The sequence below is a fragment of the Netta rufina genome (assembly GCF_964035555.1).
Source record: "Netta rufina genome assembly, chromosome: Z".
In the NCBI taxonomy this organism is placed as follows: Eukaryota; Metazoa; Chordata; class Aves; order Anseriformes; family Anatidae; genus Netta; species Netta rufina.
The window spans coordinates 23691124-23819751 of record NC_140126.1 but is presented as its reverse complement, the minus strand read 5'-3'; the positions used below and the strand labels follow the sequence as shown (position 1 = coordinate 23819751).

Genomic DNA, 128628 nt, shown 5'->3' with positions numbered 1-128628 from the left:
TTCAAAGATGATTTTCTTTATGCATGATAGCATGCACATTTTACGTTGTCCCCGACTCCCCCCTCTGTCCTTTTTTTAATTTGGCTTTGAAAATTTAAATGGATTATGCCTGAAAAATAGTTTGGACGTGCTGTATGAAGTACACTCGGCAATGCTAGTACATAGTATTTATATGATTTTGTCAAAATTGCATGCGATAACTTGCTTTCAAATTACATTGCTTTGGTAGCAAATACAAATTCCTTCTGAACTAATAACTGAACTAAATTAGAATTAGTTTTAGTCACTAAAAACACTTAATCTGGAAAAAGAACAAAAAATTAAAATTTAGCAAGGCAGGATATTTTTTTAGACCCAAACTTGCTTTAATTTTGAGTGTGTTCAAACATTAGGTAAGAATTTCAGAGAAATTACATTAAAAAATTTGTAACATAGAATACCTACCTAAATAAAACATAGCGTTATGGCTAGAATCCAAGCTTAGTTAGACTTTTTAAATTTCAGAAAGTCCCTTTAACCAAATAAAACCACACCACCTCATCACAGATTAGCTTAGGATGCCACTTTTGTACATTCGTATTTTAATAGGTATTTACACAGATGTGAATTGGTCTGGTATAACAGCAAGTGAAGTAATTAAAATAAGGCAGACATAAACATTACTGACAAAGTAGTCTTTTTGTACCAGTAAGTTCTCTCATTGTATATTTTAAAGTGAATAAACCCTTTTCCTAATGCATAATATAGTGCAGAAATTTGCAGAAGCCATTTAGGGTACAATGTGAGGTAAGAAACGTTGTGAATCAACATTAACAGTTACAATTCAATTATTGCATCATGGGATATATAAAAAAGCATCTTGATTCTTGTGGTGTGGTCTTGACAGTCTTTGAATGTTGACTGAATGTTTATACTGGTAGAATTGTGAGTTTGTCTTTGTTACATTCCAGTGTTTCTGCCTCTTGGCATGCTGAAAGCACGGCTTACTTCATTTGCTCCTTACACACTGAATAAAGTGCTGTTAGTGTGCTAAACTACAGAAATAGCCGCTGCTAAGTAATGGTGTAGATTTTCTACTTGAATATTTTTGTTGTAGGAACCTCAGGAGGTCAGTGTTTACTGTTTTTATATATGCCTTTCTCCTGTTTTGAGTTTCCCTTTTTTGAAGGATTCTGAGAGTGAACAAAAGCTGCTGATCAACCTAAGTTGGTAACAGAAAGTGTATTTAAAATCCTTACAAATGCATCTTTTTTGGCAGTTCAAAATTGCTGTTAAATTAGTCTTAAGTGAAGTTCAATACTAAACTTGTTTCATTACACATTCAGGAAACAGCTCTTTTCATTTAGGAAAAAGAAAAAAAAATTATAATAGTTCATTACTTTAACCAGTGCAAGCAAAAATAATCAATTTTGTAATTTTTTTCCAAAGCTTGATTATTTTCTAAATCAGTGAATATGTATATATTTAAATTGTAATGAGCTAATTCTTATGCTTTAGTTTATTGCTCCTTAATGCTTATACTCAGAAGATCACTTTTAGGAGAATGGGTTTAAAATTTATAATCATTATAATTTTTAAAGGTTATGAGGTAGCATACATTTTGTAACTAACAATATTGATACACACTGTGATTATTATTTTTTTTTTGTTAGGACTTTTATGTTAACATCAATCTTACTTAAACTGCATATATTGTATAATAGTAAAATGTATATTTTAAAACTTGGAGTGGCTTTCCTCAAGTGAAACTCATTGCTACTTAGAAATATTCAAATACTAGCTTTATCTCAGGTGAATACTCTTGTACCCTTTTTGTTCAGAACACATGCTTATGAAAATGTGTCTTAATTATATCAGTTCATGTATTTCATGGTAGGCAGCTCCTCTGTCTTGAACTTAATCTAAATTAACCTTCTACTGTGGGACAATAATGACTTTTGCTTCACCTATTTTATTCATATTGAATGTATTAATAGATAAAGGTGCAAAAACATTCTTCCCTTGAGGAGAATGCATCCATATTCAAACAACTGAACTATTTGTTGAAAAATGCTTTAAATGCAACATTGTATTGGAAACCTTCTGTTTCAGATTTTGTCATGGAAAGAAGTTGCAACTTAACACTAATTACTTCAGTACTTTCATGGGGATGATAGATGCAAAAAGCTTCTATATAGGGTCTAAAGAGTAACTTTTTATCTTAGATAAAGGTTAAGCTCTACAGTGAAATGACTGCTGTAAGTTAAAAAGATAAAACTTGCAGTTATCTCACATAGATGCTGATGTAGTTTGCATACATATTTGTTATATATTACATAAGTATAAGAATTTCCAGTAACCTCATCTTGAGTAAATGAAGCTTGATCAGTAGCTGTGTATTTCACTCACCTATGCATTCTCCAGATGACTTGCATCCATCAGTCTACTAGCTATTCTTCTCCAATAGAAGCTGTTTTTTTCTTTTTTCTTTTTTTGTCTGCCACTGATGCTTGCTCTTTGCACTTAATGGTTGGAGCAAGCCAGTTTTAGGTTATTTTAAATGGGGAAACTCTGAGGTGAGTACTCTTGTTGCTTGCCTTATGGTATATATTCTGCTAAAATAATAAGGATACTTTACTCACTTGAATGTATTTATGTGAGGGAAGTTAAAATGGCTCTATAAAAGATGTATCCCAGTGTGGTGTTAACAGTATACGTCTTAGTAAGCCAAATCCACATCTCTAAGAATTCAGCACTTATAGTATTATTTTTTGATAAGCAAGTTCTTTTGTGCTACTTTCACCTTAGGTATCTGTTTACTTACTTTGGGTGAGAACCAAAACTGAGAAGGCCTGGATGAACTTTATGGGGATCGTTATTATTTAAAAAGATTAGTACGAGCAGGTTTATTTGGCTGTTAAGTCTGTAGTGTAGTATCTTTTTTTCATGGGAAGAGATAGGTAGATACGTTGTATGCTGTCTGACTTGCTAATACTAAACACTTCCAAAATTTTAAATTGAATGCAGTATATAAAACAGTTTAAAGTGAAAGATGACTAGATCTTTCTGCTGACAACTTAGGTTGTATGAGTTTTGCTTGAAAGCTTTAAATCTGATGTTTCTGTATCTGCCACAATGTTGGAATGTTTCCTTCAAACATATCCTCCTGCAACCTCTCAAACTGTACTAAATTGAGTGATTATTTCTTGAAGTCTGCCTATGTGCTAACAGAACTTCATTTTAAATAGAATATGGTTTTAATTTTTGATAAGCTGCTGAATTTTAAAGAGTTTTTGGGGCCACCAAATATTTTGGATCATGCAGAGAATATATATTGTACTGTAGTAATTTTGTATTTACATTTGTATGATGTGACATAATAGATGTGAATGTTAATCACTGCTTGACTATGTTAATAAAGTTGTTTAAATATAGATGTTGCATTCTAATTTTTAATGAAAAAAAAAAAAAAGATTCTAGCTTCATTTATGGTTTTCCTCAGCTGTTAGTGCACTCTTCTGGTTACCACATGCAAGTTCTGGAGTCTTTTCAAGAATAAGGAGGGTTTGCATTTATCTCAAAGAAAGTGATCTTTGGATTAGTTCAGGTCAATTCAATTTAAATGCTTCATGCTGCCTGGGGGCAGATCGATGTAGACATATAAGGTTTAACTGAACTTATATCAGTATTTGTTGGGTCATAACTGTTAAGTGCTTTACTGAGAAATGGTATGGTGAATTCATTTTCATTTGAAATAGCTGATGTTTGCTAAGGCTCACCAGATAGGAGAAAACAGACCTCACTACTTGTGTTACCAATAATCCGAAGGAAAATAGGAGCAAACTAAAAAATGACTGAAAATTAATCAAGGCCTTAAAGGAAAAAGAAAAATAAAGGAGACCTTGCAGAGGTCTTTATCCAATTTTTGTCTAGCTTTTATGGGACTGGGATCATGCAAGCTATGTAAAGATCTGCTCTTCTCTAACTTCCTGATACAGGAGTCTGCAAAATGAAAGCATAATACTAAGAGTGGTATCTCATGGGACAAAATCCATCTAGATCAATTTGAACATTTCATGTTCAACATTTAACAGTTGGTCAATTACATACAGACAACTTAGTTACCTGTGCTGGACAGGTGTAACTTCTGTAGCGTAGTGGTAAATTTCAATAAAATGCATGAGCAAATACAAAATAAAACTTCAGTAGAAATCCATTGCTGCATACTCAGATAAAAGTCTGCTTAACCTAGAGAGATCAGCTCCTGTCAGCTGTGAGACATGAGTGCACTGGTGACTGGTGGGAGGGGTAGGAGTGTGTTTTCTTTCGAATTACCCTTCCCACTCCCTTTTCTTGTGGGGTACCTATGATAGAGTCCTGCTGTTAGCAGGATACTTGCACAAAATTTCTAACCCTCTTGACTCAGAGCCTGATCTTTAGCTGTAACCTCTAATTTTGAGTCTGAGGTTAATGACTACTTGCTTACACATAAGAAACGAGCAGTGTAAGTACTAGCATCTTGAACAGGTGAAACGAATGTTGTGACTAAGTTTGTGGTTAGATTGCAACAGTGCAAAGGATTGTCTTTCCAACATACGCCATGCTGTTCCCTTTCATTTTACGTTTGTATCTAACTTAAAGATAAGACTTAAATGAAAAATGAAGCATTTCAATAGGAATATTGAGTGCATGCATTTTTTTATGTGCGTTAAATGATAAATGTTGGTAACTTTTTTAATCCAAATGACTCGAAATGAAGCATATTGCTTATATAAATTACTGACATCCAAAGTCCATTTCTTTCAGAGGCGTTTGCTCTTGTTTTGCATAAAATCAGCAATACAAGCACCAATGAAAGTTCCCAAAAGACCCACCAATGTTAATCTGTAAAATGGTGGACTTGGTGTTTTTTCCACTAGTCAGTCCACTTTAAGAAAAACATATGTAATTATGCTGCACACTTCTTATAGCATGTATGTATAAGTGATAACATATAAAAAAATACTTTTGAATCATACAGATTTTCAAATTTATTGACTTTGCCAGACTTGCATTTGAATTGTGAAAGTTAAAAGTGGCATACTCTTTATTTTGTAGCTCCAGGTACAAATACTTTCTGTCAAATATTAATTTATGTTTAAAATCTGAAAATAAAGCTTCGAAGTCTTATGATGACAGCATTTTTACCCATTTTTCCTTTTCCTATCACCCGTTGGCAAAATGGATAGTCATGATTTTTTGCATACAGGGGAACTTAGTCTTCCCCTTTGTTTACAGCATACAGGTTAACTTGAATGTGTAACTATTGCAATAATACTAAGATTAATTAAACTGTTCAGTATTTCTATCTGCTCCCCTGGTACTTGCTGTAAATGCAAAACAATTTGCATCTCTAATACAGCACTGTACATAGCGAGAAGCAATGTAACTTGCTAATACTTCTACCTTGACATAATTGTCAAGGAACGCCCCATGTGTAGAGCAAACTTCAGGTGCAGTTTTGTCAATACACCCATTGGAGTTATATTCACATTGGCTTGTTTAGAGGATTCTGTGGCTGGCAGATAAAGAAACTGAAGGATTCTACAGTTTGAAAACTCAAATATAGTGAATGAGACCTTTAAGAATAATATAATAATAAGATTTTGATTTAAATTTTATAATTCTGTGTTGGTGTTTTTCTTCTGTGGTGGTTTTACCTTGATGGGCAGCGAAACTCCACCACAATCGCTCCCTCCTCACTCCCCTCCTTGGAAGAAGAGGGGAGAAGGAAGTATGCTGGAAAGGAAGGAAAAATATCTCACAGGTTGAGATGAGGATATTTTAATTAAAGGGAAAAAGAAGGGAAAGGAGGGGGAACAAGCAAGGCTGCACAGAAGTACAGAGGAAAAAAAATATTTCTACTTCCCATCAGTAAGTGATGTTTGGCCGCATCCGGGAAGAAGGGCCTCAATACACGTAGCAGTTGTTCGGGAGGACAGACCTCTTCATAACAAGAGCCTGTTCTGCCCAACTCCTTCCCCTTTCCCACCCTTTATTGCTAAGTGTGACACCACGAGGTAAGGAGTGTCCCTTGGTTAGTTTAGATCAGCTGCCCTGGGGATGTCCCCTCCCCACCCCTTGCCCACCTCCTGCTGGCTCGAGGGGGTTTGGAGGGTGGCTGGTTGCTGTGCCAGTGCTGCTCAGTAAGAGACACAAGGCTGGTGCCATGACTGCTCCAGATAGAGGTGCAGGCAGAGCAGCTACAGGGAAAGTTAACTCCATCCCAGCCAGACCCAATGCACCTTCTCAGAACGGTATTTTGACACAAGGTATGTTGCATTGCCTTCCTCTAACTTAATCGTACTGGAAAATAAAATTTCAGTCATTATACATATTTCCGGTCATTGTCTTGCACATACATTCCAAAAGCTGCTTGCTGAAGTAAACACTTTGAACCTGTACCCAAAATAACACCAGGTTAGTAAACTTACACACCTTTTCCTTCTAGGAGCAGATGTACTTTGGACATACAGATGAATTGCATCACTAAGAATTCAAGTGGCTATTTTCTTTCATTCTTTACGTACCTTAGCAGAGGAGACAGAGTTGCATCACTTTCTCCAGTATTTTTCCGTAGGATAATGCATCTAATTTTAATTTTCCTTATCCCAATCCTCCTTACTGCTAAAGGTTTTACACATCAAAACCTTTGTCTGTCTTGGGCGAAAAACAGGCAGAAGCTAGCTGGAACCTTTGACCACAGCTCCCACTACTTGCAAGCGTTCCTTTACTCAGTCCATAAAAAGGCAGCGTTTAAAAGGGAGTTGTGGAGACTTGAAGAGGCCACAGGTGAATTGCCCGCTGGTACAACTCAGAGTTTTGCCTAATTAAGAGCAATAGGCATCTCACATACATTTATTTCTTAATTGTACTAATTGGCAGAAATACCAGGATATTAACCTATGTGTGGAGACAGAAGGCCCTGAAAATTATTGCTAATACAAGTCTGCACATCTTCATAATGACTTAGGCTTTAACATGTTTTTTTATCAAGGTGATAAGGTCACTATGAAATTTGTCTGTCTTCCAGCTGCTCAAGTTGATGGCAGCCATTGGTAAGCACTAGTGCGTATAACTATAGGTGCTGTAAAGAATCAAAAGTTATATTTTCACATAGCATGACTTCCTCCCAAATGCAACCCACTCATTCACTGCCTATATTGTCCATTACCACCACTCAGATTTCAAACATGCAATGCTACTTCAGTACCTGTACTTTTTTGTTTTACTTCTCTCATAATATTCCCAATGATTTCTTACCTAAACAGCAAAAAATTCTGTCCAGATTAATTTTTCATCATTCTGTGAATATATCTCATAAAACTCATTCCCAAGTCTTTGCACTTCCTGTTTGTTAGTATAGTAATAATAATGAGCTGTATTTGTGTTTATTTAAAAACACAAGCAGTATTTTCTCCACTAGGCTGCATTTAGAACACTTTCCTGAGATACCGTGTGATCTTATTAGTGGATCTTCATGCCTTTCTACCACAAGCTACCGTTTCTGTTTCATATTATCAGGAAAGATCTTTGTGGTCTGGAAATCACAGTGTGGTAGGTACTCTGCGGCATTTTGGTACTAAGTGAAGTTATACCATCAGAGTTCTGTCTTCTAAACGCTTCAGGTTTGTTTGCTTTTCATTTAATTTAAATCCTTTAAACAATTCTTTTCTTTTTTTTCTTTTTCATTTAGGTTCTTTTTCATTGGTTGACCACAAATAAGAAGCTGCTTCGAGTGCATTGATTAACCTATTTTCAGGTAAGTGGCTAAAACGTTATGTATGCAATATCAAATATTGACAAAACAGCAAAGTTTAGTTAACCATTGACTCTGTACCTGACAGGATCACAGCATAATAATTCATCATATTACTGCTCCACCTTTCAGAGAATATAGATGAGAGAACTCAGTATGGTGTATCTGTAGTAAATGCATCTCCTGAATATATTAGAAATAACACAGAATTTTTCAGGCAGGACTGAAGTGTCACTGGAGAGAGTCAACATGAAACTTATAGCCATTAAACTACTGCATTTTATAGTTACTAATGCCAACTAACACTACCATCTGGTTTAACTGATTTGATGAAGTCAGATTTTGGCAGCGTGAGCAAAAGGCTAATAAAGGTCGAGTATTGGTACGAAGTGACTCACTTTGAAACAATGCTGTTGAGTTCATAATTCAAGTAATTGAAGTAATGAATGGGATGTGATCAAGCTTGCTGACTAGATCAATAGAAGTGTGGTTTTACATATACAGTGAGTCAGATGATGCAGCCTAATGGAATACAGCATTCCTGGGATGTTGAAAACAGCGCAGTTGAAACTCGCTAGTGAATGGTTCAACAGAACACAAAAATCATTAGCAACTTTGAAAGAGCTTAGGTGGGGTATTATAGAAAGCTGAAAAAATTGAGCTGATCTCATACTGTAATGAATATGGTTATCTATGTGCACAATTATTTTTATCATAAACTCAGAAATAATGATAGAAGCATCTATTGTGCCCAAACGTGTAATTTGGTCATAATCTCACCTGTGATCTCTCAATAGACCACATCTTCAGTTTGCATGTATATCTCTGAAAAGAGCTGGGAATATTTTAAGATTGTGTTGGAGAATTGCCAGTACTCTTTGGATAAGTTATTTTAAGTTAGCTGTATTTGCTACCAACTTTTTAGTCTGTTACTCCTAGCCAGATTTTTTTCTAAAGCTTTCTAGCTTTGATTACCATGTACCAGATTTCATTGCACTTTTTGTGCCTTAAGAAAACAAAACAAAACCAACCAACCAACCAAACAAACAAACAAACAAAACCACACACACAACACACACAAAACCTTCTCTAGTCATGAAGGTAATGTCTAGATTAGAAGCAAGTGAATGATTAGGCTTCTGGGTAATGTCTGCATCTAGTCAGGTACAACCATGTGGTTAGAACATGCTCCTGATGATCTTGAAATCCTGTAACATAACCTGATAATACTTATCACAGTTAAATGACTTTTGAAAGAAACTTCCCTAGCAATTTGCTGTCTTCCTTCTTCCTCATCTTTTGTTCTCCACTACAGCTATAAGAAAAAAATAAAGGCTTTGTATATTTTCTGGTGCTCATTGTTTTGGAATCTGTCTCAATTGGCAGTAAAAGTTCTTGTTTTCTTATCAAGGTTCATTGTATAACTATTTTTAAAAAGTAAAGTAAATGCATTTCAAGGGTGTGCCTCAATTTGGTATGTATCTGAGGAGCATAAAAAAGGTCCAACTCCATCTGCGTCTTCAGATTCTCTTTTTAAAAAAAATAGCGCAGTGCAAGATTGTATTTTACCTGCATCAGTTTCTTACTCTTAAATGTATAAAGAGCTTCAAATATCAACTAGCTTTTTGGCAGTCCATTATGACAGTAATGTAATAGCAGCCAAATTTAATTCAGGTTATTTGATGTCTTCATTTTTCTCATTTTAAAGTATTAGTGCCTTCAGTTGTAGGTTCATGTACCATGGGTGTACCCCAAAATTGTATTCAGTTACTGTGCCTAAAGTTCATAATCTATTTTCAAATGACTTACTCATAAAGTAGATTAACTTAGTTTCTATAGGTAGAAAGCAATATACAATCTTGTTTTTTTAATGATATTAATGTGTGTAGTCTAAATGCACTCCATATTTCTGTATCCTACTTGACAGGTCCTCCCAATAAGAACTCACTGCATATAATGCCATGCCTCGCCTAATCTACAGTCTTTGAAAGGATTGATTTTTGAAAATAGGTTGTTATTAAAACTTACAAGATCAGAAGCTGGCAATACAGAAGGATGGGTGAATGAAACGGAGAGAGCAAACTAGAATCAAGGATGCTTTTCTGGGAGAGGAATTATGAGCTGAAGACCTCCTTTCACACATATGCAACCTACATTAGTATCAAATGGCATCATTTTTCAAAATGAGGATTGTATTCATGAGATGTTACTTAACTAGTATAGTCAAGAAATCTGTTCAGCTCTTCATACATTTATTGTGAGGTTCTTTATTTGTTGTGGTTCTTTAACCTTAAATTTGTGTACATGGCAAAAATAGGAGAGGAATTGCTTTTTAAATTCTCTACTGAAAAACTTAGTACTCCAGAAAATTACTTGAATATTCTGTGAAAGCTAGGGATAATATGCAATGAGAATGTTTGTTGTATTGTACAGTGCTCACTGTATAGTTATGGCTATCAGCACAGCATTCCTTTCTGCCCACTCCCATTACACTATAAGAACAAAAGAACAATTGTGCTGGGACAGAGCCTACCTAACTCAGCATCCTGTCCTTGGCAAATGCTAAAAGACAATACCTAAAAATAAATAAATAAATAAAGTACTATAAATGTTTTTTTTTTTTTTGCAAAGTATTCTTATACTTTGCAAAAAGAATAAGTGACACTGACTTTGTATTTAGTAACCCATTGTGGATTTCTCTATCTAGAAAATTTGCAGAGTTGCCCTGCAGAATGACCTTAATACACTGGCTAGGTATTGCACATAAAATCTCACCCCCATCATATGTCTTTATACTGAATTTTAACTTCAGCTGCAAGATACTGAGTGCTAATATGTCCTAATACTTGCTGCTGGGTGCTATGCAAGAGTCATGCCCGAAAAATTGTAGAGACTAACTGGCTATTGACATGGCACTGAGGTAGCACGTGAACTGAGTTTTTAGTCATGCTCACTGCATAATACCCAGCAGTACCTTAAGCAAGGTAATCAATAATCAAGAATTTTCTTATCTAGCCCAGTCTCCAAAGAAGGGATGTGTGTAATAAGATTGGCTTCAGAAAGTGTTTTTCAGTATCTGCTACTGTAAATACAAGGTAAGTGACAAGATCTGCATGCACAATATTAAAATTTTAAAACAGTCCTTTGTTGCCGGTAGAGCTTTGTGATTGTGTGTGGAGTTCAAAAGAAAGTTCACTTCTGAAGATACTATTTTTATTGTGGGAATTTCAGTGTACCTTAAGAACATAATTATTATTCCTGATCTTCATCTATATCAAAGTGGTTTTCTAGATAACTGTACCTGTGCTGCAGGATGCCTTAAAGCTGAGTCTAAGACTTTGCATTTCACTTAACTTCTGGGGGGGGGGGGGGGGGGGGAACTTTTAGAAAGCCTGAGGATACATTTGATGCTTGTGTGATGGTAGATTGCTACAGAACAGCAGCAGTTGTTTTGCATCTTGATGTAGCATCTTGATAGATACAGGATGACTATATACCTTTGAAAATGTGGAAGATGGGAAGTCATTTTTAAAATGTATAAACAAACCTGACTCCCCTTCCATCATAGCATACTATCTGTCCATGTGAAAAAAAAATAAAAAAAAAAATTAAAAATATATATATATATATATTATATCTGCTATGGAGAGAGGGGAGGAAAACAACAACAACAACTCAGCTCTGCATCATGCAGCTTTTATTCCATTGTTTGCCCTGGAGTACATCCTTAGAGATAAACTACAAAATGAACTGTGTTCATATCTTTTAGGTTAAGAGCAGCATAATGCAGAATGCTTCCTTATGTCATGTAAACAGAAGCATAAAGCATTTTTTTTAAATGTAGTAATACAGCATATTGTTATTTAGAATTACCATGTACATGCTTGCTACTATTATTAAAAGAGATAAATCCAGATCTAGCAGTCTTTTGGGACTTCTTTGTAAGTTCTGACTACACAAAGGCTCCAGAATTTTTCTGTCTTGGCATTGGTGACTCAGTGAACCTTTCACACTGTGAAAGTTTAGGAGAATGCTGCTAGAAAGAGAGGCACTCCTAAAGTGACCATGGGGCTATGGGAAACGGTGTGCTAAAGGTATAGCCAGTTACACCAATTTGGAATGATGTTCTTCATCTTCCATGAACTTGTAAAGGCAGTTGAAATTCTGTAAGGCAGAATGAATCACACTGACTTGTGCTGGTACAAATTTGGTGGTCTCGTTTTGCCCTAGCATATAAAATATATGCCTAATTAAAGTCTATAGTTCTTTAAGCTTCTGCAGGATGCTTTTCCTAACCGTTTGGCTTTGATGGAGGTGTTTAATCAACATGAAGACCCCATAAAGACCATCTACCCTATTCTGGGTGTGTTGGTCCCTGAGTAAGCTTGGTGTTTGACTGTAGATAATCTTGGCAGCTGTACCCTTGATCAAAACCAGTAAGATGTAGGTGAGGTTTGAGGACTGCGAACAGTCGCAGGGGGAACGTGAGTGCCAGGGGGCAGCAGGCACGGGGCACTGCCCTTTTTTGGGGCTTTCTGCGCCATTTCACCCCAGCCTGAGGTACATACAGCGGTCGACCCCTGTGACCCCTGTGTAGGGCTCTGTGATATAGGACTCGAGCGTCGGATTCTGTGATATAGGACTGAAGTGTAGGACTCTGTGACACGCACGTATCACAGTACATGACTCTGTGGGACGTCTCGGGGAGCAGGCAGCGGGTGTGTGACGGGCACTGCCGGAGCTCAGCCTCCTGACGCCGCTTATTCCCTCGCAGATATGCGAGGCGGCGCAACGCTCCGCCCCGCGGCCGGGGCAGATTCCTGTCGCATTCCTCTTGCGCACACGCTAATTCACCGCCCTCTGCGCCTGCGTTTGTGCTTGTACGTGTCAGGCCGCCTGCGGGGGCCGTCCGCGGGGCCGCTCCCCGGGCAGGGGCAGGACCCGGACCCAGCCCCGTCCCCGCCGCCTCCCTCAGGCGGACAACGGCGCCCAGCACACAACGGCCTCCATGCGCATGCGCACCTCCTCCTCTCCCGGCGGAGCGGGGCGGGCCCCCTGGCGCCTGCGCGGCAGCGCCGCGTCCACCCGCTGCCTGCACGCATGCGCGGCGGCGAGGGGCGGCGGGGCCGTGTGAGGGAGGCGGCGGCTGCTGCTTCCTCCCCCCCCCGTCCTCCTCCTCCTCCTCCTCCTCCGCCCTCGCCACTCGGCGCCTGGGGCCGGGCCGCGCTCGCCGGGGGCGGCGGGATGATGATGGCGTACTTCGCCGAGAGCTTCTGGGTACGGCGGCGGCGGGGGGCGCGGGGTGCCGCGGGGTGCCCCCCTCAGGCTGTGTGTGTGTGTGTGGGGGGGCCCGGTGCCGGTGTGTGGGGGTGGAGGGGGGGGGGGGGGACGGACAGGCATGGGGAGCGGCGATCCCGGGGCCAGCAGCGATCCCGGGGCTCGTTTCCGAGCCGGGCAGGACGGGTCCGGGTGGCTGCGGCGGCGTTGGGGCTCGCTGTGCTGCCTCCGTGCGCTGCCTGTCCGGCGGGCGAGCTCCCCGGGACACGCACACGCAGACACGCACAGACACCGAAAAAAGAGGGAGAAAATACCTCGGTCCTCCCCGTCTTCCTGCTCCTGCACAAACAATGGTGATCCCTAACGCCCAGGGAAGGCTGCTTTCCCAAATGCGACACGCTGGTACTCCAGGGCGTAAGCCCTGGTTTCGTGTTTTGTCTGCAGCCCTGCTGCCTTTTTTTTTTTTTCTTTTTTTTCTTTCTTTCTTTCTCCTTCGCTTTGGCTCTTTTTTGTTTGTTTGTTTGTTTTTTCGACAGAACAGTAAAATCGGGTGAAAGGAGCCTAGGTTTGCTCCTCGCATGGTGTGTGGAGAGGCTGAAGTTCTGCCATGGGAGACGAATATTAAACTAACACCCGAAACCTTTTAATCTTTAAAAATAAATAAATAAATGTTTAAGTTAACGTAAAAAGTCAAATTTTCTTTTCAAACCTGATATCTCCTCCTACGAGTAAACTGAAATACAAGCTTTTATCCAGCAACCTCAACTGAAATAAAATATTTTTTTCCATTTCACTGCGTTAAGTACTATAACTTTTAACTTTTTAAACTTTTGGCTGCGTGCTTATCTGTGGCTAATTTCGGTAGTAAGTCAGTAATTTTGTTAAATCGATGAAGATAGAGGGCCATTCTTCTATGTTGTTTCCCTCTGTGCCTACAAAAGTGCTACCAGCAAATATGAGGCAGTGGACGTCTACCCAACACTTCCCACTCCCCCTTTGTGCCCTGCAAAGTCCCTGTCTTACAGCTCGCAGGCCAAACTCCAACCGTGGGTTTAGAAACGGGTGCCAAGAAAAGGAGTTTTTCTTCTGTTGGCGCAGGTATTTTTTTCCTGCCTCCAAAAATGACGTCGAGTAGGACAGGAAGCATGTTCTTCTCACTTATCTTGCAGTGGTGGCAATGACAGTATACAGGGTCTTAAACTGGCAAAATTTTATGAGAAACCTTTGTAATACCATGGACAGAGTTTTGTTTTGTGTAAAAGTAAAATACAAAGTGATGAGGATGGCTGCCTCCTTGCTGATGTGGGCAAATATCTTTCTAGAAAAACTAGTGGCTACACATACGTATAATTTTTAACATCAGAAAGTATGTCCTCAAAAAAAAGCGTAGGTTTTTGCGTTTTGAGTGATGAGGCTTGTCTGGCTTTTCAGAATGGGTTATTGTTCAGAACTGTTACCACAAGGCTTTGGAGGATTCAGGGTACCATCTATATCTGCTTAGAAATGTGGGGAGAAGGCTGAGATGGAAATTAGAAGATTGCTGTTGAAATTCGCTGACAGTGTGATGACTGAAAAAAACAAAGATAGATCTGTAAATTGAAAGAAAAGTGGTATTGCGTTGAACTTTGGAAGAAGTGTCGTCTATTTCTTGCTTTTGCCATCGCCTTCTAGGTAACACAGGGCACAATATTCTACTTTTCTGTTCGTCCTTTCTGTCCTGTTCGTCACCTATGGAATGGGGTTAATTATACTTCCTAAAGCGCTAATGTGGAATAAATCCAAAACATTTTAATTAATACTTAATTGCATTATGTACGTGCTGCCATTGATTCACAGCTGAAATGGCACATTGGAAATGGAACTCTGGGTCTTGTCCTTTGGAAGACCCCCTCCCAGCTTCATAACCTGCAATAATTGGTAGGGAAAGGCCTAAGAAACTTGAGGGTTTTACATGATTTATTTGGTAAAGAGGGGTGGCATGAATATATGTGCGCTTCTTACATACTGTTTAGGCTGCTGTGTTCTAAGAAGTTCTTATTGGTGTTCTTCTGTAGATAAAACAAATTTTAGCTTCTTTACTGTAATAGCCTTGAAGCTTATTAGGCTTCCACATTGTACTGCTTTTAAAAGAAACTGGATAGTTGGACATTTTTTTATTTTTTTTTTGGTAGGGAACATAAGAAAAAATTACTTTCTCTGTGGTATTTTTGGGCCTGTCATTTGTTGACTGCTTCTAAGAGGTCATTACAAGATTATTTCCAGGACATGAAGTTGAAGTTTAGAGGCCTGTACTGTCACTTGGAAAACGTTGGGGTATGCTGGTAGAGTGTGGTGCTCCTGAGCTTTTCAAAGTCAGTATCATATAGGTTTGTTTTTTGTGTGTGTGTGATATATTGGTGTGTTTGTTGTTTTTTTTTTTTTTTTTCATTCGTTTGTGGTATCAGAAATTATGAATGAGTAATGCAGACTATAAATGGCTTTGATTCTTATGACTGAGTTTCAGGCATTCAAGTCACATGGCCAAACATTCCCCTCTCCTAATTAGGATGTTGTCATAAAACTTGGGTGCTCGCTGCTATGTATGTGCTATATCAAAACAATGATGTAATTTAAAGGGAACACTTTCCTAAGTTATTTCCATTATAAATAACTAGGTTTTGTCACTTTGAATACACTCATGACAGTACAGTAGAAAAAAATAGCATTCATTATCATTACTTACTGTTTTCCTAGCAATGCTTAGGAAGTGTTGCATAAGCTTTGACATAAGTTTGGTTTTAAATTGCCTGGTGCAAGCGATACCCCCATTAATTGTAAGTCTATTAAACTGTTTCAAGTCAACCAAAATAAGCCACTTCTAAGCCAGTCGGTATACATCTGTAAATTGTTTTAGATTAATTTGATTAAACTGATTGAAGTTTTATGCATAGCTGAAGCTGGTCTCTGCAGTGGTGCGTGTGTTAAGCGTTGGGGAAGTTCTGTGGCATAAAAATGCACGTTTAAGTCAGCTTTGACAATTTCTTTCTGTTTTATCTTTTTAGTTGCTTATGATACATGTAGCCTTTGAGAAGGGCTGCGAGGAAGGTTCCTTTCTTCTCAGGGACTTTTGCAACATGTAAGGGCTGGCTGTATCCGGGGCTGGTAATCTCAGCTTTGTGAAGAGGCTTGCTCTAATAAATCTAAGACATATTCTCTTACGCACTTACGGGCTATGATTGACACCGAGACTTGTCGCGCTTCCATCTGGAGGCCCATTCATATGTTTATGCAGTACAACTCTTCAGCTTGGCGTGCAGATGGATGCTCAGTTTTCAGGAGAGCTGTTGTGCAATGTTTGTTCAGTCCCCTCCCTCTTCATGTACTTGTTTAGCATGAGTTGGCAATTTTCCATCTTCTTGTCCCCCAGATATTTTTTATTACCTAGATGTAGAGGAAAAAACATCCTTCCTCCATTGTATGCCTGGAGCTTCTATGGAGCTGATCTGTATTTAATTTACTGAAACTGGAAGAATGAAATTTAAATTTCCAGGTTGCTTTGTGTTCAAACTTCTCAAAACTTTCAGAACGGAGGAAGATACTTTGCCTGTCTAAACGTCAGGTGACTACTTTTTGGGTGTTTCCATGCACTCAGTTCTGTGTAGCTCTTTCAGACACTCAGTGATCCAAAATTACAGCTTTCAAAAGTGTAACACCATCACATGCATCAGAGGAGTATTTTCGTGTAGACTATGTCCACTAGATTAAGCAGTTGCCTTAGTGGAATGCAGGAAACATTACTTACTTGCAACTGCAGTAAGCAGTAACTGATTAAACAAAAGCACAACAATGTATATCAGAGCATCTAAAATTCATTTAAATTTACCTGAGGTTAGCTGGACTTCTGTAGCTTTATTTCTTTAAAGTCATACTTCCTTATGAGTTCACGAAAAGAAGTCCACAGTACAAAGGGACAAGCCATAGCAGACAGTGTACATCTAAGTTTGTGGATGAAGAGCAAGGTTTTTTTGGTTAATTTTTCATTTTAGGGTGAGGGGAATGAACAGCCAGTCTCCAATGCACTAAAATATGTAAATTAGTTGTTAAAATAAAGTATTTTGTAACCTGTTTAACTTGTATCTTATGGCTGAAAGGTTGTAAAAGTTGCGTCTAGTTCCAGCTAATGCTTTATTTCACCCCCGTTGAGGGAGTTGTGCTTCTCCCTGTGCTCAGTTATGGGAATGTCTACAATTTTTATTTGGCCTATCAGTGCAACTCTGAAACTTTGATACAGAAACATTTTTTCTTCCAAAAAGGCTTATAAATTGTTAAGATTTATCCTTGCTAGGGGTTTTATATGCATACTCTTACATTCAGGGGTGTGGTTTTTTTACATTTGCATCTGATAGTAGTATAGGCAGTACTTTTAAGCGTAAAAGTAGCTGTAGGACAGCTTCTCTAGAGCTGGCCCGTAGAAGAGGCAAAGAATACAAACTTTCCTATTCTCACCACCAAAACTGAAGCAAGTGACTCTGTTTTCCATATTAATTATTTTCTAGTCTTTTCCTATTTAGTATTTATCTAGCAAGAGAATTTCTTTCTGGTTAGGTGTTGTTGATATTGCATGTTTGCCACAGACGGTTGTAAGGCTTAACTTAATTTGGAGATTATCCGGTTTTCATTTTTAGACAATTTGAAGTAGATTAGAGACCTAAAATTCTTAGGGCTAAAAAGAAAACCCGTCTTTAAGTTGAAGAAGCACTTTTAAATGTTGCGGTTTGAATATATGCCTGTTTCCTGGAGAATAAGCTGCAGGCTAGATAGACTATTAAAAAAATAAAAAGGGAAGTCAACAGATTATGATTTAAATTAATGAATTAAAGTCAAAAGTGTAGCTTTCTTATTCTGTTCTATTCCTTCAGTGTAATGCGATATTGCGATCATGTGTAAAAGTTTGAACAGGGGGTTGAAGGATTATCATGCATACTCAGCCACTACTCACATGTGGTACAAAAGCATAGGCTAAAAGGATGGTAATTCACTTATTGTCAAATGTTTCTTTACTTGCCAAACTTAGTTGGAAAAAGTTAAACTTTGGCTGAATCTCTCATCAAGCTTCTAAAGTCTGACCAAAATCAAAAACTACTGCATGTGCCTTTTGTTGACTTGTCCACTGAGTTTTGCAGTGAAAGCAGCATTTGCAGCTGTCCCCTTCTTGCTTCTCACACTGGCCAAACCAGTAGTAAATACCTGACCAATCACGGAAACTTTATAATCACGTCAATAGTTGGGAAGCATTTGTTTACATTAGGGAAAAGGAGTGTGCTTTAACAGAGTATTAGCTTTTTATACTAGTACACGTTCATGTTGAACAGTTTTAGTCCAAAGCAGACAGAACTTGTGCTTAGACAAGTTGATTGGAAACATAGGAAATAAACAGTGCTAGAGATGGCCCAAAAATTTCTGGCTATTTTACAAAATGCAGATTTAGATTTGGAATTATCTCTATGTGTAGCAAACTAACTTAGTCTTTTTTTTTTTTTTTTTTCAAAGTCTGTTAAGTAGCTTAGTAAAACGGAGTTCGTGTAGTCTGTTTCCTGTTATGTACAAGTCATGGAAATGCTGAATTCTGACTTCTCCGTTGCTGACAGGGTTATTTTCATTTCCATGAGAAAACCATTGCAGATAGTTCTCCATGGAGGGAAGTGGAATGACTGTCTACCCTCGCTTTCTGGGAGTGTTGTTTATTTTGTGTATGAAGTTAGTCCGTATTCTTTATTGTGGGCTTAGGTGAGGTGCTTGCTTGAATTTTAAGTCTTACGTTTTCTGATGGCTTGCTGTCAGGAGACATTTATGTCGTATCTGAGAAAGAGCTCTCTCTTGTGGTGGTGTAAAATGGGAAACCTCCACAAGAATCCCAGCTTCTGAAGAGAGAGTTCTGTTAGCTCTAGGGAAAAAGGAAAAACTGCTAATAAGCTTAAGTGTAATGTAATGGGGTCATCCTCAACAGATGGTATTTTAACCCTGGAATGACATTCAGAATAGTTTTACAGACTGATCTGGTAGTGGGTTGCATACAACCTGGTATTTCTCCCAAGATGCTGCTAGTAGAGGGATGTGCATCTGACTTCACGGGCAGTCTGTTATGGGAGGGGATGGTAATTGCCTCTGAGCAGGAGTGGAAGGTCTCACCAGTTCCTTTTACTGCCTGCTGCATTTATTTATTTTTAAGACAGTTCGTATTGGGCTTTCAGTGATCCCAGCAATCACTGTTGGCATCAGGAAGGAGCACATAAAAATCATAATGAAGAATAATTGGCCATACCTGCAGTTCCCGTGTTTGATGCCACATCTGTGGAGGTTGTTAAGGAAAAAAAACAACACAGAAACACAGAAATTAACAGTGTCGATGGTATATATGCATGTTGGGGGCAAATACTTGTATTTCTGTAAATTGAACTACATTTTTTTCTCTTAGCTTCAGCATACATCTGTATCCTAAATGCAGAGCCTTAACTGTGATGCTCTGTATGTGAGTATTAGAGCTACCCTTCTTAAAAATAACCACTAAATGGAGTGGTTATGGGTAGGCAATATAGCTTTTCCTAAGCAGAAAAACATCTGCTCTCTGCACCGAGATGTCATGCTTTATTTAACATAGGTACACAAATGTCTCCCCAGGCATGAGTAGAAGATAATGTAGTTTAGAGAATTGTCCTCAGGTTAATTATCAGAACTCTTGATTATGTAACTTGTAAATAATCAAGCAGTTTCAAAGTCTAGATGTTAGTGCTTTTAGGAGGAGCCTGATACTGGTAAGATAGGCTGCACTTGGTGTTGTATTTGCAAGTGAAAACATCTTCTAGCTGCACCAGATTTAAACTGCATGGGACTAGGTCACAGTGCCTACTTTGGTCTTGCTGCTTCATTTAATCTTGAATAGACTTCTCCCTTAGCCTTGGATAACTACCTACCATATATGAAATACGTGGCATTCAGAGAGCTTCTTTCATTTATGAAACTAACTGTTCTGTTTCTCTGTTGTTCTGTCTGCTGTTCAACAAGACGTTAGGAACAAGACAAGAACTGATTAGAAGACTTCATTTAAGTGGAAAACTAAGTTCCTTAGGTTAAACTACACTTACAATTAGGGAACAAGATGGTGATGGAAATTGGTTGGTCTGGATCATTCAGTTCTGCAAGGATTTGCAGAGTTACGTTTCTGATAGACTGTCAGCACTCAGGAAGGCTGCAGCCAGAAGTAGGGTCATGGCTATGCTACCCTTCCTGTGTTTCTAAACTGGCAGGAAATCTATGGAGCCTCCAGTGTAGGAAAGATTAAAAGTTACCCCATTAGGAACAGTCACACTTACAGCAAGCAGTCTGTATTCAGCACATTTTGATCAGTGAGTTGGTTCAGGTAGGAGAAACGCATTACAGTAAAGCAAGGAAAGAACACACAATAAAGGAGAAATGTTTCATTTTTTTTCTAGAAGACGTGCTTAATGCTTGTTTGTGAAACCTCCAGACTGGGGCATGACAACAACTGTTAAAATAGAGTTTGTTTTTGTATACTAATTGAAAATATCAGTACCTCCTCAATTACAGAGTTACTATGGTGTTTTATAATGTGGTGGCATTCATCGGGGTTTATACTGAGTAACTACATGAAGATAATAAGGTGCCTGTTAGTGCACCTGTAATCAAAATGATCCTGAGCTTCAAACTGCAAGGAGAAATAAGTAGGAGTGCAACTGTTTGCTACTTGTGTTTGCAGCTATATGGCTTCCTCAAAACTAATTTGCTGGCTTGCAGTCATTTTATCAGTGTTTCTTGTTTGATTGCAGATTTCTTTTTGGCTAGTTTTTCCCAGTGCCCAGAAGAACTAAAGCAAAAAAATCCTGACTAGTAATCTGAATGAAATTGCCATTCACTCGCCTGTTCATTGTAAAGAAATGTATTTGTGTCTACATGGTGTCCTTCAAGGGAGCTTGCTGCATTAGTGCTCAGACTGATGCGTGCTCCAGGGGCCTGCTACTGCGGCGCTGCGAGCTTCCTCCAGCCACCCACCCGCGGCTGCTGCCGCTCGCTTCTGTGTCTTGAGCAGCAGCAGAGATGTGGATCTGAAGCTTTTGGAAGGGAGGAGGGGCATGGACAGCTTCACAGGAAAACTCTAGGAGTAGCAGTGCTATTGTACCATGCCTAGCCTCGCCTTCTTTTAATTCCTATTGTTGCTTTCTCCTGTCCACAGGAAGTTCACTGTAGTGCCAAAGGCGATAAGCTGGCTCAGTTTCTTAATCAGTGTTTAGGACAGTGTCTTAATTTTAAGGGTGAGATATGTTGTAGTGATCGAAAAACATTTTAAATTTTAAAACTAGATTTAAGAATAGACAGAGGGAAATTACAAAGGGAAAAAAGAGATTAGTGATTTTTACTGATTTTACAAACAAACAAGCAACAACAACCAATCAACCAACCAAACAAAAAAGACTCATGATCTGTGAAGAACTAGACTGGTAGGAAGTCCAGTGATCTCAAAGCCTGAATTCTAGTTCATGGGAAATAATGAAAGTTAGGAGAGAATGAAGAGGGTGTTCAGTATTAAGTATGTATTCACTAAGATATGAAGCAAAAGCATGCAAGAACTGTAGAAGTTGAAAAAGGAAATGGCTTTGAATGTAGCCTAAAAATATGGAAAGGAGGAGTTGTCGGTAGAATCATAGTAGAGGCTGCTGAGGGTGATTTTAGTTCGTTTTACATTAAGAGAACTAACAGCAGTTACTAAAAGCTGAACCATTAGAAATCATTCAGTTCATGAAACTTGAGCAATTATTAAATTTTATAGGTTCTATACTTTGTTCTGTAATTGCTTTAGCACATTGTGTTTCATGGTTTTTCTGTCTTTTTATTAATCCTTAGGGGGAAAGAAACAATGGCTTTGACGTTCTCTATCACAACATGAAGCATGGACATTTGTCAACAAAAGAATTAGCAGACTTTATTAGGGAAAGGTAAGTATTCGTCTTTGTTGATTCTGTGTCTTTAATGTACTATTTTTGGCCTTTGTTTCAGTTTGCCATGTGTTGCAGTGACATGCTAAATATGTAAACATCAACGAGTGTTTGAAGATCTCTCATATCCTACCAGAATATCTAGGCTTATTCCGTTCACTTAGAACCAGATAGTGACTCTTAAGCATTAATTAATAAGCTACCAGTTTTTCAGGTTTGATTTGGAGAAGAAAAAAAATAGGCAAAAATCTGGAGTATCACTTTAGGGGTCCATCAGTTTATTTAAATTAATCACAATTTTCATCATGGTTGGAAGAAAAGCAATAATTTAACAAGTACAAATTATCAGTCTTCCAAAATTTTTGACCATAGCTGTAGAGTTAGGGTAGTAGCAACTGCAATTATGATCTTTAAAAGTTGTCCTTTCAGATTAAGATGTTGAGAGATCAAGTTCTTAAAAGAAAAGGGAGTGGTATATTGGGATAAGAAAATAATACGTGGAAAATAAGCCAGGTTCTTTATGGGATAGAATGGAGAGAAATGAAATCTGCAGGTATGACAACTTCCGTAACAGTTGACTTACTGCTGTTTTCACTCTTCTTTATGGAAGAAGACAATTGCTGCTACTTGGAATGCAAGAATTTGTATTCTAGATGAAATTAATTATATGTCTGGTTCAGAATTTTGTCATATTCAGTTAATGACACCACCTGACAGATGGAAAAAACTCGTAAAAGACTAACTTGAGAACCTCTTTCAGTGAAGGTTTCTTGCAGTAAAATCCATCCAAAAAGCAGCCTTTGTTTTCTGAAATTTTTCATCAGAATTTCTGTTGTGGCCTGCAATGACCTCAGCAAAATGTAACCACTGTGGTTCTGGCAGGTACTCAGTGACACTGACATTTGTATAGTTGCAAAGTGAATTGGAGTGGAGAAAATGACAAGAATCTTTCCACTAAGTAGGTGAATTGCAGAGTCCCAGTGTGATACATGTAGGCAGGCTCGTCTCTGAAGGTGTATGCAAACCAGGGAATTTTATGTTTCAAGAGTCTCTGATTCCAGAAAACACATTATGAAACAAGACAGGGTTCCAGTGAAATCCTGCTTTGGAGGGATATCACACTGTTGGTATTTAGTATGAAATGTTCAAGGCTTCTGAAGCTGATATTTACGTCACCTTTAATCGAAAATATTAAATGTTTTTCATGTTGACTTAAACCACCAAAAGTGGTATTTTATTTCAGAACTGCTTATCTTGACTTCATTCTGTTCTGCATCTTTGTTTATTGCAAAGTAATTAAGAGATGTTGTCCACAGTTAGCTGTTCCCCTCCTTCCTCTGCACAGATGAACATAGAATAGAATATTATTTTGCATTGCTCCTTTCTGCTGGCAATATGGAAGTGGACGAGCAAGATTCATTAAGTTCCTCCAACATTTTGTGTTTTTATGCCCTACTTGTACCTGGGCTGTACTGTTTTCTCGGTTGTTGTCTCTGAAAAACAAACCTGCATATGTTCACATTTTCTGCCTCTGGGTTCCTTTTGAACATAGCGAGTAGAATCATAGAATCATAGAATCATAGAATATCCTGAGTTGGAAGGGACCCTTAAGGATCATCAAGTCCAACTCTTGACACCGCACAGGTCTACCCAAAAGTTCAGACCATGTGACTAAGTGCACAGTCCAATCTCTTCTTAAATTCAGACAGGCTCGGTGCAGTGACCACTTCCCTGGGGAGCCTGTTCCAGTGTGCAACCACCCTCTCTGTGAAGAACCCCCTCCTGACGTCCAGCCTAAATTTCCCCTGCCTCAGCTTAACCCCGTTCCCGCGGGTCCTGTCACTAGTGTTAATGGAGAAAAGGTCTCCTGCCTCTCGACACCCCCTTACGAGGAAGTTGTAGACTGTGATGAGGTCTCCCCTCAGCCTCCTCTTCTCCAGGCTGAACAGGCCCAGTGACCTCAGCCGTTCCTCGTATGTCTTCCCCTCCAGGCCTCTCACCATCTTCGTAGCCCTCCTCTGGACACTTTCCAACAGTTTCATGTCCTTTTTGTACTGTGGTGCCCAGAACTGCACACAGTACTCGAGGTGAGGCCGCACCAGCGCAGAGTAGAGCGGGACAATCACCTCCCTTGACCTACTAGCGATGCCGTGCTTGATGCACCCCAGGACACGGTTGGCCCTCCTGGCTGCCAGGGCACACTGCTGGCTCATATTCAACTTGCTGTCTACCACGACCCCCAGACCCCTCTCTTCTAGGCAGCTCTCCAGCGTCTCATCGCCCAGTCTGTACGTGCAGCCAGGGTTTCCCCGTCCCAGGTGCAGGACCCGGCACTTGCTCTTATTGAACTTCATGCGGTTGGTGATCGCCCAGCTCTCCAACCTGTCCAGATCCCTCTGCAAGGCCTTTACGCCCTCATTTGAGTCCACAACTCCTCCAAGTTTGGTGTCATCAGCAAACTTGCTCAAAATACCCTCTATTCCTACATCCAGATCGTTTATAAAAATATTGAAAAGTACCAGCCCTAAAATGGAGCCTTGAGGGACCCCACTGGTGACCGCCCGCCAGCCTGACGCAGCCCCATTTACCATAACCCTTTGGGCCCTGCCCGTTAGCCAATTGCTCACCCATCGTATGATGTTTTTATTTAGCTGTATGGTGGACATTTTGTCCAGTAGGATCCTATGGGAAACCGTGTCAAAAGCCTTGCTGAAGTCCAAAAAAATCACATCAGCAATCAGCATCAGAGTAGTTTTATTCAAATGTGGAAACACCGGAGAGTTAAAGTTGAAAATTGCTGGATAGGTAGAGGAGACAGATCATGAGTTACTGATAATACTTCAAAAAGTTAGAGCACTTAATCATTGTATCTATGTTTGTAATGTGTTCATTTGAAAGAACACAGTGTATTTTTACTATGTATGCTGTTAAAACTGGATATTCCTGGAAGAAGCAAAAGGTTTTCCCCTTGTCTGGGTCCTGGATTTGGTGGGACACTTGAAACTACCGTGGTCTGTCTGACCTCCAGACTGCTGCCTGTAGCAGCTCATCCTTGTGGGCACTCGAGTTTCCATTCTATATGCAACTTTCTAAGCTTATTAGAAAGAGATAATTTTCCTTTGTTGATTTACCAAGTGAATTGCAATTCAGTTTTCAACAGTGTTGTTTCACTATTTCATTTTTCTTTTGGAGTACTTGCTAATAGTAAAGTTCTTACAGGACTGAGGGACAGTTAGACCTTTGGATGGCTCTTTACTACCTTTTTTTCTGGATATGATGCTGCTCTGAATGGCAGAGTTGCTTAGTTAGTAGTTACTGCCTTTGAGGACATTCAGAAATGTGTTTCCTGAAAGAATGAGTATGTGGGGGAGCACTCTGCTCAGCACCATTAAATCTTTGGTCGGGTGTCTTTCTTCTGAAAGATATGTGTCTTAGCTCTATGTCGTGGTTTAACCCAGCTGGCAGCTAAATACCACGCAGCCGTTCGCTCACCCTCCCCCCTCCCTCTCTGGGACGGGGGAGAGAAATGGAAAGTGAAGCCCGTGAGTTGAGATAAAGACAGTTTAATAAGACAGGAAAATAATAATAACAAAATAATAATAACAATAATAACAATAATGTTACAATGGTGATAATAGGAAAGTAATAATAATATGTACAAACAAGTGATGCACAATGCAATTGCTCACCACCCGCTGACCGATGCCCAGCCTAACCCCGAGCAGTCCGGCCCCCTCCCCCCGGCTAGCCACCCCTATATATTGTTTAGCATGACGTCAGATGGTATGGAATACCCCTTTGGCTAGTTTGGGTCACCTGTCCTGGGTCTGTCCCCTCCCAGCTCTTACTGCACCCCCAGCCTGCCTGTTGGCAGGACAGAGCAAAAGTCTGAGGTGTCCTTGGCTTAGTATAAGCACTGCTCTGCAACAATTAAAACATCGGGGTGTTATCAGCACTCTTCTCATCCTAAGCCAAAACACAGCATTCTACCAGCTACTAGGAAGAAAATTAATTCTGTTCTAACTGAAACCAGGACACTCTATTCACGATAAAGTGCATAGACATGCTGTTTTTAAAGGAATAAAAATGTATAAAGATTGGTTTAACCCACGTTTCTTTCTTTTCTTATTTAGAAATACAGACTTTGCATACTGGGAAGATTTTGTAGGTCAACTGCGTGTTGTGTTTGTATGAATCTAACACCTAAAATGAGTATATATAATAAACTGTTCTCAACTAGGAACTGAATAGGTATTGTGTTGGCTTTTCCCTAGAAGTCTTTCAAACCTTTTTCTGCACCAGTTGTCTATAAATGGCCTAAAAAGGAACTCCTTGATCAGGAGAAACTGGCAATACATGTATTCCAGTTTAAATGTTTAATAGATCCCAACCTAAGACATTTTCACATAAGTAAAATCTAATTTAACCAGGCATTTATAGTATAGTAGAGACTTCACAGTGCTCTGGGAAGTCAGTTGATACAACAAGCGCAGATAAATGTGCCCAGCCAGTCAGCAGCACCTTTTGGTTTTTATTGTTTGTAACTGTTGTATGCTGATAAAATGTGTAGCAAGTTTCATAACTTCAGAGTTGTGAAGATTGTTCATTAAAGTATTCTGTAAATTGTTCCGAAGAAAAGAGCTGTGGATTTTGGTCAAAAAGCATGTTTCTTTTTGTTTGTTTGTTTGTTTGTTTGTTTTTAAGTGTGGAGCTATTAAATCTAGAAAAAAATGATAGAAGCTGTTGATGATTTATCAAAGCACATTGTTCAACATGATAATTAAAGAAACATCAGTATATGTACTTTTTGCAGTGAGTAAGCTTTCCCAGCCTTGAAAACTTAAAACCTTTTTCCGATCGTCAAGAATACTTACATGTGAGGAAGGAGAAGAAAGTTATTTAATTTATTGTGGTGAATAAATTTGTAGTTGTTTGTAGGTGAGTTTTAAAATGCAATTGAGTTGCTGCATTTTACGTTTTAATCGCCGTCTCCTAGTTGATTGTCCAGCTGAGTAGCTTGATATTTTTAAAGTTTAGTAGGCTTAAATACATCTATCAGACTTTCAGGTGACTATTACTACGTCATTTCATATTTTCATAAGAACTGAGTATTGACTTAGGGTCAAAAATGAAAACAGTGTGCACCTTAACCTTAGCAATAGGAAGATTGATGTGGGAAAGACTTGAAAGAGTCACTGCTATGATACATCGCGCACGATAGCTATTCAATGACAGCTGCCCCAACAAAGGCTCTCAGAGTTCCTCCTGAGAGGAATTAATGGTGACCCTTGGATTTTGAATCCCTTGGCTTTTGAGAGATTCTTCTTTAAAAAATAAGCATAAACAGTAGAACACAATACATTTTGCTGCATGTCACTTCGCTATTTGTCAGACTCAAATGTCACTATGCATGGAATTTAAAACAGTGAAAAAAACTAGAAAGGCTACACAAGACCTCATTATATTTATGGTGAACAAATATGATCACTCAGTAAGCATTCAGTTTGTGTAATGTTTTATTACAAATTTATTCGATCGTGCTGCTCTGTAAATCTCAGGTGTTGAGCTAGTGTTAGATGGGTGATCGTATCACTTTGTTCTAACTGTTACTAAAGACAGGAAAAAGCAGAGAATAAAAGAGGGAGGGTGCTGCCTTTTGCGAGTGTTGAGTCCTTCAGTTTTACTTTCTCCCGTTCCCTTCAACATTCTGTCACAATGTACTTAAATTTTTATTTTTTTTTTTACATATTTCTTTGGTTTCGCATATAGTTTTTGAGGGATCATTAAAATGGAACAATTTTCATCTGAAGAAACAGTCCTGTACTTTGCATTTTTAGAATTCATGTTTATCTGTCTTTAAGTATCTTCAAAATCTCAAATGTGTTTTTGGTTGCTTTCTTTGACAGGGCTACAATAGAGGAAGCATATTCAAGGTCAATGACAAAACTAGCTAAATCAGCGAGCAATTACACACAACTTGGGTAAGTAAGTGTGCACAAGAGAGAAAAAATTAACTACATACATGTTAAGAAGCCAGTTTGCTCCTGAATATTTTATTGGCGATCTTGAAAGTAGCATAACTTTGCCACCTTTAAAAATGATTGTTAGTCCTTCAGCTAGTATGCAACCATACAAAGTATGCAGATAAGACAAAAATAAAAGACCGTATAGTTCTTTATTTAGATATTAAAAAAAACAGCCACACAACAACACAACCAAACATGAGGAGGGCTGTTTGTTCCTCTGTATTTCAGATTGAGTTCTTTTCAGACAAAATAGCGTGACTTTCTATTAAATGCTCTCAAACCTAATCGTTCTGAGTAGAGAACATACTGTCTACAAATGTGGCAGTGAATTTATTTCTGTTTCTAGCTGTGGTTACTGCAAATAATATAAAGGCCTTTAGCATCATGTAAGAAGTCTGAGCTGTAGGCATAATCTTTCTAACAAAAAAAAAAATCATTCCATTTTTTAATACATACCTCAAAAAAAAAAAATGAAATTACAGAATGAATCTATTGAAAAGTCACATTCTTAACATCTCTGAGGATAGAGTTAACACTTCAGAAAACAGAAATACAGAGAGCTTTTATCAGTAGATTTAGCCCTATTACAGTATGCATATAAAAATTCTTATGTTAAATTTTTGAGCTATTCTTGCATCATCTGTAGGAATATCCTTGTCGTTCTCATGTGTTGATGACAGAGAAGATTGAGTGGATTGAGTAAACTTTTATATTTTACCTGTGTTGATTCTAAAACAGCAAAAACTGAAAAGTTAGCATATAGTACATTTGAAAGATATAATAAAGTTATTTATAACATAGCAGTTGGTGGGGTTTTGTTTCAGTTTAGGAGCACAGCTTAACTTCTATAAACATTGATACATTAGCACTATTTAAAAAAAGTTAGCTAATTGAAAGGAAAAAAATCCAGATGAACATTACTTTTTTTTTTTTTTTTTTTTTTTTTTCCCCTTCAATCCAGAACATTTGCACCAGTTTGGGATGTTTTTAAAACCTCAACAGAAAAACTAGCAAGCTGCCACTTGGATCTTGTGCGGAGATTACAAGAGCTAATAAAAGAAGTTCACAAGTATGGAGATGAACAAATTAAAGCTTATAAAAAGGTTATTTTTTTTCTTATGTGTGTCCAGTGACTTGTTAATATTAAAGTTCAGAAGGTTGGATTTTGATGACTATGTGATATTTGGCAGACTAAAGAAGAAGTTTCAGGAACATTGGAAGCAATGCAAAGCATTCAAAGTATCACTCAGGCCTTACAGAAGTCCAAGGAAAACTACAATGCAAAGTGTCTTGAACAAGAACGTTTGAAAAAGGAAGGAGCAACACCAAGAGAAATCGATAAGGTAATTCTGTGACATCTTAAAATTAATTGCGTTGTCAAGGTGTAACACATTCACATTGTATTAGTGAAATGCTCAGAAAGGGCTAAAAGCGGTAAACCATAGCTATTTTATAATGTACATGATCCTTTGAATGCTAGGTTTTGTTTACACTTACTTCCTTATCTGTCCTCTCTAACTGCACCGCAGTTCTAATTATACTGTATTACTGCCTCATATGGTAATTTAGTTTATTGGGTTTTACTGAGATTTCATATAATTGTTTCAGCACCTACTACATTTTTGATGCATTTTCTTATGTAAATATTCAAACACTCAATGCCCTCTTTTTTGAATTAAGGAGTAGGAAGTTTTTTACATTGTCCTTTCAACTGAGACAAAGTAGTTAATCGTCAGAGTATTTGAAGTCTGTTCCATTGAAAAGAAAAACAAGCTAACATTACTTTCAAAGCTAATTTAGGAGCTTCCAATTACATGGATCAAAATCCCTATGGATGAGTGTCTTGATGCTGTATTTAGTACTGTCCTTGGGTCATGGGAGAGTTTGATCCATTCACAGAATCATTAAGTGGCTGAGGCTGGAAGGGACCTCTGGAGACTATCTGGACCACTAGACCTCTGCTCAGAGACACAGCCAGGACCCTAGGTCCGTGTCCAAGTGGCTTTTGATGATCTCCAAGGAGGGCGACTCCACAACCTCTCTGGACAACCTGTGCCAGTGCATAATAAAGCAGTGTTTCCTGATGTTCAGATAGAACCTCCCGTCTTTCAGTTTGTGCCCATGGTCTTTTGTCCTGCCACTGGGCTGCACCAAAAAAAGCCTGGCCCTGTCCTCTGCATCTTCTCTTCAGATATTTGTAGGCATGGATAGATAAGATCAACCCATGCTTCCTTTTCTTCAGGCTGAACAGACCCAGCACTCTCAGCCTTTCGTAATAGGGGAGGTGCTTTAATCCCTTCATCTCTGTGGGCCTTTGCTGCATTCTCTCCAGTGTACCTGTGTCTACCTAGCAGTTGGAGAATCCAGCACTGGACATAGTGCTATAGGTGTGGCCTCACCAGGGCTGAGTAGAGGGGAAGGATCACCTACATCAACCTGCTGGGAAAACTGAAACTTTCTCTTGATTTCAGGAAACAAAGTAGAGGGAAGTGGTTATGTTTCCCTGTCTCTATACTTTCTCTCTGCCTATTTCTTTTGCGGTTATCTGGTCTGTTCGTGTTAAAGTGGTCATAGTACCTTTTTTCTGTAATCTTGGTGGAGCAGATAGGGTTGGTTCATTGATGACAACGGTGATCCTGTTGACAATATTCTGATTATTTTATTATTAATTTAAATCTATTTTCCCCTGATTTGTATTTCAAATAGCAATCTGTGTTGGATTCTAGATATGAATCAAAAATATATGGAACAGCGTATGTTTTCTTGCCGGTATATTCAAAATACATTTATTTTTCTGAACTTCTGAAAGTAGTTCAAAACTTTTCAGTAAGAAAAGTTGACTTGATGGAAGGCTTACTTTTAAGATATAATCCATAATCCCTCCTCTGGTCAGAAACAAACAAAAAAAAAATCAGTTTTACCAATAGTTCTGTCACTGCAGAAGAAAGAGAGGAAACACTGCAGGACGAGGGCCATTTTCTGATTTTTTATGCATCTTTCCTTAGATAATTTTGTCCAAACAATAGAGCAGCATGGTTGATACTCAGCTAGTACTTCAAAAATGTTTCTGGTGGGAGCTAGTAACTGTGACTATCACATCCCTTCCATCATGTCTTTATTAAAATTTACACTTGTACTGTTAGAATCATGATGCAGATTGTTTTCGTATATTTTTCTTTTGGCAGAGAGTAATTTTGTTATGTTTAGCAGAACATCAAAGGTGTTTTTCTAAAAATCACACAATACCTACTGTATCACAAGACAGAGGATCTGTGCCAGTATGCTAAGAGCTTATCATTAAGTTTAGTATTTCGAGAGATACTTTATCAAAGAATCTGAGGAGGCATGAAAGCTTTCAATTTTAATTGCAGCTGATAGATAGTGTTAGCTTGTGTAATAACTTCCTGTTTTTCTCTGACATGGTAACTTCTGTATTTATAGTGACTTGACAAAAAAACTCTTGACTAATCTTTATTATTTCAGTTACTGTAAAACTGCTAAGTAGAGCTCTAGCAATTGCTGTACCTGAGAATAGACACATCCTGTTTTCAGAAGAGATTAGTAGCTAATCATGCAATGTTCATGTTCCATCATTGTCTGTCTTGCTGTTTGTTTTCTGTATACAGCAGACAACACTCATGATTCTGCTCGTAGTTAAACATGATGACAAGAGGCAGAGAACATTTTGTTTATATCAAAATCCCATACATGCAGGGTTCGGTTACATAATCCTTCACAAAATAAACTTATTTTTGAAGTCTTTTAATTTGGCATTTCCTTTTGTTTCAAATGATCGAGTTCGGAATCCTCTCATTTCAAAGCAATCATAATTATTTTTAAAACCAGGTGTTTATAGAGCATCTTGTACTTTCAATAAAGTAAAGCATATTTGGGAAACAGGATAGGACAGTTTTCTTCTTGGGAATTCCCTATGTGAATATGCAGGAGAAAGAATCATGAAGCAAAATTCAGGGCAAGTTGTAGGTCAGTCTGATACATCCTGTCATGCTGTCCTTAATGCCTGAAGGATCCATATTCTTTGTACAGTAAAGTATTCTCATGCTCTGTTGTGCTGGGTTTGGAGTACTACATGAGCAAGGTCTGCTTAAGCTTTCTCAGTAAGTTGATAAATTGAACTGCACCTTCAATTCCTCATCCTTTGAAGTCCCGTTTGATGTTCCCCCGATAAACAAGTGCTAATGGTATATTGCTACTCATGATTTTGGGTTATTTTTTCTTGGAAGAGGAAGAATAGAATTATCTCCTTCCAGAGGGCGTCTCTGTATTAATTGATTTGAACGTTATAGGTAGTGGTCAGCTTTACAACTACCGCAAGTGAGTAGTAATTGCTGTCTTTAATCTGGGACTGATAAAATCCCTTTGAAAGAGGAAAGGAAAGCTCTTCAGAACTAGAATAGTAAACATTCTATCTTTACTCATGTCACTGACTGACTATTTCTGAATTGTTACAACTGGTGGGAAATTTCATTCAGATAAAGTAGGTATTTTGAACTTCTTTGGCAGAAAAAAAGCTGATGAGAAATAACATTTACTTATTTATTTATTTACTTGGATATAGCAAAAATATCAAAGTTCAAAAAACTTAATCTCCTGTCATGCTGTAAAATTTGAAAATAACTTCCCTACCAAAAATAGTTACTTCATTCAATTTTTTTCCGTGTCATCTTGAGATTCTCCTATATTTCTTTTTATCTTTTAAGAATATCAAGTCCACAGAAAGAAAACTTCGGTGTATTGTAAACAAATAATGAAACAAAATCATTATAATGCTAAAAAGTATTATTAGAAACAAACCTGAGCTGCATGAATCTGTCCGCCACTTTGTTCTGCATTAACTTCACTTTCAAATATCTTCTTACTCAGTTTTCATTATTTTTTCCACATTCCTTATTTTTTTCTTTTCACTTCTAACAAGTGCCTTCTTGTTTTTTGTTTTTTGTTTTTTACAATTGACTCTTTCAGAATTGCACTAAGAACTGTTTACTCTGAATTTCAACCCTGCTTTTTTCCTGTTTTTTTGTTGTTGTTGTTGTATATCTAAATATTTTATGTATAAGTGAAATAGCTTAATTTCAGCAACACATGCTTTAAAATGTTGATCTCAAAACAACCGTATTATAAATTAGTCATTGATGATAAGAGGAAGGAATTTAAATGAGGTAGTTGCTTTGTTACCTTTTATACGTGACCTATGCTAAGCAGCATAATGATTTTATGCAGAAATCTCGAACAGTTTGAATTTAAGTTATTTGTTGGTAAAATTTTGTTATGACACTTCACTGTTTTGATATGCCCCTGAATCTTTTTTATACATCATCCTATGCTTTCTCTCAACAGCGGCTTTAAAAGCCTTAGATATGATCGAATTGACACTTTTTGTACTGATCCACAGGCAGCAGTTAAATCGAAAAAAGCTACAGATACCTATAAACTGTATGTGGAGAAATATGCTACAGTTAAATCTGATTTTGAGCAGAAAATGACAGAAACTGCACAGGTAAGTGTTGTATTAAATAAGACACTTTTAAAATAAATTAATATGTTTTATTTTATCTCTCTTTGGAAATTGATGTAAACTGTTCTGTCAAAAGTAATAAGTTTGAAAGACAAACTATGGCCACGTGTATTGTGATGGCAGTGTCCTTGAATAACACACTGAAATACTAGCACTCCAGAAAGACATTTTGAAGAAATTTTTAGTAAGAAAACAAAATGAACTTCTGTATGTGTTGTAGATGTATTGTGATGATGCAGGAAATCCTGTGAATTGCTGATGAGCCAGAATTTGTTCGCAGGAGTTACAATACTGTGACCCATTATGGTTTTTTCATCATCATTCCAGCAAAACATTTCAGTAACAGCTTGTTAAAGAGTCTTCCCTTAAGTGCTTATCTGAGGTGGTCAAAAGCCCTTACCTCTATTCAAATGTCAAATGAATGTTTGTTTGCTTTTTTAAGGTGTTTTAATCTGTATTACAGAGGATATCGTGTTCTCCATATGCTTGAACATTCTGTTTCTTCTTATAATTTAAAGTTCTTTTTGAAATCTGTTGATAGCAGACTGTCCCAGATTTCAAAAAGCAAAATGCACCATTTCTTCTCTTTTTAATAGTTTGTTGACATAATTACTTGTATATGTTTTTGGTTGAAAAAAAGCTTTTACAAGATTGGAGTTCTGGTTTTGGTTGGAAATTCTTTGCTCTTTTGCTTAGTTTCAAAGATTAATTTTTAAGCATGGGTGGAATTACTAAGGAAATTATGTCATACTTATTACATGTTATTAATGTAGAAGTGTACAAGTGTTAGCATTTTCCTTAACTTCCTGGAAATTAAGAATTAAATTAATAATTCAATTAATTGAATTTTACAGTACGGGAATTGTGTAGGTTGATACAGAAAAATCTGTGCTGTCCTAAACTATAAACTGCTTTTCTACTTTGAAAGCTTAGTTAGAACTTGATCTAGTTCATCTCTGAATACATATTCAACACAGACGTTAAAGAAAAAATACCAAATATATCATATACCAGAAGTCTTCCTTGCAACCCCCCAGTCCAGTGATTTGTGACAAAAAAATGCTCGGATATACTACTGCAGAAGTCTGCCTTTAATGTGACTTATATTAGGAGTCTTGATACCCTTATGTTGGAGAGTTTCCAATAGGCATCTTGTTTGTGCAGTATCTTGACTAGGTTCTGGTAGAGGAGTTATGCCCCAAGCTTTTCTTTTAAGTTTGAGTTGACTTTGGCTAAGATCATTCTTTTCCTCACCTTGTAAAAATGTGAATCTTAAATATTTTGTTTGTTTGTTTAATTGTGTAGGGATGATTGCAGTTATTCAGTGTTATAAAAGGTTTTATTAAAAAAAAAAAAATCACTAAGGAAATTCATGGGTACTGTAGTAAAGGTTTTAACTCCTGTTGTCCTTCTCTATATCATCCCCGATTTGCTAAGCTCTGTTTTCAATACATGTTTTAAGTTAGTGTTGCAGTCCAAAGCAGTAGTTGTCCTCTTTCTGGTCTTTTGTCATGTATTTGTTTGAGAAACAGCCTTGTAGAACTAAGCCATATAAAACTAATGTATGAGGAAGGTTAACATTAACCCAGAGGAGATTTGGGGTCTAGTTTATTAAGAGACGACACAAGCATTTGTGCTGGCACAAAAGAAAAGGCAATGTGTTACCAGGGGTGGAGGCTTGTGTCCTTAGGCTGCCTTGAAGTGTGTAAGTATGACTTTAATGAACTGGCCTTGCTAAATTGCCCTGTAAACTTTTCACTAATAAGCAAGAAAGCTATGAGTAATGGAGTTCTTATTTAGGCTGACAGGAGATAGACATGAGGAGTATTTGAAATGGGTTTTATTGTCAGTGAATCATTGAAGGAAAACGTAGAGACTTTCAGCAAGCAAACTAGCTGGGCTACTCGTGATGTGCTAAAAGAAAAGCCATTTGAAGAATTCAGTTCAACAAAATAATAGGAAAAGAAACGACTTATTTTTTATCTAGAGACACAATATGAAGATGCTTTTTTTTCCCCCCTTGATTATGTTATTAGGTAAGTATTAGGTACTTAAACATGACTGAACTTTAGAGAGGAAAAAAAGGTTCTACTGTAGTAAAAATTGTAGCTGGGAAAGCATGATAATACTTCTTGCTTTTTTTTTTTTTTTTTTTTTTCTTTTTCCCCAGTACAAAAATGGTACATATTTACTTCTCATGGCAAGCCATACTTGTCTGAATGTCTTCGGTTATTCTTTAGCTGCAATAACCCTTTTACTCAAACTTTAGATTTCATTTAAGATGATAAGAGACAACTGAAAACTTTTAATACCTTTCATGGTTGTCTGTGTTGGAACTGAAAATTCTGGCTGTCTATTCAATTGTCCTATCTATTCAATTATTGTATTTTAAGTGTAATAGTGTAGCTGCATCTAACGTTTGGTTGCAAGACAGCTACTTTAAATATGATGTGATAGGAAAAACAAGAAAACCCGTGAATATGTTTAGGCCCCCTCCTAAGTTAAGCACAACCCAGATTATCTTAATTTAGAGTATATTTCACTTGAAATACACTAGTTCAATAAACAAATTAGGAGTGTGGTCATTCTCTGCTGTTTCGTTGCAAAAAATAGTTGGCTTAACTTCAGTCTGTCTTGGGCTGTTTTAGATAAAATTGTTCTGAGAACACTAACATCTTGAATTGATTTGGCTTTATCCTAGGTAATCATGTAGTAATGTCTTCACTTAGCTGTCCTTCTTGCTAACCCTCTGCCCCTAAATCTGTTGCATAAATTTTATTCTTTTTTTTGTCATTTACTATCTTATCTGAAGTCATCAAAGTGAAGTGATTTGTGAGACATGATTTTGACAGGTTAAATTTTGAAATACAATCTTCCTAATTTTGAATTGCAAGTTTTATTTTTTGCTGCAGTAAGATGGAAGGTTTATTTGTGATTACAGAAGAATGATAATATAGTTAATTTGTCATTTAGAAATTGGTTTTAAATGAAATTCCTTATGTTGAAAGATTTTTTTTAAGTAAAGCTGTGATTGCATTATATAATTGCTCTGCAATTGCTAAGAAAACATGATGTCTCATTTGCAAAGTATTCCAACTTGTTAGAAGCTTTTCTAAAAAAAACGTATTAGCCAGTCAAGGGAAAGCCTTCTCTCTTAACTAGAATTAAGTACAGTTGACTGTTCAGATAACTTTGGTGTTAAGCAATCTGTGTATATACATGAAGTTAAAAACATAGTAGTAATTCTTCACATTATAAAACTGAAAAGGAGAGAATGGTTACAAAATGGATTATACTTAACTGTCTAACTCAGCATACACAGTGTAAAGATGGTCGAAGATTTTTCATTTTTAATTTAGCAAAAAACACTAAGAAGTGTCTTCTACTTGGTCTTAGCATTCATTATAGATACATTTCAGTATGTTTCAGTATATCCTTTCAGAACAGACGAAAGTTAAATAAACAATTTTGTTAATGATTCTATCTGTGACATGAATGGATATGGTTGTATTCAGTGCTGAGATATTCTTTGATCAGAATCATTGTGTTATGTACTGTACAAGCCTTCAAAGACTTTATTACAGATAGAGCAATAAACAAGAAATAAGGAAACGGAGAATGGCAGGAGTGGCTTGAGGGGAATCATGGTATCCACTGATGTAACAGGCAAAAATCTCTGAATGGCCTGTTGTTTTGATATGCATCATAGAGAAGAGTTTAAAAGAGAGTGATACATCAGTATTGCACAATTTTATGGGAATCTTCAACCAAACCTGAAGGCAGCAATGTTGGTATAATCTCAAAAGTTCACTTTTAGTTTAGGTAAACATTAGGTGGTGGAAGTAGGCTGGAAGATCACATTGTGTACAAGTGCTGGCATCCTGTACTGACTGACAGCATGTGTACTGACTGACAGCATGTGTAGACATGGACCACAGATATGTTTGAAAGCAAAATAGTGCAGTTTATCTAAGCAAGCAATTGGAAAAAATAATATCATATAGTAGTCTGTGGAGTTTGACCCTATTCTCTGTGATCAACAAGGAAAGGTGCTGGGGAAAAAAAAAAAAAAAAAACGGTTATTTTAGTCTGCTTATTGATGGCTAGCGAGTCATATATGAGTGTGGCAAAAGACAGATTAAGAGTTTAGAACATACAGATATTTGACTTGTATGGAGTTATACTTGTGTTTGTGAATCAGACTGCCAGAAGGTACGAAATGTAAAGATGATCTTCAGAGAACCTTGTAAAAATAGAGAGGAATAAATGGTGCTCCAAAGTTTGGTCACATTTGAAAAGGCAGTTACAGAGGTAGGAAGAGAATCAGTAGAGACCATGAGTAAAGAAATATTTCAAGATGACTATGGCTAACTTGGGTAAGATGAGGAAATTTTTCTTTTCTTAGAGATGATCGAAGTGCTCTTAAAATGATGGAAGTGTGGGTAAAGTGGAACAGGGGAACAAATTCCAAACAAACTGCAAAGATTATGTATGTATTGGGATCAGAAGCAGAGGGTGTTGAGGAAGTACAAAACAGATTCAGAAATAGGACTTCTGGAATTAGACGAAAAATCATGAGATCTTTCAGTAATGGAGAAGAGAGATTTTTTCTTCAACCGTATTTTCTCTTGGTAAAAATAGGTCAGATTTTTTTGAAAAATCAAGATAGGTGAAAGCTGAAAAAGGAAGTAAAAAGCTCAATAATGGATGTATATAAAAGCTCAAAAGGATGTATTATAAAGTACATTATTTTGTAACTGTGAATTTTACACTTTTCTTTCTTAAATACTGTAATCACTGTGATAAAGATCTGGGGAAAAAAAAAAAGATTGTTTTTTTCTGTTTAGTACATTTAATTATTATGATATAAGGTTTAGCATTTCAAAAATTATTTTCATTATGAGTAATTGCTTGCATTGGTTGACAGAAATTTCAAGACATTGAAGAAACACATCTTCTTCATATGAAAGAGATTATAGAATCATTGTCAAATACCATAAAGGAAATTCATTTACAAATAGGAGAGGTAATTTTTATATTATCATTTGTTTATTTGGATTATGCTACATATTTTTCCTAACTACTATGGAACATTCCTTACTGTGTTTGTATAACTCATGCTTGTGTAACTATAAGACTACATCTTTCAAATGGCAATAACTTTTAAAAATACATTAAGAAGGAGATAAATAGTAACAAAACACAGAATTTAAAAGACTTTGAAGCAGATTTGGTTCTTTTTACCACAGATATCAAATACTGTATCAGTGCTGAACTTGCTTATCCGAAGTTTGAAGATTTGAATATCTACTAAATACCCATTTTGGTCTTCTCAGAAGTGTGCAGTCTATTCTCTTATTTAAGCCTCTTTGATCCATTCAATAAAATTTATCAGCTCTGATTTCGTTCACTGTATTGGAAATATTTTTAATATCTAAATTCAATATGAGCCAAAAATTTTACTGCTTCCTGTTGCATTTATAAATTCAGTATCACAAATGCTAAAGTCTGAACAATCATTAAATTTTGTGCTAACAGAAAATAATGTCTTTTGACCATTTGAAGGATGTTTAGTGTATTTCAAAGCTCTGTTCATTAGATATTAAATTAACACTCATTTTACACATAATAGGGGTACTTCCTCTTTTCTTTAACTTAAATATAGAATTATATCGTCTGAAAAGTTTCAGAATTTCTGATAACGCTGTTAGGGAAAGGCCTCCAGTAACAGTATTAAAAGAAGCTTTTGTAGTATCTTTTCTTCAGATGCAAGTTGGTCTAACTAATAATCCTGGTAAGTAGTCCTCAGTTTTTTTGATGTCTTGTGTTTTATTTGTGTATACTTTGTTTGAGTCACTTGTTTTCTTAGTTTTGAGGTTTTCTGCTGGTGAATGATGGTGACAAGGTTCACTCTACCTATTCCTAAAACATATTACTGCCTTGTTGGAAAAACTTCATATTAACGACACGTTCCTTTGCCAGACCAAAACCATTACAACAGTAATGCTTTTACTCAAGCAGGTGGGAACTGTGATAATACAGTGGTAACTGTTCACACCCTTAACTGGTGCTGGCTTAAGGGAACAGTTTGTCTTCCTGACATTGTCGTGGGGCTTGTTGTTGACAATTCAGAAAAGCGTATATAGAAAAGTAGTTTAGATAGAAGAAATGGAAGTAGATCATAGACATCAGTCTGTGTTCTTTCTTTCCTTGTTTGTATGTCTATTGTGTACACAGTCACCAAAGCTAAAGCAATAAAAAGGGATTTGTTGATTTGTGGAAGTTAATATATTTTAGAGGGAAGAATTTTAAACTCTAGAGTTAAAAAAAAAAAAAAAAAACCACTTTCTGAAGTTAATTAAATTTCTTTAATTACTGTTTTTTAAATTCCTGTTGTTTGTGGTATTTTGTTTTTTGAAGGTTCACGAAGAGTTTATTAATAACATGACAAATACTACAGTTGAGAGTTTAATACAGAAATTTGCTGAGTCAAAAGGAACTGGCAAGGAAAGACCTGGTAAGAGATTAAAAATAGAGGAGCAAATACTAATTTTAATACTGTAGATTTTCTCTCCTAATTAAAAGGCAAACCCTATTTGTTAATATGCTATTGTTGTAACATACATAAATTTCAAAATTCTCAGAATTCATTAGCTTTGATATTAAATGTTTCATAGAAATTTAACAACATACAATTTATTTATTATGTACTTGTAGGACTTGTGTTCATAAAGCATAACAATTTCTAGCTCAGAGTCCTCCAATGTGGACTTCTGAGGAAGCTTTTAAACTATACTGTTCCTTGGGATGTTGGTGAAGTTTGTCCAGAAAATGAAGTTCCTTGCACAAAACTGCCTTTATTCAATGTGCTTCAGCACAAATTATATTTCCAAATTTAATACAAATTTAGAGATGTATTCAGAACAGGTGTCTGTAAAGCTGATTATAGAGTTGTTGTAACAGTTACATTGGTTTATTTGGTTAGTTTACAAAATCATGCTTTTTAATAGATTATATGTAGATTGTTTTGTTCTTTATCAGCAACGAATTTACAAGTACTTTCTGAAAGTACTGCTTGTTGGGTGTGTTACATTTCCTGGACTGGCATGAAAGGACAATGTCACATTACTATATATCTAACATTACAGGAAAAATACAAAGTTGAGCTTACTATTCAGGCATGGGAACATGGTCACTAGATGTGTGAATGCAGAAGTTTGGTAGTACTGTTTTTCTTGGTGTGGAGTGTTGGGAGTCCTTGTTAGCATCTCTGCCTTATAGTATCAACGCATGTTTTTTTTCAGAGCAAGGATGTACAGAGTAGCTTAGATCTTAAGTATTTATATTGAATTGTTAAATATGGTTATTAGATATCTTACAATGCTTCTATGTCGTGTTTTTAATATAACATTGTTACGTATACATGTTACCCCCCTCTACCGACCTCGCAAGCAATGCCCCCCCCTACCAACCCTACAGGCCCCACCTTCCCAGGTGCCCTTACACAGCAGATTTGAGGCCCTGGAACTTGAGAGACTGGTGGGTGAGGTTGAGGTAGAAAGTCTACACAAGAGTATGCCTAGGGCGAGGAAGTTGACTCCACGCTTCAAGACTGCCTCCACCAAGAAAGATAGAAGGGTGATTGTTGTAGGTGACTCCCTTCTCAGGGGAACAGAGGGCCCTATTTGTTGGCCTGACCCTACCCATAGCAAAGTCTGCTGCCTCCCTGGGGCCAGGGTCAGGAACATTGCCAGAAAGCTTCCCAATCTGGTTCGCCCCTCCGATTCCTATCCTTTTTTTGGTAGTCCAGGCTGGCAGTGATGACACTGAAGAGAGAAGCCTGAAGACCATCAAATGGGACTTCAGGGAACTGGGACAGTTAGTGTATGGAGCGGGAGTACAGGTGGTGTTTTCATCCATCCCTACAGTGGCAGGGAGGGGTGCAGAGAGGACACGGAAAGCCAACCTGATAAACACGTGGCTCAGAGGCTGGTGCCAACACAGAAATTTTATTTTTTTTTACCATGGGGTGCTTTACTCAGCACCCAGCCTGATGGCCACAGACAGGTCCCTATCTCTAAGGGGAAAACGGATCCTGGGCCAGGAGCTGGCAGGGCTCATTGAAAGAGCTTTATACTATGATGCGGCTGAAATAAGACTTGTTGGAGGTATGCCAGGGGGAATAATGTCTAGGCAGGGGAGAAGGCAATGGCCCAGCTGAAGTGCATCTACACTAATGCACACAGCATGGGTAACAAACAGGAGGAGCTGGAAGCCATCGTGTGGCAGGCAGGCTACGATTTGGTTGCCATCACAGAGATGTGGTGGGACCACTCTCATGACTGGAGTGCTGCAATATCTGGCTATAGGCTCTTCAGAAGGGACAGGCAGCACAGAAGGGGTGTGGTGTGTGTGGCTCTCTATATCAGAGAGAGTTTCGATGTCATGGAACTTGCTGGGAATGATAAGGTTGAGTCCCTTTGGGTTAGGATCAGCGGGGAGGCCAACAAGGGAAGCATCCTGGTGGGGGTCTGTTATAGACTGCTGAACCAGGATGAGGAGACTGATGAGGAGTTCTACAGGCAGCTGGCAGAAGTTGTGAAATCATCGGCGCTTGTTCTCGTGGGGGACTTCAGCTTCCCAGACATATCCTGGAAGCACAACACAGCCCAGAGAAAGCAGTCTAGGAGGTTTCTGGAGAGCGTGGAAGGTGATAGCTTCCTGACGCAGCTGGTTAGTGAGCCTACCAGGGAACGTGCCCTGCAAGACCTTCTGTTCACAAACAGAGAAGGACTGGTGGGAGATGTGGTGGTTGGAAACTGTCTTGGGCAGAGTGACCATGAAATGGTGGAGTTCTCTATTCTTGGCAGTCAGGAGCGGGACCAGTAAAACTGCAGTCTTGGACTTCCGGAGGGCTGACTTTGAGCTGCTCAGGACACTGGTTGGTAGAGTCCCTTGGGAGGCGGTTCTGAAGGGCAGAGGAGTTCAGGAAGGCTGGGCGCTCCTCAAGAAGAAAATCCTAATGGCACAGGAGCGGTCTGTCCCCACGTGCCCAAAGACGAGCCGGCACAGAAGAAGACCATCCTGGCTGAACAGAGAATTGTGGCTTGAGCTTAGGAGAAAAAAGAGGGTTTATAATCTTTGGAAAAGAGGGCAGGCCACTAGGGAGGACTATAAAGATGTTGCGAGGCTGTGCAGGGACAAAATTAGAAAGGCTAAAGCTCATCTGGAGCTCAATCTGGCTACTGCCGTTAAAGATAACAAAAAATGTTTTTATAAATACATCAACACAAAAAGGAGGACTAAGGAGAATCTCCATCCTTTACTGGATGCAGGGGGAAACTTAGTTACAAGAGATGAGGAAAAGGCGGAGGTGCTTAATGCCTTCTTTGTCTCAGTCTTTAGTGGCAAGAGCAGTTGTTCTCTGGATACCCAGTACCCTGAGCTGGTGGAAGGGGATGGGGAGCAGAATGTGGCCCTCACTATCCATGAGGAAATGGTTGGCGAGCTGCTACGGCAATTGGATGTACGCAAGTTGATGGGGCCGGATGGGATCCACCCGAGGGTACTGAGGGAACTGGCAGAGGAGCTGGCCAAGCCACTGTCCATCATTTATCAGCAGTCCTGGCGATCGGGGGAGGTCCCAGTTGACTGGCAGCTAGCAAATGTGACGCCCATCTACAAGGGCCGGAGGGCAGACCCGGGGAACTACAGGCCTGTCAGTTTGACCTCAGTGCCAGGGAAGCTCATGGAGCAGATCCTCTTGAGAGTCATCATGCAGCACTTGCAGGGCAAGCAGGCGATCAGGCCCAGTCAGCATGGGTTTATGAAAGGCAGGTCCTGCTTGACGAACCTGATCTCCTTCTATGACAAAGTGACGTGCTGGGTGGATGAGGGAAAGGCTGTGGATGTGGTCTACCTTGACTTCAGCAAGGCTTTTGACACCGCTCCCCACTGAATTCCCCTCAAGAAACTGGATAGCCAGGCCCAAAGAGTTGTGGTGAATGGAGTCAAATCGAGTTGGAGGCCAGTCACTAGTGGCGTCCCCCAGGACTCGGTACTGGGGCCAGTCCTCTTTAATATCTTCATCGATGATCTGCATTGGGGGATTGAGTGCACCCTCAGTAAGTTTGCAGATGACACCAAGTTAGGTGCGTGTGTCGATCTGCTTGAGGGTAGGAAGGCTCTGCAGGAGGATCTGGAGAGGCTGCACCGATGGGCTGAGGTCAACTGCATGAAGTTCAACAAGGCCAAATGCCGGGTCCTGCACCTGGGGCGCAATAACCCCAAGCAGAGCTACAGGCTGGGAGAGGAGTGGTTGGAGAGCTGCCAGGCAGAGAAGGACCTGGGAGTGATGGTGGATAGTTGGCTGAATATGAGCCAGCAGTGTGCTCAGGTGGCCAAGAAGGCCAACAGCATCCTGGCTTGTATCAGAAACAGCGTGACCAGCAGGGCTAGGGAGGTGATCGTCCCCCTGTACTCGGCTCTGGTGAGGCCGCACCTCGAGTACTGTGTTCAGTTTTGGGCCCCTCGCTACAAGAAGGACATCGAGGTGCTTGAGCGGGTACAGAGAAGGGCGACGAAGCTGGTGAGGGGCCTGGAGAACAAGTCCTACGAGGAGCGGCTGAGGGAGCTGGGCTTGTCCAGCCTGGTGATAAGGAGGCTCAGGGGTGACCTTATCGCACTCTATAGGTACCTCCTTAAAGGAGGCTGTAGCGAGGTGGGGGTTGGTCTGTTCTCCCACGTGCCTGGTGACAGGACGAGGGGGAATGGGCTTAAGTTGCGCCAGGGGAGCTTTAGGTTGGATGTTAGGAAGAACTTCTTTACCGAAAGGGTTGTGAGGCACTGGAACAGGCTGCCCAGGGAAGTGGTGGAGTCACCATCCCTGGAAGTCTTTAAAAGATGTTTAGATGTAGAGCTTAGGGATATGGTTTAGTGGAGGACTGGTTAGTGTTAGGTCAGAGATTGGACTCTGTGATCTTGGAGGTCGCTTCCAACCTAGACGATTCTGTGATATTCACTCTGTGATCTGCTAATGTTCGTACATGAGTGGGATGAGGCAAGATTGTGTATGGAACAATTGTCAGACTTTTCCAGTGTGTCTTACATTTTTTTTGGTAAAGAGGAAGAAAGAAAAAGTATACACCTCAGGGATTCATGTTCAGTTGGACTGAATTCAGGATGAAGACAGGTGAAAATTCAGTATTCAAGCCTCTTTGACTAGCTGTGGCCAAGATATCACATGTAGGGGTGGCTGTCTTACATTCAGGATCCTGACTCCCTGTGTTACAAAGACCTGTGCTAGTGTATTCTAGAGCACTGTGCATTTCAGGCAATACACTTTCTTTCATTTTTTTTTTTTTTTTTTTTTGTTAGACGACATAGCAATCACAAGAAAAGTAGCACTTCACCTTTTAATTCAGTGGGAGAAGTTGTACACAATGTACTTATTTGCTGCTTTACAGATTTCGTCATATTCTATTTGTATTCTCTTGAGTCAAATAAAAACTTTTGCCATGGCAAATCCTATTTTTTACAATTCTGTAACTATTTTAACAGCAAACAGGTTTAAGGAAGGATTATGTTTTTAGTGTGGAAATGTATGCATATTGAATTTTTTTTTTTTTTACAGAGTGAGATTATATTGATATTAATTTTGCAAAGCTGCCATAGGGCAGAGAGAAAGCATAGGCAAGTTCAGTAGCAGTAGAAATTCACAAGAAGTTGTGAGGTGTCAAAGATTGGTCTTAGTTATAATTACTGCTTCTATTATAGTCATATAGCTTTGACAATTACAGATATTCCAGATACAAAGTGAGGTATCACTTCTGTAAGAATAAATGAAAACATCCAGTGTGGGAGGAGCAGCTTTTTCTTAGTTCAAAAATGCTTTTCCGCAATTGAGAACTGTTCTTAATAGAAAGACATTTTTAACCATGAAGCAAATTCTATAAGCCTTTCTGTGATAAGAATTTAGTAATTACGCTGCAGAAGGAGATGGCTTCTCAGATAAATCTAAGTATTCAATGTATAAAAATGGTACTGACTTGGAGTACAAAACAGATACAGAAAAAATGTCTTAGTGCTACTTAAGATTCTGGTCCTGAATATTTTTGAAAGAAACAATTTATTAATCATCAGTAGTATGTAGGCCTTCGCCTTCCCATATTATTTGCAGACCAATATACTAAATCAGTTAGTGGAACATTCTAAAATACTGAATTTTGAGAACAACAACAACAACAAAGGATAGTGTATAACAAAGTATTTTAGTTTATTTCAGTATTTTAAAATTGTAGTTATAGTACTTTACAGCAGGGTTCACTTTCCTATTTCTACATATCTAAATATAAATATGAATCTGGAAGGAAGTACTGTAGAAGGGCTGTTTATTGTGTGGATTAGGAATAATTTGTAATGTTTCTCTGTACATGAATTATTTTCTTAAATTCTCATCTGCTTAACTTCTCTTTGTATGATCATATCCCTTATACCAGATTATATGGGCTCCCTCTGGTGGCTAATTTCTGATACCTGAAGTCTTGATGTACCGCAACAAGTAGAGTTTAACACACATCTTCTCTAGTACAAATAAAATTTATTTCGAGCAGTAATGCTTTATGAGTTTTCTAAACCTTATTTATGGACTTGTTACTTTAAAGCTTTTTTTAACTGCTACCTAAATAACCTACCTCTTGAGCTTTATCTCCTAATTCTTATGGAATTTACTTCAAGTATATTTTTAAAAGATATACAATATTTGAAGAAATTCTATTCATAGCTTTTCATACTCTCTTTCAGTGGAAAAAAAAAAAAAAAAGCCATGTATATTAAGTTGCAATTATTTTAATTCAAACTGAAAGAAAAATCACTTAAACGTAAAACCTTGAAAAACAGAAAAAGAGATGGCAGGACCCTTCAATATACAGTCGCACTCCAGGTCAGAGTTTAATACATTCTCTGAACTATTTTCTAAAGTTTATTTGGTCCTGCTGTTAGGTTGAATAGTGGGTTAGGTACTGTCAGCTGAAAGATGCTTCTGTTGTGCAACATTGATCAAAACCATTGTTGTCCACTTCAGATGCATCTGCTTTCCATTTGTGATGGGCTGCTGCTCTGTGTTCCTTGGAAAAATCATTTATAGCGTAGCAGAAAACGTCTACTTTTCTTCCACCCAAAGTAGATGTTAAATCTATAGCTGAGATGATATAAATTCCAGATTATCAATGAGTTTTTGTCTTATTTACTTAATCTTCTAATTGTCTATAAAAATCTGGTTTGTTCCATTATGAAAAGTTGATGCATGAAACAGAAACTGTTAGGAAGTATGAGCTCATGTTCTTCCAATATCTTATGCCTGAAATTGGCAGGGTAATATATACTGTGTGTAAAGATAGTTGTGAGTGCCAATAGCCAGCTGTAGCTGGTCATGAATGATTTTCAGTTTTTTACAGTGTTCTCCTAAGTCTGTGTGTGTCTGTCCCTCTATTAGTTTTAGCCCACTACAGAAGTTAGCTTTGAAGGCCAAATGAGAAGACTCAGCTGTGCTACATTGTCCAAAAACACACAAACAAAAACCAAATCTAGACTATTTGTTTTCATTAATTTGTTCTGATGTCCCTTGTTAGTGGTTGTTGGTAATTTATTAAGTTGTTGCTCTTATTTTTTCAATTTTCTTAAAAATTTAATAAAGACAAAAGCAACAAAAAAACAACAACATTGTAATACAGACAACAATGGAAAGACAAAATCCTTTCTGGCTCCATAACGCTCCAATTAAACAATTATCCGCAGATGGCAATTGCTACATATACTGTGCCATTGTTGAATGTGGAACTGGGGGTCAGCTTTTTCCTACTATTAAAAAAAAATAAAATCATTATTTTTGTGCTAGCTTGATCCATCTGCACAATCAGAATGAGACAGAACATGATTTTCACTGTGACCCTACATCCTTACCCTTGCAAGCAAATGAAACGTGAGGAAGGGGAGTCAGCTACGTACACATTGTCTTCTAACTGTACCAGTCACACATCTAGAATTTAGGCTGTTGAAAACAAAAGTACTTAAAAATACTTCTTGTATCCTTTCACATACTGTTCTCCCAATAAACTTGACCTTTAGAGAGGCTACAAGTCTGCTTTTGTTAAAGCGTTGTAAAGTGAGTGTCAGCAATCCACAGGCTCGTTCTACAGAAATAGTTGAGCTTGTCAGTTGTCCACAATTGCTGGTGATCAGCTGTCACTAGCTCTTGCACAGTGACATAGCTGTACATATAGCATAACATTTTAATTTGTCCTTGTCGTTTTAGATACTGGGAATAACAGTCTATGTCCTTTTAATTGAATGATGCTTCCATAGATACCAAGATTCAGAAAGCAACAGATGTATTGTCTTTACTCCTTTTCCTTCTTCTAACAGTCCCAGAAAATGACAATTCAGTCAATAATTAATCAGCAATGCTGATAAATAAATGTTTGGTCTGGGGCTTTTTAGAGCTGATGAAACCTATTTTTCTTTATTTGCCAATGCAGGAAAAAAATGGTCTCAAGGCTCCTGGTAAGTCCAATTATCAGGAAGTGTAAGGTCATGGATATCAAATGCATGCATAAATTCAGAATTGTTATTTATTTATTAATCATTTTGAAATTCAGCTCTCTGGGAAGGCTGTGAAGTAGTCTAGACTGACTTAAAACAGCTATAATATCAAGACCTTCAATGCCTCATAAGGCAGAGCATATCAGAAAAATATATTCCAGTGTCCTCAATGTGCTGATGATCCTTGTCTGCTCTGAGGCAACACGTCTGGGAGCTCTGTTTCTGGAATGCTAGCATTTGAAGCCTTATTTTGAAGCCTTAAAAATGATTTATTTAAGCATGACATTCCTGCTGAAAGCAGTATGGAAATTTCACAGGCTGCAAAACTGTTGACAAACCATTATGTTTACTATTTGGATGGCAATCAAAGCAGTTTAATCTGGATTCCTTACAAGCTCATTAATGCTGCCGGCATTGCCTGTTACCAGAATTGTAAGGCATCAAAGCTTCAATTTAGTAAACATTTAAAAAACAAATTTTACCTAGGCTTTAATTCAACTGAGTACTGATTCAATTAACTCAACTGAATTGTTGTACGTGTGATTAGAGTAATGTTTTATGTGGCTGGCTGTTGGCTCTGGTGAGTTGGTGCAAAGTTGAGGTGCGAATTTATGAGATGTTGTTTGGCCTTTGCTAATTGTTATGTGGTCATTTTAGACCTAAATGTCCATGGAGCACTACCTATGTGCTTTTCCCAAAGTGAATGCAAGAGCATTAATGTGAGCTGCACCACAGCTGTGAAGCTAGTCCTAAGTAACCAGTGTAGTGTGAATGCACAGTAGTGCTTCCTCTTTGTTAACATTACTATTTAAGTTACTATGTTGTGTAAAACTATATACTTTCTATCATAAGAAGAAATGAACAAGGTGTATAGGGTAATGTAGACAAAAAAAAAAAAGTGTTTGGATCAACTGTTTTATGTCTATGAAAATTCAGAATGAAGTTAAGTCCTTTCCCAGAGATTGAGAGGCAAAACAAGGGTCATGGAATATTGAAGCTTGCTTTGATTAAGGCTGCTAGCTTTTCATGTATTTGAATAATAAACTCTGCTTTGAGGGAAAGACTTCAAACGGTGCTGGGTGTGGCAGGCATTGGTATTTTCCATGGGCTTGTTTGATAACATAATAGTTTGTAGGTTTTATAAAAAATACTTTTCTAGGAAGCTAAACAACAAAATAGGTGGAAGTAAACACTGAAAATGTCTAATACTAATTTTTGAACAGCTCTGCGTGACATCTTTAAGATTCTTTTCCACAAGGAATTATAACAAAGCAACTGTTTATTTATGTTCTTATAAATTTTTTTTTTATATTTTCTGTAAATATTGTGAATATTTTAATACTGCCAACACTTGTGAATAGATGCATCAATAGCCAGAAGTGTCTCAGTTTTTCAAAGCCTGTGCCCATACATAATTCTGTACAGAAGGCTGACTGAGGAAGGAGTTTAGTTTATCAACAATGACAGTGCCCAAGGGATTCACAATAGTATTCTCTGTAAAGGAAGACAGTCCCTTCATGCATCCTAGTTCCTATCCTAGGTCTCTGTTAGATTTTGCCTGCAAAAATTAGGTCCTGTCATAGATAACAAACCTGCCAAAACTGCCGTAGACTTTAGGAAATCTTATCTGCCAGCATAGACTTTAAATAATTAAATATATCTAACTTGCAAATTTGATTTAAACAAAGAGAATAAATTATTATTTGTAACGGTCTGGAGAGTTAAAACTACAGGTTTTGCTGTGAAAATCTCTTAGTGCCTGTGGACGACTGGTAGCATTGTACTGGATTTGTCAGCCAACTGGAAATTTAACGTTATTTGGCAGGTTGGGCTACAAATGTGGTGCCTTGAGGAAGCTAATTAAGCTTTTCATTTTAGAGTGATTGTGTTTTAAGTAGTAGAAAGAACAATTCATATTAATAACAAAAATTATTCTTGGTGTGGTATCTTTCTTGAATGTATTACGTTCACAGACACACACATTCAGAAGTCCACATCTGAATTTAAAAGGTGAGTGATCCTTTCCTGGTGTGTGAAAAATTTGGGTTCATTCCATCAGAGAAAGAAAAGTCCAATTCTTCTGAAATACTTAGGGAAATCAAGAGTTGCCTGTGATAACTAGGAAGAAAATCTGTAAAAGACCAACCACAAGATTAGCTGAAAGAGAAAACAGTAGAACAGCAGGAAACCAACTTCAATGGTTTGTCAAAAAAGCAACAACAAAAAAAGCCACACACCTAAGAAATAGTTGAACAGCAGTAAAAGTTTATGTAAAGATAACCTTTAGAAATGCATGTGCCATGCCATCTGGAACCATGCCCTTGTTGTTTTTTCGGATTCATTACAGTTCTGCAGTATATTAGTACAATTTCTTCTACAGAGCTAGCTAAAACACTGAAATGTAGCGTAAATATATTTTTAAAAAGTGGGAAAAGGGAAAAATGAAAAATACCACAGAAACTTTTAAACAACTGTAGATGCAACAGAAAAAAAAGCTTTGACTCCCTTAGAAGTACTGTCAGTTTTTCTTAGATTTGCCTGCCTCAAACAAACAAAAAACAACAAAAAAATAAAACTGCTGCAGACTAGGGCAAGTAATTATTACAGGTTGTGGAAGCAAAGAAATGTCAATTTCAGTAATTTAAATACTGATTAGGTAATAAACTCCTCAGAAAATGAAGTAATTTGCAGGATAGGTACTACTACAATAATAATATTTATGAAGAGCTTTTAAACACCTGAGTATAGAAATAGCATCATGAGGCATGTTTTTTACTAATATAGCAAATGAGACCTGTAATTTATTTATATAAACAGTATAACATATGAAATTAATGCTGGAGGAAGGGGGTAATTGTTTAAGACATTTTTCTTCTAAGGTAGAAAATGTTCTGTGGACGCAGTAAACATTAAATGGCCTTTTCAAACATGAAATTTTCACAAGAAGCACAATTGGAAGTGTATTCTCTCTTTTTTTCTTTTATTTTCTTTCAGCAGGTACAGCTTAGCAAAAACAAACTGAAATGTGGAAAGATTTGGAAACCTTATAAACATCTATGCTGTAGTTCATTCTTACTAAACTAACATTAGAGAAAAGCAACATCTTGAATCTTGTAATTTAAGTTATTGAGAAAAAATATGGTTTCCCACTAGGGAAGCAAATAGAGGAGTCTCAAGTAGGATATTTGATCATGAACTTTACCTTTCTAATAAAATTAAAATAAATCCTAAGCATACAGTCTTCACGCACTTGTCTAACATACAAACTTACACAGTTTACACACTAAGTAGTATGCGGTCATGTTTCTAGTAGACAATTATTGGACAATATTTGACAAGTCTAATAGACCATTAATTATTTCTCGTAATTTCATTGACAGTAATACTACAGCATGGAAGTGCTTTATACCAGAACAAGCTATCATTGGACGTTTTTTGCAGTGAATTGATTGAGTGAACTAGATCTGTGTATTATACCCTTTCTTGATCGAGAATATCATTTATGATTTGGAAATGAGTTCTCAGTTAATATACCTTTGACCTCCTGAGTCCATGGTGGTTGTCAGAAAGTGCAGAATCTCATCCCCTTTTTCTTCAGTATCTTTCGATTTTCTTCCTAATTGCCATAAATCATCTTCCACATCCAGAAAGCCTTCTGCATGAGCAATTTCATTTTAAATAATCGATACTGATTTTTCTGCATTTTGGCATTGCAAGGTGCAGGGGGGCACCTGTTGCTTGAATAGCTGTACAGATACTTGCCATCTTGTTTAGCTACCAAACTAGATTCATATGTGCAAAATTATCAAATGCTACAAAAATGGGAATTTCTTGATGCTTTTTTACATATACATCTGTTTAACACATACACTTTTCTCTCTGCTGGTTGGTTTAAATGTCTCTTAGACTTGCATTCTTCATACCTAAGCCCAAGTTTAGCCATAACAATAAAACTTCAAATTCCTGTCTTATTAATGATGTTCATAATTTAAATTCTTCATGTAATGTTATGGATTTGTTTTGAAGACTTTTCTCTTATTAGTTGCCTAGTTTTGTGGGAAAGATGGTCTCTAAAAAAAACAGTGTAAGAAATGCTGTTACTAGCACTAAACTTCCTAAGCTTTGGGAATTTAGTTTCACACTGTGTTTCTCAGGTTTACTGTTGTAGCTGATACACTTTAGAGGATTGTGTAGTGCTACATCGTTTTTGATAGTCTGGTACAGGAAGATTAGATAGAAGTGGAAAATCAGGATCATGTCACAGACATTTGTCCCTTTGCAGCCACTGACTTTGAAACTGTCACATTTGCCTGATATTGCTTAGATGCTTTTAATGTCCAAAGAAGGATTTAAAAATAAACAAAAAATGGTATTATGCATATTTAGTTTCTTTAAACAGTGAGACATATTTCATAGTCAAACCTATGCTGAAAAAACAGACTAGGAAGAATTTAATTACAATTTTTTTGTGTGTTAGTAGCACTGGAAACTGTCACGGAGTAATCAGTAAATTCCCATTTTACAGTTAGGGTGGAAAGGTGATTAAGCGTCAATTGTTTTCTTCCTCGCCCTAACATCTGAATCTTCTGTACATGTAAATTGGATAGCACTATAAAAGTGCTACAAAACAAGAAAACATGTATTTCCCATAAAGATGTTTTTATGAAGATGTTTTTGTCTACCTGAAAAAACATTTTTCTGTCCGATTTCTTTGTTGTTGTTCCCTTTTTCTCCTCTCTTTTAGAAACAGGTCCTGGAAAAGGTTTTAACCTCCTAAGATTTCATCATGGATTTGAGTTCAGGACTTAGAAACCATACACCTCTTGGCTTACAGGGATATTGTGCAACAGTTACAAAGAAGTGATTCTTTAAAGAAGAGGGATATTATTTAATGTACATACAATGCCTTGTGTTAAAAAACATCTTAGCTGACTTGACTCTAAGAAGAACACTACTTGAATGTGTCTATGCAATTTTTTCATCATTACATACTTGCATGTTCTGCCTGCAACAGACGAGTCTTTCATCCTGCAGGCAGACAAAGCTGTGTGTTGCATATGCTTATTATTATAAACTAGGTGTTTGCAGTCTTGCCGTTTTATTGTCCCAAGGCTTTGCTGCTTTCAACCAAATTTGATGCAAAATTAGAGGTTGCAAAGATTAGGTAAAAATGAGGATACAGGTAAAGAAGGACCCAAATATGTCCTGCAATATGTCCAGTAGCTAATACTGAGAGTCAGCAGGCAGCTGAGTATGTGTTTGTATGTTGGCCAGCTCGTGGAGAGTCTAAAACCTGCTATATCTCACATCCTGTTCGTTACCCAGCTGAAAAGAAAATATAAAATGAATTTAAATTGCAAAGCAAGAGAGTAGAAGAGGGTGAGAAAGAATCTGGGAGTGGTATCAAGAAAGGGACTTGGGAACATTGTATTCTGCAGATTGTTGTCTTAGCTGACGTTAATTTTGTCACTCATTTCTTGAATTTCATGAAACTGCTGAAATTTTCTGTGTTTGTTGTTTTCTGGTGTTGTAGGATAGTTGGATCTCAAACTTTGAACTGCTTTGAGTATGTGCTTAGTGCATCCTGTTGAAAATTGTTGAGTTATCTGAGCAATAAAAATTAGTTTATTTATAACTGAAGATGTTTGTCACCTTAGAGAAAAAATGTACTCCTTTCTGCTGATCAACATCTTAATTGATGGTAATCGTTTTAAAACTATGAGGATAATGAAGGTTTTCTAGTTCGTTGTTGCTGTGTAAGCCACAGGGAAATACTGCCCCTTGAGAGTAGCGTGCTTAGTGTACTTGTGGAGTTGTATACACAGTACCTGAAGTGCCTGAGATGAATGATGTTTCCTTTGATCCTGTGAATAGCGTGAGGGGCTAAAAGCACCGCAGCAGAATCAGGGTTAGAACAAATTGCTTGTTGAGTGGATGGAGGCAAAGTTTGCTCTCCTTTTATGTTAATCTGTTCATCTAAAAAAGAAGTTATTTGGAAGTGCTACTGCTGTTGCTACTGATAAGCACAGTCGTCTATGCTGGCATTGTCACCTCTATCTTTTCAATTTTTTCAGCTGAAGTACTATCACCATGCTATAGTTTTGTTTTTGTTTTTTCAAAATGAGCATTGAAAAAGAGGATTCAGTCAAGTCTCAAGCATCTCTAGAAAGCTAGGCTGATACATAAGCCTGATTATGTAAAAAAAAAAAAAAAAAGCTAGTCAGAAATTGGGTGATTATTTTAGTGGAACTGTATAAAAATTATTTGTAGAATTAGGTTTAAGGATACAGCTTTATCACAATTTCAGTATTTTCTCACAGTCAGGCTTACATTCAGGTCAGTTATTGTATTTTATGTCCCTTATCCTCTTTAGTGAGATAGAGCTGACCAAACCCATGAACTAATGTTTGTTTGAGAGAGTCTGGTACTAATACGATTAATATACACAGATACATTATTTACCTCAAAGACTAATGCATCTTTATAATGCATTCTTACAAATAAACTATGTTTGATTTTTTGTTTGTTTGTTTTTTCCAATTCTAGCTCAGAAATCCTTTTCCATGGAAAAATAAAATAAAATAAAAAAGATAAGCAATAGAAAATTGCTTATCTTTCTTGGACAGGCAATAAAAATGTGAAGTTGATGTTAGAAACAATTTTGGTTTCCTGGTTTCTAAATTTGATAGCTTGGATCAGGATCAGATGATGGCAAGAAAAAGATTGCTTATATGTTTGTGTACATACAAAATTGACCTTTGTGATACAGCTTAACATCTAAACACTAAAAGCAGTCATTTGTTTTGACAGCAGAATTAATTGAGGCTAAAACAGTCGAAATTCCACTTGTATCAAGCTGTTCATTAGGAATTGCTCTCTGGCTTTAGTGCTGTCAGAAAAATAACCTGTTCTGCTATGATTAAATAGCAGAATGATGGTCGGTCCACTGAATTTGAGAGAGAGGTTGAATAAACTTTCTACTGCGGAAACAATTCAGAAGTGACACGCTGCAAGGGGGGTCAGAATGTGCATTGATATCCAGCTGAGCTGTCAACTGGCACTGGGCCAGGCACGCAAAGCTTTGCCATTTGAAGCAGCATGTGAAGCATATGCAGTTTAAAAAAATTGTCCTCCTTTCATGCATGATTTACTGTCAAATAGAAAAACTTTTGTTTTTATCAAAAACAAGAATATTGTTTGTTACTGTATATGTAACTACAAGTGCAGATTTACAGAGTTTTTTTAAAAGCTTTTGGTTGAAAGAGATATGTTAATGTTTATATATGTGCGTGCGTTATGTAAACTGTTTCCTTTGAATAGAGGAAAGGTCAGAATATATATATATATTTTTTTTTTTCTTTGAGTGACTGAGGATTTCCAGTTATTGGAAATTAAATGTAGTTAATAAAAATACATGTCTGGGTGGGAGAGCGTTTCTTTCTGTCATGTGTAGCCCCCTTAAACTAAAAAGGACCAAAAGCAGATACAAACGTAAAACAGTTGTTAGTTGATTTATTGACTTCTTGATTTGTTTGCTTTATTTATTTTTTTTAGCTTGGCAGGATTTTCCAGTTCATTGGTATACTTACTGGGGGCTCTTTTCCAGAGAATGACGTAATATTGTTTGCCTTCCTAGTGATAGTAGTTGGCTTTTTTACCTGACTTGTTTATTTAAGAATTCAAACAATAAAACTTTTTTTCCCTGTTATGCAAAGTGCAAATAATTTTGTTTGTCTGACCTTAGCAAAACCTTTATTTCCAGAGTCTCCCTGACCGTATACTATGGGTAGGTTTTATAACTGGTTTTCAAGGCCTTGACAAAGAACGTAACTGTCTTGAAGACTATTGGTGTTACTTTGTACATAATTTTGCTAGCAGGCATAAGGGTTGTTATTTATAAACTCTCTTCTGTAGTTGCCTTGAGTATACTCTGAAAAAACTGTTCCCACAGACATAGGATAAATATGTAGTAGGTACTACATTAAAATTAACAGTGCAATTGTATCAGCATAGTTACATTTTCTTCATTCATCTTTGAATAAGATTAGTATCTCCTTAGTGTTAGCCATCCACTTTGCTTTTTGGTGTTGTGGAAGTCCACATATATGCCTCCCATAACAAGAGAACTCTACCTATATTTTCTGAATAGTCTGGGATATGCATCCTGAGCTACAGATTCACTGTTACTTTATTGATGCTAGTGTCACTCATTGTAAGCTATTAGATTAATTAAAATCAAAATTGTCAGTTTCTTCAAATTGCCATTTTCTGTTTTAGCAAACCAAAGCTTCCTCATTTTCAGGAACCATGAACGGACCCACTCGTGATTTATTTGCTTCAGTCTCTGGTCAAATAGCAGCCCTCCGCTTTCATGTGTCTGTAAAGCCATTGTCCATTTGCTTTTCCTTCCTGTCTGTATCTGTCCCTGCTGGTGCCATGCTGTGAGCTGCAGCAGCCTACTTTGGAAAGTGTTTTAGGGTGATGCTTGCTGGGAATGTGGATATACAATTAGAGGAGCTTACTAAATTTTGAGGCCCCCTTCATTTGTAGGTGCTAAGTTCTCGTTAGCATCCTGCTAGCTAGGTATGTATCCTTAAGTGACTGAAATCCCACAAGATACTCATATTTCTTTCTGTTGTAAATGCTAACCTTCATTTACACATTTTTTTTTTCTACCTAGGGTACATACAGTATCAAATAGTTTTTTAAGTTTAATGTACAAGTATTTCAGATATATAAATCATTGAGTTACCATTCCATAGCTCAAGGTAAGAACGAGCAGACCAGACTGCGAAGATATTAAGTGGAGCCTGAAACTATCCATCCGTAAACCAAAAGAACATGAATGCAAAGACTTTTGTAAAGGGCAGTCTCAGCTATGAATTTTTACTTACTCTGATAAGTGTCTTAAAACGTGTTTTTGATTTTCGTATTCCTGGTTTTGTTCTAATATTTGTTTTTATTCTTCTTATGTCCTTATTCTTTTTGTGTTCCGGTGAATGCTTGAGAATAGTCTCCCATCTGAATTCACATTAGTTTCTTGTCTTTCTGTGAGAAAAAGTACAAACGAAATCTCAGTGCTTTGACTGTAGTACTGCAGATTATTGTCATTATTATTTCAGTGTGGTAACACTTTTCAGTGCTTTGGGCTACCATGTGGCTAGGACTCTAGAGATATCCATTAAAATGTGTCCCTTCAGTCCCTGTCATCACCAATACCTGTTCAATGTGAAATGACTGCTTTTCTTTCTTCGGATGTTGTGATGGACAAGTACATCAGTATACTTGCTTCAGAAATCTCAGAAGTTAGGTTGTGCAGCATTTGTTTCTGTAGACAAAGTATAAGTGCCATTAAGTTAATCGTGCAGGTTTTGAGCTGAAATCTTTGTTGGAGTTAACCTTCTGTCTGCACAGCAGTAGCTGGGCACAAGTCTGTTAAGAAAACTTCTTTCCTCCTCGTGAAGATGTAGTGCATGCACATCTCCGTGCAGCTGTTACAAAAGTTAGTGTGATAGCAATCCACGAGTTTGCACGCTTTGATATGCACCTATCTATTACACCTATTTGGATATCTACATTATTGCCAACCCATTAGGAATTTTTGAGGATTTTCAAAAGATTAAGAAATTAGGAATTAGAAAGATAGAGGTTATGGTTGTTCAGGGAAGAAAGCTTTTTGATTTAGTGTGTGGGTTTTGTTTGTTTGTTTGTTTTCAGTGATAGCACAGGTGCTTTTGTTATCCAGAGGCAAAAAAAATACAGTGGATAATGTAGTGGAACTTCTTAAGAAAGCTTCTGGTTGGCTGCATCTTGTAGTGGGAGATGATGTGGCAACAGTGCACGCTTCTAGCTGAAAAACAGTATTATTACTTCTTTAGGCACAAAGCTCTCTGCCTGCAAGAAACTCTAGTTATTTTGCGGACTACCAAATGCTCATCACAGCTGTTCCATTTTCTAAATTGGCTCACCATACGGCACCACATAAAATATCTATTTCTGAAATGTTATTTTGGCTTTAAAATAACGCTCCTAGGGCTAAATGTGGTGTTCTTTGCAGCGGGCATGTAGGGAACAGAACTGTTTTGGAGATCTGAAGTTACGGAATAAAACTCCAGAAAAATAAGAGCTACTACAAATTTCGTGCTGTTCTGCTAAAAAGTGCGCAATGTATGAATTTTACCCTTGCTTGCCTTTGCTACAAGTATATGATACACTGTGTCAGGAGAAGGTTACATACAAATTTTAGGGAAAAAAAGAAAAAAAAAAGCAAACTTCTATGGAATTTGGAGGAAAAGGATAGACTGTGAGTGAATATTTGTGATATTTGTGAACTTGTTAGTGACAGGCATAAGCATCTTAAATATCTCAGATTCCAAATGGTAAAGAGCCTTACAGAAATCTGAATTAAATGGAAAATGTAAGTTAGGATAAGAAGAAGCTTTAGAATTTTAACTGGTTCACAGAATTTTGTGTAAGAGAAAGCTGTTCTCATGATTTATCTTTCTTGTAGTATAGCAGCTAGCAGACAGAGAAAGGAAAAAGCATGTGGGGAGAAGGGTTTTCTGTATTAACTGCACATTTTGAGGAAGCATGAAGTTAGATAATTACAGTCTCTGACTATTCTTAACTAAGAGTTCTTAATTCTTAATATTCTTAAGAATGTTTCAGATTGTATTCTATAGACATATGAGGAAAGAATACCCTTTTGAAAGACTGTAAGCTCAGGGTGGTGGGGATAGGCCAGTTTGTGTTAATTCTAAATGAACATACTAATCTGTTCTTCACATCCGTGTGTGTTTCGGTACTAAGTAAGAGTGTTCATTTCTTGAAGTAAAGAGCTTATCAATCTGTAAATAAATAAATAAATAAATAAATAAAAATCTTCCTTCAAAGACAAACATTAGGCAAGCGTGGTGGACAAAATAGAGAAACTTTGATGTGTTCATGTTTTCATGTTGATCAATCTTTTTTTTATGCTTGTGTTTGAAGTGAAAGATATCTGAAATAAGGATGAGTTTTACTGGAACCTTGAATATGTATACGTACATATATATATATATATATTAATCATTAGAGTAGAATTAGAAGTCTGGGAATCTGTGTTAGTAACTGGTAATGGTAAAGAGAAAGGATGGTATTCTGAAAAACCTTTAGTATTGTTTTATTCTAAAAATATGTTTAAGTCCCTGTTGTTTACAGTTTTTTCCTTCTGTTTTTGTTTTGGGGAAGAATGCTTGTGGTTGGTTTGGCTTTTGTTTTTTTCCTGGCTAAATGGAAATATGCATAGAAGCAAGAAATAGAAGCAGTTGAATCCCTAGCAAATTGATGAAAAATAGATTGTCTGAAGTGAAGTACTGAATAAGTAATGGATCTGTTCTTGAGCTTTTATGTCTTACAGTATTTTTTCTGAATTTTGTCCTCAATGTGTTTTGTACAATAGTGTTTAATTAACTAAAATAAAATGGTGAAATTGTTATAGGGATTTGACATTTCTCTGAATCAGTGTTTCTTCTTTTTTTTTTTTTTTCTGTTTTTTCATTTTGTGAGATATCCAGATTTGCTGACTTTTGGAGCACAGTGACTTTGTTTTACAATGAATTTCAAGGAGAGCAAAGGAGAAATGATTGGAAGAGCAGTCTAAAATGTCAATATATTTACAATATATAGTAGAATGAGAGAACTGTTTGGAATTTGCATTTTATCTTGTTGTGGAATAATTAGACTTGTGTTTAAGTTATTTAGCAATTGAAATTTAAAGGGTAGTTAAGACTGGCATTTGAAATTAGTCTTGATACTCTGCTCTCAAGAGCTTCATCTGGAGCCTAAGCAACTACATTATGATAAACGAGGTATCAGTGTGTCCTAGTCCTAGATTCTCATGCTACTGCTGCTTTTACAAACACGTTTTTTGTTTTGTTTTGTTTTGTTTTGTTTTAACCAGCAGGGAAAATATTGCAGACTGTGTCATTGCAATAAACATAAGTCATTACTTAGAATTCTTTTTTTTTTAAATCCAATTCACTAGATATCTGCAAGATTTCAAATTATCTGGTAGCTTTTATCTAGTATGCCTAAAATAATTCAGTTTGTTTAACATTACCTAGGATGTAGCTACATAATCAGTTTCTCATTTATATTTTTATCTTTTTGTTTGACATAAGTGTAACTTTTTTTCATTTGCAATTTTGAGAAATGCCATCAAAATGTGGTGTTTATGTTGAACACAGTTTTACACTTCAAGAGTTAATATACATTTTAAGGGTTACTTCACAAATATAACCATTTGAGGTAATAAACTGAGTAAATCAAATGCAAATTAATCCCAGTTGTGTAATTCACAATATTAATTCACAGCTAAATTATTTTTTTCTTTTGTTGTGGCATCTCTAATTGCAGTACAGTAATTTGCTATGTTGTACTGCTTAAAAAAAAGAAAAAAACAAACTGAAGCCTGTAGTCATCTTTCTTGTATATACGATCTGTTTATATCAACTAGTTACTTTAAGACTAAGGGTATCACATTCATTTTGAAGTGAGTGCAAGTGAGAATGATGGAAAATGCTCGCAAGCACACCTTTTATTTTATGTGAAAACACACTGAAAATTACACTACTCTTGGTTTTATGGTAGATGTTCCAAAACAATCTTGATTTCATAATAAAGATAAATAAATTAGAGTATTTACTAGCACATATGCTTTGGGGCAGAAGTGAGAATTGTTCTGTATTTTAAGTTTCCACAATCTCTTTACTTCTAGTTGCTTGTAATTGAAATTTGCAAGATCTCAGTCTCATTTGCAGCAGATGAGTAAGCCCCAAAAAAGAGTATGAGGAAAAAAAAATAGCAATCTTACAGAATTGGGAACAGTGGTGTTTTTTTTTTTTTTTTCCTCTGTATTTATCTATAATGAGTGTATATGTGAACTTCTTAAAATGGCTCATAGTGGGGCTAAACAAGCTCTAGACTTAGACAGATTGAAGAAACGAGGGTTAGCTTTACCTTTTGCAATAATACCTGACCGCTACCTTGTGTCAGCTCTAATGAGAAGTCACAATAATGAATTTATTTAGATACTACACTTAAACGGTGCTCACACATCACTTTTCACTGTCTAGGTAATTAGCTATGAAGAAGAAACAGGAACTAAAAATACAGTCAGGAAAGGTGTGAATCTCAAAATTAGACTTACAGCTATACTTTTTGGTTTTCAATTTTTTTACATAGTTTATCTCTCATTAAAAGAAGGTAAGCCTAAAACTTTACACTAATGCTATATTAGAGATACAGTTTTGAATGAGAAAAGGAAACAGAATAGTTTCATGTGGCTCTAAGAGCACAGGCAGTCAACCTGTATTCAGGCAGTGTGCACTAAAATTTTAATTTTTCACCATGAAAAAGTGAAAATATTTAATGATTTGCTGTATATGTATGATTTTACCATCTGTTTGACCATTGACAGAGCAACCGTGGTTTTCCTTTACCATTTAAAGTCATAATTATGATTATCTAGTAAATGATTATCTAGTAATTTCAAGAAATAGTAATAGTGGCTAAAGTGTTTGTCCCTCATTTGAAGTTAAATTTAAGCTAATGTTTATCTTCATTGCTATTTCTTTGAGGTCCTATTGAATTTGAAGAATGTAATACATCCAGTGCTGTTGAAGGTGAGTTATTGTAGTGTAGTTACTTATATGACAGTTCAGTGGATAGCACCTGGAACTCTTGATTAGTGAATTGTATTCAGCTTTTGAATTTATATAACTTCAAAGTATTCCAATCAACTAAGAAACAGTTGTTCTTTTAAGAAACAAACATAGAAGAAAGTACGACCTACAACACTTTTTGAACTAATGCATTATGTCAGAGAATTTTAATGTTTCTTACGAATGTACTTTGGCTAAGACCTAGTCTTTGCAGAGGTTTGGATTTGGTTCACTTACAACTGTGTAACTCCATTAACAAGTGTCAAAATATGGCCCAGGCTCTTCCCATTGTTGTCATGTTAGTTGTACCAATTTTAATGCAGTGTTATGGTCACAAAACCTTTCTTTGTTGGGAATTGTTTTGCTTAGGGAATTGTTTTAAGTGGTTAAGAACAGTTTTATTTGCATACACTGTGTATTTATGCTAGGGACAGAGGAGTCAACAGTATAGCTGTAGTGTCCAGCAACTTTTAAATTGCCAAGATTGCAACTGAAACTTAAATCTTTTTTGACTAAAATAAAGGGGATCAATATTCAGAAACTACTCATATACTCTATTTGTTACTGGATTGGACTGGATAAAGCACATAAAGGACATAAATCTCACAATAGAATTTTAAAATAATATTGGAGCAATTTGTGTACTTACAAAAACATAAGATGCAGCTGAATTTACAGCTACCCGATTTGAGAAGTTTAAATTATTTCACCCTGAAAATTTCTCAGAGCAGAGAGGTTCCTTATGTGCTATGTGATATATTGCTGTAAAGGGTAATATAATGAAATTTTAATGATACATTTGAACTATAGGTTGCAAAATTTGGGAAACCAAATTGTTTTCACCATTCTGCTCAAAAGCTTGCTGTAGATGGTATATAATACGGGGGGGGGGGGGGGGGGGGAACCTGTAGACTCATTGGATCAAATGCTTGCACTTAGTTGTAGTTAGTCATTTTGCTTAAAGATTGACAATCTACTTAGCTACAGCAAAAATGGGGAGAGAGGTAGAAATGATAGGCTGATGAAATATTCAGAAGTATGTATTTTATTTTTATTACATTAAATAGGAATAAAAGATTTTTTTTTCTGTAGTATACCCATATGTATCTAGTGTTAAAAATGGGGAAGACATGATTCCAGACTCAATGGGATCCAGCCTTAGTGCTAGCTACAGCACTAAGGAATCATGAGCTGAGCCTCAGCTGGAAAACCTAGAGACATTCTCTTTTTTACAAAGATCCTAGGTTTGGGGAGAGGTGGAGACTTGCAGCTACTAGGAATGTTCAGGAAAATAAGAACAGGATGCTGAACTGCAGTAGCTGATAGGGACAGTTTGAGCTTCTGATCCAAGTTCATTGGCTATTCAGGATTAGCAGGGGAAATGGCTTCTCTTGAGTTTCCATGAGCTGGGTCCCTTTCCTGAGAACTAGCAGTGTGTCCATTTATAAAAGAAGTGGCAGTGTAGCATACTGAATGTTGAGAATAGCAAGTACAATGCAAATCAGTTTTATAATGACTTAAATTATTGGTGTGTTACTTAACAATATACTGGAATGTATTGCAGATAGCTTATGTTCCCTTAGTTTCTCTCCATACTACTTCCACTGCTAGATTTTTCTATCACTTGTTGTAGCAGCATTTAAAAGGTATTGACGTTGATATGCACAAGTGTTTGACACAGCTAGATATATACTCATCTCTTTGATATTTGAATAAGAAAAGGTTTTGTTCCATAGGGATAAAACCACGGAAGAGGAAGCCTTTTGGTTTATCAGGAATAATGAAAAAAGAAAAAGATACTGAATCTGTGTAAGTATGTTCCCAAATTGAAGCTTTGTCTTGTATGAAAACTTGTGAAGGTGCGGAGATAAACATGAACTGAACTGATGTTTAACAACTGGTTTTATAGCTAAGTTAGAAAAATGCTAACAATATGAAAACATCACAGCTATTTAAGAATTTTGTAACGGAGGCTTTTAAAGGAAATAATATACTTATTAATGTACTGATGTTTCATTCTTTTCTTTGCAGAGGTAAGTAGTTCTCCTTAGTTCTACATTTGAACATTGTAGATAATGCGATTTTCACATGAACTCCTAATGAAATAATAGCTGTAGATGTGGAAAAAGTGCTATATGTCTGTTTGCAGATCTGAAGCTTCTGTTATTCTTCTGTTAGGAAAGCTTTTGTGTATGGTACAGAATGTTTTTCCAGTAAATGATGTGCACACTCAAGTCAGAGAGATCATCATTTTAACTCATGATTGATATCCCAGCTATACCCTCTGCTATATTCACTCTATCTCCCAGGAGTTAAGACTATCCAGAAAGTGAGTCTAAATAAAAGTTCTTGCGTGGATTGGTAGCATTCCATGTATTAGTAATTACGGTTACTGTATTACAGAGTATTTGGTTCTAAATTTCCAGAAGTAGTTGCTCAATAGAAATATTTTATTCAACAGAAATAGCTTGCAATTTAACAGAAATGTAACAATATAGAAACATTTTCAAGGTGGCAACGTCTGTATACATTCTTTTTTAATACAGTTCTGAAAAATTCATAACCTAAGAACTGCAGATGTTAATTATTTACACATACAAAAAGTGCCTTATAGCTATTTTTCTTTTGGTGTTTGATTTAAATAGTGATACGCTTCTAAACCATCCTTTTTCTTCATGCTGTCAAGGAAGATGCAACTGGGGCTCAAAGGTGTTATTTGCTTTAACTCATTCTTCTATATTTCAGTTCTTTCTGTGATTTAATCTTTCCCCACCCTCTCTTGCATACTTAATTACGTTGAAGTAAATGATGAGAAAAATGTATGCAGTATGATTTTGGTCAGCAGTAACCTAAAAATAAAGTTACAAACTTTTTTCTGATTATTTAGTTTAAAATATTTAAAATAATGTGTTATGAATGATGATACTAGAGCTTAAAAGAGTTTTTGTGCACGTTTTACAAGTATGAATTCTCTCTAGAAAGTTGTTTACTGCACTTCTTTTGTGATGCAAAATTCACCATGTAAAACAGCACTATGTACATTCATTAGCCTTTTTTCCTTGCATTTACTGCATTGCAAAGTAGTGATTTTGCATATTGAGTTTTAAATACTGTTACACGATTGAGTTCTATAGCTGTCAGCTTTTCGGTCCAACAAAAAAATATTTTACCACTACATGGGTTGTTAAACAAGCTGATCTCTTGTATTTTTTATTAACTTGCAAGCCAAGCATCTTCTTCCATCCATTCTTTGGCAGATGATGAATGAAATTTAATATGGCCCCAGCAAAGACTGAAGGTTCTTAATATTATTTTTCTGGAGCCAGTAAAAGGCCAGGAAGCTCCAAAATGATTCGTTGCAGGTATATCACTTAATGTATCCTTGCTCAGAAGTCATGTTTTTGCTTGACCCATCACAGAAAGAAATTGTCTTTGGTACGGATAGTTGAAAATTGGCTTCTGTACTGTTCGAGTATCTTTGTGTGCTTATCCATTGGGTCTCAATACTTTTGTGAAAGCTGACATTTTCCAAAGAAATTATATTTAAAATTCAAAGATAATCTGAGTGTTTCTTCCAGGGAAAAATACTGTTTTTCATTACATAGTGATGTCACCAGATAACAAAAACGAATGCAGCCAGAAATGGGAAATTAAGTTCCAAAACTTGATTTATATATATATATTTTGTTTCTATATTTGCACACAACACAAAAAAGAATAGATGTAGAGGTCAAACAGAAAGAAATATAACTGCATGATACTGACTTACTGTACACCACATGCCGTAGGTTTTTACAAAGATTCTTGCACTAGTCTAGAATTTCTATCACATATTTAGAACTTCATGTGGTATAATATTTGTTTTTCAAGTATAGAGGATCCATTAAGTTCTTAAATAAAATATTCTAATAGTTATTTATCATCTATTTTGAGTTTTACTGCTAGTCTGTATTTGCTTGATTTCATCTTCAACTGATGATCAGCTTACAAACTGTGCATGATAGAGCTCTGTATCAGCAACTTCGCTGCACACAGAGAGTGCTTTCTTAATTTCTTGTTAAACTGGACTGGAAGTCTGCTTAGTTTGTGTAGGACATGCTTTCCAGACCTAGAATAAATAACTCATGCTTTGTAGGCTTTTCAGTTTATCAATCTCTGAAGTGTTGACACCTAAACCAGATGTTGTGCCCAGTAGTGTTTTTACACAAGTAATTGTCATACACTTTATGCTCTTGCTGTACAGGTTCAGTCAAGGGTTTTGCTTGTTTTGCTAATTACTGCTTTGCATGATTTATTTGGTTTAGTTTTTAGCTAAAATTTTTAGATTCCCTCACAAAGCCCCCATTTGCTGCAATGTTGCATTATACTAAAAGCATGACCCAGTTCTTTAATGTTAAAAGATTATGCATCTAACAATATAAAAGCACATCCATCTAAAACCTGATGTCCTCATTTTCCACCTTACCACCATTTAGAACCTTTTGAGAGAAGTCTAATACTTCAAGCTGCAATAGCTTTTAAAGTAGCTGCTTCTGTTGCTATGAATTCAGTTTAGCCAGCAGAGGGCGGTATGACATAGGACAATTTGATTTCGTTACACACATTCTCTTTTGTGTGCAGCCTTTTAGGGGAGAGGAGACGAGATGAGACCCTTCATCTCACTGTGTTCCTTAATAGGCTGGACTGAATTTTGTGTTCGTGTTTCCATGTCAGCAAGTTTTCAAACCTGTTTTTAAGGACACTGTAGTTTTTACTTATAACTTCTTTTAACCTTTTGGAGGTGATGTAGTTTGCTCCAAAATCTTTTCTCCTCTCTCTCTCTTTTTTTTTTTTTTTTTTTTTTTTTTTTTCCCTTTCTTAAATTTTTCATAAGTACAAATTTAGAATGTTCAATTTGACAGCACCAAAATGTGGTTGTTCAGTTGTACTAGCATTTACGGAGTTGTTCCTGAGGGTGCAGATTAGAGAGGATTTAATCACCTGTATGCTACTCAGGTATCCCCACATACAGTAAATGTAATTCCTTCTGTTTTTTTTGTTTGTATTGGTGGGAAGAGATCACTGTAATCACTATTCCTTACAACCACTTTTTAAATTTATTTTTTTAAGTGTTTCTTAAGAAGATACTTTTATTTTTTCCTGCACTTTCTGGTGCCTGGCTGCAACTTTACTTGACAAGCATGAACTAGGAATGAATTTCCAAAAGAAAGAAGATCTGAATTCCTTTAAGAATAGTTTTAATTGTTTGAAGAGCTAGTTATTATCCAAAATGTTTCATTGAGTCTGGTGACTTGTACTTATTATGCACATTGTCCACAGAGACCTGACTCTTTAAGTTATTCATTCAAAGTAAATCACAGTACTCCTGAATTCCCTTGATTCTTTTTTTCTTTGCTATGAAGTGAGTTTATTTTTAAAGCATTTATTGTGAATTTTTCTTCTGTAGTGTTTTCACCATAAACTTTTAGCTTCTTTTTTAAATTTCGTTCAGTTGAATGTGGTTTATTTATTGCAAAAATTATAATAGACTTTGAGAGGCAAAGGGGTTAACTTCTATTATTTTCAATTAATCTGAAACACTGAAGTAGAAACAGAACTGGATGAATAAAGTCATTTGTGTGTTTTGTAATTGTGTATATTCTTTATTTTTTTTAATAGGGAGTGTCCAGACACAGACTCAGTTGTAAGTAGACTTATTTCTTACACAAATGTTTATGCTAACATTGTTAAACAGTGCAATTTAAAAAACAAACGAACAAAAAAAGACTTTATATATAGTCCTTGCAAAGTATTATTTATGTTATAGAGAATTTAGTATTTTGCTAACATAACTAAAGTGTTAAGTTTTTCTCAGATCATAATCTTTCGCAATACATCAAAATATGCATCTATAATGTGTTTGTTTCCTAACAATTTTAGGTTTAAACAGGATATTCTTACTGCAATTAATAGCTACTTTATTTTGCCAGTTAATAGTTTGAACTGCTTGACTAATAGATTCTGAGTGAGTTAAAAGTTCACTATATTCTCATGTGGACCCAACTTTGCATCATCACGTTCTTCTGCTTTACTACTGTCTCCCTGGAGGACCTTTCTGAAATTAATGGAGTTCTGCTTGATTGATGGCAATAGAATGTAGGAATATAGTTTGTAAAATACTGCTTTAAATGTAGAATTTCTAGATGCACGCTTTTTGTGGTCTGTCTTTTGTTGCTCTTAATTGATCTGTGCTACATCTTAGAATTTTATTTATTAAATTAAAATAAGTAACAGTTACACATGTTAATAGTTTTTTATTTCCTTAATTAAGTCTTTTATTTTTATTTAAAATCATAGATGTTGTCTTGAATTATATGTAATGGATATTGAAACTCCCTGTAGCTACAGTAGGGAATAATTTACAGAATGGTTTAAGTGACTTTGGATAGACTGAGTTGATTTTCAGTTAATTTATTTAGATGCCAGTTATCTTAAACAATTTTAGTCTCCATGTGCACCTGTTGTGAATTTCTCATCTTTTCATATAATGTCTGTAAGTTTTAGTATGTAGTATAAAAACTTTTTTTTTTTGAGGAATTTAGTTTTTAAAGAAAGGTAAAATTTGCCACATAATAGAACTGCATGTGTATGCACAGCCCTCTAAGAATCATATGAGACAATTATTTTATCTTGTATAAAGTCATCTTAATTTAAAGCAAGTTTATCAGGCTTTTAATGGAAATAATGTCTTTTGACAGTTCAGGTTGAGTCACTGGAGTGAAGCACAACCGGGTTTGACTTGCAGTATTTGTTTTCTTCCTTGCTTATTTTGGTCTCTATGTTTTTAGAAGATAATTAATTCAACTGTAAATGAGTCTGACATTCATTCTGGCTGCATGAGGCACACCATATGATCATATAAGTTAGTTGTTCTGTCTAGATTTAATTTATATATATATAAAAAAAAACAAAAACAAGCAAAAAAACACTAGCTATCGTAGTGTTTAACAACAAAACTGATACTTTCAGTGCCTCCTCTTCTTTTTAACGCCCACAATTTTTTGATTACATTTGGAATTTAAAAATTGGTCTATCATTTCTTCTTGCTTTTTACAAACAAAAGTATTATTCTGAATGGTAGAATGCTTTAGTAGCAGAACCCATTACTGTCATGAAAAATGATGCAATGTACCATAGATGAGATTCATTTCACCCCTTAAAATTAACTTATCCTGAGTGTAGTCTTGTACTTCGGGTTGGCATCCTCCTCTGGAAGGTGACATTTCATATGTTTTTTCACTTTTTCTTGTCTTACTGTAAGGCATCTTTTCTGTTTCATTTTGCAAACTTGGTCTAAGTAATTATTGCTAGTAATTATTGTACCTGGCTATCTCTATGAGGATCATTTGGTATACATCTTCACAATACATTACATGTTTCAAGAAATTGAACTTGAAATAGAATTATTGCAAAAAGAAAAAGGAAGTATTATTTTTGTTCGATTGCTAGAAAAATACTGAGGATGAATCCTTAGAAAATTCAGCTTATTTAAGGTGTCCCGTACTAATGGTTAATATTTTGATTTTGGTCATGTTTGGTCAATTACTAAAAATCTCAATGTCTGGCTTTTATATTATCATGATCTTTTTCTTAAAATTGGCTTTTATTTTTTTGCCAAGAATTTTAGTTGTTTTTCACTCAAGAGAAGGGACTGTAGGAGAAGTAACCACCTTATAGATATTTGTAATTTTAAACACAGAAGTAAATATATTGACTTTTTAGAAGCTGAGTAACCAGCAAGAACTGACTTTCAATACTGTATCTACCAGTTATCCATGGTTATATCAGTTATCTACCAGATCCATTTTTTCGTGTATCTTTGAAAATAGATACTAAGTAGCCAGTTCCATCAGGGTCTTGTCAGTAGTCCAAAATGTATAATGCAGTGTATTCTGACCTGTATTCTCTGTTTTCAGAAAACAAAACAGCAAGATTGTCCTAAGAAAGGTCTTTTGTACCAAAATGAAAGTTCTTAAAGTGCTTATGTGCTTATACTTAAAGCTATGTGCTTATACTCATCCTTTTTATGCAGCTGTTAGATTGTATATATTGGAAAATATAATTTTATTTCAAATGAAAAAAAAATCATTAATTGCTATCAAGATTTTTTTTGTAGTTGCTATAACAGGTTTTTATGTGATTATGAGTTTGAAGGCAGCTGTGTACTTAGAACTGTTTTCTGTTAAAGAGGTTGAACACTTCAATAAGCATTCTCAGTTGAAGTATGGATCACAGTATGTCATGAGATATGAAACTCATGTGATATTATATATCAGGCTACACATATAACTTCCATCAAGTAAAGCCTTAATAATTAAGTAGAAAGCTGTGTGTACAGTAGAAGGAGACAGCAATTGAAGTTTGGTTGTGTGTTTATTCCCTAGCAAGTTGCTCCATGGGCAGAACTAATTGTCTTGTTTCCCATGAGTTTTGACATGTCTGTAGGTGTATAGGAAGATAGAAGATCTAGTAGAAATTTTCTTCTAGGAAAGCATTTACAAGGTTCCACTTACGTCCAGTAAGGTCTGAGTTTGGATTGCAGCCCTTCCTTTGGTTGGGATACTAGCAGACCTCTCTTCTACTTGACTGCCTATTTTCATGAAAACTGTAGTAATGTAATTATCTTTGAGTCCTCTGTTCTTTCTGTCAAATCCATTTCAAATTGTCCAGTAAGCTCAAAAGTAATTAAGAAGGGAATCACAGATGCACAGAACATAGTGCCGAACCCTTTTTCCTTGGAAAATGGAATGCAAACAATATTGGGGCATCAAAAAGTTTTCATTAATCTAATATGTAAAGGGTATAGCATAATTAAGATTCTATGTAATTATACATCATTTTTATTCCTAGGGAATGATTGAATTTGGAATTGTCATTAATTTGTGGAACATGAGTACAACCTTAATTATATCTGGATTGCTATATTCAAATGCTTTTCTTTTTATTTGTATTTTGTAATGTTCACTTCTGATCTGTTTTGAGTAGCTGATGATGATACAGAATATGAACCTTTATAGTCACAGTGCAGGAGGGGAGCACTATGAATACTCATTTTGTTTTCTTTCTGCATCTCTGGCAGTGAAAGAAAGTGACTGGATGCTTTCTTCTTTCATATCTTTTGTATACACCCTGAAGAGAGGAGGCTGAGAACGTAATGTAAAACAGTCTTAGCCATGAGGATGTACCTGGGTCAAATTTGCATCTTAAATATGTTAAAAGTAGAGAGGCTCTTTTTTTTTTTTCTCTTCTTCCAGGATATAAGCTTCAACTGCTCACTTTGAGTGTGCTTTGAGATTGTTGATCTGAGCGTACAGAAAGAAGTCAGTCTTCCTCAGTAAAATGACAGAAAGTTCATCAAGCAAAAAAAAAAGAAACAGTGAACTGTTCTGCTTAGTAATATCTTGAAGCGCACCTTGAGGAAGACTTGAAGATCAGTTAAGGTTCTTTGTTTTTTGACCCAGTAACCAAGCCGTGAGTAGTGCTGATGTTGCTGAGGAAGGGACAAATAAAGTATCTAGACTGTAGCTGTCTCCTCTCTCATCATTTGTGTGTACCTTGGATGAGCCAATAACGTGGTAGTGGTTTAGGCATCTTCCATTTTTAAATGCCAGATGGGATAGAACAAGGAATTTGAGCCAAAGTATTGACCCAAACTCTGAAAATGGCAATAGAATTTCCATTCCTTACGCTTTTTGTATAGGTAGTTTTAGTTTGTTATTCATTATGTCCTTTTGTTATATTTCTGTTTTAAAAAAATATTCATCTCAGAAAGTGTGTAAAACATACTAATGTAAAGATCGAGTTATAAAATCTAAAATTATATATATATATATATATATATATATATATATATATATATATTTCTTCGAAACTACATACTAACTTAATCAGTAATGTGTTGTATTACATCTGCAAGCACAGGGAAAAACTCTGTGCTTTTTTGTACCAGTATATTTAGTCACTTAGCGGAATTTCTGAGAATGTGAAGCCTTCTTCCTAGGAAGTACACTTTCCAGAGACTTTCAGAGTTCAAGTCATGTCCATATTGAGCACTTTTTTCTGTGAATGTAATAAATAAAGCGTTTGGGTAGGGGGATAAACCTTCATCCCCACTCACATTCATAACTAGCTCTTATGGAAAACCAAAATTTGTAAAGATCTTCTTCCTCTCTGCTGAAGTTCGAAAATGACATGTATACATGGAGGTCATATTTTTTCTCCTCATTTCATTGCGGTAGGCAAATCAGGTCTTGACTATATTGCATGCCTGGTATTTGAAAGATGCACCATGATCTACCACCTTACATATAGTTCTGTCTTTGTAGAAGTGTGGAGAAGGCTTAGCTTGGTAAGTGTAAATGCCTTCATTAACATCAATTTTGTGAATATGTAGCTTATCTAAAGGGCTGTGTCTTCTAGTACTGTTACTAAATGTAAATTAGTAAATAACAGTCTTGTGTGTCAGAAAATAAGGAAAACTGACCACCATGAAAACAGTATTTTGAAATTACTACTTAATTTTAAGTAAGACAGTGAAGTAACATTTTGCTTGTATATGACACAATTTGTCAGTATAAAAGTTCATTGATTCACCATTATCTGTTAATAGTTATACAAAAATGTGAATTCAGTATCTCATTAAGGTATTTAATGAGATACTGAAGGCATTTTAAGAATGATAAGAATTTTGTACAAGATCAAAATCAATCATGGAGGAACCTGGAAATATAATGCCTGATGATTTCTGAAAGCTTACACTATGGAAAGTCAGAAGTTTTAAATTATATATATATATATATATATATATATATATATATATATATATATATATCAAATTTCAAAATAGAAAAAAAGAAGTACAAATAAAGTTCTTTGGAAAGTGTTAGGAAAAAAAAAAAAAAAGAAAAGCAATCTAGTCCTGGAGGTGTAAGAGCAAGGACTTTTACAGTTCATGTGTTCAGAAGTTAGGCTGTACATTTTCCATCTGTTTTGAAAATATTAATTTTAACTTTTTGTCTGAAGTTATACAGGCTATATGCTAAAGTAACATTGCTGAGAAATAGCTGCTTCAAATATCTTCTCAAGATCAAAAATATTTAGATAAAAATATTAAGAAAGAAATTGCATACTTAAAGAAAGTTAAGATTTTAGTGCTTTGTACAGATACAATTTATCTTAGAGATTACTCAATAAGCTAAAATAATGCAATGAAAATATCTTCTTCAAACTGAGGTTTTTTTTTTCACAATTATAAACCTAAACAGACAGATTTGTCAGCTAAGTTGTTTGTGCTGTGTGTCCCGAGTAATAATATCTTTTACATATATGGCCTGGCTGGAAGAAAAATTAAATGTTGTCTATTTGAAGATAGTTGTTTTTCAATTCATCTTAACCATGAGTGATCCAAATCTATTGAAAAGTGTCTATTATGACAACTAAATCACTTCAGAATTCAGAAGTTGTAATAAGAACATGTACCTACCCTCTAGCTGTATGTTTTTGTTCTGTTTACTTTGATGTCAAGTTTCATTAGTGTTTTTTGGCATATAAACAAGGTCAGCCTGAGGTCAAGCGTAGCAAAGAACCCTGATTTGAACAAGTAGAGCTAAGGTACTGGACCGTGTGATCCTACTCTTATTACCTCTTTTTTTTTTTTTTTTTTTTTTGGAGGGGGGGTTGATGGTGTTACTTTTCTTTTTGTTTTTATTTTTTTTTTTAAATCAAATGCTGGTGAAGGCAGTGTTCCAAATTCCAAGAAACTGCATCTAGATGTTCTGTATTTAAAAGTTTGTGTTTAAATATATTTTTTGCTTTAGTTTGTTATGCTGTTTAGTTTGTTATGCTGTTTTAGTTTGTTATACTGTATTGTATCTCCTGTATGTGATCATATTTTTTACTCCTTTTAGCATAAAGCTTGGTCTATGTTTAAATTCATTACACTTAATTCAGAAGTGTTAGATTTAGAGAGCTGTACAGAAAAGAATGTCTTTTAGTAAAATATGAGACACCACATTTGTGATGCCTATAAAATGAACAGAAGAGCAACTATATGTTTGTCTTCCTCTGTAATTCTAAAGCTATTCAGGTTGAATATTTCTTTAAGCTTGCCTTCAAATTTTAGGTGAAGTCAAGTGGCTGTTCGCTAGCCAACTGGCAGTCTAGTATAAGTTATTTTCTTGTATCTCATGACTTGTATCAGAAAGATACATTTTGGCCATAATATGTGTTTCTTTTTCAGTCAAACTGCTTACCCGTACCTGTTTTCTAATAGAGAAAGGATAAACTTATTGATACATCAGAATAAATCACTTTTTATACGAATCTAGACATTATTATGTTTTTATAAATTCATTCTAAATCATTCTAAATGATTTTTAGCATAATTCTCTTCTATTTATGTTTAAATGCGTGGAAGACCTGAAAAACTGAAATGGTTTGAAGTTCCTGAATGATTATTAGCTTTGAAAATCTAGGGCAGTGCTGAGGATGTATTTTTAATTTTCATCCATGCTTTTTAACTGATGTGCATATTCTTTGCTAAAGCAGGCTTGCTGCCTTATCAAGGGGGAGAAAAGTTGCAACCTGTATAGCCTGCAATGCTTTTACTCACTTACTGAAGTATTAACTAGTGCTTAGTAGATGTTATGTTCCTGCACCATCACAGCCTCAAAGGGCTCAGCTGAAAGAATTAGAAGTAGCAACTAGGAAAATATTTGGAGCCAAAAACCTGTAGACTTATTTGACACTCAGCAATAAAGGTAACTTGCTACTGACCTTTTTGCTAACCTACCAGTAAAAACAGTTGCATTTAAACTGCCATTTTTCACAGGAAATTCAGAGGTTGTTTTGCTGCAGCCTGTTCTGAGGTATCTTGCCTGTCACTCTACTTCCGAATTATAGACCATAACATGAGATAACTGCAATAATTATTGGTGAATAGTGATGATTTTCATGAGCTGTCGTAATCAAATTTTAATTTGTCATTGACATAAAATCCAGTCTGATGTAAGAACGTTTTTTAGTTACTTGTCAATACCACATTTTTTGTTTGTTTGTTTTTAGAACATTCCTGATGTAGATGATGAAGGATACAGCATTAAACCAGAAACAACACAGGATATCCTTTTTACTATTGTTGTACCAAATTATTTGATGTTGTTACAGTTCTTTGAAGAGTGCAAGTACTGATTAAAGCTTTAAGTAAAGGAAGACGTCATTCAAGCTTTTGTTGCAACTTTGTAGTCTTATGCTCATAGCTTCTGCAAACTATACAAAATTGTGTCTGGCCAAGATTTTTTGTGTATAAATGTTAAAATTTAGATCAGACATCATAGGAACTGTAAAAGGATACTCTTTGTCTGGCAGTAAATAAAACAAAACAATAACAGAAAGCCTGAACAAAAGCTTTAAGGTGACCATGAAGATCTTTCTCCATGAAAACCTTTCAGAGAGTTTGTGAAGTAGAACTCTTTTAAGCATAATGAACCCACATATACCCACACCCTTCCCACATTTTTATAATACCATTAGAAAGGTTGGGAGCTCCAACATTCTAGAAATAACATTTCTTTATTATGTCATTCCACCACATGCTTTTTCTAATTGGTGCTTCCAGCTTTTATTTTATTTTAGTAATTGTTTTGATATGTAGAATACATTTTCACTACGAGTAATTTTTTATGAAGACTCATGATTTATTCTGCTCTTCCTTTGAAGGAAAATATTTTTGTCTTCTTTTGTTCTCCTATCAGAAGCAGAGGCAGGCTGTATTCAGGAGCTGAAATCTGGCTTGCTATAGATCTAAGCAAGCCTATGGTGTTGGCAAGATCCTTAATTTTTGGAAACGTTTTCACTGATTTTTTGTAGGCCTAGAAATAAAAGGTAAATTTACACCTTACATTTATCTTAGTGACAATTTTTAACAAGTTGAAATCACGTTAAAGTGAAACAGTTCATCACAATTTCTGTTTTCATCATCCCTGCAGAATATGCTTCTGTTGCACCCAGAGAAGATTCCTGTACTGATGAAAACAGTCATGTTCTCTCTCGTTTAGAAAACAGATATAAAAGTGACAGAATTATCCAGTTCTGTGGAGGGCTTTATTTCATGTTTTGCATATATTTAGGAAATGCAGTGAGTAACATCCATTCTTTGAAAAAGATTCACCCAGCCAGACATCATTTTCTCCACTATTCCTTTTGTCATGAAGAAATGGAAACAGCCATACATCTAGTGACAAAGTTCAATGATTTGCAATCCCTTCACCTTCAGAAGCTTTTGACCTGATTCAGGAAGTCATCAGTTCCTTTCTTCTTTTCCTCCCACTAGTATCCAAGAGTGGATATTTATTCTGCTGATGGGAACTCTTAAGATTATTTGTTGGAGGACATAAATTTACCGTAATGGCAGTCTATCTTAGTAAGGCCAATCTTAAGTGTTGGAAGAACACTCATCCTAAAAATTACTGGCTGACCTTTCAGTTCACGTCATTCAGATCAAAATAATTTTTGACAGTAACCATTTAATAGACCTGCATGCAACAGCCTGATTTGTAGTATATGAGTCATAAAACTGGGTAACTTTACAGGCAAGGCAATTTTGTGAAATGAAAAATGGCTTGTCTTAAAATTTTCTTTTCCAGATGTCATCCATTTTTGATGACGGATAGCCTGTAAGATGGAGACATTTGAATTTTTCTTCACTAGATCTCAGGGATTCTTTAAGTTAAATTGGATTTGTATTGCATTTATGGTTCAGGGTTTTAATCTTTGTCAGGAAATACTTTCAAGAGATTTCATTCAAATGGCTGGCATTTTTTCAAATGGAAAAAAAAAAAAAAAAAAAAGAAAGCAATGTTTAGGGTATGTGTTCTCCCCCCACGTGGCAAGAAAATTTTGAGTAGAGAAAATTTTTTACCTTGTTTCTTGTCAAAACAAATGCATCTTTTAAGACTTAGCATAGGCCTTTCAGAGGTTTTCCCAGCGCAGTATATGTACATAAAAAGGATCAAGTCTAAGTTCATCTATATATTTCGCTTGTGTTGAGGGCTCAGTTGTCATTGTGATTCATTTTTAAGGAATGTTGACACTGTTTTAAGTAGCTGATTCTGGTGTTTCATTTACTGTGCAGCCTCCTGTGTAACTGGCATGCTTTGTTGCAAAATTGTCGTGCCACTCTGCAAAAATGTCAAGTTGTGGTGGCTGCTGCTGCTTCCTCTGCTGTTATGGTTGGTACAGGTACCATGGCATTCCATTGCTATTTAGAAAGCCTAGTGTTTTCCCTTACTTGCTTTTTAAGGATTTCTGCAGTTCATACATTTTTCATACATGCATGAGGATCCTTGGTGGAATCTTACAAATCATTAATTTAACATACAGAACTGTTGCCAATGCAAAATCTTTATTTTTATCTGGATGCCTTCAAATATGCTCATTTTCAGTTATAGTATGTGGTAGTGCCTTTCATAACAGGGATACCATTTTGAAGACGAGTGGGATATGAAAACTGAATTTTTTTACTCTGTCTTGTGGGATCTATTTGAGATGTCTGTATACCTCCACAAATAGTTTAGGCAGTACTGTTTATCGGTTGTGTATGAATTTGTAATTTGTAAAGTAAGTGAATTTGTAGTACTTCACCTTAACTGAGAAAAACATACCAAAGAGAACCACTTCTATTCATCCAGTGATTCTGACTCTGAAGATGATGAACCCAGGAGGTTCCATATAGAAATAAAACCTGTACAGCCAAATAATAGCTCTCAATATACCATGCCTTCCTTGGATGAATTAAAAGTATCTATAGGGAACATTGCCCTTTCTCCAGCAACATCCGTAAGTAGTGTTGTTCTTTGTATTTATAATGAATAGAGAAGAAAAGTGATAAGAAATCTTTACCGTAAACATGTAATTTACTGTCCAGAATTTATTCTAGGTTAAAATTTTATAATTTTTTTTTTTTACTGTGCACGTGATTATCTTTCATGCGGTTTATCACAATATAATACTAAGTAATTTTCTCAGATTTTAACTTTTCTTAAGTCTGAGAAGTGCTCAATCCTTGTCTTTCCACCATTGCCACCACAATGAATTTGAATAAATGTGGAGTTAAGCGTGCATTGCATTGCCTACTTATTTAACTAATGAGTATTCAATAATATACAAACCTTTAAAATTGATTATATGATGTAGGTACATGCAATTCTTAAAGAGCATCTTTACTGTATGTATTCTGCCAAACCACAGTATTATTCTTTATACCAAGAGATGAAATTAGAAATAAATAGCTTTGAAGTATTCTAGTGCAATAGTCAGAGTAGAATTAGGATGGCTCTGATTTCAAGGAAAGTAATACTAATATATTAACAGTGATTTTTCTCTTTTTTCACCCATGTTTCGAAAGCAGAGACACAGTCCTGTAAGTACAGAATGGCTTTTTATTCATGTTTTCAAATGAAAATCTAGTAAGTCTACTATGTGAGGGAGTTGAGAAAATTTTAGGAATGTTTCTATTCTTATCTGTCAGACACGATGCAGCTTTCATGTTATACGAAAGCTGTGAAATTCTACTGGCCTAGCCTGAAAAGAAATTTGGTAATACTGTTCCCTTTGTCAGTTCTGCAATCTTCTTTCCTGCCTTTTCATATACTGTATGACAGGTTTGCAGTGGTTGCTGTGTCATGGCTCTGGTTCTATTGTTCTGCAAGTTCCAGAATGTTCTGCCTGGCACTGAAAGTAAAATATCATGGAAGACTGAGTGGAAATACGAGCCCTGGGACTATTAAGTGTTTTATTTGGCAATTGTAACAACAACAACAACAATAATATGTTTTCTTTTGTTTCAGGCACAAATGAACAGAAATTCATCCAGTAAGTACAATATTTAACTTTTAGTCTATTTATGTTAGTTTTTCAACTTAGCATGAAAATAGATTTTTTATTTTTGGTGCCTTTGTGATATTTCTTTGGAACTACTAGTGGTAAATTCAAAGGACAAAATTAAGTTATGTGGTCTAAATTTCAATACCGTAAAAGTATGTGAAGATCTCAGTTTCTATGTACTTATTTGTTCCCTGTTCTGGGAATCAGATGAGGCTGTCTGTGACAAGTCCAAGAGCAAAGGGAAATGACTCTTGTGCAATTTCTTAAAACCCTTCCACCATCTCTAGTTAGGTGTGATCCACAGATCTACAAATCCACTAAGTACTATCTTTCAGAGAGAAAGTATATCCTCTAGGTTTTTTGTATGTGTGGTTTTCTTTTTTTTTTTTTTTCCAGTTAGAAAAGAGAACAGGTTTGCTGAAGAATAAAGTTGGTGTAAACAGAATAATATAAGGATGAAATTTCAAGCGATCAGTACTTTCTCCCAAAATGTACTGCTCTGTCTAGTCCTTCCAGAAGGTATTTCAGGATATCTGAATTTATGTTATCAGAGATAGTGCATCTTCTTTCCATTTTAATAATCTGTGATAAAGTTTGAACTGCAGTGATAAGCATTTACTACTTCTGTGTAATAAAGCTGAAAGATTTTTATTTTAGTGTATCACAGCTTTGGTCATACTACTCTGTCCTTTGCTTAGGTGAGGAGTTAACAAAATCAAAACTTCCTGCACCAACTAATGAGTAAGTTCAACTTTTATATTATGTTGAATGAAGTTTGGGGGGAATTTGTTCTTATTTTGATCCAATACTTAGAAACCCATTGGAAACTTCGACTGCTGTTTTAAGCATATCTTGTGTGGTATGAGTTAAGGACTAATTGTGTAATGATTCCTGTTCACTTGTTTTTGCCGTCCTAATGCAGTTGCTTTGTTGTGATGTCTCAATTGATATTAAAAATTACATAATCAATAAATACTGTTTTTTATTAAAAACTTATGTTTAAATTGCCAAGGTTAGTTTCCTTTTAAGAGCGTTTAAGATTGTTCATATATGTGTTTGATGAAACAAATCAGTTTGTAAATATAATTCTTACTGAAAATGAGGATAAGTACTAACATAATGATATATACCCAAACGCTAACTGTTACCAAGGTGATAAAGCAATCAGTTCAGATAGTTTACTTATGTGTGAGTTCCTTGACCTACAATTTGTAAGTACTTTTTTCTTTTGAGATGCAAGGACTAACTAATGTAGAAGATGAACTATCCAAGTTGTAATTTGATTGTTTTTATAAGTATATATGCCTTTCACTTATATTCTTATTGTAACTCTTACTGTAGAAAGGGGAACAGTGACCTTCTGGCATGGGATCCACTCTTCAGCAGTTCTCTTGAATCATCCTCTTCAGCCTCCTTGGCATCCTCATCCTCCTCAGGTAAGATATTTTATAGTAGAAAATGTTTTCTGCATATTCTTCAGGGTCTTCTGTTGTTGCTTTTTTAGTCATTGCAAGGGAATGTGCATAGATACGGAAGTGAAAGAACTTTTAAAAGCACTATGTTATAAGTAATACATGACAATAATGTAGTATGTCAAGCTTTCAGGCTAGGGAGCAAGTGGGAAGAGAGAACACAAGAAACCTTAGGAAAATTCCCTCTTGCTTATGTTTTTATCTCCTTTTCTCCCTTTCCAAAAAATGACCATCTATTCTGGAGGACTAATATAATCTATTTTTTCAGCTGGTAGGGTTGGGAGATGAAATGGAGGTTGTTGAACAACTGTGACCCAAGCTGAGCTTGCACTGTGAATAGGGATGGGTTGCTTCTTTCCAGGGAAGCCTGCTGAGCTGTATACTACAAAGCCACTCTAGAACTTTGCAGTAATGAACCTGCTTTCTATAGTAAACCGTGATTCTATTAGGAGATGTGTGGGCAGAATCCAGGGAAAGTGGGAGAAAAATGGCAGGACTAAGACTGAAACAAGGGGGAAGTTTGTGGCACCACCTGAGAGCAGGTGAATTTTACATATATGAATTAAATATGCTGAAAAGAAGTTGCATTTTCTCAAAGTAATCTGTTTTTTTTGGTATCATATTATTGCTTTGGTCTGGTGTTGAAGTCTGTAAAGGAAAGGAGAGGATACTTAGTTTGTTCTGCTAGTGGTTGTTAGTGTCCATGTCCGGGGTCCCCATCACAAGAAGGATCTTGATCTATTGAAGAGGGCCCAGCTAAGAAGCTGGTCTGAGTGCTGGAGCACCTCTCTTATGAAGAAAGGCTGAGAAAGCCGGAGATGTTCAGCTTGAATAAGAGAAGGCTCTAGGGAGAGTTCATTGCATCTTTTCAATACTTACAGGGGGCTTGTAAAAAAAAGATGGAGAACAACTTTTTGCTCAGGCAAACAATCACAGGACAAGGGGGGGTGTTTTTAAAAGCAACTTAAAGAGGGGAGATTTAGATAAGAGGTTAGGAGAAAATTCTTCACTCAGAGGATGGTGAGGTACTGGAACGTGTTTCCCAGAGAAGTTGTAGATGCCCCAACCCTGGGGGTGTTCAAAGCCAGGTTGGACAAGGCCCTGGGCAGCCTGATCTAGCAGGTGGTATCCCTGCCCATACTCCATCCCTGACTCCTACTTCAGTCACAGGAGCTGTCCCACTGCTATCCCAGCAAGTTCATAGCCCCACAAATGCATGCTGATTTCTAATTCATTGTGTATATTCCTCATACCATGTTCATTAGTGTACAGGCATTTCAGAAAGGTGTCCCAGCATGTGGAGTTTCTAGAAGGGTTTTCAGCAATCTGTCTGTAATGGTTCCTTGTAGGCATTTCCTTGCTTACGTGCAAGTGGTGAAGATGACCCTTCTTAAGCCCCATTTTGTTGATTTTTGTAATCTGTTCCAGTCACATGACCGTATGCTGTTTGCTCAGCAACCATGTTCAAATCCCTCACAGGACTGCTGGTTACTCTTTTAGTCCCTCATCATCCTTATGAGGCCAGCCATCCTATTGGTAAAAATGTCTTTGTGCCATGTAGTGAGGTGGATCCAGTCTCTCCCAAGCAGTAGCTGATCTGTAAGCAAGGTACCATGGTCACAGAACCTGCAACATTGTCACCAGCTGTCAAGTATTGAGTGTCCTGTTAGTGCCCTTCTGACACCCTTTCCCCTCACCAGCAGAATTGAGTGGAATACCACACGGGCCCCTGTGCCTTTGACTACTGCCTTCAGAGCTCTGTAGTTGTTTTTGATACTGTCCATATTTCACCTAGCAGTATCATTTATGCACCACATGGAGGAACTGCAGGGGAGAGTAGTCAGTGGGTTGAACCATCTTCAGCAGTCCCTCTGCCATATCCCAGATCCAGGCCTCCAGCAGGCAGCAAACCTCTCTAGTTGGTATCTCAGGTCAGCAGACATGTGCCTTTGTCGCTTGTAGCAGGGAGTCAGTCACCCGTTATAGTGATTTACCATTTCTTCCAGGTGTTCTTGCATGGTGTAGGATCAGGTGGGCCATGTTCACTGCTTTAACGTCCATCTGGCTTCTCTTCAACTGCAAGGGCAGTGAACCTCCTCTGTAGCTGTAAGCCCTTGGAAGGGGCAAAAGCCTTCCTTTTGGTGCCAGAAGTCACCAGCTTTCATCCTTCCCCTTCTCTAGAGGTTGTGCTTTAATAGTGGGGGTGGACACTGCCTGCTTCTCTACTGTGGTTGGGGTCTGATGCTCTTCAAGCTGTTGTGTCTCAGAGAAGATCTGTCTCCCTTTCATATTCTCATATGCTGCACAGCCTGCTCATTCCCTCCTGTATCTCCTCCACTTGGTGGCATAGCTCCTCCAAGACAGCACTGCAGCTGTCCTGTAGGACCAGGGGATCATCTGTCCTGGCATCAGAGAGAGGCCACAGGCACTGCCCGCAGCGTGGGACTTGGAGGGCCACATTCACCATCTGAAGCTCTGTCTGCAATCAGATATTTATTGCTACCCATGAGTAGGAGGGTAAAGCAGGTTAGGAAATGTTCACACAGTCCTTCCTGTCAACAGAACTGGAGAGAGTAGCCTCTGGCTGATGAGCAGTGACAGATCACTGGGATCAGTAGCCAGACTTCAGGAGGATTCATCTGCACCTGGCCTGGTACATGAAAGTGCTTAGGCACAGAGCCCTATGTTTGATCGAGATTGTTGAAATATAATTCCTCATGGGTGTAAGTCAATTTTAGATATGAAAGTCTGTTTTAGATATGAGAATATCTAAATATCTACATATTTTGCCTTTGCAAATTTTATCTGATGAATAATTATTTAAAGGATTGTTGTTCAAGGAATTAAGTATGGTATTTACATTAGTGAAATCATCCATGGAGTTAAATAGCAAGTGAGCGTGCTAAAGTGTTATCAAATTAGTAGTACATTTGGGAAATTTTTTACTTAATTGCAGTAGTTCATATTGTTGTTTAAATCAAATTAGCTTCTGATGTTCATTTACCTGCATCTTAGTTCTGAAGACCTCAAAAAATACATACTTTGATCTGAACCTCTTTTGTGACCTATGGAAATCAGTGTTACCTTCATCTTGAATGTTAGTAAGATAAGCTTATAAGACAAGATGCTTAAAACTTTTGAAAAAAATATTAAAGTATATATAATTATTTACTTATTTTGTATACAGAATATGTAAATATGATCTAGCATGTCCCATGGATACTTTTTTTACTGTTAAAACATTTCATTAGATACTGTTTTGTAACTCTGTTAATCATTGAACACCTAAACCACTGTGGTATTTGAGCAGGCATTGGTTTATGCAGAATAGAGGTAAACTTTGGTCATCCGTGAATAGTCCTGTTTTATTAGATGTTTAAACTAACTTTGTTATCTTAAACAAACAAAACAGACATTTTTAGTGAGCTGTTGATACTGTAAAAATGCTTTTTGTTTATCTTCCCCATTTTCATAAACAGGTATTTTTAAAATAGCATTTCCACATTGCTTTTGTATAGGATTTGTAGTAGTATTTCAAAGTCTTTGAATGATATTTTAAATATCTGCTAGAAGGGGAAATCTGTTAGGTCTCTATTTGGGCTTAGGGAATGTACTTGTTCATGACAGAAAGATAGCTGTAGTGACTTACACTTCTGACGTGAACTTTCAAATGTGTTGCTCTCTTTAATTCTCTATGCCACTCTGCTGTTGCTCCTAGCTTTGCCAATCTGCAAGATGTTGAGAGTTGACTAACCTTGCATTTTGCTGCTTCTGTTGTCATCTACTGCAACAGGCAACAGCCAAGTGCAGGGAATACTTGTGGGAAACTCCCATTTTCCAGCACCCCGAAGACTCTGGGATGAGAGCAAAAATAAACTGAGGCAGGTGATGCCTCATGCATGCAGTCACTCACTAGAATACAGACAGAAAAATATTAAACAGGATCTCATGACATCATTGTCTTCATTCATTTACTGAGCAGCCGTTTGTGTTAGGCCTTTCCATTACCAGCATGAAGGGTTTAGAAGGAACATAGAAGGATAGGTTTGATTAAATAAGTTTGAAAGAAATGCTGTGGAGAAGAAATAAAAATGGATTTGGACACCAAAAATAAAAGAAAAAGTCAAGGGGAAGTTAAACCGCAATAAAGAAGAAGTCAGAGGAATAAGCAAAGTCATGAGAATAAAGGCCTTAAGAGGAGAAAAACACCATAAATTACTTATTGGCCTATTTAACAAATGGAAAGTGACCTGGCTGAAAGTATGAACAAAGTACCTATGATATGTGGCTGTTTTTTTCTTGTTGTTGTTGTTTTTCCTTTAATTCTAAGTAGTGGGATTTTTAACCTAGTAGAACAGTTTGGTTTTCATTTTTTTTCTTCGTGCTGGCTAGTAATCATCATGCAATGATTATTGAATACACCTTTTAAGTCTGGATTTATATTGAGATTTATATTGAAATTTTTATCATTTCAGTGTTGCCTCTAGTTTCAATTCTTCCCTTTTTCTTCAGCTACTCTAAGAGAGCACAATAGGAGTTGCTCTTCATCTACCAATGATTTGCCTGGGTGTAGAGTATCTCAGTCTTTGCTTGGACACCAGACAGATTCTGGGTCTAGAAGCCCATCCTCACCAGACTTTACCATTAGCATTTTGTGCAAATCTGGTGTTACAGAAGCACCATCAGGGAGTACTTTATCCTCTGTTTCATGGTCTCTGAGTCAGTGGATTTCCTTTGCTGATGAACTTCTTACAAGTAGAGACACAAGCACAGACAAGAAGGAGCCCCCAAAATTGCCATTCACAACTGAAAATGCCTGCCTTGCCTCTTCTGCTTTGCTTGGGAATTCTTCCAACAGCTGTGCTTCTGAGGATCAAAGTGACCTTTCAAATAATGGTATATGCCATGAACAATTATTCATTGAAGAAACTGGCACTGCTGCTGAAATTTCTTCCACATCATCTTCAGCACTACTGGAATATAGTTTAGTGTCTCCTTGTGTTCATACAAATAAGGGTATGACAAGCATGCATTGTGTACTGCTCTTTGCTAATAACTGACTCCAAAGCTTTGGACTGATTTTTCATTTCATTATTCTTGCTCACCCGATGTTAAAATTAACTTTGTCTTCTTAACTTAAAATGTACTAAACAAACTGCTTGTTAGCATCAACTTCCTCAAAAGTTAGGACATCAAAATAAATGCTCAGCTTGACATCATAAGAAAAATTTGAATTACTCAATTAAAAGCATTGCTTTTTCTTAACTACATGAAGCTTAGCTTTTCTAGAAATATGAATGTACTTACCTGTGATGTCAGAGAGCAGTGAGGTCTCAAAGATTAAATGATTTAATTTGCAAAAACAATTCAATTCTTAATCAGAGGCATTCTGAACCAGTTTTGTATATAATTTCAGATTAAATAAACACATTGGAATAAGAATAGTACTTTTTTCATACCTGTTATTTTGAAGCGTGTATGATATCGTGGTAATGCTATTAAGAGGGCAATAGGAAAGAGCATTTGGGCAAGTGTGCCGTGTTTCACTGAATACCTTTGATACTGCAGCAGACTACTCAGTGTTCAGTATTCACTGCCTTCCTTGGGCACAACAAGAATTTTAAAGGAACTACTGATATCTCAGAATTGAATTTGTTTTGGGGACATTTCAGTTTGCAACTTTTAAGGTGTATGTGGTCAGTATTAGCCTAATTTCTTCCAAGTCAGCAATGAAACTCCCTTACTTCAATGAGGGTAGAGTTATGCTGAATGCCTGAGAAAATTCCATGCTTGAAGTTGTGCTTTATATAACATTAAGTTAATTATTTAAGAAAGAAACATTCAGAATAATTTGAGGGAGACGAAGTACTGGAAATGTAACTATGTATAAGGGTTTCATTCTATTTTGAAGTTAATTTTAGATGGGGCATACTCACTTGATGGCATTTAACATTTATTTTGAAATGCAGTTCTATTCAGAAAAGTGACTGTGTAAAAGTGGCATCTTTGTACTGCTGCCACCGTCTGTTAGTTGCACCTGTTAGAAGGACATGGGGGCAGTATTTTTAATTACTTTTTAGTTCTGACAGGTTAGCTAAGAGATAATAAGGAGTTACTGTGTTCTTGCAAACACCAGCGTAATTTACTGAATTATATTTGTTGCACTGGCATTTACATATTGGAGTCAATATGATTTCAAAGAGCATAATTTTAAGCAAACAGTTGCCCCATTGTCAGCCAGGACCAAATACGAATTTCCACTGAATTTTCAATTTATGGTGAGGCATGAACGATTGTTCTGTTTTCTGAATCCATATAGATTATACTCAAAAAGGAACTCAGGGAAGACCATCTTTTTACCTATAAACCTCCAAGAATAGTTGATATAAAATCATTTGAGAGCTATGAGAAAGCCCATGATGCCATTTTTAGAGTCACTTTTCAGGGTATCATATAGCCCTATTTTAAAAGCATTTTTGATTAGTGGTAAATCTTACAAAATGGAACTTGCAAAGTAGGGACTTTGAATAGAAACGTAACTTGCATTTATTTTATTCAAGTGCGTACGTATTTATGTTCAATGTGACCTTTCTAATATTGATTTCCTTAAATTTGCTTTCTTTCAGCAAGACCCACAACTCCTCTTTCTGTAGGCACCATTGTACCCCCACCAAGGCCTGCCTCAAGACCAAAGTTGTCTACAGGGAAACTTAGTGGAATTAATGAAATAGTATGTATTGATTTTTTTAAATTCTCTTCTATAACTCAATGTCAGATATACCATTAATTTACACTGTCACAGTGAGGTTACCTTCCATTTTCACCATTGCCAAATAGGCATGGAAGTTGTTTGCGGTAAACATTATAGTAAAAATAATTTTTAATTGAATTAGAAAGGCCTAAAACATATTTTTTGCATCAGCCAGTTGTTTTTAAGTGAATAAATAAATAGTTTGAAAATGCAAAGATAGTATGTTTGTGGGATTAAGGTATTCAAAATGTGAAACTCTAGCAAAGTCGTTAGTAAAGCTCCATTGATTTAGGAATATCACCAAAGCTCTGGGGAATGAGTGGCATTAAGTAGATCACTATCAGTTGTGTGCTGACACAAGTAGCCATGCTGTGACTTCGCCCTGTCCTTGGTGCTTGTCGTTGGTGAAGGGAGGTGGCAGATTGCAGCAGCTGCCCATCAGGATAGTGAGAGGTCATCTCTGCTCACTGCCTGCAGTGCAGGTCCACCTGCCAATAAAGATTTTGGCAAAGAATGCAAGTACTCAGGCAGCATATCAAACCAAGCCATGCTTAATATCTTTGCTATGAATATTATAATTCCTTGGGTTTTGTTTGACTTAGTGACTTGAAAGAATGTGACTGTGGTAATATCCTCTTCCTGTCTTTCAAAATAGCAAGATACATTCACCATAGAATCACAGAATCACAGAATTTCTAGGTTGGAAGAGACCTCAAGATCATAGAGTCCAACCTCTATCTCACTATAGACAAAATTCTGATCCTACATGTTCACAAAATGGAAACATTTTTAACTATTTTGCTATTCTGTAATATTGTAAGGTCTATTTTGAGATTGTTTTCTCATTCCAATATAAAACTGTAGTAATTGCTCTTAGGCAAAGGAATCTGCTCTTCTTATCATCCAAATTGAAGTGAATTTAGCTGATAGCGTTCTGTTATAAAGTATGATTCTGCTTAAAGTTACATTCATTTTATACTGTTGTTTTAGAAATCAGCTATTATCTCTGTACAAGTGGAAGACTGAGTTGTCTTCATTATATGTCATGTACTGTTACAACTCCCACAGTCTGTATAAAAGTCATACACTCACTGACAAGAGTGATAGAACTGAAATAAAATAACCATTGCCCACACAAAATAGATGTTTCAGGAGTTTCAGTACCTTTTAGATAGGTTAATCCCCAAGTGATCATTGGTTAGTTTAAACTGATGCTTTTACAGTCAAGTGATTTACAAAGCTATTCAAAGTTTTTGGGTAGATGGGACTTCTGAAGATCTTTATGACAACTTCCTGTCCAAAGAAGGTCCAACTTCAAAATTGAATCATTTTGTTCAGGGACATGCCAATTTTTGAAAGTTTCCAAGGAGGGAGATCTCACAACCTCTTTGGGCAAGCTGTCCCAGCTTATCAGAAGGAACTTCTTCCCATACATTCAACAGAAGTTCCTTTGCTATAGCTCTTTGCACATCTGAGAAGAATGTGACACCTTTTAGCTGGTAAGAGATTGCTAGTAGATCCCTCCTTAGGCTTCTTTTCTCCAGGCTTGGGCAAACTTAGGTCCTTCAGCTCTTACTCTCTCTTATGTTCCCCAGACCCCAGCTATTTTAGTTGCCTTATGCTGGACTTGCTTCCAGATTGCTAGTAGCTCTCCTTTAGCTATGCAAATCTGCATTTGGTGCACACATGCACAGGGCTGTAGGCTTAAATTCTGCTGCTGTAATACAGTTCAACTATTGACAGGCTGTTACACAATCAAATATATTAGACTTCACTACCCAGGGGAAAAAACAAAACAAAACAAACAAACAAAAAAAAACAGTATTAATAGTCTATGAAATAGTAGAGTTGATTTCCAAGGAAAATGTGTGTTCTCTGTTTTACACTGAAAACTAGGATGGATAAAGTATTAAAAGAAATAAGAAATGCTTTGAAATGTATTGGGGAAAATACATTACCCAGCTGGAGAAATAGAAAAACTCCTCCATTTACAGTATTTTTTGTTTTTAAAATCACTTTGTCTATTTAATACTCCTGTGAACTTTTGTGTTCAGCCTAGGCCATTCAGCCCTCCATTGACTTCTAACTCAAGTCCACCACCTGCAGCTCCCTTGGCACGTGCTGAGAGCATCTCCTCAATATCCTCTTCTGCTTCCCTCAGTGCAGCAAACACACCTACAGTTGGTAAGTTAAATTAACCATATTAACTTAAGAGTGGTATAATTCCACCACTAAGTTTCACCTCTTAGGAAAACCATTCCTTGGAGTTAGTTGTTCCACGTGTAAGTCTAGTGTAGGTATTTCAAGCATCTTTTGAAATACCTACTGCTATGTGATACTGAGACAGGACAGTGTTCTGTCCTGCCAGGAGAGTGGATTTGATTAGATTAGGCCATTGATGCAATTATGGCATGTTCCTTAGTGAAATACTTTTCAAAGTTAAAATATTCAGTGAATTCATATTCAGTGTGGTTGTATATGCGTTCATCGAGCACAATATGTTATTGTGCACTTGTTTGGACTATGTTATTTTATAGGTACAGAAATACTTCAGGATACTGATAAATCTGAATGAATATAAATATTCAAAACAGTTATGTTATTTTTATTTTGTTTGTTATTCTGTAATTGCAGTTTCAAAAAAAAATGCATCTTCAAGTTATTGCAGTATTTTAACTAAGCAGAGCTAGTTGGTAAAAACAAAAGAACAATAAAAAAAAAGTCAAATTAGTTTCCACATGCTGCCACAAGTTTCAGAAGATTTTCTCATGATTTTAAAGGGAAGTCCTCAATTTTTATATTTGGTTTTAACAAATGGTAAGGAGACTTCTGAGGTGTTTTGTTTGCTTTTTTTGTTGTTTTTTTAAAGATGTTCTAACTTGTTTTGTTAGCAGAAGCATAATATTTCATTTCTGAACACTATTACCACTTTGTTCAAAGTGAAATTAGACTCTGAGTTAACACTCAGTTGTCTGTGACTGGTACTGATGCTAAGGATTTCTCAGCCAGGCTCAGCATTTCAGGAGTATCTGCACAGCTTCTAGAGGGGAGTTCCATAAGGAAAGCAATGCAGCTGTTTCCTCACTGTGCAAGACGTAGGCTAGTAAGGTCTGACCAGCCTTAGCTGCTGTGGTGGTGGCACAGTTCAGCATCTACCATTTTCCCAAACCCTGAGAATCATCATAGAAAGATAACTGATATTTTGATTGTCAAAGTCCATCCAGGCTCACTTCCCCAGGCCTCAGCACTGGTCCCAAGGAACTAGAAGTTGGTGGCAGCAGCATCAATAGCTCCAGCTCTCTGTGTATGCATGTGTGTGTGAGGAAGAAGGTAAGGAGGTGTGTGCTGCCACAGAGATTTGACATGGTTGTTAACCTGGCCTACCAAAAATGAACAGGGCCAGTTCACTGCACTGTGTGTTTGAATTAAATAGACCTGGACAGATGGGAAGGGCAGTGCAGATGGCAGAATGACTTTGGGGCATGAGGATACTCTGCACTACTGTCTGTAGTCTTCTGGCTTTTGCACAATCTAGTGTTTTAATCACCCCATTTGTTCTGCAAAATGGAGAGCTGGCTCTTGTCTTGTTCCATGTGAACTTGTAGGTGTGCCTAATCGTATGTTTCTTTTATGCTTTAGCTTTATTTTCATTTGAAAAGAATTTATATATATATTATATTATCATATGTTTTTGCTTGAAATACTTTGTTTTCTTGCAATGTCTTGTTTCATTTAAATGTAATAGAGGATGATCTTTTGATTGGAACACTTCATCCAATAGAAAGGCTTTGTGACGCACTACCAGGTATTGTATTAGAAGCAGACTTACATGTTAACTAATCATTCTAATGCACTGCACCTAATAAAATTGTATTTCTTTTGGAACAAGTTTCTCCAGCTATTTCTGGTGTCTGGCAGATACAAATAGCTTACCAAAATCATCAAAACTTTATTTAACCACTTCTTTGCAGCATAGTCTTCTATCTGTTTCTCCAAACATGCTGACACCTGGTCTCACTTCTTTAGTTTTGCTTTACTGCTTTTATTCAAAAAAGGGGAATACATTTTTACTCTGACAGTCCTTATTCTCATAAGACAAGTAGGTAAAAACATTTTTTTATATTCATATAATACGAAGCTTTGAAGATACAGATAGTAAAGATAGTCTTTTAAAATATATATATATATATTTTTCAACAAAACAGCTTAGCCAATGTTAAAATCACCTGAGTCTTTATTTCTGAACTGAACTGAAACCCTTTGGTCGAGTTATTTATTTGGCCTTTTTATGACCAATAATACAAGCTTTTATTCAGCAGTTTGCCACCCTCCTCAACAGTGTCAGTGTCACTGTGTGTCAGCACAGCTGACGTGCTGTTAACGGTGATCAGGACATCAAGGCCAGCTATGCAGGTGCTGCAGAACATCCTGCAACTGGACCCTTGAGCTGTGCTGCAGTCTGAGATGCAGCAAGTCCACCTTGGCACAGCTCTGTGTCATGCTGTCCCTCTGAAAGGGTGCAGCAGACATGGAATGCCACGATGCAGGATAGTGGTGCATTGTATTGTTAGGCTTATATTTTCAGCTGCAAGGCAACAAAACAATCACATTTAGTGTTTGGTTAGACAGTTTTATATGTTTCACTTCATAGTTTTTAAGGAGAATGCTTAGATTTCATGAATCATAAAGGGCGATGAAGATTGAGAACTGTGGAAATAAGTAGTAGTCCCTAAGACACACCTCAGAGAAATGCTTATACATATATATGTTTGCTTTGGTATTACCAGAAAAGTGTAAAGTAGCCTTGTTGTTACTAATAAATTTCCCTGTTTGGTGAAGAAATCAATGTTTGTCTTTTGCTGATAGGAATATAATTTATGTATTCACATTACTCTTGATTTTAAAATTTCACTCTAAAGATATCTGCAACACTTTTATAAAGAAAAGATTTAGATACAATTTATAAATCTGTAGACAATCTGACATAATATGACATAAAATCCTCTTAGGGGTTCTGCAGTTGTTTGTTGTTCCATCAAGTGCATACTTTGACTTAGGTGGAGAATACTTCTGGAGTTCGATATTTCATCAGACAGAATTTTGTGAATGGGTCTGGTTGTTAATACAGACTTTTAATGCCAATTTGTTTTTTTAAGTCATTATTTCTGCATTCCCAAGACTACTGAAAATTACAGCTTTTATTGCTAGCTTCCATGGAGAGAAACACAACACTGGAAACATGATCTATGTGTAAAGAACAAATAAAAATGATCTACTGTTTATATTTTAAAACAAACAAACAAAACAGCATCATAACATTTCTTTCATTGAAGAATCTTTTCTTTTTGAACACCTGTGACTAGAGCAGTACTATGCATCTAAGAGAGCCTAAAGTTTGCAGTAATACTTCTCATAGCATGGAGAAGTATTCTGAACATTTTCATACCTCAGGCAAGAAACATGACGGAGGGCAAGGTATGAAAGTAGCAGAATTAGACAAACTCTCCTGTCTTTTACTGTTCTGTTGTTAATACCTCTTGCTCTTATCTCTGTGTTTAAGCATAAAATCACATAGTAGACCTTCTGTGAAGAACAAGGTCTCAAATTCCTTTTTGTTTATGAAAGAGCCCAGAAGGTACAGCTGCTATTTTAAAGTAAATAGGAGATTAGTTTGCCATTAGCAATGTTATACAGAAGCATTTTCTGTCTACTTCATGGTAGGAAATTCAAGTTTCTCATTTTGCTTATGACATGAGAAAGACTGTGCCTCCTTTATGATAGATATATTATGTGATACAAACCATTCCAGCAGTGGTACAAAAAGTTAGTAAGATGCTCTCTACTATGCAGCTGCAGTAATAAAACAAGATTAAAGTTCCAGTATTGTGGATTATGTTAAGTAGCTGGCCACACACTGGAAAACACTGATAAAAGTAATATCCCATGACAACCATTTTTTTTCAGTTGTATGGATTTTAAAAAGCCATAGCATGAGGTCTGAGTTGATTTTTGTAGCTATGCATTTTAATGCTGTTGTGTATGCACAAGCACCTATGAAGGCTGATGCAAGCCTGATAATTATTTTTCTTGCAAACTGCTGTGTATTTCCAAGCACCTCCAAGGTATTCCCAGAACCCTTACTACAAAAACAATAGAAAACATAGTAAAATATTTCTCCAGCAATTTCTGCTTGGAAATTTTAACCTTTGTTGACTGAAGTCATTAAAAGTTCACTTATGTAGAGTAATATAAATGTATATGCATTTAAGTTCATATATACTGTAGCTGAATTCTTTGCATTTCCCTGACCATTGTATCATACATTTTTCCATGCAACAAGCATACAGTAGGGTTTGTTGTTGTTGTTTTTTAAGTATTGTAGTTAATGTCCAATGTCCTTTGGATCTGTTGACTTTAGTGTTATCATTAGCCATTTTAATGCAGCATTCCTCTAGCTCATATGTATTTCCTTGTGTCTGTCCATGTACAACATGTCATATTGATAGTCCTGTTTTCTTAGGCTGCTAAGCAGTGTTTTGGTGGTGTGATTGTACTGTACTATGTTTATATTTTTCTAATAACTGTTCAAGTACCACTTCAGGCCCTACTGTGACCTTGATGGTAGTAACATCTTGTAAAAATGACAGATACAGTCAACCATTCTGAAATCTATTGCTAAGCTTTTATAAATTAAACCTATACACTGTATGTATTCTAGGTGTTTCACGTGGTCCCAGCCCTGTCAGCCTTGGAAACCAGGACACCTTGCCTGTTGCAGTAGCCCTTACTGAATCTGTTAACGCCTACTTTAAAGGAGCAGATCCCACAAAGTTAGTTAAATAGTGAATTGTTTTGAATGTAATAAGTTACAATTAAAAAAAAAAAAAAAACACACAATGTTTATACTTGTAATGTTTTGGGGAAAATGCATGTGCATTAGAAGGGGGTTTCACTTTTTTTTTTTTTTTTCCCCGAGCGTAAGTGACAACAGTGGCTCTTTGCTCTCTATTGTCCTGCATCCTGCTAGGAGCTCATATATCCCTGCTTTACAAAAATAAGTTCAGTGAAAATATTGAAAATGAGAAAGGTTTTTATCATAGTCAGCTAGGTGCTACAAGTAAATTTGGGCAGCTCTATAAAGCACCTCATTCACCCTGTCACATCCCTTGCTATGCTAGTAGGCCTTGCCTAAGCATAGTTGTGCCATGTTTTCAAAGCCTGAATAATATCCACCAAGACTACTGTATGCTTAATCAGCTACACTTTTTTCTTCACTTTCATCTGACTTTCAAGTTGAAAGTGATGGTACGTTGTTACAGTGCCACATTACCCTCATTTAAAATTGACTTTCTGTTTTGAATTCAGCTCATCAGATTGTGCAAGTACAGTGATTGCTTTAAAATCAGTAATTAAAACCACGTAGTTAATGAGTTGCAATAAAACTTATGTTTTCATTCTCCTAGATGTATTGTGAAGATCACTGGTGATATGACAGTATCATTCCCAAGTGGGATTATTAAAGTCTTCACCAGCAACCCATCTCCAGCTGTGCTCTGCTTCAGGGTAAAAAACACAAGCAAACTAGAGCAGATTCTTCCAAATGCACAACTTGTATACAGGTTTTGTATTTTTTTTTAATATAATAGTAAACTATGTGATTTCTAAAATTTCATTTGTTTTATACGTAAATCGGAGTTCTCTACCATCTTGTTGATTTGCTTAAACATAGTTTAATGCTATGAACTAATCTTGTTTAGCTCAGTTTCTTTCTACTGCCACCATTAAAAATCTCAGTCAGGTACTGAAACTTATGCTAAATAAAACAAGAGCCATAAGAAGTACTTTGCAAAGGCAGTTGTGTTTTTGCATGCGTTTTATACATGAAATGGTTTAACAAACTATCTGAAAAAAATACTTTTTTCCCAATCAAACTATATGAACCATCTAACTAGTTATGAAGAAAAAAGATATAAAGAAAAATTACATATCGAAACTAAGAAATTCTTATGTTGTCATATAAATTTATTTATGTAGTAACAGTGGTATGATTAAATGATGAAACAGTGGCTTTAAGTGGAAGACAAATAGTAGGAGGTATGCCTAACATCATTTGTTGGTTAATACTGTATTTTTAAGCTGTATTGTTTCTACAGTATATTCAAGTCATTATGTGACTATATATATATCAAGTGTATAGCAGCATGCTTTAGAGAATTCTTAAGAAAAAAGGCTGGTGATTGAATAGAATAATTGTTCAAATCACAGCATTTTAGCTTCTTTTCAAAAAAAAAAAGGACATTTGTAAAAGCTGTAATTATTTGTTCCATTTAGAGAAGAAATTATTTGAAAACCTGTTGAACACTTCTAGATGGTACATTTTTAAAAATTACTGAAATAATTGAAACAAAACATATGCATCCATTTTTTCACATTTAATTTCATTGTGATTGTTCATACTTAATGTTTCAGTGTGAAAAACGTATTTGCTGCTTTTTGACATGAAAAGTAAGTGTTCATCCATATTTTACTAAAACTGGATGCAGCATGAATTACAATACTATGTTGAGAATCAAAGTCAAAATAAATCGAACAGACTACATATAGTGTGTAAGTCACTGTTCTAGATTCAAACCATTGCAGTAATATTTACTGTGGTCCAGATGCGCATTTTTAGCTTTTGCTTTGCACACACATTCTGCAGACCTGCTTAGCAAATGGATGCAGGTCCTCACTGTAGCCACAGAGCTTCAGAGAAGCTTTTTGATTGATAAATGATTTGTATTTTGTTTCTGAATCAGTATTCTTAAAAATTTCATCCTTATTCAAAATAAACATGATGCAACCAGAACTGAAAATATTCTTGACCTGCAAAACAGCTTTTCATGTTCCAGTAGCTCCAGACCAGCATTTTGATTGTGCAGTCATGTTTGCTCTTAACTACATAGAGAGATGATATAATAAATTGCTTCATAGATTGAATGTAACTATAAGTACCTAAAAGGCAATTCTTTATAATAATTTGAAAATTTTTTTAATGGAAAAAAATTAGAAAGCTTATGCTTTCTGCTGATGTGAAAGTATAGTAACACACGTATAGCAGAAATCTTAGTGTTGCTATAATATAACCAAACTTAATTATGATTTTAGGTCTAACTCCAAATTGGATACCATTCCTTTTCAATGACCCTTTGTATCCCGACCTCATGCACATCCTCATGGTACCTGATAATACTGAGTTTATTAAATATAAAATCCCAGACTAAATCTTGTGGTGTCAGTTGTCAGTGCAGAAAACTCACTGCTCCTTGAATGGAAGGAGAATTTTACTAGATACAACAAGCTGATAGTTTTCCTTAATATTAAAAAGGTATAATTGTGTGTCATAAAGCATTATAACAAACTTTTGCTTGAAGAAGGGAAAGGATCAAGTCTTAATTATTAGACATCCCAAAAAGAACGCTCAGTGTTGTATTCTCAGCCCTACCTTTCTTTTTCTTTGTAGTGATCAGTCGCAAAGTGATTCCAGTACTAGGGATTTTTGGATGAACATGCAAGCTATAACTGTCTACCTCAAGAAGTTATCAGAGCAGAACCCATCTGCATCCTATTATAATGTGGATGTTTTAAAGTATCAGGTAAACACATTTTTCCCTTTGGAATTTTTTAATGAACTCTGGCTGATGTCTAATCTACACAGAATTTATAAGAGTTGTTCTTTGCCTGATAGCATACAGATGAACGGTCACCTTGCATCCAGATCAATTCTGGATATGTCACTGTTTCCAATCCATAGGGTCTGCCCAGGCTGAGTGCATTCCTGTTATGCCTTCATGTCATTCCTTTGGATTCCCTTGGATTCATGACCTGTTTCAGCTTGCTCACACCTTACTCCAAGTGTGAAAACTTTGAACACTGTTTCTTTAGGTACTTGTTAGCAAAGTCTTAAGTTTTCCATGAATTTAGGCATTTTTCAGGTTTTTGTTTGTTTGAGTTCGTAATTCAATTGATTTGCTTTTGTAATTAATTAATTTTGGATGCTGTAGCTGATCAGGTGTAATATAAGAGAGTGAGTGATGTTCTGACCCCTCAGAAAATATGGAACAACTTCTCCTGGAAACCATTCTAGGCACACAGAGGACAAGAAGGTCATCAGGAGTAGTCAGTATGGATTCAGTAGGGGGAAGTCATGCTTCCCCTTACTTGATAGCCTTCTGTGATGAAACAGCTGGCTTAGTAGATGAGGAAAGAACAGTAGATATGGTATGCCTGGATTTCAGTAGGGCGCCGTATCCCTTAAGATCATCATGGAGGAGCTGGGGGAGCAGACAGTAAGGTGGTTCGAAAACTGGCTAACAGCCAGGCCCCGAAAGTGGTTATCTGTAGTGCAAAGTCCAGTTGGAGTATCCCAGGGGTCACTACTGGACCAGCCTTGCTTAAGATCTTCATTCATGATCTGGAGGATGGGGAAGATTTTGCTGTCAGCAAGTTTGCAGATGACACAAAGCTGGAAGGAGTGGCTGATAGGTCAAAGGTTTGTGCTGCCATTTAGAGCAGCTGGCTGAAGAAAAGGGATGACAGGAACTTCATGAAGTTCAACAGAGAAGTGCAAAATCCTGCACCTGGGAGGGAAATAACCCCAGGCACCAGGACATGCTGGAGCTACCCAGCTGAAAAGCAGTTTAAAAAAAAAAACAGGGATCTTGGTGGACACAGCTGAGCATGAGCCAGAGCGTGCCTTGCAGAAGAGAAGGCTGATGGTATCCTGGGCTGCATTTGGAGGACTGTAGCCAGCAGCTTGAGTGAGGTGATCCTTCCCTGGTGAGCTGGTGAGGCCACAGCCAGAGTCCGGTTCTGGGCTCCTCAGTATAAGAGGGACATGCACGCACTTGAGAGTCCAGCAAAGGGCCACAAAGATGGCTCAAAGAAGGGACTTGGAGGATCTCTCCTGTGACAAAAGGCTGAGACAGCTGGGATTCATTCTTCAGCCTACAGAAGATGGGGGTGGGGGAGATCTTATCAATGTCTACAAACACCTGAAGGGAGAGTGCAAAGAGGATGGAAACAGGCTCTTTTTAGTGGTGCCCAGTGACAGGACAAGAGGCAGTGGAAGCAAACTGAAAACACAGGAGGTGTCACCTGAACATTGGGAAACCCTCTTACTGTGAGGGTGACCAAGCAGTGGCATGAATTGCTCAGAGAGGCTGTGGAGTCTTCCCCCATGGAGATACTTCAAAGCTGTCTGGACATGGTCCTGGTCTTACTGACTCTTGGTGGCCCTTTTTGAGCAGGGGATTGGACCAGATGACCTCTAGAGGTCCTCTCCAACTATATCCACTCTGTGATTCTGTGGGATGTTCTCACTGTCAACTGAAGACCTTAATGGAAATATACTGAAATTACACATTTATCTGAACGGGAGAACAAGAATTTCCTAGGCCTACCAATGCAGCTATTAATACCAGTGTAGTTTTCCACATCCTCTCAGTATAGTTCAAAATATTGCCATGCTGAATCTATAAAAAGAATGTTAGATTCACAGAAGAACAGAAGAAGATTCACAGAAACCCTAAGATTGAAGGAACAGAACTGTTCTTTGGATTGCAGAAATGAGCGCTGTGGAAAGAGGAGTTGTGAGGCCTTTACCACTGGGGAAAAGTGAGGCATTGGCATGCAGTAGCCATGGCAGATGAAAATAGCCCGGAGTTGCCAAGGAAAGGCAAGATAGGGCACAGGGAAATAGAAGGTTCCTGAGGCAGATAAGGAAGGTAGTAGGGGTATGCAGCAGGGTAGCAGCATGATCTCAACCACAGGAGCAGAAGCTTCCAGCTCTCCTACACCAGGAAAACAATGCTTTTAGTATGTAAGAAGTGTTTTGCTGTCTGCCTATCCAATGACAGGTATTTCCTTTTGCTGCTTGCTGCTTGGGGAGCTGAACTGATGGGAACATACACAATTGGTAAGGATGTTTGCTCCTGGTAACTTATTTCTGTGAGTTAGAGAACAAGACTAAAACAAAACTATTCGGGCTTCAGAAAGGCAGAACAGGAGAAAGTCTCATGGGCCATAGAGAGTCTAAACCATCTTTTAAAAATAATTTATTTTAAAATTAAAAGAATGGCAATTACTGTAGGCTGCAACAATCTTTAGAATTCTGAGATTAAAGGCTCAGAGGTCGATTGTTCTTCTGATCTTTTGTCAGAACTTATAGTTATACTCATTACCATCATTCCATAATTCTGCCCAGAAGGGTAGATATTGTAATTAAGCTGCTTTCAATGTGTTTTTTTGTTTGATTGTTTTTTTTACAGGTATCTTCAAATGGCATCCAGTCCACTCCCTTGAATCTTGCAACTTACTGGAAATGTAATGCTAGCACTACTGATGTGAGAGTGGATTATAAATACAATCCAGAGTCGATGAATGTGCCTAGTATGCTGTCTAATGTACAGGTTGTAGTACCAGTAGATGGAGGAGTAACAAACATGCAGTCACTTCCACCTGCAAAATGGTAACATTCATACTTTTATTTCTATTATTTCAAGTTCATTTCATTGTATTCATTAGGGTCATAGCCTAAAACATTCTATTGGAAGAAATGGTTGAATTTTTTTTCTCTTGATAATGTACATAGGACATTTTCTTGTCCAAAATAGACCAAGAACAGCCAATTTGTACAGACTAAAATGAGACTATATTCAGCCATTCCAATGGTATAATAATACAGGTCTTCATGAAATTTCTAATGTTTTCTTTTGGTCAAATAGACAGCATAGTTATTCTTAATAACATGATTTGCAACCAGAATCTCTTAATGGTTAAAAAAACATTATATAAATACATAATTTATATACTACAACTTCCACTCCTTGTTCCATAACATTAGTGTCACACTCAGGTTCCACATACGTCAGTATATTTGTATCCTCTGATCATTGTTCCTTGCAACATACAGATTTATCCTTCTTGATTATTTTAATTTAAAAGTTAGCGTTTGGTTTAAATTGTTTTAAAAGATAACTCACTAGATGGAAGAGTACTTTATAAGCCGTGCAGCATTGCCTCTCAATTCGAGAGTTGTCACAATTATCACCTGACTCGAAGCTACCTGCCACCACCTCCTAAGCCTGCAGGCCATTTACAGCAGCACTTGAAAGTGAGACATAAGCCTCAGATAAGTGGTAGGAAAAGGCAGAGAAGTACATCCATGAGTGAAAGGTGACCAAAATTCAACCACTGCACCTGTGGTTTGGTAACATTAAATTACTCCCCCAGGTGTAATTTAATTCCAGGTTGTTTACTTCCGAGGGGGTCAAGAGTGTCTTTATAACTGAGGAAAACATGAAGATTAAGAGAGAAAAGAATGCTAAACTTTGTTAACCTTCCTATAAAGCAAGGTTCAGAAGAAGAATAAGCTTGATATATTTATCATACAGGTTTTGATGTTTCAGGAGGCAATCCTCTTAAATGTGTTGATTGGACAATGTGATAATACAGAATCATTTTAAGTGGAAAAAAATCTACCAAGACTGAATCTTTCTAGATTTTCTATTTCTAGGGATCAAAACTTGTAATCAGATCATCTTAAGCTTTTTCTACTGGAGCAGATTCAGTATCCTGCCTGCACAACATGATCAGTTTCTCCCAGTCCATGTTTCTTCCACAAAACCCTTTCATAGTGAAAACTAAGTAAAAACAGGAACATCTCTAGTGCTAGCTAGGAAGATTCAACACTTAGTGACAGTTTCACAGCAGATTCATCAGAGTAAGGGGCTCAATCCCAGCTATTCTGCCTTTCAACTAAGAAACCACCCAAAGCTAGAATTTTAAGCTTTGCAAGTTGATAAAAAATAAATACAGTTGTAGTGTTTGTCATACTACATTTTTGGTCTACTGGGTTGGGTAGTGGCCCGTTGTGCTTTTTTATTTTTATTTTTATTTTTAATAACAGTTTTTTAATTCTGTCTCTGGCAAATGACTGGTATCATCTGTGCTGCTTATGTGAACATTTCATTCCTGCTATGCCAATGTCAAAGACAATTTCATACCCGTCAGCATTTCATGCCACTCACAGCTTTGTGTTGTTGATTTTCCTGTGATGAAACAGCTGCAAAGTGCTCAATATCGAAATGTCTTATCAGTTTAGAGACCCCAGTTTTTGGTGCCTTTTTCTTTTCTGTCCCTGTATATAATCAGAAGTTAAACTGTGTGTCATAAACTTAAACCACATGCCACTTTTGCCAGCTATAGTTTTATTAGAATGGAAATGGAATAAAATTTACACAGCCAAGAGTCTCACAAAGGAGAGAGCAATCAGCATTGTTCCCATTCATACTATCACCATCAAGCGTAAAAACTCATCTTTAAAACCATTTCCAGTGTATTTGGCCTGTCTTTGCCCTTCGAAGACAAATATTTTTGAGTTGTCAACCTAGGCATAGGACAGTGTAAACTGTATAAAGAGGTCATGTACACATGAGCTCTGCTGCAAACTCAGGTGCAGTGCATTTGTTTGCTTTGTATAGTTTTCCACAAACTTATACAAAATAATCAAGCATTTTCATAAACATCCATTTAGAGATGTAGTTTTTATGTGCATAGTCTTTTAAAGTACTAGTGTAAACTTACAGAAATAATTATCTAAAAATTGATGCTTGTAACTAACCTGTAACTTTCTCTTACAGGAATGCAGACCAGATGAAAGCTTGTTGGAAAATATCTAGCATTTCAGAGAAGTCTGAGAATGGAGGCAAGTTGATTTTTTTTTGTTTTGTTTTCTTCTACAGAAAAATGGTGACAATAAAAATGTTATCGTTTTAGCCTCTGCACCCTTATGCATGTATACACTTCATCTCATGCTGTATCCTGTTTACCAGTGGCTGGGAGGGCAGCATGAGAAGCTGAAAAGGCCTTGACTTAGCATAAGCACTGCTCAGCAACAACTGAAATATCTACATGTTAACAGCATTATTCTCATCCTAAATTCAAAACACAGCATCATATGAGCTGCTAGGAGCAAAATTAACTCTATCCCATCTGAAACCAGCACAAGTAATTTAATCTTAAAAGGAAAAATATCGAACCCCCTTAAAAGCAGTTACCAGCTCTGAAATAGAGTTTAGATTTAGTAAGGAAATTATTACATAAATGCTATTTGAAAATGAGCAATTATTTGAAGAAAAAGGATCTCTCACTCTCTTATGTTTTGCCACACATTGACAGTTGAGATACAGTAGCAAGAGGTAAGTGGAAGAACTGAAAAAAAAAAAATTAAAAAAATGCTGTGCTGAAACAGGCTCAACTCTAGATGATTCCTGACCATCATTTTGAGGGTCTTTATTTTTGCGTACAGCTCTGAGAAAAAAAAAAGACTGTGCACATCTGCTCAGAGTGGTAGGTTATGTGGCATTTTGTGAGGTGTCAGTAGGTATCCTCCACACAGCTGCCTTTCCCTTAAGTCCAATTGATGTCACAGTCCTTGAAGACTTTGTAGTTGCAATATTTTTTCTGAATTAGAAAAGTAGGGGCAAAAGGGAAGCACCTCATCCACAAAGCGTCTATGTAAAAAATGGCCTTGTGGCCCTTGGAAGAGCCTCTAGTCCTGTTAAGAATTTAGTGAAGAGCATTATGAAAGCATAGATTTTCCTGTAAATATGTCTGATTTCATATAGGAACTATAAGCCTGGAAAGGGAAGCCCTCTTCAATTGGTGTAAAGGCTGCAAAGTTGTGGTGGTCATTTGAACAAAATCTGAGGGACGTTGATCTGACAGAGGTTGTTGCTGTAGTCCGGTGTACTTTACCGTTCACCAACCTCACAGTTCTTTGCCATTCGTCTTCCATTTTGATTATGTAGGGATAGCCTTCTCTTTTCTTTTTTTTTCCTAAACTATATTTTCTTTTAAAAGAAAAAAAAAGCCATACTAAAACATGAATGCAGCCAGATGAAAAACTACTGCACACCTGCAGAGTGACATAAAATGGACTGCTAGTGATGCAGATCACATCTTGTTTGTGTCCAGTAGACTTCTGCATATCCCACTGGTTCTGTTATATTCCCTTGTCTTCCCACCATCTTTGTTTCCCTTTCTCTTGAATGCAAATACTTAATACTCACAATCCAGTGTTTAAGAGGAAGTAATACTATGCCAGGCTTACACTTACAGAAACAATAGAAGTTACAGAAAGACTTCATATTAGGGCGAATGCCTTGAAGTCTCTTTATTGTGGTGCACAGGGTGGTAAAATGTGCTTTTTGTACAATCCAACACATTAGATGAGTGGTGAATCACAGAGGTAAAACACAACTGACTTTCAAAGCTCTTGAATATGAGAATCCATTTACCCAAACTATGACATACATAATAAAGAAATGGAGTGGACTTTATGGCATATTCATCAAGTTACTAGCTCTCCTCATCAATTAGCTATTCCTATTGACTAGGAATAGCAAGTTGTTTTAAGCAAGTAAAGGGACTTGACTTTTACTATTCCATTATTTATTATTTAAATCTCATTATTTTCCCGCTAGACAGTGCAAGAACAAGAAAATGTTAAAGAACTAGAAAAAGGGAGCAGTAGCATGTTTTTTTTAATGCCTTGCACTAGCTACAGAGGTGTATTTAAAATAATTTTGAACTACTGCTATTTTATAATGGCACTGAAGTGAGCTTCACCAATGTCTATGAAAAATCAACTAAAGGTTTTTGGGAAATGTATTTAATTAGATCTTGTCTATGTTAGAAGAACGAGATATTTTTTTTTCCTCTTGGTACATTACTGTTTTTTATAGGTTCTGGATCCCTCAGGGCAAAATTTGAACTTTCAGAAGGACCCAGTAAACCAGCAACACTTGCAGTGCAATTCATAAGTGAAGGAAGCACCCTTTCAGGAGTAGATGTAGAGCTAGTAGGCACTGGCTATCGGCTTTCCCTACTTAAGAAGAGATTTGCCACTGGTAAGATGTTGAAATGGTTATGTATTGAAATTAATATATTATGTGTATTCTGTAGTGCTAAATTATGGATTATGAAACTGTTAAACAACTGATGCATAATTGTGTTTCCTTAAAACACGTCTGAAAGTTGTTTCGCATTTCTTTTGTTTTTCCATAGTCAGTTAAACTGCTCACAGGAAAATACTGACAAAATCTGTTTTACCTACTGAATGCAAAAAAAAACTACCTTTATTTTTCAGGACGGTATATGGCAGACTGCTGATGAACCTGTGAAAGTCATTGGATCAAAGGAGTGCAAGAAGCTCACTCTGCCCCCTCTACTTCTCAAACACTATTTTAACAAGCATTAATTTTTTTTAAATGTTGACCTACTTTGAGGCTGAACTACAGAACAGAAAATGCACTTTTGAAAGTCATTTTGCAAACTTTTTATTACTTTAATAGCACTGAAGTTAACTTCAACACTGTCTGTAAATGATCAACTGCAATATTGGGGAAAATTTGTTAAAATTTTAGTAAATTTATATAGAAGTCAAAATGGTAATCAATAGTTGTAATGAAAGTATGAAATTGTATGTTATACGGTAAGCATTAAACCTTAAAACGTAGGAGAGCAAGTAAGAAATATTTGAGCTTTCCATAAGTAATATCAGATTCTTTAATTGCCAGTTTTTAAAGAAAACAAAGGCAAACTCATGTAGTTTTTCCATCCACTCATGCCATAAAACCATTTGAGTTAGAGGTGTATAAAAATGTAACTTGATTCCCATGTATCATATATTATTAACATCTAAGTTGTTTTATATAGGTGTTTGTTCGTTTTTTTCCGAAGTGCAATGTGTTATAAAATTGCAAAAGACAGAAGAGATTTACTTCTGCAGTTAGTAAATTTTATGGGCGTTGTGATTGTTTGAATTAATGCTGTAGATTTAATTTATTTTTATATGAATTGCATAACATTTGTGCCTTTAAAAGAAACCTGTGCCTATCCAGTTTGTTATTCATGTGCCTCACTTCCTTTTTCAAAGTTTGGCCCTTCATAAAGAAAGCATACTGTTTTTATAATACATACGACTTTATAAAAATTCCTTTGACTGGGATTTAAAAGGGAGATCTGCAAAAACTGGAGATTGTTTTAAAAGAGGTTTAAAATACTGGATTACTTCCTTATGGGGTAATTGCAATACATGCAGCCATAGTAGAGGGAGATGCATCATGCAGGACATTGAAACTTCGATACAGAAACTTTAATGTCACCAAAGATGAGAATCCTGAAAAATCACTGAAGATTATAACAGCACACAGACAGCATTTCCCTACACTTTGATTGCATGTCTTTGGAATTTAAGTGCTTTTGGAATTGTGTGAAGTGAATGTAAACATAATACCTTGGGAGGAATAGCATTTCAGAAGGGTATTTTATGGCAGCAGGATGACAAGTACTGCCCTTTTTATTAGCTTAAATTTTGTCTGTAACCACCAATTTTAATATTTGTCATCTACTCTTTCTTATACAGCCTAAGCACAGGGAAGTGACACATTAGTAACATTTTTAAAGTAAATTTCTAATTTAGAAAATATTTTATGTGTTTTTATTATCAAGTGTTTTTTTCAATACAGAAATCAAAAGTATTGGAGCAAAATAATTTAATAACGTGCAAGTGGGGATTTTATATGACCATTCACAATACCAGTATCTATTTTAAATTGTATATTAAAACAATAAAACTTGCTAGAACTAATTCATGCAGAACCGGTAATAAATTGGACTGCTGAAGCTTTACAGTAAATTAATCTTTGCAGAGGCTACATAAATTCTAAGGTATACTATACACTTTTGCAGATGAGATTTCCATTGTTAGCATTATGGGGATACTGTACTTTAGACCTGATTGGAAGAGTATATCTGGCTTCTAATTTGATGATCTTACTGAATGATGAATTTCTAACTCACATAAAATGGTACAGTCAATTTACTGGAATCTTAATTGTAATCTGCTTTGCAATCAAATGCTCTTTAACATTAATATGTTTTATTAGTGAAAACCCAAAACTGTATAGCTGTTTTTAATCAACTGTTACTTTCAATTCTAAGTTAAATGAAGTAGTTATGTTTCAGCACTTTTAAACTAGTCTTCATTCAGGTGATTATACATACATTTGCATTGGGTGCAGGTTACAATTTTGAAGCCATACAAGTTTATGTAGACTTTTTGTAAAGAAATTCAAAAACAATGTAAAAAATACATGTAGCTGTCTGATGAAAAAAAAAAAAAAAAAAAAGAAAAAAAGTAGCAAGCTGGTTCTTGCTTGTGTATACAGCAATATCCTTTGTAGCTGCCTCCTAAAAAAAATAATTTGTAAACACAACTCTAAAGGATCTGAATTTTTATGAATTGTTACTACGTCAGACTGTAAATTAGAGCATACAAGTTTATCTTGCAAAAATTGTAAATACTTCTGATTTTTCATAAAATGTAAGTTTAAAAAATGTTGCACCCATAATAAACATGTAATATATAATTTAAATACTGATTTATATTGCTTATACTTTTGCACTCAAAGCCAGAGAGGTACAATACGATAATAGAACAAAAATACGCCTGTATTACAAGTTTGTGAAGTGTTAGTTGATTTGCAAGTAATAAGTAGTAGAGATAATATATGATCTATTTTCTGTACTTTAAAACAACACAAAAAAGATGGAAAGATGATTTCTGCAGAGTTATATCTTTACTAAACTGGAATGCTTGGGAAGATGTCTACAATGTCTTCTGCCTTTACTAAATTGATGTACTTAACTAATTAAGGTCAGACAAAACTGCAGATACGTTTGTCAGAAAGATCTTGACTTTGTAGAGATGAGTTAGCTTGTAGCTGCTGTCTCTAAATAGTGCCATAAAATGCTGTACGTTCCCTAACTTCCTTAATAGGCATATATTTTGTTGAGTGCACAGGAAAAAAGTCCATGGCGAGGCTAAAGGAATTCTTTCTGACTTACGTTTCCCCACTCGTAACAGCAGGCAATTCAAGTACTACTTCCACAGTCTGAGAATAGATAACCCCTCAAAGCTTCAAGCACAGAAACAAAGGTTGAAGCTGAACAAATGTATGCTTGTCTGTTTCTTCCCCACTAGTCCCACAGTCTGTGTAGTTTAATAAGTAATGATTTATTGAATTGACTTTCTCAGCTGGCTGGATATCATTTCAGTAAGTACCATTCTTGTCATGCTGGCAAGTAGTAGTCCAAGGGTAGGGTTTGATTGCTATCTTCTGCTGCAAGGCAGGAATGAAGAATGCAAGTGCCCTTTGGCCACTGCCCTGTGGCCAGACCAAGTGGTCCGTCTAGCCCAGGACTCTTGTCTTCAGCAAAGGCAAAAGAATGGACTGTGGCAAGGAGAGCTCATAAGCCTTTTCCTTGCTACTCACCCAGCATCCTCAGTTATTGGTTAGGGATGTGAAACGGTTCAGCTCTGCTCAGTCCTTCCAGCAGTCATTTAGCCCAAAGTGCCGGAGATCACTGCTCTGGCACTTCTGTTAACATTTGACTTGTTATTGTAAGCCAGTGCCCCAGGTACTGCTCACAGCTCCTACAAACTGGATTTATACTGCTCAAGCTGGTTTGTCATTATCTAAGTGTATTATCAGGTAGTTTTTCAGGGATAATCATTTACCCCTACCACTGCCAAATAATATTTAGGTAGTGCATTTGAAGCAGATGAATTATTTGATTATCAACTAGAACAGCATGGAAGTTACAAGTGTGGTGGTTTTTGCCATCCAACTAGCCAGGAAGGTCTTGCATCATGCCAAAAAGCATTACATTTCAAGCCTTGCATGTTTGAGAAGCTTAAGATAGGCATCTTAATATCTCCATACCTTTTGTTTTCTTGGAATTGCTAGATAATTGGTTTCCATTTCAGTTGCCATGAAAGGGCAAGTTTACTTTAGAGCAAGCAAGAAAAAAAAAAAAAACAAAAAAAAAAAAAAACAGAAATTCCTGTAAGGATGGAGTAAGCTAAAAACAGTCCAAGGTACTAAAGCAGCAAATAGCATACTTAATGTGTAGTGCCCTTGATTGGACTGATTACTAGGCCTCTTAATTGAAAACCTGATTTTTATCTTCAGCTGTGCATATTATTACACTACCACATACTCCTTCTCAACGCTGTGTGACCTCTGTGTTTACTGATGTGTTGATTTTTAAGTTCTTCCTTAGTTAACTCAATACCAATAGATATCATCCAGCCTGTAAAGAATAATCTTAGAAACAAGAGGCAATTCCTGAATTACTTATTAAGAATTTAATATTCAAATGGTGCATTTCCTATATTTGCTTTCACTTCAGTTTGAATCCATTATATCTCTCTTAATTTGGGATGACTGTTTCAATTACTATAACCTAAGGAATCATTTTGTTTGCCATTGTCTCAGATGTATTTCTTGCTAAAAGCCTTGTTATGTGACTTGGCATTTTTTTATTCTTAGAACTCAGATATTTAAAACACAACAACAACAACAACAACAAAAAACAGGATAATAATCATGTCATAAATTACACCAACTTCACAATTATGGTAACAGTTCAGCTCTTCCTCTTAGCATCGCCTGATCTCCCTTCCTGAAGGTCTCATTTCTGCTCCAGCAAGCTATCAGTGGTTATGCATTCAGTGATGGCTCACTTCTGCTCAGTTCTTTCTTCACTGTTAAATGAAGCAGCTGATTTTTGCAATCGCTGATTCCCCCCTCCTGCTTTGCAATTAGATACAACCTTTATATAGTATCCATAGCCTCCACTGCCTTCCTTTCCCCTCCCCACTACTGTCATTGCTGGGTTATATCGATAGTCATCAATGATACAGAGTTACTAAGGCTGTCCCAGTGTTATTACTGATTAGCAAAAAATGATTAGGAAAAGTCACCGTTTGCCACAGGTTGAACAGAAGCCTTCCAAAAATGTCTTGTTTCTTAAACGTGTGACTCTAACCTCAACACTAGTTTTTAAACAAAAAACGTGCTGAATTTTACCCTTAAGGAATCATTCCCAACAAAGATTCACCACACCTCCTATTCAAGTCATCAGAAAGATGAATGTGTGCCTGTACCAAGACATTGCAGGAGCAGCATCCAAAAGTTCACCATTTCCACTATTCAAGAAGTTTGCCAGCCATTATTTCAGCATCTGGGTCTAATTTTTAGATCTTGCTCATGCGTCCAGCAATATCCGTTGTCAGTTTTGTCCTCTTCACTGAAGCTGTGAAGTATGCACATTAATTTATGGTGCCCCAAACGGGAGATTGGAGCATGAAGGTCATGGAAAGGAAGAAAAATAGAACACCATTTGACGTAGCCATCAGAATCATATGCTATACCTCATCTTAAGCTGCCTGGCTGGATGGCACAAGCACGTAGTTCTGACAACCAAGTCACCATTATTCATGTTTGTTATTTATAATCAATCCAAACTAATATTACGGGCAGGTAGTACTTTAAAAGGTCAACTTTTAGATTTTACTGATCCTTATAAAGCAGCAGTCCCATGATTGAAAGGTCTAGAGTAATTAACAACTAAACTGGCTTAGACTACAGCTTCACGATGGGCCAGTTCAATGTCCTGGCAGTGCCAAAAGACGGACACCACACTTGTCCACTTCACCAGTGGCATGCATCGTATTGGCCTGTGAGCCAGCTTAAATCACCAACCAGACATAATTCAAATGCAGGAGAGGGAAATAAAGAAGAGAGGGAGATTGTTGATACGTTATCCAGCTGAACCAGCCAGCAGCACGGTCTGGCCAACACCGCACACGGGCATTTCCCCACCCAAAAGCAGAGAAGGGGCAGGGAGCGAGATCTCCCCTTTCAGCTGCAACGCATTGTAAGCCTGGCTCTGCTGCTCACTGAGCCACAGCCAGAGAGGGGAACTGAAGCAGCTAGCTCAGATGGCAGAATAGGAGACTTTTCTTGATAGTGTCTGTAAAACCGGGAGTTATAAACTGAGAGGTTGATAAGAAAAGCAAATAAACACAGGGGGTAGGGAAGTCCATGTAGGTAGTTTAACTGAGGGCAATGGAAAGGAGTTTGTTCTGAAAAACAACAAAGATCCTTTAATTTCCACTGTGTTACTGGACCCTTTCTAAATTGAAATACCAGAATCAATAATAACAAAAAACAGTTTAAAAAAAATGTTTAATAATTATTTTGTACATTTCTTAAATGACACCTAGGCTATGTAGTCACATGGTGAAAATACCTTGCAATCCAGCAGTACCTAAGAGAATATTAAAAAATCATCAAGCTACATTTTTTTAAACCTGCAGATCAGATAAATGACATCCAAGAATTTAGGAAGCTGGATAAGCCACACTATGAACGATTAATTTTCCCTTCAGTGAGCCTTTAAATGGTTGGAAAGTATTAGAAGATTATAAGAAAGCTAACACTGCATCAGTACAAAAAAAAAAAAATAAAGTCTAAATAATTGTAATGTAGAATTCAGTAAGAAAATTAAAATATAATTAATTAGTATTGGTAATGGATGTACCAAATAAAGGTCTTAAAATAATTCAGGATTAGGTTAAAAATCTGAATCATAAGGCTGATAGGGTCAAAAGAAGAAAAAAAAAATATATAAGATACTGATTTCATAGCACACAACGTTTTTGTTTATACCTACAACAATACAAGCACACAATAGATTAAAAACTGAGCCTTAAGGTGTAACAAAAAAAAGAAATCAAGTGCATTTCTGATGGATTCCTGCAAACTTCATAATGCTCAACATTTTTCTGATTACCTGAAGTTTTAAAAAAATAAAGGTTTGCAGATGACAAAAGGTACAAAAGATAAACCAGATCTCATTCATGTGCAAATAGTTTGGACCACTTTGACATCACACACAATAGGTGTGAGGAGGCTTTAGGATCAATTAAATAAGGACAAAATGTTCTCTTGCTTTCAGATAACTAAGGACTTTTCTAAACTGTTTTTAAAAGGCACCCAGTGCCACAACTTCTGACTATAAACCTGCAAATCTTCACAGAATCACAAAAGAACTGAGGCTGGAAAGGAACCCCAGAAATCATCAAGCCATTTCACCTGCTCAAAGCATGGGCAAAGACCTGAGTTCTTACCTACTTAATGAACTCCATTGAGATAAAAATGTCATTCTTAACAACAAAAACATCCATCAAAGACTGTTTTGTGGAAACCATCATTCCACCATCTACCAGTGCAACCTCCTCCAGGCTATATTGGCTTTCCATTAGCTTCCATTAGTTTATTGAGCATATATTTAGCTGCTACTCCTGTCTTACTCGTTCACCCCTTTTCTTTGTGCGTACCTGATTGAAGCTCCATTCTCAACAGTTTCCTTGTGTTTTTCTTCTAAAGAAGAAGCCAATTGCCTGGAGAAGCCTTGGTTTCACTCTCTTGACCTCAGTGGAATAGTGCGGTACATTTTTCACGTCTATGAAATGGAATTTCTGGCATCTTTTACTTCAGCTGGAATGACTGCAAAAAAGACACAGGCTTCTGTGACAGATCTGCCTATATGAAGAGTTTTGGAGACAAAGTTAACTTCAGAGTGACCAGAAGTTCCTGCAAAAAAATAATTCCTCAGTTTCACTTAGTCCAAACTACCCCGCCTACATCCTTTCCTAAATCTCATTCATCCACAGCAGAAGCAACACTCTCTACCCTACCTATTAACATGCTTAGATTTTTTTTTTTTTTAATTTTGACTGAATGCAATTATGTTGCTTCCTTTTCCAAGAATCTTACTACAGTCTTCACTCATCTTCTCCCAGTGCGTTAGTGTCTGTCTCATACCCTATGAAGCTCTCATGGAAGATGAAGCTTTCTGATGTAACACCAGCCTATATTATGGGATGAAAGCGAAACATTTTTATCCCTTAAATTATAGCTCTATCCACAAAATAGACCTAAACTCTATACACTGCACTGTAGCTAGGTACAGTGCAGAGAAGACACAAATGTTGGTAGAAGCAATCTCCTTGTCACTTTTTTCATATGCTTCTGCAATCTTTATCCAGATAACACAAGTATTATCAAAAACTGCCTGCTTGGAGTCATTCATGGTATAAAACTGTATACTATATCTCAGAATAAGGGTACAATCACTATCAAGAAATACTTCCTTGTGGCACATATCCCAACCATCTCCATTTCTCTCCACCTCAACGCGTTCAGAAATTACCTCTGATACCATTCAGAAATTGCCTCTGGCCAGAAGCTTCCTGAATAAACAAGAGAAATCTGAGTCTGAGAAATGCCAAGTGCCTGTGGTGCTGCAAAGCCATTTAAATCACTTGACACATGGGGAGACACGTAGTTCACAGGTACCATTAGAGTTATAAAAAAACCTTTCAGCATCAGTACCTGGATATGTGCATGCAAAGTCATACACTTGCCATGCTCAGAAGAATCGGTAATCCACCTTTCTTCTTTGATTATGATGTCCAAAATATAGGAGAACAAATCTTTAGACTGTACAGAAGTAAAATTTCAGCATCTATATCAAAATAATTAGTTAAAGCATGTGAAACATTACCAATAAAATAAAATAAAACACTTCAGGCAAGAATCCTCAGCTAAATAAATAAATAAATAAACAAATAAATAAGCTTCATTGATAGTCAGGTAAAGGTTTTGGCCATGGTTAAGTTAACTTTCCCTGGTTTTTGTTTTGTTTTGCTTTATTACATTAGAGATGATCTTAACATAATTTCATTCGACTTACTTTAAAGCCAATATGAAGAATATTAAAAAAGCCATGGGACTTGCAAAATGAGTGAAACAGGGCACTAATGGTGTGAGTCTATTTCAGAATATCAAAGCCTGAGGAGTGAACTCGTTACAGTTTACATGAACATAAGTAGAAAGACAGAACTCCACGTACGGCAACACCACTCTAAGAGAAAGGTGAACTGAACCTGTATATGGCTAACACGGCTATATGCTGTATTTTTTGGCTACTTGAAGCACCATTAAACACTACCAGAGATATGCTTTACATGAAAGTGTGTCCAGTGTGAAGAAGTTTACAGCCTGGTTTCATCAGCAGGCAAGTTGAACTTTATGTAACTGTTTTTATTTGTCCTCAAGAAAACAGCTGATCTGGCACAGCGGAACTCAATGAAATCTGGATTTCCCTACAATAGTCCTCCTCTCTGAATACTAAGTAGGTTTGTTATAATGAAATTTTTGTTGTTTGAGAGCAACCTTCCTACACGTAATCAGCGGTAACTTAACCATGTGGTTGGTTCATAAAGCAGCAAACTCCACACGGTATCCTCTGCTCTCAAGAGCTTCATAAGCACTAACTAATGCCTGCTCTGATTCAGTCTTTACTGCCAAGGCCAGCCCTGAGGAATCCCAGACCCTTGGGACACAGGAGAAAGTCTGGAGAAAGGCAGACTTTCTCTTGGCTGGGGAGGATCGGGTTAGAGACCATTTAGGCAAACATCATATTCACAAACCCATGGGCCCAGATGGGACGCACTCACAAGCACTGAGGGAACTGGCAGATGTTATCGGTACGCCACTACCCAACAGCTTTGAAAGGTTGTGGAGAACAGGGGTGATGCCAGAGGTCTGAAAGAAAGCCGATGTCACGCCAGCCTTCAAAAAGGGCAAGAAGGAGGACTCAGGGAACTACAGGCCACTCACCCTGCCTCCATCCCTGGACAGGTGATGGAACAGCTCATCCTGGAGGTCTTCTCTAATCATGTGGAGGAAAAGGTGATGAGGAGCAGTCAGCGTGCATTCCCCAAGGGCAAATCATGCTTAACCCATCTGAGAGCCTTCTGTGATGGAATGACTGGCTGGGTAGATGAGGGGAGAGCAATGGCTGTTGTCCGCCTTGACTTCAGCAAGGCTTTTGACACTGTCTCCCACAACATCGTGACAGGTAAGCTCAGGAATCGTGTGTTAGGAGAGTGGGCAGTGAGGTGCATTGAGAACTGCCTGGATGGCAGAGCTCAGAGGGCTGTGATCAGCAGCGCAGTCTGGCTGGAGGCCTGTAGCTAGTGGTGTCCCTGGGGGGGTCAGTACTGGGTCCAGAACTGTTCAATTTACTCATCAGTGGCCTGGATGAAGGCACTGAGTGAGCCCTCAGCATGTTTGGTGATGACACAAAACTGTGAGGTGTGGTACACCGGAGGGCTGTGCCTGGGTGTACCTTCTGCAAGTCCCATTCAGAGAGACCTGGACAGGCCAGAGAGCTTGCAGTGACTTGCCTCCAATATATTGTCCATGTTCCACTTAAAGGCACCTCTCTGGAATAGTCAGGAGTTGGAGTAAAGTTTGTTTAAAAGTTTGTTTAAAAGATGAGCAAGAAGACAGTGTTTTCCCTCGAATCACACTCCTATGCTATTCTCCTGGCAGCATCTAAATCTAAATGTTACCATCAGCAGGTACCTAAATGGCACCTCACTTCAACTCTGGGTCTGCCCAGAGTTGGGCAGGGGAACACAATTTCAAAAGCAACACCAATCTGATACTTCCCCCAACCACAGTCCAGCATGGGCCAGTTTAATTGTTTCAAGTTCCCAGTTTAGATCCTGGCTGAATCCCACAGACTAGGGACTCCCACATCCATCCTAAATGTCCCAGCCACTGAGCTGCTACACATAGGAAGAGAAGAGATCCACAGCAGCATCAGAGCCTCAGCTGTCACTCCAGCACCAGAGGAGCTTGTGACTCCCACAGAAAGGCTGGGAGGAGCAAGAGGGGAGAAGTAGGAAGGGAGGCACCCCAAGTGGAATGAAGATTCCCACCTGTGTCAGGTTAAAAACGTATTGATTCAAGAATACAGATCCATCTTTGTATCCCACTGTGTTTTCTACCATTCTCCAGGCTTCAGTGCAGGCAGGCGGGCAGCCAGTCGGGGTGTAGGTGTCTGCAGCCAACACCTGCGCCGAGAGGTGCAGCACGTAGCAGCAGGCACGGGGCTGACCTTCATTTCCTCATCCCAGTGCCGTGACTCTTCAGTGCCACAGGTCAGGGGTTGCCTGCACCGCCAGCTGAAGGACCTGCCACACCCTTCTCTTAAAATCCGACTCAGGCACGATAGGCAAACACGACAAATTAAGATGCAGACGTGAGATACTGGGCTACCTCTACAGGCCAAAACAAAGTTACATGGTTTTTGGTAGGGTGACCGTGTAACCTTTAATTAAATGACCTCTGCTCTCTAAATGTCTTCATTTACAAACAAAAAATTGAGCTGAACTGCCACATTCACACACTTCTCAGAGGAACAGAGGGAAGGGTGGGAAGGAAGATTTATGGAGAGGCAGTGACAGCCAAATCAAGAGCACTACTGGCTTGCCCAGGCCCTGAAGAAAGCAGCCTTGTTGGTATTTTGTTGGGACTTTTCCAGTTTCTCCTGCAGGAGGGGCATTCACAGGTGAATAGGGTGCGTTGCATGAGCAGAAGGCAGCAGCAGTTGGGAGAAGGGTGTCAATGTCTAGTTCACTCCCACACTTCCAGTGCTGCCAGCATGCTGCACTTTTCTGCAACTCTTTTGTAACCATCTGCCAAACAACTGCAAAAGAACAACTATTTCAGGGTTAATTAAGTTTGGTCCAAAAGCTTACTGGCTGTTGGCACTGATGCTTTTGTCCTCAGCCTATAAATTGACAATTCTAATAAAACAAGCATCTTTATATCCTTGTGTTTCTAAGTATAGCTCTTTTGAGTCTACCAGAACTTAAATAAACCAAAACACACAGTCCTCAGCTATTCAGCTGAGCTTCAGAGTAACTGTGCATGCTGAGTGCTTGCTGTGAACTGGTTGTACAGAACTCAATGGGAGCTGGAGAACTGGGTTTCCCTTGGCTTCTGTGCCATCATTTCGTTTGGTCCACACTGTCACAGTAAGCAAGTTATAATGTATAAAGTACAATTTGCTGCACATTACCTCCATGTGTTCTTCAATAGCTCTTGTTTCAAAGCATACCAGTTAAAGGTCGGATTTCACTGAGACAAGGCAAGTAGCACCAGCCTTGATTCAAGGATTTTGTATGGTTTCAGAAAAACAACTGAAAAACTTCCAAGCGTGGAGTGAATTATAAACACAGGATGTTTCTCTAGTGGGTGCATTCTCATCAAGCCAGATTAGAATAGCCCGGGCTCTTCCACTGTGCTTTCGGATACCTAAATATTTTCTGGAGAGTGTATTTAGTGTTTTGAATTGAAGCACGATCTCAGCACATCGTGTATTTTGCATGTATAATCTCAAAAGAGAAAAGATTACTCCAACAGCTGTGATTCTTGTGACCAGTCTCATATCACTCATAACAAATTAACTTCTCTTCTGCATTGTAAACTTATAGAAGACAAAATATGCTTAACTTTCCTTACAGTACTTGTCTTCATTTCTAGAGACCCTCCTCATTAGGCAACCGAAATCACGCAAATGACTTTGTCATTTATGTGTGTTAATTTAAAAAATAAAAATAAAAAAGGTGTGTGTGTAGCAAGTTAGTAATTTTAGTTTGTATTTCATTAGATTACTGCTTTAGTAGTTGCTTCCACCACAACAGCCTTGACTAATTCCCAACCAATACAATGTGAACAACTCTATTTCCCAGCTCACTATCCCAAAACGGTAAATCTGCCTTTCTGGTGCCTTCACAAGTGCTCCTGACTGCAGGCCTGGAAATTGTGTCAAAAGCTAAACACCCTGGTAGTTCTGGGTTTCCTGTCACACTCCAGCTGCGAATGCACTATAGCTTTCCATAGCCCTAGGACTACTTTCTATGTCAGTCCAAAATACTTTATTTTCTCCATTAGCGTCAACTTTTATAACCACTGTCTTACAACCATGTCCAGATTTATACAAACAACTCTCTCTGTACTTTCTGGTATGGGGAAAATCAGCTTACCTCCACTTTTGCCAAATATTACCACTTGGTATCCAGAAATAAAATATGCATAACTTATAGTTAAACAGAGTGACTGTCTTCCTTTTTTTTTAAAAAAAAAAAAATCATTTTTTTTAAATTAAAGAAAATAATTTAATAAATCTGAAATTCCTAATATGTGTTGGCACAAGTATTTACTTAACAGGAAAAGGGAGAGATTTTATAAAACAACAGTGATCCTCTCAGTTAAGGATACCAGACAACTGAAGAAAGTTCAGCCTGACAAGACAGTACAGAAATAAGCATCACATAATATATTATTATTACTATTATTAAAGCTCTGTATTGGACAACAATAGAACTAGAATCAGATAATAGAAAACTGTCACATAAACATAATTAATCTCCTCGTGTCAGTGTTGCCACACATCATAAAACAGTCTGACTGTGCATTTTGATGCTCCTTCTCTTTTTTTCAAGACTTCAGCTTCAGCTTGTGTTTGTAACAAATGATGCTCATCTTCTTTTGTTTTCTTCAAGCCATTTTCCCCTTCTTTCTCCTTTACTGAAATACTTCACTCTTCACTGAATACAGAAATAATTACTTCCTCGTCTCTCCTTACTGTGGGATCCTTCACAACAGTGTCTCAGTTTTCACAACTGATACTTGCCTTCCAGTTGGTGGCAGCTGAGTTGGGACATAAAAACAGAAACAACAGAGGGTCAATAACATCCAGAAACCTATAACTCTAGAAAACTTGAACCCATCCTTCTCTCTCACACCCTACATGTAACATATTAGTCATACTTAGTAAGTCCCCGGTCTTTAACTTTTCACTCTTAGTTTTCCCTATTTTTAACCCAAACCCAGATCCCCTCCAAAAACATACATATCTCCCTTTCTCTCAGTGTTGTTATCTAGCAAAACTATCTCCCAGCAAACAAGACTTTAACCAATCCCTTTCCCTCCTGCTGTCTATTTCCCGTGCATCGTTCCACCTTTCACTCTTCCTCTCACTTTGACTCACTTTTTGACCAAGCTTCCCTTGCACCTCACTAGCTGCCAGTCTGGGCCTAACCAGTGGAGCAGCTTTAGTCCCGTGGTCATTCAGGTCCAACCACAGCTACATGCACTTGCAAGTGGCACATCCCCACCTTATTCCCTTAGCCCCTTGTCCTCTTGCACAGCTACTCCCACTTTTCTTTGCCTTTCCACCTGAGCCTGCTGTTCACTGTTGTGCTCTCACGTCTGCTGCCAAAGCCACCTTTCTCCTTCACGCTGCCTGCGCCTAGGAAGCTGGAGAGAAAGCATCTCCTCACGTCCATTTTCACTGCCTGGACTGACTCACCACTGAGGGAAATCTCTTACTCCTAGGCTTGGCCTATAGGTAATGCCTTGCAACTTCCCCAGAATGCAGAAGTGTGTTTTTTGTTGTTGTTTTTGTTTGTTTTGGTTTGGTTTTGTTTTTGTTTTGTGCTTGTTTGTTTTTGTTTTTTTTTTTTTTTTGTTGTTGTTGTTTTGTTTGCTTGCTTGCTTTAACTGCAGAATCTTACTGAAATGGCAGGAGGGGCAGGAAATGTGGCATCACCTTTGTGTCACCCCCAGCAACACCAGGCACATCCAGACCACGAGAAGCAAGGGGAATCCAGCCCCAAACCCAACACCTCGGGTCAAGGACACACAGAAGGCTGTGACCCAAGGGATCCTGCGATGCCAGGTGTGGCGCAACCCTCCCGGGAGCAAGACTCATCGGCCTCACCCCAAAACCACCCGAATTTCGGGTGTGCGCCAGACACGGGCCACGTACGCAGGGCTGTGAGGGGCGAGCAGCATCCCTCGCAGCCGGGCAGCAAACACAGCGGCGGGGTTTTGGGAAGCCCATCCCGGAGGGAGCCCCTCAGCCCCGGCGGTCGCCTCAGAGCCGCGGGGCGCCTGACATGGCGTCGCCCGCCCCCTCGCCCTCCTCAAGCCCCGGGGGGCTGCCGGACCCCCCTCAGGGATAGCGGGGGAGGCTCAGGGAGACCGAGGCGGGGCTCCCGGCACCGGGGAAGGCGAGGAGGAGGAGGAAGAGGAGAAGAAGGTGGAGAAGGAGGCGGTGCCGCCGCAGCCATCACCAGCAGCGCCGCCGCCGCGCCCCAGGGCGGCTGGACTCAGCCCTGCCCCGCGCCGTTGCCGCCCAGGTGCGCGGAGCCGGGCGCAGGTGCTTAAATATCGGCAGCGGCTGAACAACATAAGCTGTCTGGCTAGGTAAGGGGCGCTGGGAAGGACGGAGGGAGGGAGGGAAGGAAAGATGGAGCGAGCTGCCGGCTGTGCGCAGCACCTGCTGCGGTGCGGGGCCGTGCCGCCATGTGGGGGTCCCGCTGCCCCCTGAGAGCGGGCGGGAGGGAGGGCGCGAACATGGCGGGCAGGCGGCCCCCGCGCTGAGGGGACGGGGGGAAGGAGGGATGGGGACGGTGCCATGGGGGGGCAGCGGCGGCTCCGGCGGAGGGTGCCGGAGGAGGTCTCGTCCTCCTGCTGAGCTCCGTGGGGTGCTGCGTCACCCGGCTGTGCTGCTGTGGTCGCTGTGGGTCCGGCTGCCTTCTGCCTCTGACCCACCTGTGGGTCTGCTGCCACCTGGCTCTCGGCGCTACGCACGGGCTGCGCTCGCAGGGCATCGTCCTGCCCCTCTGAGATCCTCTCTGGCTTGGGGAAGACAGTGTGAGGTGGGGTCTTTGGTGAGATGGTGCCTTTCCTGAATGGAGTAGAGCGTAATTGCTTTGTCCATGTGTTGGCTGTGTTTTAGTGCCCAAGGGCAGCATCAAGAAACTCACACGGGAGGGCTCTGGACAGCTTGTGGAGCTTTAGGTCTTCTTGATGGTCACAAGCATCAAAGATCTGTGAGTCTCCTTGCCTGTGCCTTTTGCCAGTCAACGTCCATCAGATCTGTGTGACAGATCCTCCTAGAATTTGCCATAAGCTGCTCTGCCTTGTGTCTGAAGAAAGTCACCTCTGGTTTTAACTGTGTGCTTGGATCTCACATCTATTAATTTTCTACCTGCAATTTTGTACCGTTTGGACCATTTGTAGACCAGCTTCTATTCTAGCCATTTCTCTCTGTAGCCCGCAGGGATTGTAGCTGGCAGCTTCTTAAAGGAGTGTACATGTAGTTGTCTGGCACGGGATAGAAGCCCTGACACGTTGCCGGCTTGTAGTGAGAAGGATCCCTGCTGCACACGTGCCTGGAGACTGTCAGGATTACCCTGTTTTGTGTAACTTCCTACTGAGGGTGTTTTCCAGCACTCTTCCAGGTGCTTAGTCCTGTCCCACCTTTAACACTCAGAACTAACAGAGTGTTACCCTTCTTACATTGTGAACTGGTATAATCATTTTGTCAACTCACATTGGTAGAGTTTCTCTCTGTGACATCCACTGAATGCTTGGAGATTGTTTTGTGCAGCCTTTAAATTTTGCAGATCCTTCTTCTGGAATGTCAGATGCTATGTGAGAACAAAGTCAGGCACTAATTAGTCTGCTTATGTATGAGAGCAAATTGGTTAGATTAGCATCTGCAGAGTTGCTAGTGCTGGTAGTGTTACTGTTGCTTGATAGTAGGAGCCTGATAGTACTTTCAGTTTAATTGGCATTTGCCTGTACCTACACAAGTGATTAAAAATTGTGTTGGGGTGAGGGGGTGGTACATGGGGGGGGGAAAAAGATGGTGAACTCCAATTTACTTTAGGTTGACCAGCTGTGCGCACAGAAAGATAGTTCTGCTGACTGTCAAGAGAGCAGTTTAGGGGAGAAATTGTGTTGTGATAATTGTAGAAAATGTAATAGGTACAGAGTTGTATGTAAATGGAGAAGGGAGTTATACAAGGAGTGAGAGGCAGAGCAAGAAGAAGGAGAGAGCCCTCTGGAGTTGTGACATGGAAGTTAAACTGAGTAAAGTTTGGAGGTTTTCCCTCCAGTTAGTTTGTCCTATCAGGATTCATGGTTTTACTTGAAACCAGAAGGAAAAAACATAGAATGGCAGTGGCAACTTTTGCAGGAGGAGGTCAAAATTGGAATTAGGGGTGAAAACAGTTAAAAGCAAAACATCTGAAAGAGATGGCTTGTAAGTCCATTGAGAGCTGCAGCTGTGGGCTACAGCTAAAAGGGTTAGATATTGTAGTTTCTAAGTAATTGTATGAACTACACCTGGTGATAGAATCATTAAGTTTGGAGGAGACCTTACAAGATCAGCTGGTGCAATTATCCCCCTACCCCAATATCACCCACTAAACCATATCCCTAAGCACCAGGTCTGACCTTTCCATGAACACCCCCAGGGACAGTGACTCCACCACTTTCCTGGGCAACCCGTTCCAATGCCTGACTGAGCTTTCTGAGAAGAAATGTCTCCTCATTTCCAACCTAAATCTGTCCTGGTACAAATTGAGGCCATTCCGTCTTGTCCTAAGAGCATGGTCCTTGTGCATGAAAAGATTTGGGTGCATCTGCAAGTGAAATAGCAGAAATAAGGCCTACTCTGGGAGACATAAAACAGAGAGACAGAAGTGTTTTAATTCTTCCAGGTTTTTTTTTTTTTTTTTTCTTTTAATCCTCAGTTCCTGAATTCATATGACTGCATGAGGATATCAAATTGGGTAAGGGAGAGTAAGCATATAGCCCTGGTGTTTTCAGTAGAAATCTTAGAAAAAGTGAACTCTGAAGGGTCAGACAGAAAGCAACCTGTCCCCTTTCTGTAATCAAAATTTGGATTTTTAAATTCTTTGAGTAGTCCATAATGTGGAAGTTGTATCACACATGTTACATGCAGAAAATACAACGTTATTTCCTGTTCTGCATACCTGTCATAGGCCAGGCTTACAAGAGAATAAAGCACTATATCGTTTAAGTTAAGCTCATAACCAGACTTCCCTTACGAGCCACATTTCCAGTTCCTCCTGCCCTCATACCTAACTGTCTCTACACTGTTGAATTTTATTCCAGCGGTTTCTGACCTGTTATTTCATGTCTGCATTCAAGCTAGGGGTGAATAGGAAGTGAAAACGTCCCCTTGTCAATATGCATTTGGAGACATCTGATCTTGTGGAAGTATTTCAAACACATAGTCAATATAAGCCTTGCTTCTGTCTTAAAGTGCTTCTTGAAACACAAGAAATATGGCTTAATCTTTCATTGGGTTTGCTATTAAAATTTGATGGTAGCACAAATGAAAATTTGTCTGCCCTTGGATTTTGCAGCATAAAATCTGTGGCTTTCATCTTCAAAGCCACAACAGACTGTTCCAAATGTTCCTTCTTTTGTGGCCTGCGAGAATTAAGAAAATATGCACATGCTTCATTTCTAATGTGTGTTTTAACTTAATCTCATAACAACAAGATTAGTGGAAGAGAAACAGGCACTGTGTTGGAGCAAAGAGAACAAATCTCTGGATTTTTCTTTTCAAGGACTAAACACTTGATTTTTTTTTTTCCACTTCACATTGTTTCCTTTTGTCCTAATTTTCTTGTACTTATTTCCATATTTTCTTCCCTAGAGGGAATTGCAAAGAAAGCATTCGGACTTTTCTCTAATTATAGTGTATTGCTGTTATAATGGTTAATGTGCCTCAACAGCAAAACGTCTCAAGACAGTTGTGTCTAAAACTGAGCTTTGTGTGTTTTTGTATTTCAGAGGCCCTTTACTCAGTTTAGTACCCTTGTAGGTCAATAACTCTGAACCAGCTCAAATCAATTATGAAAATGAGGAACAATTCTAGTCATCAGGGAGCGGAGGTAATTATTAGGAAAAAAAAAGTAATTTAGGAAGGACCAGTGAAATTGAGGAAGGAGTGACCAACCTAATTATTTTCTCTGTTTGTAAATATATCCGTCAAATTGGCGTGCAATATTAGAAGTACACTTGGGTGAAGGTCTTCAGTTTGAAATCTATCAAGATTTCTTTATTTTTCTTTTCCTACCCGTACTGCCCTGCATAGCAGCTTTTTCCAAAGTGAAGTCACGAGTAATACTCCTACAATGCTCAATACTATCAAGGCATCAAAAACAGTGTGGCCAGTAGGACAGGGAGGTGAATGCTTCCCCTCTGCTCTCATGAGTCCCCACCTGGAGTCCTGCGTTCAGGCCTGGTGCCCCCAGCACAGGGGGTGACATGGGAGTATTAGAACGAGCCCAGCAGAAGGCTGTGATCATCAAGGGGCTGGAGAACCTCTCCTGTAAGGACAGGCTGAGAGTTGGGGCTGTTCAGCCTGGAGAAGGCTCAGGGGACACCTTACAGCAGCCTTTCAGTACCTAAAGGGGACCTACAGGAAAGCTGGGAAGGGGCTCTTTGTTAGGGAGTGTGGTGATAGGACAAGGGGGAATGGCTTTGAACTAAAAGAGGTTAGATCCAGATTAGATGTAAGGAGGGAATTCTTCCAGAGTGGGGAGGCCCTGCCACAGGTTTCCCAGAGGAGCTGTGGATGCCCCATCCCTAGAGGTGTTCAAGACCAGGCTGGATGGGGCTTTGGGCAACCTGGTCTGTGGGAGGTGTCCCTGCCTGTGTCAGGGGTGTGGATCTAGATGGTGTTTAAGGTCCCTTCCAATCCAAACCATTCTGTGATAAGGGAGCCCCCACTAGCAGTTTTTCAAACCGTTCATAGTAAAGAGAAGTTATTCTCAAAATAGAGAAGAAATACTTGGTATAGCTTATGAATGAACTGACCAGAGTAACGTGTTTCATTAAGGCCCGTCCCTTACTTGTGCTGCTTGAGATAGCCAGACAGGGGACTGCTTCCTGCAGTGGTCGTCCTGCTGCTGTGGAACAGCCTGCTTCCTTGCCCTCCAGGTCTTGTGCTCACTGTGCCTTGTCACCAGCATGCTCTCTGCCTTCTCCCATGTTGCTAGAGGTCCTCTCTGATGTTCAGCAGATCTAGTAACTTCATGTGTATATCTGTACACCCCTTTCTTTAAGTGGGATTCTGCTCTTACAAGTTAAGTGACTCAATAGATTGCCTTATATTGCAGACAGATAATTAGATAATTATGTATTTGAGTGACTAGTGGGTTTTATGGTTATGTTTTGTTTTCATCCCAGTGGGGCACTGCAGTTACTGGGGAGTGACACAGAGCTTGTTGTGGCTGACACATGTTCGACAGTTTGCTTCCAGAAATCACAGAATACTTTGTTTTTCTTGTGGAATAGCTGTTGTTGAGGCATTTGTAAGGAGGAGTCAGTCTAACTTAACTTGTAGCTTCCAGTTGTCTCAGTTCATAGCAGGGCAGTAGAGGAGATGCTGAAGATTACCTGAAACAGCAAATTAAGCCAGTTACCTGCTTCCATTTTTGACAAACTGCTCCAGTCTGATGTCCTTTGTGGTATTTCCAAGTCACAGACAAAGCCTGTCCTGGGAGACTACTGGTGCAGGGAAGAGAGCAGTGCTGAAACACTGCAGTATGGGCAGGATCAAGTGCCTCCCGCTCCCAGCAGGAGACTGTTTTCTCATGGTGCATCTGGACTTGTGATTTTTCCAGTCTGAAATTCCCCGTGGTTTCAGGTTAGCTCTTGATAGATGGTAGCTGCTTGGACAGATCTCAGTGGTTGCAGCTGTCAACCTGATCCCTGTGTCAGAGCGGTGCAAACTTCCCTATTAGTAATGACATAAGTGAATTTTTTTTCTAGAGCTCACTGAATGGCACTCTGTCCTAATTTTCGTTCAGGCTTTCCCTGCTCTGGTATGTCAACATCAGCAGATTGTTGTCTGCATGCACAAAACTGTTACTGGCCTCAGCACTAGCTTCTGTGTTCTGGTTACTTCTGAATCTGAACTCCCACAGGCTGATAGGTCCAGAAGCCTTCTGGGAGCCTGTGGTGTAAAAACCAGATCCTGAGAGAACCCTGGTGTTTGTGTGGTCATTACACCACAGGAGCCACCTTTGTTACTTCTTTTCAAAGCTTTCTTAGAGTGTAGACAAAGAATTTGGAAACAGGGGAGGTTGAAAGGAAGTGTGGGAGTGATACACGTACCAGCTCTGGTTATGGAATCAGTGAAACTTGAAGTACAATCTTTAACATGGCTTTTTTTTCATTTTCAGAATGGAACCAAAAATCCTCTATGTACTTGCTCTTGGGGTTAAGTAGGACAAGAAGGTGACTTAGGGAGAGAAGCTGCAAAGTCTCTACTGGCTGTGGAAAAAGAAACAAGATGTACATGCTTTGAAAGGTACGTATTAGAAGATTTACTTGGTAAAAAGGGCCAGTAGTCATCTAAACTCAATTTCATTAAGGTTATTGCTTTCAACACTTGTCACTTCCTACCATATGCTACAGAAATTTCTCCTAGCTTTGTGTTCAAGGGGAAGTTAACCTCACCTTATTCCAAGTATTCAGTCTTTTATGTTAATGTCCCCTTAATCATAAGACTGTATTTCTAAAGAAATAGTTCATTAGTTGTATATCAGCAGTTGTGGGGTGTTACAGTTGTTTTCAGCCTAACTCTGAAGTAAGTTTTGACCCATTGTCTGTATTCAATGGCAACAAACTTCATTAGGCCTTTCATTCCATGACTGCATTACTGCAAAACAGAAAATATACTAAAAGCATGCAATTCGAATAGGTTGAGGAGCAAATGTAGCAGTAAATATTATGTAGCTAGTCCTGCTATTTTTTTTCTTCTTCTGATTTGTGTATTTTCATATTTACAGATCGACTGTAGTTTTCTGCAACTGAATGCTGGCAGGAAAAAATCTGCTTGATTATTCAGTTGTAATGCCTCCAGTGGCTGTTCCTGCACCAGGAGGTGAAAGAAATAATGGACAACATGAGAAAGTTACTTTTTTCTTCTTTGTTTTTGGAGCAGTCTTTCTCTGTGCTGGATTTCTGCTTTTAGTCTTTATTCTACGGTCATGCCCGTATGAAACCTTCACTGAATGTAATGGGGTTCTTAAGGCTTCTGGGCCTGTGCTGATTGTAACTGGCTTGGTTTTTGTTTTATTGGCAAAATCAAGGGCCAGGCTGTATATAAGACAAAGACAATTGCAAAATGAGCAAGTATATGGCCTTGTTTTCTGTCGAGGGAGCTGTCAGTTTGCCCAGTTTCTCATCTTTGGATTCCTATTTCTGACGAGTGGAATGCTAGTTAGTATCCTGGGCATTTGGGTTCCTGGCTGCAGGCCTGGTTGGCACAGTGTGCTGCTCAACCAGAGTCACAGTTCTGATGTGAACCTCCAGGGCTGTGGATTCCTGTCGCTTCAAGTCTTGGGGCCAATGATTGTGTTTACTGGGTTGTGTTTCTTCGTGATAGCTCATGTTAAAAAACAAAACTTCGGTCTCAGCCAACGGTCTATTGAAAATGAAGAACATCCTCAGAGCCCTGAATCTTTTCAAGTTACAGCAGGTGGGTAGATGTGTGAACTTCTAATTTGAGCTTGCTTTCTTTCCACTAATGGCTTATTTGTTTATGAATATTACTTGTTTGGGCTATAGGCATGTTGTTTCTGTTCTGTCCAAACAGACAAAGCGGAGTCTTAGAGTTTAAGTTGCTTTGTCTTTTGTTTTCTGTACAATCAATTCAATTACCTTTTTCACAATGAGAGAACCTCTTGGCATTAAAAGCAGCATCTGATTGTCTATGGAAAAAAAAAAAACAAACACATAGTCTGGCACAAATGAATCTAATCTCACTTCCTTTCCTAAAGAGTGTAGCTGACAGTGTAAATCATAGGTCTAATGACTTCTGTGACTATATTTGAGACTTACATGTATTTTAGCATGGAGATCTGAACCCCCTAAGCAGGAGAGTCTGATTCATAGGTCTTGTATTGTATTCCCCTGAATAATGGCCAGATCTTGCAGTTAATCTTTCTGATGAAAGATGCTTCTCTTAATTGCAGAATATACTGTGTTTAAATAGTCTATTAGGAGGAAATGCTGTGATCCTGAGTATCACTCTGATTTTAAAGCCCCGTGAATACATTGTATACATAGATTATTCTGATAACTCTCTAGTTCTCAGGAAGGATTGATGGGTCAATCATAGTATTGCTCAACTGTAATCTGACAGGACTTGAGGTCCATTATGCACAACTCTTGGCCTTCTGTCTGTCAAATTAATATACTGACCTGTAGCCTGATTATAGCTCAGAAAATGTGAGGGTTTAGCATCAGTTTTCCAGCCACTAGAATAAATGAAAGGGGCATAGAGAAAAATCAGATTAATTTATTGCCTTTAAAAAACAAAACTAGTGGATTCCTTTTATGCTTCCATTGGAGAGTAAAACTCAAAGGTAGAACAATGAGGCCTGACTGATACAGTCACCACTGTGGCAGAATGTCACCCCACTAGATAACACCCCTTGCCTTACTCGGTGTCTTCAATGCTTCCTGACCTGTCCCTGCAAGCTGCAAAGAAAGAAGTGCCAGGCAGCAGTGAATGTCCATATAAATTATTCAAGCTCAGTGACTGATACAAACTTTGTATTTAGAAAAGAATCCTGAAATATGAAATTGAAATTGGCAGGTACGCTACACAGTACATTTAATACTGAATTATTTATCTATAGCTTTGTGGTACTTGTGTTAATAGTGTGCCTGAGTAACTTGGTAGGGAAACTGTCAAGGCACTCAAAATCTACATGAAGTAGTAATCAGAACCATTCATGACTCAAATACTCTGTTATAGCAGTGAAATAGATACAGGCAGATTCATAAAACTTCTGTTTTAGATACATGAGGAAAAACAATACTTTTCTACCCTTAAATTGAGTCAATGGTAACTGTGGGCTTTGTATTTCCAGTTTCTGAAGACAACCAACAGCAAAGAGGTTTATCTCATAGCTGGAAAACCACCCAGCGGAGTTCTCTAAATGAATTCTTCCATCTATGAATATGCTGTGTCTTCAGTCAGAAACAGTATTACCCCAAAATGCATCCCCAATGTATTTCTGCAGCTCAGAATATATAATAATCTACATGTAGGGTTACTGCACTCTATGTTAAAAGGTAGACAAGTAAAAATACTGTAATTTAAAAGACAGGAGATGTTCTAGGATACATTTAGGAAAAAAAAAACAGGGGTGCTTATTTTTTCAAAGGCAGTAATTGGTGTTTTTTTCCCCTAGTTGATGCAACAATGGTATTCCCACCTCCACCACCACCTTATTTTGCTGACCGTATGTCACCATTTGTGACACCTTGTCTTATGTCAAGTGGCTTTCCTGCAAGTGAAAATCCTCCACCATACGAATCTATCTTCAATGATGGGTAAGACTTTTCTTGTCTGTTTTTGGAAATGACATTTCTCAAGGTATTCAACACATGTTCTTAAATAACTGTGAATTAACTCTCTCTGCTAGGCACTACAAACTTTTCTACTCTATTGCTTAACTACAGATACCTTATTTACTTATTTACTGGCACAAATCCTACTATAAAAGAGGAGTTGGGAATCACACTACCAAGTGTCTTCCATAAGGGTTAAAATTTTTAAGTTTGTGACAAGTTAATTTCATCAATAATCTTATATTAGTGGCCTTATTTAGCTACTGCTAGATCAGATTACTTCCATAGACTCACCAAGAGAAGGTGACCCTGCCAGACTTTAGGAAGCCTCTGTAGAACCAGTGTGATGAACACTTCATGACACCTGTCCAGAGGTCCCATGACCCTGGGAGTAGCACTTTAATGTGTACCGTGCTCCCTGTGACTCTTATTTCATGGCCTTGTGGAAAGGCCCTTGCTGGTCTGCCCTGTTCCTGCTGTGACTGACAGCGTGGTGA

General features: G+C 37.5%; 2 protein-coding genes across 3 annotated transcripts in view; both read left to right on the top strand.

Annotated features, from left to right (window-relative positions):
- The first annotated feature begins 12901 nt into the window (after positions 1-12901).
- On the top strand, positions 12902-106528 carry FCHO2 (FCH and mu domain containing endocytic adaptor 2). Of its 2 annotated transcripts, XM_084305478.1 has the most exons (26): positions 12902-13054; positions 21950-22041; positions 27948-28022; positions 29029-29170; positions 29258-29410; positions 33481-33585; positions 38531-38629; positions 40024-40120; positions 61821-61865; positions 63641-63713; positions 67563-67587; positions 75006-75063; positions 77602-77789; positions 78788-78812; positions 79523-79565; positions 80166-80260; positions 84809-85312; positions 86923-87026; positions 89102-89231; positions 93766-93877; positions 94511-94666; positions 96550-96682; positions 99356-99555; positions 101729-101793; positions 103835-103999; positions 104239-106528. In XM_084305478.1, exons 1-26 carry the CDS (start codon positions 13022-13024, stop codon positions 104259-104261), a joined length of 2940 nt encoding a protein of 979 aa, XP_084161604.1. In that variant the 5' UTR covers positions 12902-13021; the 3' UTR covers positions 104262-106528. The 2 variants fall into 2 exon arrangements, with proteins under 2 accessions (XP_084161604.1, XP_084161605.1); XM_084305479.1 differs by lacking the exon at positions 84809-85312 and having other exon boundaries at positions 104239-106527.
- Positions 106529-125620: 19092 nt separating this feature from the next.
- Positions 125621-128628, top strand: part of TMEM171 (transmembrane protein 171) — a gene marked incomplete at both ends in the record, with an annotated part of 5047 nt that continues 2039 nt past the window's right edge. The window contains 2 exons of the mRNA XM_084304996.1: positions 125621-126248; positions 127972-128113. Coding sequence (XP_084161122.1) covers positions 125621-126248; positions 127972-128113 — 770 coding nt within the window. The remainder of the gene's footprint in view (positions 126249-127971; positions 128114-128628) is intronic.

Bases quoted from the DNA above. Each gene is read 5' to 3' on its own strand.
- FCHO2 (XM_084305478.1), top strand. From the start codon at position 13,022: ATGATGATGGCGTACTTCGCCGAGAGCTTCTGG. The intron at 33,586-38,530 runs GTAAGTGTTGTA...ATTGGTTGACAG, and splicing joins AAATGACAGAAACTGCACAG to AAATTTCAAGACATTGAAGA. The intron at 104,000-104,238 runs GTAAGATGTTGA...TTTATTTTTCAG, and splicing joins TAAGAAGAGATTTGCCACTG to GACGGTATATGGCAGACTGC.